Source organism: Pagrus pagrus (genome assembly GCF_965226575.1).
Source record: "Pagrus pagrus genome assembly, chromosome: 3".
NCBI classification, from domain to species: Eukaryota; Metazoa; Chordata; class Actinopteri; order Spariformes; family Sparidae; genus Pagrus; species Pagrus pagrus.
Genome location: NC_140187.1, coordinates 9,104,193 through 9,205,502, shown reverse-complemented (window position 1 = coordinate 9,205,502; position 101,310 = coordinate 9,104,193). Strand labels below are relative to the sequence as shown.

Genomic DNA, 101,310 nt, shown 5'->3' with positions numbered 1-101,310 from the left:
GTGACAGATAGAAAGTGAGGGAGACAAGACGGTGCAGGCAGTTTTATGAGGGTTTCATCAGGTATATATGTACGGCCCAGTTTGAGCTCAGCACTTTTGTTCAGAGAGACCGGGAGTGGAACAGTGCCAGGTCCATTTGCAAGTCGGAGAGAGAGCGCCTGCCGGCTAAGTAGTCTGATCCACAGGCACCAACTGCAGCAGAGGATGTGTCGAGAGTATTGTTATGCAAGCAGGAAGGGAGCAGTCCCACTTTGATCCACACATCGGACGCAGGCTGGAGCGCTTCAGTCCTCGATGCTGCTTGAGCTGGAGGCTGCTGCTGCTCGCTGTCCCATCTGGGAATCTGCATATCGGACAGTGTGCTGTAGCACAGGGCTCGGTGCAGCCACTCTGCACAGTGTGATCATGAGAGGGATGGACTGATGGACACCTGAAGATACTACAGCTTGACACTGTCAGCACAAAGTGGTCCCAGCTCCTCTTGCACTTGTGATCGCATCGTTAAGTTTTGTCAACCTCATTTTAGGTAAGTTTGAGCGTATTATAATACAGTTTGACCAGTGACAGCTGCACAGTTTGAGTCTTTTAATTACATTTTAAATCATTTAATTGATCTGAACTTTCCATTCCTTCTAATGACCTTGTTGCAAACCGGAACAAGTGCACCTCGACAAAGTGCAGTGATTGCTGAGCATGTGAGCAGCCAGCAGACACAACCCTTTAACGATATAGTATCCCGTGGTTGACCGAGATATTTCTATCGTGTGTGTGTGTGTGACTGCGGGCACAGAGAGGGGCCTGAGGGAAACACGACACAGTCAGGCTGCTGAACTAATTCCTGCAGAGACTTTGCGGTCCCGTGCTGGACTTTTATTGTCCTGCCTGGGACAGGGAGTCATGTGCTCAGTAATTGTCTGGGATGTATTGCTGACTCATAGCAGTGTGTGTTACAGACTACCACTGCATCAGGCTCACACTTCACACTACTCATCTCCTTGGTGTACACGGGGATACAGTAGACGGTGGCCGTTCATTCATGTTTTTCCGTTTGATGTCTTCATCAAAGAGTGAATCAACATGAGCTGTTCTGTCGGTCCCAGAAGCCATTTTAAGAATAACCGCACATAAGACTCATACTGTATGTTATACAACGTACGTGCGGACACCAAAAGAAGCCTTTTTTCAATACCCTACTTAAAAATAAACACGTTTTTCTGCAAAACTTGCTGTAATCAATATTTTGATGAATCCACAGAGAATTATAACCTAAATCTCCAGCTCACACTCAACTCTATGAAGCATTTTAGTGTCTTTCAGCTCATAGTATTGGTTACTGGTGCTGTTTTTCAAAAAGCACTATATTCTACCTGACCAGCACCAAATGACAGACTAATAAAATAAGCAACCAGTTGGTGAACATAAGGGAGGATTAAGCAGCTAAAGGTCCAGATATTTCCTGAATATCTCCAAAAAAAATTAGTAATGCTGCTAAATGTGTCTGTCAGCAGTTGTTTGCTTCCCAATTACAACTTTAAAGGTGTTAATATGTTTACATTTTGTTTACAGCTGGTTATGCTGCCTCCAAGTGGCCAAAAAATGCTTCACAAAAGAAGACAGACTGCTCCAATGGAAATGATTGTTTTTAAGAAACATTATGTAACTTAAAATAACTGCTTCAAAATCATGTTGATGGTGTCTTGTAATAGGGTGAATGGTGTCTCAGCCACTCCACCCTCCTATCACTTCTGCACTATGTCACTTCAGTGAGAGGGAAAGATCACAGCGTTACACACATGTTTACTTCAATATACAAGTTTTCAACACCTCATGTTATGACGTAATGAGTTTTGTTGGTAGTTAGCACCTACATTACATCTGACAAACTGTTACAGACCTGGGATTTGTATTTTAAAACATGGGTTTGTGCTCAGAAACTGTGGGGGGCGCCAAATCTCACAAAATGCCAATTTCTACATACTGCGGCTTTAACACAAGCAGCTTCTATGTATAAAATAACAGTCAAAACTGACAAAACTGATGATCAGAAATGGCTCTGTGAGGTGCACAGTGGTGCAGAATGACAGATGCTAAATGCTAACAATGACAATAATAACATGCTGATGTTCAACAGGTTCACATTAATTTAGCGCTTTAGCATGCTAATACTGGCTAAATAACACTAAACTTACAATATTACTGATGCTGAATACTGATTAGTTTTACAGGTATTAGTGATCAACCAAAGTATCTGACATATAGAAATTTTGACGATGATGATGATGATGATTTTTTACAGGTCATTTCACATGGTTAAAGGTGCAATATGTGTAAGAAGTTATATTTATATATTATATTTAAAACACTCAAAAATGAACTAAAATTATCAACAGAATGTGGAGAAACATCAGTTTTGACAGTATCGTGTTTCTACTAAAGTTAGCATGCTAACCAGCTAACCCCCCCATCCTCCTGGCGGTCCAAAGCTGTTTTGCTCACTGTGTCAACAACAACACTCTGCAAGTGTTCCACGCTCACAGTCCAGATCCACAGCTGCTCTGCTAATTGAGCTAACTAGCTAACAGCAGCTACAGTTAGCAGCAGTTAGTGGTTAGTCTTGTGATATTCTATATTTTGTATGAATTCAACATACAAAATTACATATTTTAATCAGTAAAGAAGGAATCTGACTAAGCATTTGCTCTCAGCTTCTGATACATGACAGTTTTTGATATCTGTTCTTCACTGTGACACATTCTGGTGTTGCAGCTCTATAACCAGCCCTATCATGCACTAATGCACACATACAGTAATTCAATTCTGTGGAGTCCATGCATAGCTCTGGGAATACCGCTAATGGCGGGTGATGTCATTGCCAATGAAACGGATCTATCATGTGTGTAACGTGCTGCACTTTTGAACTTAACTTATTTCAATGTCACTGTAGATTACGGTCCAACAACACAGAAATAGTGTCCTGCGGTAGGACGGCGTCTATTATGGTGGTGAAAAATCCTGCCGAGGGCATAATTATCTCTCTTCTCAACAGCCTGCATCATGTCCAAGACACCATGAGAAGCTCTGCATGCGTACAGCATACGTCTCATCAAAGAAGTACCACTGGTCACGTTGAGCTACTGCACAGCAAATCCATCGCTGATTTTAAATTACACATGTCACCAAAATAATTATGATGATTACGATATTATTATAGTGCATGAATGCACAGTGATGTTTTGATGGGATGTTTTCAAATGCTGGGCAGCGTCGTGTTCAAAGGGCGACTTTTGTTCCCTCGTAAATGCCACGTCTCAGCGTGTCCTGAATCCAACTGTGTGTGTGTGTCGTGTGTGTGTGTGTGTCGTGTGGTTTGCCTGGTTCGGAAAGTTTAGTCCGCAGACACGCTCCAGTGGCAGACATGTTCCACCTTGGCTAACCCAAAATGAAATGTGTGCTGGCCTCGGAAAACCCAATACATATTTTATGCGTTCCATATAAAGCTGTTATACAATATTGAGTGTTGAGGACAAGAGTTTTGTCACAGATCCGATATGAGATGTGACACGAGGCGACACGACTCCTCCCATGTTGTCCAGAGGTGCAGGTCTGCCTTTATGTTTGCTTTGATGTCTCTGATGGCTGCACGAGGTAAGGGTGTCAGGGGTGATCTTTGCACCACGGCTTGTTTCTGGTCCAGTTGTCTGTTTTAAGGTGATGTTGTCACTGAAATTGAGTTGCATGTTTTGATTTGAAGGCTTCTTTAATAAATATATAATGATCAGTACTTTTTTTTTTTGCTTGAAGTGCAGTCAGACACGAACACATCATTTCACTCGGGCTTCAGTGTACAGTGTCGTTCTTCAGTCTCGAGTCTTCAGGTTACAATTTATGTCACTGTTAACATCTTGTCAGCTGCTGAGTGACATGTTGCAGCCACTGCACCTCCCTGGAGAACTGACATTTCAGTGCAGCTTCCCCCCCCAGTGAACTGAGACTGAGTTGAATCAGACACTAAGTAAAGAACACAGAAGGCTCTCTGTGATAACACTGTATAGATACAATATGTATTCTTTGACATTACGTTAAGACCGACCTTGCTGATTGTGTTAAGTTCAACATCTGGCGGCCTCAGTGGAGGTCCTCAGATGTTGGCATGTGGCTGAACAGCTGACTGTGCTTTTAGTTAAACTGTCTAGCCAATTTCCAGGAAATGAGCACAAACTCTGAAACCCAGATGTGGACAGTAGCACTAAGATGATACAGTGTGAAAGCTCCACCGTGACAGAATTGTTACAGCTATTTAGTTTCGCCGTGTTTAATGTGATCGTTTAGCTTCCAGTGGACACGTCCAGTTTGTTTTGGTTTATTAGTTTTGGCCACGATGGCGACCAGGCTGTTATGAGAAGTTATATCTTGGCTTGGTCCAAAACTGACTTGATGTTTTATTCCTATTAGCAATATAACATACAATTACATATTATCAGACGTCGCGATTGTACACACATTCTTTACTCAAGTAGAAGTACAGATACTTGCGTAAAAGTGAAAGTAGGAAGGTACAGGCTCTGAAATGTACTCAAAGTATAAAAGTAAAAAGCTTCCCTCTGAAGGACATGTCTACCGGCCATTTCTGTGCAAAGCTAACTGAACCTCACTTCATACTTCTTCTAGTAACTCAAAGACAGAAAAGTAGCTAATTCTAAACATTACCTGAGGTGAATCTACCTGTATTACACCATATAAAACATACACAAACTGTTATAGTATGAACTAGAAAAATGTGCATGTGGCTCTTACACTTACAAGGTTTTTAACAGATAAACAGGAGTGTGGAGACTCTGCTTTGAACTATATTTTCTATCTGGAAAGTAAGAACGAAGGCCAACACAATGGCTGTGTGTGTGCGTTTGACTTTAAATAAATGCTGAGGTAAAAATACTCAAGTCTGACTTCCCGTGTTTCCTAAAACGTCTGTGTTTGGTCTGATTTGGATAATACTGACAGATGGAGAGTGTGAACGTTTCAGTTGGTCAGTTCTGGTTGTGCAGTGTTAAACACCGCGCTCAGTGGTGCCACTGTGAGCCATATGTACGCAGGTTTTCACTCCAACCATTTAAGCTGTTTTCACTAATTAGTTCCCCCCTTTTCTGGCTGTCTTTGATATGAATGGAAGCTGTCTGCTCAGTATATATTGTCATCCTGGCTTACAATACAATTTTCCATTTTTGTGTGCTGCAGAATAAAAGAGAGGCCCTGTGCTGTATAATCTGATGGCTCTTGGTGACAGCTCTCAGGAATGAGCGGAGCAGATGCTCAATAGGTCATAAAAACTGTGACTTTGACTGTGGCAACTGACAAAAAGGCTTCTGTCATTCTGCCCCTGACATGGTAGAAAATGTGTGTTCATGCATATGGATGTTCACATGCTGTGTCTTTGCTGTTGGATTAAAACCTGCCGAACATCCATTTTAAAACCAATGAAACTACATTTCTCTATTTTGTTTTTTTACGTCCAGTTTCCAGCTTTATGTTCTGACAATGCTTGGTTCTGTTTAGGAAAAGATCCGGTTTTGGCTCACCGGGTTCTGTCGCCAACATCTTGTTGAAAACATCCAGTGGTTTCCAGCTTACAGATGTTGAAACACTGTCTTGAACAGTGGTCTCTGGCTCGGCAGCCATCTCGCCTAGCTTTAACGTAGCTGCCCTGTCGTCTCCCGACATTAAAGTCAGCTCGTACACACGCACTGTGAAAATAATATGACGCGTGTACAAATTTAAATGTATCTACGGTTTGCAGAACCGTGAAACCAACATGCCAACATTTCATTTTGGCGACTGGGTTTCACACACCCTGTTTTATGATCCTCCTGAAAAGCACTTTTGTAGGGCAAGATTTATAGACACGATTTTTAATGTGTGGTTTTGTTATTTCTGTTTGTTTGATTTTGTAATCATACACTGGTTACCAGCTGGTTATCTGTCTGATGTGGCTGTAAAAAGTCAAACATCAAAGCATGAGTGTGTCAAGCATTTGCTTACAAAACCTGTAAATTTGCAATAACTCCCTATTCACAGTGTTGGAGTAACTTCAGTTCACCCCATCGGTCACCATGCATATGTTTAAGACAGGACCTAGACAAAAGGAAGCAGAATGCTGCACGTATTTTTACCCGCTGCAGTCTTTTCCTACGTGCCTCCAGGATGAGAGTGAAAAAGCGTGTTGTATTTGCTTTTGCATGGCATGAACAGAAACTCTTGAACTATTTTAGGTGTTGTTGCCGCAAAGTTCAGAGAGTTTTCCATCATATTTCCGACACACTCATCTTCTCCTACATGTTCTAGTGACCCAGTTCGCAAGACTGACGGTCCACCACAGACAACTGCCCACTCTTTGACTCATCACAGCGCTGCAGTATGATGTGCAGGCCGCTTTCCTATTTCTACATGAGCTTCAGTTCACTTCAGAGAAGTGTGTCAGTTGCATAACAGCAGCACATAACTGCAGAGGCAGGTTGTTTCAGTGCTCATGAGGGATTTTACAATACAACATCCTGTGCTGCTGCTGATCCTTCTGGGAAGATGTCTACTTTTGTTTCAGGTTAAAAGAAATAATTTATGAAAGAGCAGCAACGTAACCTGTTATATATGAAAAGACCTCACTGACCCCTTTTGGTTTTAAGGCTGCAGACACTGATAGTTTCTAAAGCCTCTGGTAAAATAAAATGTTGCCGCTGCTGTCAGATTTTTTAAAAATAAACAATCCAAGTCTTCGAGGCTTGTGTGTGTTTTTAATAAAGAAAAGAAAATCAGGTCACTGCGTGATTGAAACATTGTCTGTATTAGCTCGAAGCTTGTTACTAAGTTGGCGCCAAAAAAGATGTAGCGATGAAATGACCTGCTAACAAATGAAGAAAGTTCATTTTAGGTGCCTGAATCATGTAGTTCATTGCGTTTTTGTAAAGGCAGTGGCTGTCAAACCTGCTGCCAAGGCCACAGATGGCTCATTGCACTTTATTTTATCTCCAGTGATGGCGATGAGGTGTAAAATGGTCTCTAAAAGCATATTGGAATAAAAACCGACAAGCGACCAAGTCCAGAGGACTAAAAACCGTCTGTGTTGCTGTTCTTTATTGGTTCAAACTTTTAAAGCACGATGAACCCAATCAAGGCTGTTTGTCTCAACTAATTCATTATTATTATAATAGAGTATAAGACCAATTAATTGTTAACCATCACAATATTGTTGTTTCTCACTCATACTCAGTCCTTCATGATCACAGGACTGATTTGCTGATCAGTATCAAATTATCTTGGATAACTGGAAATGGAAATGAGTTTAGTTACAAGGCTACTTGTTTTGCAGACACTGCAGATTTTGTTCCCTAGGACCTAATTCAAAAAATGTTTTAAATGTAAATTTACGATGTTTGTTAAATGAACAAATATGTCAGAGCCTCCCAATAAAATCTCAAGTCTGGGTTTCCCCGGAGGAGATTGTTTATCAGAGTAGCCAGGCAGATCCTGACACATCCTTGGCACACTTGTTATCTACATATACAAGGTTTTTGCAATGTGAAATAGTGCTTTAACTTCCTCCCAGTGTTTATGTTTTATTATTTTACTTTTGTTTTCATTTCTATAATGGAGGTGGTCTATTTAAGATGAGATAGCCAAATAAAACACTGCGGGGAACAACGCGTTGTCACTCCCAGCACGTCAAATACAGCAGCTTGATTAAGCTTCAAACTAAGCTGCTCTCCCCTCTAGTGTCAGTTTTACACATGAATGACTCTTTGCTCAAGTTAAAACTTCTTGCAACATCTGGATTTGCAAAATAACTTTTGTACCGTTAATTACATTGTCAAACGGTTGTAGTTTGGTTAGGTTTAGGCACAATTACATTTTTATGAAAAAATAACCAGCGAAAACCAGTTCATTTTGAAAAAACAACTCAATGTTGACAGTTGGTCTCCTGGGGGTAAGTCTCTGCATACGACCCAACCCAACAGCCTCCAGCTCAGACTTTTCTTGTCCTTTCTGCTAAAACGTCAAACTTAGAAGCGTAGGGTAACAGACCAGGCTGCTGCATTTGATGTGTTGAGAGTGAGAACGGGCTGGCGGGGAAAAAGTCCAATTAAAAAAGCAAAAAAAAGAGTTAAATGCTTAAGGTGAATCACAACTGCCTCTGTAGCCAGATTGCATCGTGATTACCTGAAGGACAGTGGCTGTAGATCAAATTAAAAGACACTCTGAAGTGCTGAAGACTTCAGGGTCTTGGCAAAGAGTCTACATTTCATGGCTTTACATCCTTTTTCAAGGGATAGGAAGTAAAATCCCAGGTGCAGGTGATAAAATCAATAATGATGGTTCCATTTACAACTATGCTTTGATGAGTCAACATGCCTGTTGTAAAAAAAAGCCTATTAATATAAACTAACTCAGGCATACAGACATGAAGAACAGGCCACAGGTGATTCACATCAGAGGCAAATTACCTAATTGAGATGTGGCCAGAAGCACAGACCTGAATGTGTCAAAACACAGACACAGCATTTTTTATTAGTGATCCAATATGGACGTTACCCTTCGATATCATTTCCAACATTTAATGCTTGGAGACAGCGCTAACAGGACACAGCTGCCTGGAGCTGGAGCATTACAGGGTGTTGATGATGTCATGGCATTACTGACCACGGTTAATCACTCAAAGTGACTTATAGGGATAAATCCCAGCAGTGGGCCAACAGATTAACTCACCGCCTAAATGCCCACTCTAATCTCGCGTGCCACAAAAAGTACAGTCGGCTTTAACGCTAAAGACAATATGTCAGTGTTTAATGGCTTTGTGGTAATCTCTGACTAAATGATGTCCAGCAAACATGACTAAAACATCAAGTGACGTATTTGTTTCCAGTGATGACAAGACAGAAAAACATGGTTTACATATTGCTCATGTCTTTTTAGGAGTAAACACACACTGCAGGGGAGCTCTGCTGCAGTGTGCTGTAATTTTATTACAATGTGTGATGGACGAGGAGACATTATTGATGTCGGAGAGACAGTGCCATTAGAAAAAAATGTAATTCTATAGCAGGAAACATGCGTCTGAACAGACTCTGTAGTCTGAGATGGTGTTATAACTCTCTGGGAGATCTAAAGGATGCAGCGCTGATTATGTGACACAGTGATCCAGTTTCGTCTTAACAATCCAAACTTCTGATTGCTGCCACATCACGGCAGATGAATAAAAACATGACAGACAGCAGCTGTGTTCATACATTACAGCTTCTAATAGACAACAGAAAATGTGATTCATGGTTGCCTGCAAATAAAATGTTTGTACATTTTTAAAAAAAATCTCTTTTTTGTTTAATGTTTATTTTTGTCATAGGGACAAATGCTTAGACTGAACCAATGTCACATAAAGTACCACAGCAGCATAGCCTGAAGTATTTTTTTGCTCGGTCCTAGATATTAGATAACACTTTTTTTCTGTTTGCCTGTTTTGCATACATGTTTTGGTGGTTGGGTGGCCCATTGAAATAACTAACAGTGACAGTGACTCATGGGCAATGTCAGTGATTACAAAAAGATGGCTGTCTCAATACATTTAATCAAATGTATTTTGACACTCACTGTAAGCTTTAAACGATTAAGACTAAGAGTCGTGCTGGTGGCGCTGTGGTGCTTTGAGCTAATCTTAGCATGCTAACATTGCTCACTATGACAATCCCAGCATGCTGATATATGTTTATCGTGTTCACCATCATAGTTTAGGTTTTAAAGAACACAAAATAAATTTTGTCATAAGCATTTGATAACCACATTTGAGGGATCACTGCAAAAAAAAATGTGTAAATCGGCTGATGTATCGATATCGGTATCAGCATTGGCCCCAAAACCTGCATATCTGGGCTCTAAATACAAGTAGAGCTGAAGCTGAGAGTAATTCCATTAGTTTTGCAGCTTCAGCCAGAAACCAAAGTTCAGTAGATTAGAAGAGTCGGCACATCTCTCTGAAGACCACGACTGTCATGGCTTTACATCCAGTTGTTTTTGAGATATTTCAGCCTGGACCGAAGTTGTGAACCGACTGACACTGCCATCCCTCAGGCCACACTGCAAAAAAAAATGTCCTTGTGCAACACTCATATTTCATTGTAAATTAATTTACAAAGTCAGCCAAATGCTCCTCCGGCTCCAATTTGTTAATTTAAGCTCCGTCTACAAACTTTCATAGTAAATGGAAACTTGCACCGTTCGGAAAGAAACAGTCACGATATGCCAAAGAAAATTGTATTTTATTTCTCTCCAACTGACTTGTTGTCAAAGTGTCTCAAATAGCTGAAAAAACATTTGGTGCTGGAGGGAAAACCTGAACACAAAGTGAAGCTTTTTAGCTGTCACAAACAATGGAAACACAAAGTCTGGACTGGTGTCATCTAACATCATGCCTTCAGCCAAATGTAAGAAGAGCTGTGCTTTACTTCTGTCATCTGTGCATGTGTACTCTTTGTGTACTTTGTGTGTGCACATGTGTGTGTCTTTCTACACAATGCGAGCTGACCTCAGTCCATGTTTGTCCCAGCAGAATACCTCCCCGACATAAAGCTAGGACACAGGAGGAAGCAGAGAAAATCAGGAATCTGGGACTTGGTGCTATATTTAAAAATTAGATCAGGCCTCTTGTAAAACTAGATAGTACGACGGTCTTGCGAAAATTGAATTATGTAGATAATGATGCACTCGTTCAACTCTATTATCTATCGGTGCTCAGCTGGAATGGAGAGAAACTGGAGCAGAGAAACAGCAGGGTCACATTCAGCTCTGCAAAATATCTGCAAGTGAAAGAAAACGTTTGCTGTTTTATAAGGTGGCACCTCGCAAGATGACTTTTGGCACGAAATGAAAATTACAGAATGATTCGCAAGCCCTGAAACAGTTCCCCAAGTGATGATGACTTCCAGATTTGGTCAATTACATTTTAACACTGACGTCTTGTTTCTTCCAAAATGGACTTATAGCATTTAGAAAACAGACACTGCAGAACTGGAGACTCCACCAGAGGAAAGTGAGCCGACATGTTGTTGGTCTGTGCGAGTATCTTTAGTCTGGCCCTCGGGCTGATTATAGGCCTGGAAGACTTGGGCAGTTTTAGCTACTCGTTCGCTGCTGGCTGGATGCTTTGATGCTGGCATGGTGAATGGCCGGCATGAAAGAAAGGAGCTCAAAGTCTCATTCAGACTGTCACAGAAACACGAGCCCCGGGGGGGAAGACAAAGCATGATGTCACCAGAGAAAGATCGAAGTGTGAGTCACTAATATATCTGTACATAATGGGTGGAATGTGTGTGTGTGTGTGTGACAGTGACACCAGTGTGTGTGAAGATGTGAAGACATGTAGTTTCCCTTCAGTCTTTCTCGCGGGCTTGCTGTCGTCCAGCATCGATCCCACCCCCCCTCCTCACTTTAAAGCAGCACGTGGGTCTAAATTGTATTACTGTAAGCTGCATCATACTGTTAAGTGTAGCCCGTCTGAGTCTTCACCGCACTGTCGTCTTATTGTCTCTCTGCTGAAGAGTAATGTCGGACATTTATTTACTCAGGTAAGACAAACACATCCTATCTCATTAAGCTCTTGCAGAGAACATTGATTGTGCTCATTGATTGTAATTCAGTATTTACTTTTTTTAACATTCAGTGGAATTGCAACACAATATGAATGAATAAATACTGTTATCTCTGTAAAAAAAATGTGTTGTCCAAATGGATGATTAGACGAGTAAATTACGTTCAAATATTGCAGTTTTTTTGTCTCAATGCTGGAAAAATATAAGTTTTCTTCTTGTAACGTAGATTTCAACCATATCACCTTGAATGTAGGATGTCGGGCTGCAAATAACAATTAATTTTAAATTATTTTCTCAATTGACTGATAAGTTATTTGGTCTATAAAATGTCCTGATGAAAAAAATGATGAATCAATTATCTAGCATTTAATTCAAAAGCTGACACCTAAACAATTAATCGTTGCAGCTCTAATAAGATGCAATTCCCTGTTCTGTAAACCTTGCACATGCTTGTTTTATTTACATGTATGAGTCTGAGTCTGTGTGCGTGTGTGTTGTGTGTCTGTGTGAAGCAGTCTTTGTCATGCACGTCAGGTTGTCTCAAGGCTTCACTTCACTTTATAAATAAGGCATGAGGAGGAGGATATTTAAAGGATGAGAGCACACAGGGACACAGACGTGATTATTGTAGATTTTACTTTAGCGATCAGCATCTTCAGTCATTGAAGATGATGAAAAAGTGGACAGTCGAGGTTTATTTATATACAGTGTGTAGCACAAAATCAGAGTTTTGTCCGAGAAGGCTTTGCAGTCCGTACGTCATATGACACTCTGTGCTCACGCTTCGGGGAAAATGGGAGAAACAACAGGGAAAGCAACAGAGGAGGACTCCTCTTGCAGGACTTACATAAGGTGTCACATGAAAAGACTACATAGAAGTATAGTCGTATCACTTTCGTATTAAGGGCTTCGATTGCAATATGTTTCTCAATAACCTTTATATCTTATCTTTATTATTAAGATTAGCTGATTGCCAAGGCATCAGCTAACGGGGATCCTTTAAATAACAAATAAATCTAATGTTAGGGCTGCAACATGTGATCATTTTTTATCAACTAAAGCTGCTGTAAGATTTATTTTTGTATTAAATTAAGTGTTTAATAGCTCGATAGTTGGTGTGAGTGTTTGGTCAGTAACACGTCTCTCCTCCGCAAAGAGTAAAGAAATGATCTGGTATCCCTGCCCACGTTATCCAATCAGAACAGAGAACTCCATAAAGAGGCGGTCCTGTCTGCTCAGGCAACACTCAGAGAGCAGGATCCTCCTGTTCTGGTACCTACACTGCACAACAATGACAGATCAGGGAACGCTAACAATTCAAGAGCTCCCGGTGACGGATTATACTGCCGAGCAAGTGATGAAAAACGCTTGAAGAAAAGAAAGCAGGCAAAGAGAGCTGCCTCCAAAAAAAACAAGAAAGAAAGAGTTGTGCAAATGCTATGATGGCGAGAGGGGGGAGGGGATTGTCAAGCAAAACGGACAGGAAGTTAACGCTTCCTGCAGCTTTAATCTGTCGACATATAAACACATTGAGAAAGTTATCTGCGGACTCCCTTGTATAAAACCCAACAATGTTGACTTTACAATAATAAAAAAAACAGAAAAGCAGCGAATACACATTTAAGAAGAAGAAAATGTTCTTTGCTTGAAAAATGACTCAAACGATGAATCAAACTTGCATAATAAGTTTTAGAGCGACTTATTAATTATGATCATTTGAGCTCTACCTCACATTCAGTTCAGACACTTCTGTTGGAAGTGTTAAAGAAATTTTGACAACCTTCGACTCCAACTGCCTTTTTGACGTTTCCATTAAAGTAAATGTTCCATTTCCATCACATTTCCATAACAATGTCTGACAGGAGCTTTAGAGACACGGTAACAACATATTGTGCAACCAGTAATCTTAAAGTAGCAGAATTATAATATTTAAACTTCATACAAGGACAATGTAATGAATATAAAGAGGTACGGAGGAGTAAATCTCGATAATCACTAGTAGGATATGTTTTTTTTTATGCACTCAGGTGAAAAGTGACATTTATTAACCAGAAACTTAGTTGTTCAAGTTCATGTTTCAGTTATCAGCATTAGATGAGGTAGGATGGAGGTGATGGAGGTGGTGGACCGATGAAGGCCCCCAGCATTATATCTGTGGAGGGAGAGGTGGTGTCTGCAGGGCCGGGGTGGGGACAGCCGGTGTTGGCACGGCCTGAAAGGAGCCGTTCTCCTGCTGCATGTGCCAAGTGGTGTCAGTCTGACACTGGCTTTCACAGCACGTCTCGCTGGAGGTTGTGGCAGGAGGAGCAGGAATACATTAGGCAAAGCTGTCGAAACATATGGCCTCTTTTTAGAGGCGACCGAGGCTCTGATTGATTTTTGTGTTGTGCTCTTTGATTATTTTTAATCTTGTTTTAATTCCAATTTAATTTAGATTCATTCTCAGTGTCTTTTAACCCTTATTCAACCTTTCTGATTTGTTTTTGCCTTACATCAGCTGCTTCTCTTTCCCTCTTGGTGCGTCTAAAAAAAAAAACCAAATCAGCATTTTATATAGTTTCATCAAGTTTCACTCACTTTCTTGATCTCAGTCTTTCTCCCAGTTGGAGAATTTAAAACTTGTGACTAATCTGGATCTCAGACCTTTTGGCCACTTTGATGCTGTAACTGATACGTAATGGTTTAATGGCCGCTCCCCTCGAACCATCTTCTCCTCTTTCTCCTTTCCCACTCATTTCAGTCAGTACCTCTGTGGTGGAGGCAGACACCCTGGAATGTGCAGCTGTTTCACCGTAGTTCCTACAGTATTAATCTCACATAAAAGCTTGTTATCAATCATACATTATACAGCAGGGATGGATGTCCACAGCCTTCAGATAACAAGTGCTTTATATGTAGACCTGCATACCACAAGCTTGTCAGTGTCGGTGTCATGTTGGCTCTGTCAGTATTTGGACTTAAAGGAAATATGAGACATTTTGGAGAATATACGTGCTTGCTTTCTTGGAAAAAGTTAGATGGGAAGATCGGTACCGTTCTCATGTCTGAATGTTAAAAATGAAAACACATCCAGCAGCTGCTACAACCAGTTAGCTTAGCTTCACACAAAGAGTGTCACCCAGCGCAGACTACAGGAAATAAATGGTCTTGACCAGAGATGCCCTGTAAACGTATTAAGAAATGTGTATTCTAAGATTTTTTGCACTAAAGTTGATTTGTTGCTTTCTTTTCCAGATCTCAGTCCACTTCCTCTGACCAACCATGAGCGGCGGAGTGAATATCAAAGTCATATCTCAGAGTCAGAGCGACGCAGGTGTCAGCTCGAGTCTGCCTTTACCTCGTAGCATGATGCCTCTCTCCAAGATGGACCCCAAACAACAATACGGTGGCCCCCCCAACCCCACAGCGCAGTATCAGCACGCCGCCAAAAGACGACCCTCCTACTCTTCATCCTCTGTTTCCTCGACTCCTTCAGAGCTGCTGAGAGGCGCAGCTTTAAAGAACCACCTGCTGCAGCAGAAAGCCGCCGTGTATACTCACCGAAGCCCCGCAGCTACGGAGCGAACCGACGGCACGTGCTCGGCGTACAGCAGCCCTCAGATACCAAAGAGAGAAGTCCCACGCTCCAAAGACACACTGGACCTCCGCACCAGCACGCTGACCCACAAGGCTTTGCGAGACCTCCAGTTGAGACGAACCACCAACAAGAACTGGACCTTTGGAAAATATCGGCTGAGCAATGTGGACAACGCGGCTGAGGAGGACGCCTTGTGCCGACTCTCTGCTACTGTCCAGTTAGGCCACGGAAGAGGACGGCTCATGTATACTAAAGGTGCTAACGGGAATGTGATATCAGGCGTGTCTTCAGCTGGAATGGGCAACAACCAAAGAGAGGTGAGGAACTTCTCCAACCTGCGAGAGGTGTCCAGTAACAAACCAAAGTCTTCCCATCCACCGTTCAACATGAAGCGCAGAGGGAGTGAGCCAGGAAGAGTCAACATGGCGGCTGTCGCTCCCTTCAGGTTCAGGTGAGGGCAGTGTTTCATCTTTAAAGATGTGGCGATAAGCAGCAAAGCACAAACTGCAGTTTAGATTTAGGACACGTCGAATACGATGCAGCCTCAGGGCTTCTCATGCCTTTTATAAGTAACCGTCTCTGTTTAAAAAAGAGTGTTGGGCAATTTACGTAGCATGCACTCAAAATTTAATCTGCTTTTTGTTTGTTTCTTAGTCCATTGAATTGTTTGTCTCCGTTCCTGCAGGTTTCAGGTCCACGAGGATCAAGATGCCTCCCTTGACGATCTTAGCGACTGTTCCTCTGACTCCATGGAGGTCTGCTGTGACGATTTTGGTGAGTCTCTTTAAATCTCCTCTCACTGATCTTTTTCAACTTGGGAATACAGACACACTTGATGCTCTACAGCAGTCGTTCTCAACCAGGAAGTATCGTCTAATCAAACGGGTCAAAGGGTGATTTGAAGGGAAATATTGAAAATTCTTCTTCCTCAGGCATCTGGGGAATATTACACTAAACATTGAATGGCTCCTTACAGCTTTTCCAGTGTATTGTTGCGTGTAGCACAAATAGTGAGGACCCAAACACAAGACACTCAGGAGGCAGGCAGGGTAAAGAACAAAAGGTGAGCTTTGATAACACAGCTGAGGTCTATAAGAAATACAAAAGGAAGTCACCAAAAAGCTGGTAATAAAAGGAAACAAAAACAAAGGAAGCAGGCAGAGGCATGTACAAGAAATACAAAGACTAAAAAAAGGCACAAACCAAAGAAGCACTGGGAGGAACACAAGGAATACGAGGAACACAGGAGACACAGGACTGATGCTGGGAAACAGAACAGACAAACTGACAAAGAGAAAGAGAAAAACACCGGCGCTAATGGACAATTAACAAATGAAACACAGGTGAACAGGAAAGAAACGCAGGAAAAGGACAAAGGGAGGAAGTGAATAGCAAAACATGACACGAGGAAAAGTCTCCAGCAGCCTGAAGATCCCAGATTGATTTGAAAAGACATTATTTATGCCCTTTATGAAGCCAATATATTCACTGTAGCTGCTAAGCTAAAAGTGTTAGCGTGCAACCCATCTGAAGTGTGTGCATGAGCTCGACCACATGTCAACACACGTCACACGTGGGCTTCCAGAGACTTGGATTAAGCCAGATGAGCTGTATGGAGCCACTTTATTTAGTTTTTTTTTTACATTTTAAAACAAGTCCCCATCCACTTCTGCTGTTTATGAGAACGCTGCAATGCTGTTCACCTTTGAAGCAAACTTTCCATCGGCATGAGGCTGAGTAAATAATGACTGAATTTTCATTTTTGGTTGAATTTATCCACAAAATGCAACATCCCCAGTTTGGGATGTCTAATTCCCCTCCCCTTGTCATCTCTCTATATCAGCTGTCCAATTAAAATCCCTAAAAATACATTTGAAAAAAAGAAACATCCGCAGCTTAGACGTATTCAGGGGTCGTGTAAACTTTTTAAGAAGTCAAAGGCCAAAAAAGTTGAGAATCACTGCTGTAAACCTCCTAATAAGCACTAACTCTGATGCTCAAAGATAAAACAGGTGAAATCTGAAGGTTATCGTCCAGGATCTTTAAATTTAAGAGCAGGCGGTCTATAAAGTTTAATCACTTTGTCGACTTAATAATTCAATTCACCCTTTGTCCTTGAGACGTACTCGTCCTACCTCTGCGAGGACGAGTCACTTAAAATTTGGAAAAAACAGACTTTTTCACTCAGTTCACAGAGTTCACCCAGTTAGGTATGCAAAACCCTGTTTTTCCAATTATATTATATTGCATCCTGTAACACCCAGGCTTTAATATGGCTGAATGTTGACACTGGACTCTGTTCAGCGCGACAGTTGTTCTCACCAGAGCTCCTGCCAACTCACAACGAAAGCTTCATACTGTAAGCACCACCTGTTATGTGCATCAGGATTTCCTGAAATACTTCCTTTCTTTCTTTATGTGGGAAAACACAGACTCTTGGCAGCGAGCGCTTCTCTCAAATCACACAGCTCTGTTAATGTTGCACTGTTTCTCAAATGTGTCTGTCTCTGGTGCGCCATTGTGATTATATATACATCATCCTGTCAGTGCTGCGTTAAACATTAAAAGTGGAATGTTGTGTTTGCTCTGAAGCCTGCAACAACTCCGTTCCTCAAACATCTTGTTGCTTGGACACCCTGTGTTTGCTTGGTCAATATTTCATTATTTTAAGAAACCCGCTGAGTGAAGCCGATCCTCCAGAAGCAGATAAAACCACAAGAAATTCAATCAATTCATTCTAATTAAAGAGAGATTTACATAGAGATCAACTCTAATACTGTAAGTGATATTGATGTTAGTTAGTAAGTAAGCGGACACTCTCCTCAGGCGGGACAGCCGTGACCACTAAACAGAATTAATACTTAAGCATGTTTGTTGAGGGAGTTCACGTCAAAAGATTGTTGGATGTTTTTCCAGAAGCCTCGTCGTTTCAGCATCATTTAATGTTAAAACCTGCCGTCATGTTGGAGACAGAACAAGAACTTTCCAGACCTCAAACAAGTAACAGAAATATACCCGTCAAATATTAAACACACACTTCTGATCATCTTTTCAGATGCTCAAATAAAATATTGAAAAATAAACAGGACTGAGTTTACGGCAGGGCGAGAAGTTCTTAAGTGTCCTACTTGTAAGTGCATTCAGGTGATGATGGAATTATAAGAATAATTAGTTCCCGGCTAGAGAAAATCACAAAAACTCAACAAAAATGCTAAAAGTCAGCAAAAATGTTGGTACATGACTTACCGACTTTGACGTCATATATGCAGAAATGGTTTGGACAGAAGAAAATGTTCGACTGGTGGTAAGAAAGTTTATATTAATTCACATATATCAAGTTTTACTCACATGTAATTTGACATATTTGGTTGTAACTGTTAGTTGCTGTCCAGACGAGTGACCTGGATTAGTTAAAAAGTTATCTACTAGCATTAACCGTCAAATACAACACGTCTTTGTAGTGTCATTGTTCTTTCTACATTACTACTTAAACGCACACAGTTAGACACAGCGGTGCTTCGAGCTAAATGCTAACATCAGGAAGGTTTAGCAGGAATGATGTTTACTATGCTCACCTTATATTTTAGCGTGGTAGCATGCTAACATTTGAGAATTAGCACTAAATGCATCGTACAACTGATGCAAACATAATCAGTTTGACCTATATTTGGTCATAATACATCATAATGTTTTGGACCAGCATGGCTAACAGTATATAAAACTAATATAAGTGGCTCTGTGGAACTTCCATCTGTGGACTCCATTTCTTAACTAACGTTAGCTACTGTTGCTCTCTGTTAGCGGAGAAGAGAGATGCAGTCGAGAACTTGCATAAAGTCAGATGCTTTGAACTGTTTTGGACTGAAAATCTGACTCGAGCCCTTCACAAAGAAATCCACAGTCCAGCAGCATTAAACAACTATGAGGCTGATGGCAATGTCATTAGTTTGACAGATAATCAGTTATAAAAAGTTTTGGACTAGCTCCAGCATGGCTAAGAGGAGTATTTAAAACAAATTAAAGTGTACTATCAAGTGAAATGTAGTAATTAATTGACATTATAATCAATTAAATGACTGTGTTTACAAATAGTCTGTCAGCACTAAAACACTACCTGCTAGCAATTAGCATCTGTCTGTTTAAATTAATGACTGATCTATAATTGAAGTTGTTAATTCATAGTGAAAACTAAATGGCAGCAGTGTCAAGTATTATGTTCAAAACCTAAATTACTAGCCTGGACTAGCCTGACAAGAAGTCATTTTGGCTAACATGCCTGATTCATATTTGTCACCCAACATGCAGATATAATTGCCGAGGGCTGTGATAAAATCCTTTAACTGTCTTCTTAATTATCTTAATGACTCGGAGGGCTGACAGCCTCCAGGCAGCCTCCTCAGGGAGAGACTGGAGACTGAGTGGTCCTCAGCCGAGGGTGGACAGATGCAGGACTGAGAGATTGAGTGGTTTGATGCGGAAGATCGACTTTCACCTCCTGTCTGGGAGTTCTTCGCGTCCCTGCTGGACGGACCGGAGGGACGCTTAAATTCTGTTTTTGACCGGAGAGCAGAGAGATGTGTCTTTGTGAGCCGTCATCCGGCTTCAACTACAAATTTGCTGGAAGATGAAAAATATGGTTGCTTTCATGACATTCAGTGGAAACATCTGGGGAAACTAAAGCTCGGTGAGGATCTCTGGTGAGAAATCTTGCTGTACTTTGAAAATGACTAAAGTTTCATGGTAGGGAGACTCACTGCTCCAGGATTAAAACAATAGCCGCAAATTAATCACTCGTGCACGTGTTTAAACTCAGACAAGATGGCTTTACCTTTGCTATCACTTCCAGCTGCTTGACGTCATCATCAATAGACTCTTGCTGAGCACATGAAGGGAAGTTTAGTGAGAAAACTTGAGTAAGTGTTCAGGTCAGTCTTCTTCCCTCGGGCCGATCTCATTCCAGCAAACACAATGATTCTATTAGATCGCTTTTTATGAGTTTAATTATCTGAATAATTACCACATGACTTCAGCACCGTGCACAAGCATGATCTTTACATGTTCCTTTGATACGATTCTTCAACCTTCATGTGACCGTGTGCACATTAACATTGATGTTATCTGTGGGTTTCCCCCTTTGAGCACGTGTGGAAGTCTCCCAGACATTCTTGAATCCGCTGCATTATAGCAGCTGGGATGAATACATGTGCTGTCCAGGGAACAGGCAGCTGTGTAGCTGGCCTGTCATAGCGCGCGCACACACACACACACACACACACACACACACACACACACACACACACACACACACACACACACACCGACACCCACACACACACACAATGTTACTTAGATGGCCAGTTGGAGAGAGAGAATCAGACCCAGATGTGAAGGAAAGCAAATGAAAGATGCAGCCCCACCCTTCTTAGTCCTGAGAAGTGGTGGTGATTTAAAGAGTTTCTGCTGTCATATTTACAGAATCAGCATTTCTTTGAATCTGTCCAGAAGTTTAAGGGACATTTAACTCAAGACCACAAATGTTAACCTTACATATGTGTACCAGATTTAGTGGCAAATCTGGTGGAAAAAACAAAATGTCACCATAATCAGGAAGATTCCTCCACAAGGGACCTTGAATGTCTGCAGAAACGTTTTACCGATCAAATTTTGTTGTTGAGATATTTTGATCTAAACCAAAAAAGACAATATTCCTACAAAGCCATCAACATGGCCAACAAAAATTAATATCCCACCAAGTTCCCATGAACATGCAGTCATGCAAACCAGCACAGCCGCCCTCTTTCATTTTCCAATCACCATCTTTAAAAGGTCAGCGTTGTGATTTTTGTGCATATCCCAAAAAAAAAAAAGCTGTTTTCATGGAAGTCATTATTAGTGTTGAAAAGTAGCTGTGTTTATCCTCCCAACCAGAAATGTGGGCTTTTTCTTTTGTGCATTTAACTCCAACCAAGGCTTACAAACTGTTAGCTAGGTAATGCACAGAGCTGATTGTAAAACGGGCAGGAGGTTGTGTCCAAGTCATCTACAGTGTCAGGTGTTTTATGTACTGCAATGCAGTCAGGTTGATAAATGGGAGTGAAGATAAATCCACTTTAGGTAAAAAACTCATCTCCGGGCTCCTGTCGGTTTAACAGCTTCGGATCAGAGCAGAATCCGCCTTTTGTTTTGTTCTGAAAAAAGCTACATTTGGATTTAGGCCTTATGTGAAATATCCAACAGAATATGCTGTTTACATGACCTGTATTAAATTTGGAATATTGTCATGAACTGATTAATAGTAAAAATATCAGTGTTTATGTAAACATGCCATTACTAGAGCCACTAAAATCTAGATGACAAAGTATGAACTCCAGATAGGAGGTGTTGGTTCGCACAGATGTCCTATGAAATCATCTAAGTCTTGCAAAAATTTGGCACACTGGAATTTGTTATCCTATGATTCATTAAGAAATCCCCACGTTCCAAAACAAATGAGCTATTCACTGCATCATGGGAGTAAAGGTCTCCGTCAGTGATCCAGAGTCAGCAGGGGAGCGGAGCCCTGGACCTCGTGATGAGAAGGAACAAGACACGACATTGTTTCCAGGAACTAATTGCCAGATCAAACAACCTCACTGGTCCACGGGCCACCGCAGGTGCCCTGAAACCCAAATAAAAAAGTCAGTGAAGTGTACTGCGAACCCCATTGTGAGCACTAGAGTCGTACCCTCGGGCTATTGTAGCTAGCAGGTCAATCATAGCCATTGGATTTGCACCATCTAGCATGCTTGTGTTCAGTCATGCTGTGTTATGGAAAAGAGCAACCATCCACTCACTCATCTACTTAATAAGAACTGAAAATAAACTATTCACCAGCATTGCATTTGCATGGTTTTTATTTTGTAGAGCACAGGGGTTGTGTAACAGCAGTTTATAGAAAAGGTAAATGTTTCTTTGGCAGCTGTGTTTGTGCACAGCAGAGAGGTCTGCTGCAGATGACATGCAAGGCGATGAGAGAGGGTGGTTTCCATGGAGCAGCGCTGCATGCGAGCGCTGCGGAGCCTCCTCAATCCTCCTGAGAGACGGCGGAGTGGAATATCTGAAATAGATGATTATAGTCATATGTTTGCAAAAATCCCTGCCTCAAAACAATGCGACTGGAATTTCAATTTGACACAATCCCGTGCGTGTCCGTGTGCGTTCGTGTGTACATGAGTCTTACACCGATTTTAAGATATTTCCAAAGTGTGGTTTTGGGTGTGTTACTTGCTTACACTGGCACATCTTGTCGCTCACTCAGTCTGCTGAAGTGAAGTCACCGATTTGGCTGATGCACTTTTTAGGATTTCAAGCCAATTTTTCTCTCCGCTCCTTTATCGAGAAGTGGACCAAAACCACCCAATTTACTTGTTAGTTCTACAGAACATCACGTTATGCGCATTACCTTTTAACGTCTATGTCAGGATTGTTGATATTAGATGACAAGAATAAGGTTGTCTATTTATAGCAGGGCAACACAGAGCTGATTTTAAGCATTTGATTTATCCATCTGTAAATCTGGAACTGATATCACAAGGAAGCTCAGACAGGATCAAGAGATAATCTGGATGCTCCAGTTGTTGCATTGTGGTGGCTTTTGACAGTGGTAATAATATATGCTACAGTGTGTAATTACATATCTAAATGTGTACGCGCTCACAGTAATAACATGTCCACTATCACACAAATCAAGCATTATGTTGAGTGTACTGAACAGGCAACGCTGGAGGTGAGGGAGGGGGAGGGGGAAGAACAAAGGAAGCAGAGGAGATGGTGGGAAAAACGTGGTGTGTTCGAGGGGAATGGTGCCTGGTTCTGAAAGCCACAGATGATCATTTTCTCATCGCTTTCTTGCATTTCACATATTCTGCTGAGGCACGGCGAAGCATCTTTAAATGAAGGGAAAACGAGGGGAAGGAGGAGGGAGGATGGGAGGGAAGTCGGAGGCGAGGGAGAGGCAGCAGAAAGCGAAGGGGGAGGAGGGAGCGCTGTTGCGTCTGCCGCCGCTGTCATTCCGCTGCTGCGCGGTTCAGCGGCAGGAGGGTGTGCTGAAGGGAGGAGTGTGGAAAAAACGGAGGAAAGCAGAGGGAAGGAGAGAAAGGGAGTGCCTGGGCAGCACTGCAACAGCTGCAGCTGCAGCAGCCTGACAGGACCAGAGAAGAAGAGAAGGAGGCAGAGGGAAGAAAGACAAGGCTGCAGGATTGCTTTTTTTTTTTTTGGAAGGAAAAAGGGATTGATAAGGAAGCCTGTTTTCTCCCTTGCTGATGCTTTTCTATATGGTCTCATGCAGGAGGCATGCTTGGAAATAGTGTGAGAGGCAGAGGAGATTTGAAGATGGAAAGGACGGATAGCACAAAGGCATACGGCCAAGCAGATGGCAAAGGAGTTGGTATGGCAGCAAAGAGGGCCAAGTCTGGTGTGCCCCAGAGCACACAGCGGGGTGAGCTGAAGGTTTACCGGCCGGGTAGCTCTGACGGCAGGCTACCAGTGCCCTCCAATCTCCGCAAGCAGAGGTCTATGACAAACCTGGCTGTACTCACTGATGCTGAGAAGAAGTTACACCTCTATGAGCCCAAGTGGTGCGATGACATGGCCAAGCCCGGAGCAGGACAGACCAAGATGGGTAAGCCAAAGACGGCAGGGGGTGGCAGCACTGCCGGAGGAGGTGCCCCCCTCTCTAGAAATCTATCCAAATCTGAACACTCGCTGTTCCAGGGCAAACCCAAGCCCTTCAGCCCTCTGGCTGCCCCGTCTGCTCTGAGCAAGCAGAGTCGCATTCCTCGTGGTCCTTACGCTGAGGTGAAGCCCCTAAGCAAGGCACCTGAGGATGGCAAGTCAGATGACGAGATCCTGTCCAGCAAGGCCAAGGCCAACGCTAAGAAGCAGGGAGCCGGAGCCGGAGGGGAGTCCGGTTCCAAAGGCCAGGGAGAGGAAGGGGGAGACAAGCCCTTCCTGAAGGTGGACCCAGAACTGGTGGTGACAGTGCTGGGCGACCTGGAGCAACTGCTCTTCAGTCAGATGTTGGGTGAGTACGGCAGGGAAGTCTTGACACCTCTACAGTACGTGCAGCCGCCATGTGCTACAACCCGAACGCCCCGCTTGTACGATTTCTCGGCAGCACGCCCCCTTTGATTCAGCCACCATACGGCACCTGCTTGCTGCTGCAGACCCACATTCCCCCTGAGCGGATTTTATGCAGCTCTGAGGGGAAAAAAAGGAAGACGTCCTTGTTGTGCTTGCAAAGCATGCTCCTCCTCTTATTGTTTCATTGATTGCTGCATCAGTTTGACATTTAAAGCTGAATGTTTAGTAGAAAACCAACGCTTTAGTGATGCTCTATTGTTCCTGTTCCTCCAGCATGTCGCTCAGGTGTCTGAGGCTCGGTGCCATTGATTGTGAGAAATATGCTTGCTTCTCTGTTACAGCATTGCCGGCTGATTGCATGAAAAAAAGCCTGAGGGGTTTGGGGATTATTACCAGCACGCTGATCTCCTTTGTAAAGCTCTTGTTTGCTGCAACATGTGCCGATGCACTCGAGGGTCCATCCGCTGCTCCACGTACGCTTCCCAAAAGAGAGATGGGGAAGACGGCATGCCATATTGAATTCATTTCAGGCACACAGACACATATTTAGCCTCCTCCCAGCTCCATTCATCTGTAGAGCCATGACAGATGGTTCACACCCCATCTACTACAACGGTTTAATGGCAGAGAAAATGGCTTTCTCTCTAGAGGTGTAGGTCAGGTTTATCAATAGGATGGGCTTGATGAATATTAAGGGTATTGATCATGTAATGGTGGTTGCAATTTAGATGACTTCATCATTTTTGGCTTGTTTTCCTTTGAATATTAAAGCATGCCTCCTTGTTTAATGGCAGGTGTGGTATGTTTCTTATTTTGGTCACGTGACGGGAGAAGGTATCCTTGTTTTTACCCCAAATTTAGATGCATTACAATTAAAATCCAGTTATGCTCTCAGTTTTTCCTCTAAGGCAATTGGATATCTTACAGTTTAGTTGTTTTACTGTTTAGTCCTTAAATCTATTGGCCATTTTAGTCATTATTGGGTAGAAATTTTTTTTGCAGGGACTGAACAGAGACTGATTTGGGTTTCTGATTACATTTTTTTGGAAGAAGGTTTGAAAGAATTTAAAGATTATAATTGAAGTGTGTGTTTCTCACTCATTCATGCTAATTGCACTAATGCATTAACTCATTTTCTTAAAATCCAATCATTGACACATGTGGTTCAGGCATGTCATCAACAAGCGTTTAACGCATTTGTTATTCCATTGCTCCAGTATCATCAGGAGAGCATGTTCTCTGGTGCATCTTAATGAACACATCTGTGGTGATTTAATCTCCATGCCTCATTAGCCTGTTTGGACGTCTATCACTCATGTTAGTCACACTTTAAGTAAGAACTGTAAACAATAAGGTAGCAGATAGCAGAAAGGCATCACTGGGTTCAACCACAACCAGAATTTCTAAAAGCTCGGCGGGATCGGCCACCACACCCACGTCTGCGTTATTAACCTAATTGCATAAAATTTGCAGCAGAACGCCTCGGGCTGATACATCTTTTCTTCTCAATGTAGCTTTTTGACCTACATGACATTTCCAAATCAATTGAAAGTCATTATTTCCCAAAAAGGGAGTGTATTATCTTGATGAATTATTTATCATCATTTAAGATGGTAATCCCATGCGGGCCTTTGACACAAGTCAAGTGCTTTGTGCCCATGAAATGGAAAACAGCCACCAAAATGGAAACACAGCATGGTGACGGAAAGGCGGGAACCTGCCACAACACCGATTATTGACATAGATTGATCAGCAGATAAGATATCTTTATATTGTAATATATATGTTTTACATTCACAGCTGCATCATCTGAACACTGTTTAGTTTTAGACTGAAGGTTTTTTGTTCTCTGTGTACTGTACTGCACATGTACAGTAGAGAAGCTTGTTACTGTAAATAGATCTTTTTATTCATAGTCTGCAGTATTATTCAGGCTAGTTTAATGCTTAATCTGTACTCTGCTTCTGTAGCTTGTCTCATTATAAACTCCCTGAAAGGATGCTTTTATTTCTGACCATAGAGGGTTTCTTTGTTGTTTATGACATCAAGAATCATCAACTTAGTAATGGGCTCATTTATGAAACTCGCCATGTAAGTTTGTGCACCATGGCTGTCATCCAATCCGGGTACGCCGCATGCCACCGGCTCATCACGAGACAAGGCTGCAGACCTAAACAAAATAAAACCTCCTCAATCCAGATCTAGATCAAACTGACTTTACATGCTTTTTTTATGATTTGTTGATCTTGCAACTCCTTCCTCATCACACAGGGCTGTTGAGTTTGCACTGTCCGCTGTGTAATAAATTAAAATAGACTATAACCTGAAATAATTTTCCTGAAATGCACGTCAAAATGATGAATGTAACATGACAAATGGATTCTAGGTCATTAGATTTATATTCATGAAGGAAGCAGAAGATCAGAGTAGTGCAGACAGCAGTACTCCTGGAAAACAACTCTCCTCTAGACAGAAAGGGGATGAGCGAACCTCATTTCGATGTAATTATATGTGATCTGTCATGCAAGATATCAAACGTAGCGATGGCCTACAGCTATCCGGAATCATAGTGGAGCAGTGGATATCTGGGTATATGGGTGAAGCAACGATCAGATGGCATTATTACAATATGTGGAATACAGGGGTCATTAAATGTTGACTCTTAAAGGCACAGCGTAAGGAAAGGTAACATTCATAAACACTATAACGACACCCGCTAGAGCGCATACCTCCGCCAAGGCCCAGTACTCCCTTGAGGTAGTCACTCATAGATACCAGCCATCTTAATACGCCAGATATCAAGATCCGTGCAGTATTCCCGGAGAATTAATGAAAATGTCCCTCTATCTGGATCAAAACCAAGTTTCTTTTCTTTAATTCTTAACCTATTCCTGGCACTGTACAGCCTGCAGTCTACTGTTGCGTCTGTCCTCCTCATTGAGTGAGAGCAGCATAGATAAATGGAGAAGAGTAAGAAGTACTCTAACCCTAACCCAAATTTCGGATGTCCTGAAGAGAAGGAATCCTGTTTCTTAGAGAAAGTTTCAAAGGAGAGGGGCAAGCATTTTGTTAAATCTGCCACGTCGATGTTTCTGTTAATCAAGGGGGTCCCACCACATCAATCACCATCTTGAGGCTGTCGGGCAGTGGCGTGCACAGACTCTCGAAAAAAAGGAACAAAAAGTGATGAATTTTACTTTATGTTGAGATTCATGCAAGTTCATGTCCTGCTGACAAGCCAACCAACCCACCATCAGACACGAGCAAAGCATTATCTCTTTGGCGAAGGTAATAAATGGTCTCATAGTCGAGTGATATCTGCTGGCGTACCATATGGTATTCATATGTGATAGTGGTATGTCATGCTTCCATTTTGAACTAAATTATTAGCCAAAGCTGCAAAATGATCAGCTGTTTCAGCTTACAGAGAGTGTATTCGTGGCCCAAGAACCACATGAAAGATTTCTTTTGAAAATGGATGATTTTGATTGCCTTTCACCATGAGCAATCAATGCGGCTGATTTCCCACTTCTAACTCTTTCTGACGTCACTGTTAGTGCATTTCTTTTTGTTGAAGTTATTTTCCACTGGTTCAGCCATTGTGAGAAACTCAAGGTCTATTTGAGGTAAAAGAAAAGCCACCGCCAATAAAACAGGCTATAAAATGACCTGCAGAGGCTGATAAAGACACTCAGTCCTGTCACTGATCGTTTTGTGAGTTTATGGAAATTTGAGTGGAAATTAAACTGATGTGTCAATGAATTGGTGCCACACGTAGGACGTTTTCTGTTGACTTAGCAGTGATTGTCAGGTTAATGACCAAGGGCTTTTAACTATGCTTTAGAATTAATTTGTCCATACTTGAGCTGCCTGCCTCTGCACTTTCTCTATACAGAGCACTTCCTGTGTTGCATCATTCATGGGTCTTCCCCAATACACATCTGCTTCAGTGTCCGAGTTTTCCTTCTCTGTATCGCCGACATCGCTGCACTGCAGTGTGCCAGAGGACTGTCAGTCACTGCACAGTGCATAATGCATACAGTATATACTCAAGACAGATGTGATTCACATGTGTGCTCTGCGTCCAGGATTCCTGTTTGAGTTTATTCCCAGGAATTTATCACAAAGTAAATTAGCAGTATCCCAGAATGACAATGTGGTTAGGTTGGTTGGGTTTATAGATGTGAAGTGACTAAAAGATTTATTCTAGACTCACTCAAGCGTATTCTTTACATCTTAAACAAGTGTTGGACTTTATTGTGTTAGTCTTGACATTAGTAGATGTTATTCTATGCCTTTCTTCTTATACAAACCAAACTAAAATAGATTGAACTAAAATAATTACCTCTTTTAGACTACAGAGAGCCTGTACCTATCCCAGTGTGTGTTGGGTGAGAGCGGTGGTGACTCCCTGAGGCTAAAATGTACATTTATGCAACTAATCTGCATCAACAAATGCCTTTTGAAGCAAACGGTAAGGTAAAGCCACCAGAGGTACACTTTCTATAAAAATAATAAGGCAATTATGTAAACATATCGTACAACAAGGGGTTGATACTGATTGTGTCCCTAAAATGCTCACTGACAGTGTATTTCATTTTTCTGCCAAAATGTTTATGCTTGTAGCATCTAGAAGTTGAGAAGTTAGAAAAGAGAAGTTCACTAGATGTTTTTGTTGCTTTGAGTGGAACATGGAGCACATTTCTGACTACTGGAGACTGAAAGATGCTGAAAAATACAGTGGACAATGGTCTACTGGCTAAAGTCTTTAATCCTTCCCTATCTGTAATTCTAATGTCATGAATTATAATACTGCACTACATAAACTGTCCATTACTTGAGTCATTTTGTTGATGTCACATCTTATTCATGCTGACAATCACATAATGCAATATGACACAGGTCACATTACATTATTTGTACCCGTAGATAGATTTGGTAAGAAGTAGACGAGGCATCCGTACTGACGCAAACAACAAAGACGATAGATAAACATGATGAATATAACTCAAAGCTCCAATAACAATCAACATCATTTTGTATACAAATCTCACTTTACTCCTCAATATAAAGTTCACTATTAAAGGTGCACTATTTGGTTTGGGGAAGAAATTTAAACCAGAAGAGAAAGATCTCCATGGATTGAACTATTTTTAAAATGCTGATACAAACTAAATAAACAAACTATGTTTTCATGACTGAATAAACAAACTGACTTTAAAGGACAACACAATTTCATACTGTTTTACTTTGTTGATATGTGGCGGACCCTGCCACCTTTCTAGCTTCAAACAGCTTGTTTATTCAGTCACTCATCAACATTGTAAATATCACAATTCTGAGTTTGAATTTCTTCTCCAAAACTACAAAGTGCCCCTTTAAGTGTGTATTATATAGTAAATAGTAAATAAGTAAACAAGATTTAGGGCAGATCTGTTAACTTCCATCAATTAGGTTAATAAAAATAGGACTAAGATGACTTTTCTGAGGGTTTCTACTACATATATCAAATTGCATTATGTAATTCTTGTTGAAATAAAGCTAATTATACCTGAGCCCAGACTCGTTTCCACCAATATTTAAGATGAACTCAATATCTCATTTCAATAATCTCACACAGACTCGTAAATCATTACAGTGCTTGTCAATATTGTACATTTACAATACATCATGGAGTATCCAGAATCTGTCTACTGGTTCCTCACTGAGCCTATATATTGTATGTATTTTGGCTCTATGCTATAGAAACCATGTATTAAAACAAGCCCTCAGCTTCACTGCAGATTTGGACCGTATAGGATATCACAAGTGTCGGGCGTTAGATTGTGTTGTGAATGTGTGAACTGCATGTAAATGTTTGCGTGTGATATTGACACTTACGATTCACACCCTGAATTAGTTCAACATCCTCTTATGAAACGCAGCACATTATTTGACGTGCGTTCCCCTGACATCTTCGCCTCTCCTCCAGCTATTACAGTTAATGCATCGAATGTTAATTTCTTTCTCCCCAAGGGTTTTTGCCTCCACACACTGCAGAGGAAAACCCCCATCTCTTTGTGTTTTTGAGACGGGGAGGTTTCTCTCATTTGTTACAGCTAACACAACAACACTCCTAATTGTACTGTAATATTGATTTGCCATGGTCATGACCCACTGACTGGACACTTTTACATCACACGCAACCTCGTCCAAATCAGCTGACCTGCAGTGAAATGCTTTTGGCTGCAGTTCAGCTCATTGTTAGCCTTTCAACTTCAACTGAACGACTCTGAGATAATGCTCAATAAAACCAAAAAAACAGAAGCTCTGGACAGAAAAACAACTCCTTGAAAGAAATGCAGGTGTGGCTTGAATGAGTTCATCCCCCTGGTGGGCAGTCTAAGTTACAGGCATCCTCTCAGTATTTCATTTTCAGGATGCACCATGTAGGTGCAGAAGGGGGGGTAGAGCGGAGGTTACCATGGTGAGGGAGCCCATGGAGTGAAATTTGTCTGCCTAATGATGTGAACATACGTCGGCTGTGAGCTTACAAGGAAGACAAGTGTCGCATCAGTCCAGACACAAATAATGCAAGCGAGAACACATGCATGTGGGGGCAAATATAAGCTTGTGTGTGCATGCATGCCATGGACAGATCCCACCAAAGCAGCAGCTTGTATCTGAGTTTTGTTTTGACACCCTGAATGTTTTATGACCTTTTGTTCTGCATGACCAACCCACAGACCCTGAATCCCAGAGGAAGAGGACGGTGCAGAATGTCCTTGACCTCCGCCAGAATTTGGAGGATACAATGTCGAGCCTGCGGGGCTCGCAGCATAGCCATAGGTAAGAGCACTATGTCTGCATTTTAGATTTTTGTATTGTTTGTCTCCTATGCCATTGGATTTAACACATATATAACAAGGACAGTGTATGTTTTGTTCATGAATCCATAAAAATCTGTCTTTGGTTTGATCTGAAAAGAATTACATGATCAAGCAACAGATAGTTTTGGATCGATACATAACACAATCATGTGTAAACAGTTGAGCTGTGCTCTCTTGGAGAGTTGCCACCTGGTTCACATCTGGCTTCCATTCTTCTTAAATAGCCCATCTCTCTTTCATGGTCGTGACTTCATTCGAGGAATCTCTGTTTTTGGCTCAGGCATTAATTTGTTGCAGCATAACAAGACACTGGTGGAGGACAGGTTTTTGCTTCATTTAGATGTTAAAGCCGGGATGTAATATCCTGTGTAAAATAATGCAAGCAAGGAGACGACTCAGCTTATACCTCTTTAAACCTGCTCATTTTCAGGTTCATAATTTTTATTTTAGGTTACTACAATAATAAGTTTGCATGCTTTAAAAGGTCCAATTTGTAAGAAAGTTGATTTTTGAGTCTTGTTCCTAACTCATCAAATACAGACGCTTTGAGATTGTAGGTCGGGTTAGCTGCCATCACAGAGTATCAGTATTTGAGTTGGGAATGAGACTCAAAAATCAACTTCATCACAAATTGGACCTTTAATACTCAAAAAACATCAGTTTCCTCATACTGTGCAGTGCAGCAGCACCTCTGTCTGAAACGCTCTGTTTAAGCTCCTGTCTCTTTAAGGTCGCTCTGCTGAATACCCAGTCTGCTTTGATTGGTCAGCTCGCACACACCTGAGCCAGCACCGCTCACCATGTCTCCGGTCAGCTCTGTTGTGCTTTCAGCTTCAAGTTAGCTTCACTTCTTCTGCGAATTTATGCGACATGATGACGTAGTGTGATGTCAGGAAGTCACAGAATTAAGGCGGGACTACTGACGAGGCGTTTCAGGAGCAGTGTTTTCTGTGGGAGAGAGGAGCTCCCGTTGGCACTGACTTTGGGCTTTTTAACTTTCAAGACCTGTTACATGCACAAGAACCTAAATAACACCCTGAAGGAAAGGAAAAAAACAAAAAGGGACTTGCTTGCCTTTTAAACAAACAACTACATCACTATATGAAGTAAGGATTCTCACTCTGTCAGCTTCATACCAGAGTGGCACCAGTCCGACTCCATATTGATGAATTATCCATCAACAATGGATAAAAATACTCTTGTGGTTGGAGCCATTGCAATATTTATTTGGGTGAGCTGGTACATCTAGTTATGTAACGGGCAGACGCGGAAGATGCTTCCAGCCATTTGGAGGACATTTCTAACCCTGACCCACTTACAGGAGTGACTAGGTACTCTTGGATATACTCACAGAATGATGGACGGGGTGTTTACAACAGCATGTTTGGGTGTGGTCATGAAAAGAAAGGTCCCTGGTGTAGGTGAATATATTGCTCTAAGATGCTGTATACTACATTACCACAGAGATATCAGGACATCCTTCACTTTGTCTTTGGACTCTAAAAGGCCACTTTTCTAGCTTTAGTCCCTGAAGACGATACAACTGCTGTATTTGGGTCAACAGCGACTCAATGCCACTGTGGGTTTCTTTGAAGGACATCCGACAGAGAAAGAAAAATGTTCAGTTGGGTGCTCTGGTTTTTTTTGTCATCTTGGATGCTTCCAGTATGTAACGCACACTGACCCTTCCTCAATGTGTCTCTCTAGCTGTATGGACAGCACTAACGTGGGTTATGACAGTGATGAGACCAACGCTCGCAGTATATCCAGCATGTCCAACCGCTCATCACCTCTCTCCTGGCGCCACGGCCAGTCCAGCCCTCGACTTCAAGCGGGCGATGCCCCGTCCTCCACGGGTGGAGGATACCAGGCGGGTAAGACCGGCTCGCAGTATACGGCCCATACCATGCCAGCTCGCTGCTCCAGCCGCATCAGCAGCACGTCACGCATTGAGCTGATTGAAGGGTTGGACGCGGACGACACCGACCTCAAGTCTGGTTACCTGAGTGACAGCGACCTTCTAGGAAAGAGCCTGCCGGATGACGACGACGACAACCTGGCAAACGGGTAGGAGAATCTGAAGATATACTCGTGGGTTTGAACCTCTTGTTACCCTGACCACGTGAGCCAATCAATGGCTGCACGCTGGTTTGTTCTGTGACTTTGAAAAGGTCAGTTAGGATTTGTTGTCAACCTCCATTTTACTCACAGGCCTCCTGGACATTGCTGCATTTTAATGTTTAATTAAGATGAATACATTTGATGCTTTTTAACATTCAGCTGTGGTGCTAAAACCTCCATGAGGGAAAGTTTTCACGCCGACATCATCCGATTTCTGCTTTGTGTTGGTATCTGATGCTTTGCACTTGGCAGGCCGATCAAAGAGCTTCCATCAGCAGTATCCGCAGACACACTTTAATTTTTTTCACTTGAAGGATTTCTCAAAAGTGCCCCTGACATTGTCAGAGGCTGCTGACTGTGAGAGAATGCTTTCAGACGTTTTTCACAGAGAATTTGAAGACTCATCAGGTGTCCGCTCGCTCGGTCACACAATAAATGCTCCCTCGGCTCTGACTGTTGTCAACAGAAAGAGACACAAAGTGACAGTACTTTTGTAACTTCACTTTCTGTAACAGGACTACTTCTTCTACTTCTACTCCTTGTTCTTTCACACCTTCTGCTTCTTCAGCTTCAGCTTCTCCACCTGCTTCCCCTTCTGCCTCAACACCTTCTTTAACTTCTTCTTCTTCTTCTTCTCCTCCTCCTACACTTCTTCTTCTTCTTTTCCTACACCTTTTCATTTAATCCTCTTCTTCACTACCGTCATCTTCACCTGCTTCTTCTCCACATTCTTTTCCTCCACCATCTTCTTCTTCCTTCTCACCATCTTCTTCTTCTTCCTCCCTTGTCTTCTCCGTCCCCTCCGTCCTCTCACGTCCTTTGCGTGTGTCTTTATCTAATTCTCCATCCCAAGTTGACAGCTGACACTGAGAGTCAGAGAGCGGGAGAGAAAGAATCCAGGACAGTTGTCCACTGTGGTTTAGCAGCTTTATCGCTGTTGCACATGCAGTGGGATTTAAGCTCAGCCTCTGGAGCGCTCACTCGGTCCTGCTAGCCAGGTCACGTTCTTACTACAGAGCGCAGTAATGAGAAGAAACAGGAATGACACAGATTTAAATAAGTACAAATTAGAGCAGAAGAGAAGAAAAAGTGTGAAATGGAAATGGGTTAATCTAAGTTTTGTAAAAGTTGTAGTTGTAGGTGAATCAGAATGGCATACTGGCATGGCTTGTCTACTAAAAGTTATTTTTACAAAAGAAGAAGTGCTGTTTTCAATATAAACCGACAGTTAGCTCTTTGTGTACAGGTTTAGCATTTTGTTGTTCAGAGGGAGGTGAAAAAGATCAGACAGCGGGACCCCGATAAGGTTAGGATTAAACAGGGATTATGTCATATTCCTCACCGTAACATCCATGCACTCAAAATCCACTTAAATCTGCCCTGTATTCTGTCCCGTCCCTCCCTGCGTCGGCTCTGCTGTGTTGGTTTAAATTTGTGTGAGAGGTGAGCGCGGGGGCTCGTCTCTGCTCTGCAGCACCACGGGCACCAAAGATGCTAATCATTTTATGTAACCGCTTTTTAAAAATGCTTCATCATACTCAGCGTTAGGCTACCAATGTCACAGTCCCTGAATGAACTTTCAAGGTGACTGTGAGACCTCCTGGTGGGTACCAACTGGTCCCTAGAGGTAGATTATTACAAGTTACACCAAAAGGATTATGGGTGTGGGTGTATTCATACATTCTCTCTTTTCCTGTGTGTTATCATGAGAGTAATAATAGGCTATTGTGGCTGCCAAAACACACCAATATATGGACATACCGGGTGCTATTTTCTCTCTGACCTTGAGTAGGTTGCATGCTTATACTTGGAAGATGCAACACTGTGGAAGCCCCTCTGATTTGTATGCTTTGCTGATACATTTTTGGATCTGTTCAGTGGAAAGTATCCTTGATTTTTTTTTTTTTTGCAGGGATACTGGAATGCAGCTGTTCTATAAATCAAGAATTAATCCTTCCTCATGAATACCCCAAAAACCTCGGGTGTAGATAACTAGCTAATCCAGTATTTGAAGCAGGCACAGCAGCTCATGCTCTAATTTTTCTTCTTACAGTATCCTCTCTTCTGCGATACATTTGCATTTTCACTGTACACCCCTTGTCACACGCTCACAGTTCAGCTCATGAGTGCCATTAGCTACCAGCTCTTGAAAATAGATCAGGCTCCTCCTGCGTAACCATGGAAACCAGCTGGTAATCGACAGTATGGAGAGGTGCAAATTTCTGCTCCCTTTCTCGAAAGCCCCAGTTCTGCATTTTCATACATTTCATTCATCTAAAATCAGCCCCGTGATAATCAACTAAATCTGAATGACAGAGTGAGACTTCTTACAAATCAATAACACTGTTGCAGTATTCAATATATAACGCTTGTATAATGTATAAGAGCAATGTATAATGCTTAAAATAATCTGTAAAAAGACACCTATCTGCTGGTGAAACGATAAAGATACACAATGCACGTTGTTTATCAACAGGCACATAGCTTGATGTCTAATGGATATTGATTAACCCACACCAGACAGGAGTGGCTATCCAAAGGCTAAATGTGCACACACTGACAGTAATCACTGCGACTGTGTGTCTGCCTCATCAATAGTCTGATACCACATACATCCACCCAAATCTCCTCCTGAGCTCCAGCTTTCCGTCAGAGAGGAAGAGTCTCTCCTCTACAACGGCACACAGCTTAATGATAATCTGTTTTGTCCCAGTTAAAGGAAGGAAAGTATTCAAGAAGTCTGTTTTATTAATCATTAATATCATTCTTGTTTGTTTCTGGGAAACTGGGACTATTCATTTTTTATTACCATTTAGCATCCCACAAACATACAGACCTACAAAAATTAAACCTATAAAGCAGCATGGCTGCCTACTGCTCCTAATACTTAAATGAAGAGCTCAGATTTGGCTATACATTGTCCGTTGTATGATTGTGTATATGACAATCTATTTATTCATTATAAAGTGGTTATCATTAACATGTAAGCAAATATTGGCCCACTTACACATCGTGCAGATATGGAACAACAAGAATTCAGTTTGGGCACTAGGAGGCAGACAAACAGTCAACAACAACACAACATTAGTCCATTATTCACATCTGTTTTAGCTCAGGTTTGCTCCTCACCAACTCTTGCTCTACGTCACCACACACACATCATGCACAAGTCCTTCCTTTTTTGTTTTTTTCAAGCTTTTTTTAAAATCGCTTGGCCTTGGTAGCTTTCCCTGTTCCATCGTTGTCAGTGTTGGTACCAGAACAGAGGGATCCTGCTCTCCAGGACCGCCTCTTTATGGAGTTCTCTGTCCTGATTGGATAAAGTGGGCAGGGATATCAGAAAATGTCTTTACTCTTTTCCTGCATGAGCAGGGGGAGGAGAGTTAGGGTTACCGACCAAACACTTTAAAACAGTGATTACTGTTGGAACCTAAAAAGCTACTTAACACTTGTTCTAATGGGAAAATTATGCTTACAGCAGCTTTAAATCACCACCTTGCTTTATGTGCTGTTGTTTCTATTTTTATGGTCATTCAGTCAATATTTTCAAACTGCTTTAAACTCAGATGTGGAAATATTAAGAACAGTTAAGTTACAACTGAAATTGCCATAACTATGTTCAGCGTAATATTAGATTTATACTTAATTTCCCTTCTTGCCCTCAGTAAGCACTGCCACCGCTTGAAACGGTGCCTTAAACTTAATGCAACAAGAGTTTTTGCTCATTTCACTGAATTTTACGAGTACCACTTCCTCTCTGACTGTGTTTCATGTCCCAGGAGTGTTGAGCGGGCTTCTGATTTAGCCTCGACTACGTCTGACCAAGAATCATAACCGTTTCCTGTGGTTTCGTTCTTCACACCATTTTGGCAACGTTTAACTATCACTCATATGATATCATCCTATTGCAAGCCATATTTAAAGCGCTGGTTTATGAGCGGAGCAGTAATCACATTATATTAATGGTGTATGGTTGGTTTTTCCATATCTGGTATATAAATAACGCCGGCTGTCCAGCGTTCAGTGTCATTTTAAGAGTGTTCAGTCAATTATGGTTGATGTTTTGCAGGCGCTCAGCTGCAGCGTATGTAAGCACAGGTTAGCGTTTCATGTCTAATGCAGATGTTCATTACTCGTTTTTTCCACAACGTCATTTAGTTGACGGGATGAATGCGATGCTTAATGTTTGTAGCAGAAGATGTGATTTTCGCAGGAGGCCCATCTGCCCGAACATAGTTATTGTCTCTGACAGATTTACGTATTATCTTGGCAGATCAACTGTTTAAAAACCTTTAAAATTGGTAGATCTCAATGAAAAACAAGGGCAAATATCTTTCAACATTTGGTTTGGCTCCAAACTGTTTGGCCGACTGAGGAGAGAAGCAGCGAAAGGCACTTAGCTGCAATAAAGAGCTATTGATGACCGCAGTGCCTCATATAAAGCTGAAGTCGTGCCTTGGGCGAGCTTTTGTTCCACAACATGGTTTTGTTTCCTTCATCACCCTCTCTTAAAACCTGGAACACTAGAATACTAAGACTTGATATCTGTGGTATCTAAACGACAATGAATCTCATGTCAGCTTTTCATTAACCCTTACTGGCGGGCAATTATGTTTGGCCATTAATCAAAATTCCTAGATTTCTAAAACTATTCAGACTTCATTCCTCTTTTGGTCCGTGCTGTAACCAAGCTCAGACCTCCTGCTCCTGTTACACCTTTTTGAACATTTAGGTGCAGCACAACAGGCTATAAACACATCGACGCGCTGTATTATCACTTCACAACTGTCGATCTGGTGAACATGTTAGCAAACAGTTGCAGGTTTACAATTCCAGCGGTCAAAGAGCAATATCAGCATTCATGTGGAGTCATGTTTCTGGTCATGTGGTGAGTGTTTTTGGTCTCCTGAGATATATGTGTGGCTCAGTCGGCTGATAACTGTCTTCACCACATAAACTGTTGTCAGTCTGCCTTTTGTTGCTGGACACTTAAAGTGAAGTGGGTTAATTAGAGCTTTGTTTTTGCTGAACTAAAACAGTTCAGTGCTATAATACCAAATCAAATAACTGAAAGACACTGAAATGCTCTGTAAAGCTGAGGGCAACTGCAAAGTTAGGTGTTAGTCCTCTGTGACCCTTTTCATATTGCAAATAGCCATTTGATCTACTGTTAATAAAAAAAAATGCACTATAGCAGCTTTAACGGGACAGTTCACCGCAAAATGAAACACTTGAAGTGCTATTTTTCCATCTCAATTGTTTGGGAGATGGCGGCTGTAGAGATGTCTGCCTTTTCTTGAATATAATAGAACTAGACGGCGCTTGGCTTTGTCAGCAATGTCTCTTTCCAGAAATCATGACCAGATTATTCAAGATAATCACCAGACCATGTCATGAGCAGTTTCAAGTAGAAACTTTTTTCTTTCACCGTACAGAAGAAGTCTGAGTTTACTCATGGACGAGATTAACAAGCTAGCTATACTAGTTACTGTTCCAACTTATCTGAGGGGGAGGCCATTAATATTTCTCCTTCCGTTTGTGATTTTTGGGTTGAACTGTCCCTTTAATAATACAACAAAGGCTGAGGGACATTTTCGCTGTCAAGTTCCTGCTAACAATAGCCCACATCTCATCTGGTAAAGCTGTTCAAAAGAACTGTAGATGACAGGAATTTCAAAGACAGAAGAATAGGGAGGTATATATTTATCTGACTCTCTACCCTGTTATGTAATGTATCATTTTGTATATGTAGTGCAAAAAAAACACAAAAACACATCTCTTACAGTAAAGTACAGTTGAACTAGATGCGTTATTCATCTGGTAAATGTATTATATTTCATGAGAGCACCATACAGGTCCTTCTCAAAAAATTAGCATATTGTGATAAAGTTCATTATTTTCTGTAATGTACTGATAAACATTAGACTTTCATATATTTTAGATTCATTACACACAACTGAAGTAGTTCAAGCCTTTTATTGTTTTAATATTGATGATTTTGGCAAAAAAGTCAAGAAAAACCAAAAATCCCTATCTCAAAAAATTAGCATATTTCATCCGACCAATAAAAGAAAAGTGTTTTTAATACAAAAAAAGTCATCCTTCAAATAATTATGTTCAGTTATGCACTCAATACTTGGTCGGGAATCCTTTTGCAGAAATGACTGCTTCAATGCGGCGTGGCATGGAGGCAATCAGCCTGTGGCACTGCTGAGGTCTTATGGAGGCCCAGGATGCTTCGATAGCGGCCTTAAGCTCATCCAGAGTGTTGGGTCTTGCGTCTCTCAACTTTCTCTTCACAATATCCCACAGATTCTCTATGGGGTTCAGGTCAGGAGAGTTGGCAGGCCAATTGAGCACAGTAATACCATGGTCAGTAAACCATTTACCAGTGGTTTTGGCACTGTGAGCAGGTGCCAGGTCGTGCTGAAAAATGAAATCTTCATCTCCATAAAGCTTTTCAGCAGATGGAAGCATGAAGTGCTCCAAAATCTCCTGATAGCTAGCTGCATTGACCCTGCCCTTGACAAAACACAGTGGACCAACACCAGCAGCTGACATGGCACCCCAGACCATCACTGACTGTGGGTACTTGACACTGGACTTCAGGCATTTTGGCATTTCCTTCTCCCCAGTCTTCCTCCAGACTCTGGCACCTTGATTTCCGAATGACATGCAAAATTTGCTTTCATCCGAAAAAAGTACTTTGGACCACTGAGCAACAGTCCAGTGCTGCTTCTCTGTAGCCCAGGTCAGGCGCTTCTGCCGCTGTTTCTGGTTCAAAAGTGGCTTGACCTGGGGAATGCGGCACCTGTAGCCCATTTCCTGCACACGCCTGTGCACGGTGGCTCTGGATGTTTCTACTCCAGACTCAGTCCACTGCTTCCGCAGGTCCCCCAAGGTCTGGAATCGACCCTTCTCCCGGTCTTCCTCCGGGTCCGGTCACCTCTTCTCGTCGTGCAGCGTTTTCTGCCACACTTTTTCCTTCCCACAGACTTCCCACTGAGGTGCCTTGATACAGCACTCTGGGAACAGCCTATTCGTTCAGAAATTTCTTTCTGTGTCTTACCCTCTTGCTTGAGGGTGTCAATGATGGCCTTCTGGACAGCAGTCAGGTCGGCAGTCTTGCCCATGATTGCGGTTTTGAGTAATGAACCAGGCTGGGAGTTTTTAAAAGCCTCAGGAATCTTTTGCAGGTGTTTCGAGTTAATTCGTTGATTCAGATGATTAGGTTAATAGCTCGTTTAGAGAACCTTTTCATGATATGCTAATTTTTTGAGATAGGAATTTTGGGTTTTCATGAGCTGTATGCCAAAATCATCAGTATTAAAACAATAAAAGACCTGAAATATTTCAGTTGGTGTGCAATGAATCTAAAATATATGAAAGTTTAATTTTTATCATTACATTATGGAAAAGAATGAACTTTATCACAATATGCTAATTTTTTGAGAAGGACCTGTATGCTGTTCATAGCCTCACACATGACACAGAACAAGCCACAGTTTCACCATCGCTGGTGCATATAGATTACATGCTGTGGACAAAAAACACACTGCATGTGAAAGGAAATGTCCTGTCCTGTAGTCTTCAAGGTAACAGAGGGTTTTCGAGGCGATTATGTGGACATCTGGGGATCTGGACTGTACCATTTTCCATTTCTATATAGCGGCATACAGGCAGCAATGCAGAGCAGAGAAAAGGGGGCTGGTTCAGCAGCATCACACCTCGGATCATGCGGCAACACGGCTCGGGATGTGCTGCCATGGCAACCGTCTTCCACTGACCCACTGATGGGGCTGCCTTGTGTGTCAGTGTGATAGCTGCTGAACGGATGTATGTGTGGAGGATGTGCGTGTGCGCATCGACCGCTGGCGTGTGTGTTTGAGAGGGATGGAGGGAAATGCAACAGAGAAAATGAGAGAGAGAGAGAGAGAGAATGAGAGAGAGAGAGAGGGAGGCTGACTGGTGTGAGGATGACATGCTTACCACTTAATTAGATTGTTTTGTAATTGACATTGTGGACAAGAGCTTTGTGCCTATACAGCTATTGTTTATTTTTACATTTGCATCCCTGTATTTTCAGGATTTACAGAAGCAGTGGTTGTGGAAATGTATCTCATTCGTGCCATTTTTCCAGAAATCTGCTTGCTGAATCAGAGACATTTCTCAAAAGATAAGATTAATCCTTGAACATTGTTTAATTGCCGACATGTCTTATCTTTTTAATTATTAGTATTATTTATCTTTTCTTGTTGGGGATTTTATTCCATTTAATTTCTGTATTTGAACCATCTGATTTTACTGCCTCAGTCCTTTAATAACTTTTCAATCCATGTAAAGCACTTTCTGACTTTGTCCTTAAAAGGTGCTGGATATATCTAGTTATTTATAGGTATTATTATTATATGATGACCCCAAAAAGAACAAACATATTTAATTCCTTTAATAGTGAACGTAAACAGCTGCACGTTACAAACCAGACTGACACATTTTTTTCACGCGTTACAAACACTGAATGCATGTCATTGCTCTCTTCGCCGACATTACTGTATATTGTAGATAAGCCCTTGGCTTAGTTTGCTCTTCTGGCAATGTCGTCTCCATGGTAACAACAATAAAGCTTTGCTCATGCTTGTGAGTGTATCCGCTCAAAGCTCAGCGCGTGCTGAATAAAAGCGAGTGTTTATGGTTTTCTAAATATTGGAATACTTTGCAGCCTCACTCATGGAAACTATCGACGAATGCATTCTGTAATGCACAGAGGGCTTTACTCCAGTCATCTGATCCTGGATCTGTGCCCCCGGCAGTCTGCACTCAATTTCCCTTTCCTGCCCGAGTTGGACCTTTTCTATAGCCACTGACTGCTCCCTTAACTGCTGAAGGCTCACACGTTTTCTGACCCACTTAAACCCATCTGCGAAAAAATTGGGCTCAGGCCTCTCTGCTCCGGTTCTCCGCAGGCGCTGCTGGGATTACAGTTTAGTGAGGTCACCGCTTGGGGTCAGTTCTTTACGGGCTCTGAAGGAAAGGATGTTGTTTTCTTGCCTCTTACTACTACTACACACACACTCACGTAAAGTCATACACTTAATCACGTTTATATGCTTTTGTTCTAGCTGAGGTAATTTGTTATTTACATATGTTTCGAAACGGTTGAAGGAAGAGCAACAAAAACAAGCACCCGCCGTTAGAATCTGCTACGTGTTACCCAGACGTACAGTACCCACAGGCTCCCACAGCTCAAACACATCTGGGGTCAATATGGAGGGCTCATTCCCAAACAAGGGTCAGTGAAATACTGGATCTAGAAGGCCCACCCAACACCAAACCTGCCTCTGCCCTCACCAGCATCTTCAGCCACGTGTATAATGAACCATTACAGCAGCACCCCAGGGAGTGTGAATCATCCCTATATCATGTCTGCGTGTGGTCGACTGCAGTTTGGATTCCACTTGTGCATAACACTGAGCCCCAGGTGGAAAATATGATACCGTTCTGTATCACAGTGTTATATTTAAAAAAATAAATATGAATCCCATGGTACTTTTAAATCCATCCTTCCTCATTCATCTGTTTGTTTGAAGTTGGTACAAAAATGTCATATTATCTGTTTTAGGTATGGCTAATAAAGTCTGGTGGGTTCAGATGAGTTCATAATATACTGCTTTATGTTGGATTTGGCTCTGCTTCAACTGTGCGTTGATACCGAATCTGCATTACTCAGACAGAATCAGTTCAAGTCGGTTTTAAGTGCCATATAAATCAAATGGACGTGAATTTGTCCTGAGATAAAAGCAGAGCACAAAGACAGCGTCATGAAACAAGACAACCAGTGCTCCAGACTGTAAATGTGGCACCGCATGAGACTGAGACTGTGTGCATCAGCTGTACTGTGGCTAAATCTGCGGGGGGGAAGTTTCCCGTCTAAAGGTTGATGGAGACTGTACATTCATTTTCCAGTCCAATAATCAAGAGTCCATTTTCAGGGGCCGTGCGGAGATGGGGCGGCCGCCTACTGTCCCAGACGCAGCCACTGATGCATCTCAGACCCATTTGCTTCCCTGATACCTCTGCTCTGTGATGGAGGAAGCTCAATCATATTTGCCTAGCTGTGGTCAGGCTCAATACCGATCAAAATTAGGCACCGGGAACGTCAGAGATGTGCTGCAGCAAAGCTCAGCTGGCTTTTTCATCTGTAGCCCCATTTGAATGAATGATACTCAGGCGGACATGAATCAGCACAAGGAACATTGTTTCCTGTGATTCTGTCTCTCTGAAGTGATTTCCCACATTGTAACACAGCACTGAATGCACAGAGCGGGGGATTGCCTGCTTTTTGCATCAAAGGGTTCAACATCCAGTGAAGTCCTGTTTGTGGTGCTTCGTTTTTGATGCACAGTTACAGAGCATGGTACACTAAACTGCAGCCGTGAGAGGCACAGCTTTGACTCATTGTGCCTCCTGCTGGAAATCTGATGTCATAACACCAGCTGTGGAGCTGTGCAAGATAGTTCATATTCACTCAGGTTGACATTTTTATTTTATTATCTCCCCTAAGAGTAACTGAGGTTTTTTATTTGGATGAAGTTTTTGAAAGAGTTTTCCCTACTCATAATCTATGTTTTCTGAACAACTCTAAGTATACACACTCCCTTTCCCACATACTAAACTTCATGGCCTATAACAGTAGTCTTCAAACTGTCCTTGACAGGGTTGTAGGGGTCCCCAGCTAAAGGAGGATTAGAACATTTCAACTTAAATGACATTTTCTGAAAGAACAAGGAAAGAAATAGGGCTGGCCATTTTACATTATTTTAATCCTATTTTAATGATGGACTATGACGACCTTTTTATCCTAAAAAAGGAAAAAGTTGGCAGTTCAAACGGCTCCAAAACTTGAAAAAGCAAGAATAGAAAAACTCAAACTCAGATAATTAATCTTATTTTTTGTGGACAGATGATTTTCTTTATCATTATCTTTATACCAAAAAATACAAATAAAAAAGATTTCTCGTCTCAAATTGGGTGTCTGGTCTATTGTTGGGGTCCTTGATATGATGAAAAAAAGACTGGCCTCCAGGAATGTTTGCCATGCTCTTGTCGAGGCCCCTTAGTTCCAATGACTGGAAATCTTAATGATGCATTTTAGACATGATTGTCTGTGCTGACTCTTTGAGTAAGGTATTTTCCTTATTCAACATGACAATGCTCCTGTGCACAAAGCAAGGTCCACAAAGAGATGTTTTTCCACATTTCCTGTGGAAGACTTTCTCCAGTGCGCACAGATTCCTGACCTCAATCTTATCCACCACCTTCAGGATAAACTGGAAAAACAAGGTTTGAAAGAGCCAGGCTTTATCACCCAATGTCAGTGCCCAGCCTCACTAATGCTCTTGTGGATAAATGGGAGAAAATCCCTCCAGCCACGTTCCAAAATCTTGTGGAAAGCCTTTCCAGAAGAGTGGAAACTGTTGCACAGCTTCATACGAATGTCCATAGTTTTGAATGAGAATTGCAACACTTAAATGTGTGTGTCATTGTTCACATCTCCATCTAAATTAGATGACACAAAAGAACCATGACATAACATCATAGCTCCTTTCCTCTGCATTTCATGATGCTTCAGACTGTCACGATTTTGCATTTTTTTTTACAATTTTATCGCAATATCTAAAGAAAATTTGAGAAAAAAAAAATGCTATCAGTCAAATTCACTTTTAGCTGTTTTTAATGTGTGTTTTTACTGACTTTTGGCAAATAACTTACACTCAAAATACATGAAGGAAGGTGGAGAGTGTCTGTATATCATATGTATATTTTCCATACAGGGAATAAAGGGTTCCCAAATCAAAACCAAAGGCCTGTCTTTTACCTTTAAAGCAGAGGTTGGTGAGACTGTAGAAACCAGCAAGAGCAAGTTAAATTTGACAGTATCCAACCCAAAATAACCTCACCTCTCTTCAGGCCGCCCTCCAATTGTATTTTCCTTCTTCAGCTTAGCTGGTTGCTCATTGTAGGAAACACTTATTATGATGTCCAAATTATGATTCAGCTGTAATTTAATTTCCTACCAAGTAGCTGCCAATTTCCACTAAATATTTACAATATGAGAAGAGAGTTCTGCATGAGGACTTCATGTCTCTGCCCTTCATCCCCTCCAATATATTTCAAAATAAATTCCTAGACTCACATATCGCAGCACAGTTTGTTCCGCCAGAGGCAGACGGCACAGAGAGATCAAAAGCCACAACGGTAAAGGTCAAATGATGGAAATGGTTTCCAGTCTCGTAAAAACAAGTAAAGGGTCCTCACGGTGCTACGACCTCTCACAGATGGGTTGAATCTCTATTTTAACAGTGTGTAAATAACCCAAACCTGCAGAGGCAATGATGCTCAATAACCTTCCAACCTAAGCAAACATGCAGAGGATGTTTCTGACACGAGCCGTTCGGTTATCAGCGCAGGACAGCTGTTACCGTCCAGCACAAACATGACTTCAAGGCTTTTTCAGATGGCTGCTTGTTTAGCAGCTCTGCGGCCTGGCTGAGATAAACAGGAGACGTGAGAAACGGAGGTCTCGTTTTTGTGCTGTAAACAATTTATACCACACATCTTTCGAGGCAGAGAAACAAGGATCTAAGGTTTTTTTTTCGATTAGAAAACGTTACCAACAGACGTTCAAACAGATGATTTATGATGTTTTATGATGTTTGTGAACAAACAAAAAGAGCGACAGGCAGAGAGAAGCATACCTGTTTCTCAGATCATGATCAGAGTGACGATAGTAAAAGGTAGAGGCAGACGCAACAACCCTTTGTCGAGCCTGTATCTCATTCTGTAAAGATATTTCAAGGAATGTTCGTATGTCTGGTGCAGCAAAACAGTTGTTTAATTTCAACAAAAAGTAAAACCACCACGGCCATTTCAAATTCCATTCAAGCTGACTCTGTATTTATATTACAAGATGTGGCCTGATGTGGAAAATCAGAGAGAACCTCAAAACTGTAATACATCATAAGGGTCAATAAGTTCCTACATTTGAAATATTAACTTTGACAATCCTGAAATGTTCTGGTCATTTCCTCTTTAATTGAGCTTCTGCTAAATGAAATCAAGATGAATTCATGCTGTTTGATCACGTAAGATCTTTTCTGACTACGTTGTGAACCAAAATAAGATTCGCAGAAGATTGAACGGACTTGGCCTAAGATGTGGACAGGGTGTGGGAGCTGCTCGGCCCACAGAGCCTTTACCTCCTGGAGTAGTTTATACAGAGCTGAGATCTGGTGAGATCATCCCTGTGAGACTGTTCCACTGCTAATGAGAGGGGGAGGGAGGTTTTCCAAGGCTACTCATGCCTCACTGGAGGTCCTCGTGTCATCTGTGGGTTTTGTGGTTGTACTCGCAGTGATTCAAGCCTTACCTTGGGCCGAGTTTTTCCAGCTAGGCCCCTTAATGAATGAAGGTGGAACATGTTTTATTTTTAAAGATGTTCATCGTGGTAACAACCTCTGCAATGTCAAAAGCAGTCTGACTACAGACTAAAAAATTATTATTAAAATCCTTTGTCCAGTCTAAAACCCTGATAGTGGTTCAGACTCTTAATTAATTAAAAGCTTAATCGTTTATTGTCCACTAAACATTTCTGGAGCTTCATAGCAACGCAACGTTCTCCTAAACAACTGAAGCAGATGGGGACTTCTTTTAAAACGCTCTGGTTCACTTGACAAAAAAGCCTGTGGGATTTTTGAATTGGATTTTGAAATATAGCATTTTTTTCAGTTATGACACTTACACATTTTGCTTAGCAAGATAATCTTCACAGATGAACACCACTTTTATAACTCTAGAAGCGTAAATTAAATCGCTAGCCGTAAAGAGCTAATATTAGGCTATGAACAGACTACATGGCGGTCATACGACTTAAAGGTCACCACCACGTAACGTCTTTCTACACAATTACTCCACACGTTTTCTATAAATTGATCAATATACAAGTTGTAAAGTCAGTTTGAATTATTTGCTACTAAAGTCCACCTGTAAAGACGGACTAATGAGTAGATGAGTCTCCCTGTCCATCACCTTGGTAGACTCATTTAGCCACTTGTTAGCAACCGCCATTTTTTAGAAGCTTAAAGGAATAGTTCACTCTAGAACGAAATTCAGTCATTATCGACTCACCCTCATGCTGATGAGAAGTCCGGTGTAGTTTCTCATTCCTCAAAATGCAGGAGACCCGCAGGGCTTCCCTCCTGTAGCAAAAATCCATATAGCGTAAATGGCGTCTGAGACGAAAAGGTCCATAAAACTACACAAAAACGTTGTAATATTCCTCCATACTGCTCATCCGCTGCAATCCAAGTGTCCTGAAGTGGCGACATCCAGAGTTTACTCGAAACGACGTCATTTAGTACATTTTTCTAGCCTAAATAGTCACTATGCTAGGTTTGCCTGGAGGAAGGCTCCCGCGTGCACGTGAGTCTTCCTCACAGCGCACTACGGAAGCCGTGCCAGACAAGATCAACGAGACTCAAGATAGATACACACCGGTATTTACATCCTGCTTAATAATTAAATGGTGGTACATTAAATTATGTATTTTATGTCGTAGAACAAAACGTGTAAATAACTTATGTCTTAGGTAACCACAGACCTTTTTTCAGACATTTAACCGAAAACACAATTTAAAGAAACCCATTGACTTTGAGACGAGGGAACCGGACGTTCACAATGCTAACTGATTTCCGTGGTTTCGGACTACAAACTACACCACTCTACTCTTTGACATGGAGTATTTTTACAGCAGGGTATTAGTATTTTTTTTTTTTTACTTAGGCTCAGTAAAGGATCTGAATACTTCCTCCACCACTGTTTCTTTATTACTCGGCTGCTCGGATCACTTGCGGGTCACTGACGTGTTACAGTAGATTAATGGCGGTCACCGTGGTGAACAGTGAGGCGACAGCCGTTGGCCATCATCTCTGTGTAAGAAACACCGGGGTCTCTCTGCGCTCGTCATCCTGCTTCTCTCCCTTTTTTTTTTTTTTTTGTGGTGAGAGGGGGGTGTTGCCTGTCCAGCGGCAGACAGACTGCTCCTCTCTGCTCGCTGAATGGGAGAAGAAGGGGGTCTCTTCTCTGCTCTGCTCTGCGGAGGACATGAGCTTGAATGTCATCAGCACGCAGACAATTAAAGGAAGTTGTGCTCACCGATAAACGGTCACAAATGAGCGGCCGCGTTTTGATCGGGAAAGTGCCTCCTCTGCAGTCGGTGCCAAGACCCAAACGGACTTCACGTTTTACGCCAAGGTAATGAGGACATTTCATTGCGGGTTTTTTTTACCTTAGACACAACTTTTCCCGACGTTTTTTTTTTAAGTAGAGACTGCCTTTCTTTATGTACCCTCTCTTACTATCAAACGTTAAAGGTTATATCTCAGATAGATTTATTCTTTGGCTTTAAAACATAATCAACCCCAACCTGGCTTTTCACTAACGGTACAGTATAGTTACATTAGCCGATTAGCTAGTCATGAGTTGAGAAAAAATTCGGCTTGTTTCACAAGATTTTTTATACTTTAATTATGAGATTATACTCGAATACCTAAAAAACACAATGGGGTTCAATTAGTAGTCACATTTCTTTGTGTTGAGCTTCTCATTTTTGAAGAGTACACGTGTGCATTGTGTTGAGAAGACACTGATTTGGCTCCGGAAATTATAATTGTATCTGTGTAAAGACATTTTTCATTCTTGGAGGACACTGCGGTGCTGCTACCACAGCTATCTGCATAATAGAGGATGTGTTCACCACTCTCTCAGCCATAGGCATGCACCCCAGGAATCTTGTCTTGTATGCAGAAAATAGACAGTGCCAGAGATGAACTGCGAGATGCATCCTTCTTACTGTGTGCTATCTCATTCAGAAGGGTGAAACTGGCAATGTCAGTGCAAGTTTTATGATCTCACCTTTTCTTCTCTCTGAATTTCCATGTGTGCGTTTTTTTATTGTTCATATCTTTGCTGTGTGCTGCACCATGTGTGTGTTTTTAGTGATGCTGTTAGATCCACATCCAAGTCTGGACAGTGATTGTAACGCCTCCACCCTTTCTCCGCCGCACCAATCATCCTTCAGTCTTTTTTAAATCCAAACATTTTCACAGCAACCCAACCCAAATAATAGCACGGACACACAAATCAGAGCGTTGTTGGAGTCGTGCCACAGAAAACAAAAAGTTAATTGCCACCCTATGTATAAAGTATGCACTTTGCTGGTGTACTCCCACCCTCTCGCTGTCTGGATTTCACCTCTTGAGAGCAGACAGTTTTTGGCTTGTAATACCAACAGACCCTCCTGCCTCTTCTTAGGCTGACATCCCCGTGGGGGTTATTCATGGCCCCTCTGTCGCCGCTGACAGAGGTGGTATTGTTCAAAACATACCACGAACATCTGGGCTTAATGTAAATCAGAATTATTCCCCTTATTGATTTCATGTGAGAACATTTTAAAATTCTCCAAATCAAACATTTGTCTTTGGCCCCCTGAGGTGAAGTATCTGCAGCCACAAATCACTAAAATGTTGCGTTAAATGCCCAAAACCAGCACAAAGTGACGGGCTAAGCTTCTTCCCTGTTTTACAACTGCCACTACGACTCAGCTGCAGCCATGTGATTAAATCCAATTCTGAAACGTGTATGGGCCATTTTTGTCTCCCTGTATTTTTCTATGCAATTCCATGTTCCGTGCCTCTGCTAATTGCAGGCTGCAGACCCACAGAGAGCATTTTGAGCTCAGCGAGGAGAGCAGGAGAAAGGGGAAAAGAACTGATTCAGCTCAAGCAGTGACTCAGCTTTAAAGGGTCTTATTAATTTACCTTTTCCACTGTGCCACGTTTTTGCGCGCCAACATAAATTTGATTACCACCTGTGCTTGCCAGTAGTAATGATGGGGAAAGTAATTATACAAATCTGAGTTGGACTTGCCTTTGGCTCTCTGGAGATGTAATTTTTAAATTCAACAATGTGTTATTGCTGTTCTAAAGCACATAAAAATGTTTTACTCTCCAATTTTAAACCCGGAATTGTTTTATCCTCCTGTGGTGTTTTGGTTGACTGCGAGGCTATACCTCTTGTTGAACTCTCTTCACAGTGCTGTGCATTTTAAACGTATTCAAATCATGAGTGCATCCAGAGAAAGTGATGCCCGGCGTGCGAGGGTTGTCCCTGCCTTCCTCGCACGAGGCGCCAATCTGGCAGCATCTGTTTCAGGGCGACGCAGGACTTCATCGTGGGGTGGAGGGAAAGGTCAGGGAGGTTTAAAGAAGCCTGTCACTCTGACTTCCCCTCATCCTGCGTCTTTAGAGCGTACCAGACTGCGTCCTGAACCCTGAGCTGTCAGTCGCTTTGCTTATTATTCAGCATGATTTATCAGCGTCCTATAAACTGTCCCTTGAAGCTACAGTTAAAGATGGCAGTGTGTTTGACCCTCTTTAAAAACTGCGAGCGGCGCTGTCGTGATGATTTAGTCAGTTATGGTTAAGCTTATACTTTTGATCTTCACATTGACCATATTATTATTACTGCTCATTATGAGTTTACAAGATGTGAAATGGTGGGTTTAGTTAGATTTATTCACATTTATGTTTGTTAAATGTGGTAAAGGCTCCAAACTACAAATCCAATGATTAATCGATTAGTAGATCAAGAGAAAATTAATTGCCAACTAACATTTGCTGGTTCCAGCTTTGTAATTGTAAGGATTTGTAGCTTTCCTTTTTTATTTATGACAGTAAATGAAGAGTTTTTGGGGTTTTGGACTGTTGGTTTTTCACAATTTTGATATTTTATGGACTAAGTGATTAATCAGACTGCTTGTTATGCGTTTCCCAGAGGCTGTTGTGGTTTAAGATAGTTTTATTCACATTTTCAGTGTGCAGTGTAACTGTGGAAAAAGTTCCAAACACAAGAATTGCAAGGAGATTTGGAACGAGTACATCGTGTGACAGGTTATTAGGAAAATAAGTGAAAAATTTGCACTTTATGTCATAAAAAGTGAAAGATCCACTCTTGAAGCTTTGGTCAACATATGGTCTGGAGCTCTGATTGAATGAGAGCAGCTGCGGCCATGTTGGAATTACCTGCTTGTTTGAGCATGTGGCCACCTCCAGAGACAGCTTACAGCAGACAGATGGACATGTCACTGTCACTGCCAGCCTTCTGTCCCTCTAAGCACAGATTTCTGCTGCTTTACATTTTCTACATTCACATGTTTGCCATTCACTTGATGAGAGCGCATTTTTGCTGAGTGGTCATTCTGTCTTGTTTCAGTTGGGACGAGAGCAGCTCCATCAGCAGCGGGCTCAGCGACGGTGATGGCGAAGGCTCGGAGAACCTCAGTTCAGAGGAGTTCAACGCCAGCTCCTCCCTCAACTCCCTCCCGAGCACACCCCTGGGATCCAGACGCAACTCTTCTGCTATGGTGAGCTGAAATACAATACCCGACAGTCTGTGACAACGTTTTGCTAGCCTTTATCTTGTTTATTTTGTGAAAGCGGTGCTAAAGATTGCAACCGACGCCTTTATTTGAAGCCTTTTCGATGCTTCACTCTGTGATTTACTTTGTATTGTGTGTTAAATGCGAGACCTTTGTTTTGACAAGGCCACAAAAGACACCACAGACCTGATCCCTGTCATTAAACTGAAACAAAAGAGAAACACAATCTGTCACAGCGCAGTAAATCTTTACTATGGCAGCTCTGTGTCCTGTTCAGAAAATAACTTGTAAACTTCCGGTAGTTCCACTGAGCCTCAAAGCCCCTCTTCACTCAAAAATGTGCTTTGCTTATTGTTACTTCATTCTGCAGGATGATGTGCAGAGTTTTACACTAGAAGGCTGTTATAAGATCCACTGCTAAAGGTGGAGAGTTTCTCCACGCTTGGCCTCAAGTTTAAGGCATGCATGCATAACAACTAGTTCAGTAGCCAATCGTGGTCCCAACATGCAGTTTACACAAATGTGATGTGCATACTTGAAGTCTGCCGCGCACAAACACAGAGTGGACTTAAAACGTCTTGGTGTTAGTATTTTCACCACTAGCGCAGGACCTTTGGACCACGACAAGTCATGGCTAGCTGGTTAGCATGCTAACTTCAGTAGATATTTCTGCAACACAATACAAAGACATCATAATGTTAAAGCTGCTATTTGTTAACATATCTGTTAAAAATTTCAGTTTAACCTTTTCAACTCAAATTCTTACAGATTGCCCCTTTTTAAACAAGACAATCAACAGATTTATTGATAAATATAATCCTTAGTTGCAGCCGAAGTTCACTTTGGTTAAGTGTTAGTTGTTTTTACCTTGTCGACAGGTAAACATTTTGTCTTTTTGCTTACTTACAGAATGCTCAGCGGGAAGAAATGAACATTAGTGCTACTCAATGAGCCATCTGCCGCTCTATATCACATTTATAGGCTGCCAAGAAGCAGCATGCCCAATTTTGTCCTCAGTGCCACCTCCTCAGTGCACCACATGACAGTTTTCTATTAAAGTGTAGCTGTCTTTTTTTTTGTCCTACATGACAAATGTAAAGGCTCAAGCTCTCCTCTATTCTTACATTTTCTCTCTAATTCTTCACTGTGTTGGTTTATCTCTGAAAGTGTTAAATCCATAAACTGTTTTTTCAAATTTTTTGTCATCCGTCCTTTGTCTTCCGCTGTGGTTTTCTTTAATCCGCTCGGGGCATATCCGTCTATCTCTTCCTCCTTCCCACTGGAATGCAGCTGAGATGAAACAAAGATTACAGACAGCAGTCAATTCCGTAGATAACATAGACCATGACTGATGCCTCCCCGCACTGTGCCTCTTGTCTTCCCCTCTCTGCAGCTCCGCACCGATGCAGAGAAGCGCTCCCTGGTGGAAAGCGGACTGTCTTGGTACAGCGAAGATGGCAAAGCCAGCCACAAGCTCAATAGTTGCAGCTATGACACGGGGAGTCTCAAGACGGAGGCCCCGAGCAAGTGGAGAAAGAAGCCTCCTAGTCTCAGCGAAGATTCAGGCTGCAAAGGAGAACTGAAGAAGCCTCAAAGTTTGGGTCAGCCAGGAAGTTTCAAGAAGGGTCGTAATCCTCCTATAGGCGTGACGTCCCCCATCACCCATACCTCTCAGAGCACGTTGAAAGTTGCAGGTGAGATATGTTATATAGTATAAATAGGAACAGTTCACCCAAAAGAGGAAAATCAGTCATTATCGTTTCACACCAGTGCCGATGGATTGTGTGAAGGGTGAGCTTGTAGTCCACAAAACGTATCTGGAGCTTCACAGTAAAACAGCTTTGCAGTATTCTCCTAAACAACTGAAAAAGATTGGGACTTTTGACAAGCTCCATATAGCTTGTCAGGCATAATCCAAGTCTCCAGACACCCTGAGATGCCAATATTTACCCTGCAGTCAAGCTTGAGCACCCACCTCAGACAGGGTGCGTGCTAACGCTTTAAGCTTAGCAGCTACAGTGAAGGTTTGGGCTTAAAAAAGGGTTTAAATAATGTCTTTTCAAATCAATTTTGGATCTTGGGGCTTCTGGACACTTATGCTATGATGAGCTGAGTCATTTGATGTTTTTGAAGTTTTTCAGTGGAGAATGCTTTTTTGCTGTAAAGCTCCAGAAATGCTTTGTGGACTACAAAACTTCATCAGACTTTCCATTAGCATCAGAGTGAATTTTCATTTTTGGGGAACTATTCCTTTAATTACTAATTCTATGTCATCCATTATTCCTTTGTATGCTGGATCCAAATATAAAACAGAGCCTGTTTGTAGAGCAGCCAAGGCGGATATCTGCTTGGTATCAAGATGAATACAGAAGTGTACCCCTTAGCGTTAGCCAGGCTTTGATTTGTAGCACAGCGCAGAATACTGAAGGAAAAAATGCACCATGAAATCCATTTCATTGAAAAATCTCAGCTTAAAAAGCCAGAGCCATCTTTCTGCTATTGTCTCAGAGAAAAGCCTGTTACTTTAGGTCTGCAGAGATGCAGTGTCTGTTTACTGTCTGTAGCAGCTACATTTGTGTAATCCCTGGAAAAAACATACCATGATTAAATAATAGGTTAACAAAGAGTTTTAGTGCCAACATTTCTTGGCATTTTCATGTTACTTTCCCCAGCTTCAAATCAATCTGATTGTATATGTTCTGGCTGTAGTTTTCACAGGAGGGAAATGTTCCAGCAGATTCACTTTTAAGGTTTAGAGAATGACTGAAGAGGTCAGATGTGTTGCATTTGCTTTTCTGAATATACTCCAACTTTACCTTTAGCCTTAACTCAAAGTAAAAAAAAATAAATATATCCAATATCACTTGGAGATGTCTTAGGATAAGATAAAAAAAAAAAGTTTAATTTTGCATTCAGCCCTTCTAAGTCTGAGTCAGTTAGTGAGTCACATTGACATGAAAGCTCCTAAAGTAAATACAGATGTCTCTTGCCTATATTCTATCTCAGCTGTAATGGGTAGAATGACATACATTTACTTTTATGTGAAGGTGTCTAGTTAAGAGCGATATGAGGTATGACAGCGCGGATTATCCATTTTAGTTTCAGTCTTTCAAGTGGGGTTGTCATCATTTTTGTTAGTCCAAGTTTAGAGGTTTTACTGACTACTCACCAAGGTTATTATAGTGAACAAAAGTTAAACTGAAGCAAGTTGTTAAAAACAAAACAAACATTCCAGTTAAAGGAAGGGGGAGGCGATTCTGGAGAAAGATAGTTGATTGTTGAGTCTCATTCCCACGTTGTCAAATACCAACGCTGTGGGTTTGAATTTCAGGCTGAATAACGACCCAAAGCATCGATATTTGATGACCTGGGAACAAGATTCAACAATGAACTGTCTTTCTCCAGAAACACCTTCCCTACCTTTAGCTGAAATAAAAATGAAAGCTAACTGAAACCATATTCCTGCTATACTCTACTGTACTTACAAAACTATCTACAGTAAGATAGAAATATAAAGGAAATGTCTGAGGAGCATGTGGAGCCATTGGTGCATATGTTACTTGGATGTCTACATGATTGTGAATAAATTGCCTTCACAAAGTCTTTGTGTTTTTACTGTAAAACTTGTTCTAAACTTCTTAAATTAATTCCTGCTTTTTCTTAAAACTTATTGGAAAATACAAAACTAAAATAACTCTGCTGCTCAACCCTTCCAGTCCGTCTTAAGTAGCTTGTTCTTGTCAGGGTCAAGGTGGCAAGAGGGCAAATTGAGCAGCCCTCCTGCTCTTTATCATCATATAGCTACATGTAATCGTTATCAAGATTGCCATAATGTTGTTGTTGAATAACGTTGTCATTAACCTGTACAATGTCTTTTCTTTAGCACCTAAAAGTGAGAGGCCACTGGATAAATCCAAGATGTCTCTTAAAACTGCTGGTCTACAACGGTCTCGTTCAGATGCCGGCAGGGATCATCATGGAGAACACCGCAAGCCCCCGTCAGGTTTGGTTAAACCCACTGCTGGAGCCTCCTTCGGCTACAAGAGGCCACCGACAGCAACCGGTACCGCCACTGTCATGACAGCAGGGGGCGCCACCATCTCCAGCGGCTCTGCTACTGTGGGGAAAACCCCCAAGTCATCTGGCATCCCCGTGAAGCCTGTGGGAGGAGGACTGCCCTCGGGTCGAAAAAACAGTTTTGATGCCAGCAGCGAGCAGAGCTTCCTGGGGCCAAACGCCCGAAACAGCATCCAGTACCGCAGCCTGCCTCGACCGGCCAAATCAAGCACGCTCAGTGTGATTGGTCGCCCGGCAACCCGGCCAGTCAGCGGTACCATCGACCCCAGTCTGTTGAGTTTGAAACCTGTGCCCATGGCCTCCACTGGCCCCAGAATGAAAGAGCCCAGTAGCTGCAGCAGTAAAATGTCTAATCGAAGCACAGGTCCAGTGAACCAGACGGACCGAGAGAAGGAGAAGGAGAGAGCCAAGGCCAAGGCTGTGGGTGCTGACATAGACTGTGGTTCTCTGAAAGGAGAGGAGGCTCAGTCCACAGGAGAGTCTGCTATCAAACTGCACGGCCTGAGACGGACCAGCAGCAGCAAATACCCTGAACTGTCATCACCCACCACACCAAGGTCATTAAAACAGTGTTTTAAAGGGTTGCTTCACCCAAATGACAAAAAAAAATTCCATCATTTTCTACTCTCTAGTGTTATCCAGCCATGCAGTAACTGGTTTTATGGCTCAGGGTTTCTGCTGCCGCCCCCACAATCCAATGAAAGTACATGATTGAAAAACGACATCTTAAAAAATTCAACAGCTATATCTCTTTCCACTGTGTCCTAGTTACTAGAAATACTCCCGAGCTCACCATAAAGATTTTTCTTCTTTCAATCAAAGAAAAGGTCTAGAGTAATGGGAACATTGTTTCTTTAGATTTATGTTGCTGTTCAAATTTAGAAGCAGAAATCTCAAAACCTTCAAATACAACTGCAGCTTTCAGTCTGGCTATACAGTGTTAGAGTTCAGAAAGATCCTGAAATGAGTACATATTGAGCTTGTGCATGTGTCCAGTGATGACTTACAATATTAATAAAGGTTATTTTGAACATCATGTCTCAGGGCTGTTTTATATATTTTAACATCTCTTCATGTGCCTGATCCCCAGGATGCTGAACACTAAGTCTCTGGGTCGTCCACCCAGCTTGGCTCATCTGGACAAAGTCAACTCCAACAGTCTCGACTCCTGCGTGACGCTCCAGGACCTCCCGCCCAAAGTCCCCCCATACTCCAAGCTGCAGGACTTGGCTGGTTCCCACACATCCTCCCGTCTCACCCCCAGTCCTGCACCTGTGCTCCACATCGATTCCCCCGGCTCCTACACCAGTGACAGCCTGAGTGTGAGCGGGTCACCGCTGCTCTACCCCAAGCTGTCCATGCACCGCAGCATGGAGTCCCTGCCCCTGCAGATGAGCGTGCCTTCCAGCTCGAGATTTGTTAAAACCGAGATGCACGACAAGGAAGAGAGGGGTACCGGAACCTGGGGATCTGGACACAGAACCTCCCTCAACCTCACGGAAAGGTACGTCCCATCTTAAGAAGTGTCTGATGTCAAAAATGTGATTCCATCATTTCCTTTGTCCTCAGTGTATGTTGGGGATTTGACGCTAAACAAGAAAATTAGTGTGAAGGAAATAATAACCAACTTTTTGTAGTAACAACAAATACCAGGAGAACTCTAGGCTCTATGTAACATTTCAGAAGCAGAGCCTCTGTTCTTCAGCAGCCACATCCATAATCTAGTTTGGAGTTATTTTACGCACTTCCTGCATGTGTTCCTACAAGCATAAATACACATTTACAGCTCATTTAGATGATTTGTGGCTGTACTTGAATATGACAACATTTTGTTGATCCTAACCTCCTCCGTCGCTCATTTTAAACATTAATATAGCCGGTATCATAACACAGCTGCTGACTGATGTTCAACATGTTATGAGCCGTGATCAAATTTAGTACTTGTTAAGTTATCTAACGACACAAAACAGAGGTAAAACAAGATAGATAAGTAAATTACTGAAATGCGTACAAGACTAATACTAATGTTGGAGAAATATGGTAAGTAATTTGCAGTGGAAATTTTACTTTACAAAGTATGGAAATGGCGGATTAAGATCACAGACTTCGCTGTTACTAGAGGTCCCCAGGTAATACTAGTTCAGTATGAATAGGGCTTAAGTGAGAACCTTTCATTTGAAACAAAGATGGGAAAACGGTCCACAAAAATGTGTTGTTAGAAGATAAATGGTCTACCTGTGATAATCTGTGCTGACAACCAGGCATTTCTGAACTTTACATTGGCAAAGGCATCTTATTCTTTCCTCTCGTGTATGTTAAAGAAAGTGCACACATTAGTCAGGGAGAAATAATTGAAGGGGAAATGGTTATATGAGTAAAAATAACATGGCCTTTTTCCATCTTCCTGTGAACCAATACTTGTTGAAGTAACAACACTTTTCCATAGTGTGTGAAATAGAATTTGTGATAACTGTTTCAGTTTGAAAACGTCCAACATTGAGCTGTAAGTTTCTTGGCAGCAGACGTACCAGCACTCCATATTTATGTGTGTTTTCCGGGAAGGGAAACTCTGCTGTGTCATTTAGAAGATGGAGGGCTGGATCCATCAGAGGATTTCTGTTCGTCAAGGCGGAGATGAATTATTTTCTGCCAAAGGAATGTACTTTTAGGCAATCCCACGCTATGTGTATGAAAGTGCCCAGTGTGCCATATGGGCTAGATATACAAAAAGGATTAGAGGATAAACCCATGAGATGTCTTACCCAGGTCCTATGATAAAATAATTTGAAAAGAATTGTTCAGAATGACTGTTCATGTCCTATTGATAATGTTTTTATTCTCTTCTCTGCAGCTTGCAAACAGACAGAAGTACCTTGCCGAAGAAAGGCTTAGAGTAGGTCAAAACAATTACTGTTCAAGCATCATTTGAAATCTCTCACTGTGATGTTTCTCCATTGTCTGAAGTTTAAAACGACCTCTCTTTCCTCAGACGCTACGGCTCAAGCCTGTCGGATAGTGACGGAAGCAGACCGGGCAGGCGCCACTCCCACAACTCAGTCAGCATGACGGAGAGCGATAGCCCCCCTCAGCTGCCCTCTCCCACCCGCCCTCTCCACCCCTCCTCCGGCAAGGCTCCTCTCACCAACGTGGGTGAGTCTGCTCGCTCCATTTGGCTGCCAACTTCTAAAAACACTCCCCGTTTGAGCTTTGAGAGTAATGAGGCTTGAAATCTTTGATAAGCCATCCATCTTATCCTTGATTATTATTGAAGACGGGAACGTTAGATTCACACTGAGAGGGAAGTCCAGCGTCGTTATCACAGTTGAGAAATGTTGACACAAGTTGTCAATAATAGATCCAGTCGTGTCTGTATGATGAAGTGACGATGGCACCAGATTTGACTGCGACTATAACTTTTCATATCTTGACTCATTTAGACTGGAGTTTAAGTCTGAAACATGCTGGAGATGGAGGCCATAGGGGGTCAAGTCAGGCTATATTTATATCTTTGACTGTTGTGGAACCAAAGTGTTGCCTTTCACTGAGTCATCAGAATATGGGTGCCATACTGAGTGTGTGTAAGAGTGTTTCTCAACTGCATCCTACAGTGTCCTCTGTCTTTCAACAAACATCTCTCCTTTATCATAGTTGCCCCAATTTCTACCACCCCGAGGATATCGCGCTCCAACAGCATCGGCCCCCCCAGCGAGTCCGCCTGCGATCTCTATGGATCCTCCCCCCTGGGCAGCAGTATGTCTCTGGCTGACCGGCCAAAAAGCATGATGCGGTGCGGGTCTTTCCGTGAACCGGGGGATGATGGTGAGCATGCTCAGCCGGCCTCCCTGCAGGGGAGTCGCCCCACATGGCCTCAAATTAAACAAAGCTGTCTGCTCGTACAACACGCAATCTGTTGATGTCAAGAGGACATGAGCAAGGAAAGTGGAGAGGAGTGTTGGTGCCTCCATTTTAGATTTATAGTTATAGACAGTTATGTAAGTGCTTAAAGGCACTGTCTGTGATCCAAACGTAAACAACAGGAGAGCCTCCACCAATGATTTAAACCTGCTGTATAATGGGCAGGACTTTTAATAAACATGAAATCCCAAGATTAGTCATTTTTCAGGCTAAAGTGTCAAACATTAGTTGGTTCCAGCTCCTTCATTGTAGGAATATGCTTTTCTTTGTCATTTATGATGGTAAATGATGAGTCTTTTGGTTTTTGGACTGTTTGTTGGACAAAAGAAGCAATTTGAAGACGTCACTTTGGTCTCTGGGAAATTCCGATGAGCAGTTTTGAAGATTATTGTGACTTTTTATAGACAAAACAATTACTCATGAAAATAAACAGATGCAGCCCTAATGAAAAGTGGAGAGTTTTGGTGCCTCCATTTTAGATTAATAGACTTGATGGCACCATATATGATCCAGATGGAAACAACACTGGTGACCCTCCAATATCTATCATCATATTGCATAGCCCTATAGCAAATTATGATAAATGATAGATTACTAATGCTTCTTTAGTTTCTGGTTAGCTTAATAATATCTTAAAGTTGCCTTTAATACAAGTCAGTTACTTTTAATATTGAGTCTAATCTCTACCTTTCCTGTTTCAGTACATGGCTCCGTACTGTCTTTGGCATCCAATGCTTCATCCAACTATTCCTCGGTGAGTAGAGTCATAATATGTTCATTACAATCTTGCTTTTGGTGGAGTTTAATGCTTTATGACTTCAGTTTACACATTGTCCTGTCTTCAAATTATATTAAAGTCTTCCCTAGTCGGTTACAAACCTCTTAGTGAACTGGTATTGAATTCTGTGATCGGACAGCTATCATTACTTGTTCCAAGTATGTCTTTCACTGTTGTCATGTCCCTTTTACAGTGGATAAGCAACTGTCCCTAAAGTTAATGCCGTCCCTTATCCCTGTTTATTGTCTATTTGTTCTCACCATGCCTTCTTTAGAGTGAGGACAGGATACAAGGAGAGGTAAGGCCGACATGCCATGACGCTTCAACTCACATTGTGCCTTTCCCTCTGCGTCATCTGTCAGTCATTTCCTGTTGAAACGGCCCCATTCATCAGATTGTGTTATCAGTGCTCAGTGATGTCTGTGACTACGGAGCTCATAACCCAGTTCATTTTGTTTTATCTCTAATATTCTTTGTCCTTTTGCAACACCTGCTAACATTTAATAAAGACATTTTCAGACCTCATAAAGTTCTCAGTGCATGAGAGAAGTGGTAAAAATCCACTGTCATCCCTTCATTCAACATTTTGTATTGGTCTGAAGCGATAACATATTTTGTTGTTGGCAAAATCACTTTTTGTTACTTTTGTTACGAAACAACCCATGTTAACACTAAACTCTGTTTGTTCCTGATGCTATAAAAAAACATTGGCCATACAGCTGGGGCTTACTTTTCATTCTGTCCACAGCAAATCCGCAAGTTGAGACGAGAGCTGGAGTCCTCCCAGGAAAAGGTCGCCGACTTGACCATGCAGCTTTCCGCCAACGTATGTAGGATTTTTTTTTTTTCTTTAAAGATCTCCTTTTGGAATTAACTATTTTTATCGGAGTGTAATCAATCCAAAATGTAGATTACACCTCCTCTACGTCATTTAGTTTGTACCCCACAACCAACTTGGTTACAGAAACCCCATGTAAGCGGTGTATCTAATATCTGCACTGCATTTCTGTGAGGGTGAGATGTGGGGAAAATATGGTGTGAATCCTTGCTCTTTACTCTGGCCTCTCTCCATTTTGCACTGAGTAAGGACAGCTAGTCATAAGAAGATCCAGGGCACACCATCCTACTCAGGGCTTTTGAAATGATATTTGTGAGCCTTTATTTGATAACCGACAGTTGGGAGATGAAACAAAGGGGGAACAACATGTAAGAAAGATCCCCAGATGGGGTTTATGGTCAGCAACATTACCGCCAGGCCCCCATGTTTCCAGTTCTCTCACTGCCACTTCCATCTGTCTGCTGTTAGACACTAGTTTAACCTTAACTCTTTGATTGAACCAGCTGAGAAATGTTCCACCCCTGCTTCTACTGACTCTCTACAGGGTTCCCATGGGTCCTTGAAATCTTTGGTTTTGTGATCTCAGGAAAAAAAGTCAAGGCGTTGAAAGTTTTTGAACACAGACATTTGATTCATGTATTTTGTTTAAGTAAAGAAATGTAAGTTCCTGTGATATTTTTAATCAACCTTTGAGGTGAGTGATTGATCAATGTCTGGGTCCTTGAATTTTTAGCTAATCGGCCTGGAAAGACCTTGAAAAGTCATTGAATTTGATGTTTAAGACAGTGTGGGAACCCTGGCCCTCACTCTGCATCTTTTAGATGCCTGTTTGAATCACGCTTTAACACCCCCATACCACTGATCCTGATCTAATAATAGCTGTCAGTATGAACCACAGTCTCCTATTTCACGTTTTACCCACTGCCCCTTCTAAACTCAACTAACCTGAGTGTTTTGAACGACCTGCGTGACTGTATGAACCCTATCTGTGTGTCTTCCTTTGTGTGTTTTACTGTTTAATCCCTTGCCTAACGCCACTGTCCCTTTTTTTGATCCGTTCTTGGCTGGACTCGCTGCTGCCCCCTGCCTGCCTCCCGCTGACCCGCACCTCTGGATGCTGGGTGTAGCAGCAAGGCCAGGTTTGTTGGACTGTTGCTCCCACAGCAAACTCTGTCGCTTTCGCATGATTCTCAGTGGACGTCAAGCTGACGAGTCGCTGTCACCTGACATTTCTGTCGGGCTCGCTGCGTGGCACCGTCGTCCTCATCACCTACCATGAAGCATGTTGACAAGGGTTGCAAATAATTGTGTTTTTCATTATAGTCTGATTTTTCAACTATCTTTTCAATCAATCATTTTGTCTCTAAAAATGTTAACAATATGAACATTTTCCTAGCTGGATTCTTCATATCTCTTGTCTTAAAATTACTTTAGAGGATTTGCTGCAAAAAAACTAATTCTTGGCATATTTGCTTGAAAAATTCCTTTAATTGTCCATCAGTCAAAATATTGATTGACCAACTAAAGGTGGAGGCTAATTAGATATCACATATACAACAGTAACCTTTGGGATACAACTTATAGACATTAGAGAGAAATTATGAGAGAAGTTATGTAAAAACACCAACATTAAGAAGAAAAAGTGAGCCGAGTACTTTCTGGTGATGTAACACACTTTAAAGCAGCCACAGTGGAGGTCTGCAGTTCATGGAAAAAGATAGATGGCTGATTACATTTTTATTGAGTCGTTAGGACTGTTACGCCACACTGAAAGTCTTTTCTTTGGAGGTCAATAACATCATAAACAGGTTCAAGAGTGGCAGAGTTTTATATTCTTAGATAAATATGACCCTAAAGAAACACCTGAGCAAGGCAACCACAAAAAGAAATGAAGGAGGGAATAAGAGGCTAGCAGAATTTAACAAAAGGAAAGGAGCAACCAAACAATGGGCTGTCGGTGCTGGGAAATCTCCCTAAACTATCAAAACTTTGAACATAATGATGATAATAAACTTTATTTATATAGTAGTTCTCTTAACAAAGTTACAGAGTTCTTATAAAAGAAAATGAAACCGCACAGATGAAATAAGAAGAAAGAACGGAAGTAAAAAGAATAAAATGAATAATATTAAATACAAAGATATGACGGTATAAATAAGAACAGGAACTCATTAAACAGTCCAAAAAGCTTCCACAGAATAAGTATTCTCAGAGTTTAGTTGGGGAGAAGAAACTAAATCAAACAGAAGTAATACTGCAAAAAAAAGCCATGAATTTTAGAACATGTTTAATTGCTACCATCCTCGCCACGATGAGCATTAATAGTGTGAGACATCATAGCCTAAAGGTCAAACATGCTACATGACGTTGATGAGGTCTGCCCCTCATCGCCACACAGCTGCCCTCCCTGACCACCATTAGCCTAACGCCCTCTTTCATCTCTGACATCATCCACAGCTGTCCACTACTCCATCCCCACCCTCCTCTCCCAGCAGATGGAGAAAAGCCATTTGCTTGATGTTCTGTGAGCGTGTGAGGCTGCAGACAGATTCGATGCAGCCGGTGACTCATACCTGTCTGCTGTCTCAACCCCCCTACTCTTCTCTCTCTGTCTCTGTCTCCTCCTGCCTCTGTGTCCTCCTCTAAAGGCTAATCTGGTGGCAGCGTTTGAGCAGAGTCTGGCGCTGATGACGGCGCGCCTGCAGACCCTGTCGGTCTCCTCGGACCAAAAGGTATCCCGGTGATATCACGACACTAACGAATGTTGTACAGCCAGTGACATGACAAAGAAACAAGCCATTTAAGGCAGTAATACGTGATGATGATATAATACATCCTGTCAGGTAAAGGGAAGCTTCTAAGTGACATAGTTTTCTTGAAATGAGATGTGTCAAAGGTATGGCGGGATTTTCAGGCTGTCATCAACCACTCAGCACAGCCTGACATCCTCGCTGACAGGGGAAAGACATTCCACAATCCTCGGTCCAGAAGAATCCTGGTTCAGTTACCAGCCTGTGAGCTAACATGAACACATTAATAATAATTTTCTCTCCTCAGGAGTCTGAGCTCACCGAGCTGAAAGATACCATCGAGATTCTGAAGGTCAAAAATACAGAGGCCCAAGAAATCATCCAGGGGGCTCTCAGTAATCCGGAAATCACACCTAAAGGTACAGAATCTGCAGGGGATGATGTGCAGTATGATTAGGGCTGGCCTCCAAAACACACAAAGAGGTGAAGATGGTGGAGATTCAATGTGCTCTCTCTTATCCTGATATTTAGAACTGCTGATCAATCGTCAGAACTCCTCAGAAAGCATCTCCAGCCTCACCAGCACCACCAGCCACTCCAGTATGGGAAGTCTTAAAGAGCAGGAGGCCAAGAAGAAGAAGAAGAAGAGCTGGGTGAGGACACATTTGAAATATTGTCCCAACATACTTTACTGCGAGAGAGAATTTTGCAGCGGATTATGAATCAGATGTTTTCTTCAGCTCACAAGAGAAAGGGATGAAAGCTATTAAGCAATTTTCAGTATTGAGTTGTATCGTTCAGCTTGTCAGGGTTTGTGAGGTGTCTGATTTTTCGGATTTTCGTACTGTACAATATGTGCATTGGCCTGCAGGGTTGAATATTACAATATAATAACAACTTAAACAGGATTAGACATAAAAATGACAAAGGATACTGATCCAAAGATGAACCAATATTAATGGACAATTCTGATTAAAACAAAAGTTTAGGATGCAGTGTGACACATCAAATCAAGTCTTTGTACTGTTTTCATTTGACTACATGTCAAAAAGCATTCCCAGTTTCTGACATTCAATTGTATTATTTACACAGCATCTCTTTTCAGAATGAGTGGTTGTGTTTAAAACCGTATTAAATATGATCAGTTTATATTGGACCAGTCAGTAGGCCAGTTGTGAGCCATTATCAGTATTTATTATGTTGTATTTGATCTGATGACCTAGTTTATTCTCCTGCATGTGTGTGAGCTTCTCCTCCTATCTTGTTCCAAATCTGTTATTAAGTATGACTCTGGTCTCTCCCTCATGCTGCCCTGCTTTTTATTTTAGGTCTTTGAGGTGAGTGATGTTGCTGCAGTAAATAAACCCCCACTCACTCCCTCCCTTTCTCCAGCCCACATGCACTTAGAGTTACTTTCTGTCGTTCAGGTCTTTCTAAAGTTGATTTGTTGAGTCACTTTGTATCGTGTTTTGATCATATCGTAAAATTTGATTACGGGATTACAGGATTTATGTTCTTATGTAATCTGCAGGCCATTAAACTGTTCTGTAATACTGAGATCAAATGGTTCAGTCAAGATAACTATCACTTTTTTCATAACTTTATAAGGAGGTGGTTTTCAGAGACTGTATTTGATACCATCTCATCTCATTGTGTGCGATGAGCAATAATGATTGATGTGTTTTTGTTTATAATTTCATCCATTTTTATTCCTCCAAATGTTACATTCAGTTTGGGTTTGGACAGTTATATCTGCCAACTGTCACCTCAAAATCGTGCAAATATATGAAACCCGATGGCAACATAAATTAAGAATGAAGGAAGTCTGTATCGGAAGGTTAACAGGAAGCAAGTGTGGATGACAACTCTCGGCGGGAAACATGGCTTATCTGATAGAAGCAGCTCAACCTGACTGCCTTAAAGAGCTGCTTATTAATTTAGTCTTTAGACGTATCGTTTGTTCAGTCTCACATTTCTTCTCTGTGCAGTTACGCAGCTCCTTCAACAAGGCCTTTAGTAAGAAGGGCTCCAAGACAGGGCTGTATTCCGACATAGAGGAAATCGCCACCCCAGAATCCTCTGCACCTTCCTCCCCGAAAGTCCACCACGATGGAGACGACGCTGCATCATCAATGAAATCCTCGACCTCCGCATCATCAGCGGGGTAAACCTTTCCCCTCTCCCTGACTCCACTGACAGTAGATCAAACGGCAAATAATTTGAATCGCATGAGTCTCGGTCCTTTGAAAATTATTCTGATGATATTTGCTGCCTTCACACGTCTCTAACGTTATTTGACTTTAATATCTCCAGACTCTGTGAAGGCGACGATGTGCAGGATGATAAGGTCGTGACAGAGCTGCGATCGGAGCTGTGGGAGAAGGAGCGCAAACTGACCGACATCCGCCTGGAGGCTCTGAGCTCCGCCCACCGCCTGGAGCAGCTGCAGGAGGCCATGACCAGCATGCAGGTGTGTGTGATAATGATCAGTAAAGATTGGTTATCTTTCAGTGCCCACAGTTCACCTGTGGAGTTGGTAAAGGTATGTTGCCAAGCTTTTAATCCTCCACTCTGTGTGCAAATACTCTGAGAAGGACAGTGTTAGTCTACTGTGTACAGATAGTTTTTGTTTTGACAAAATACTGTAGTATCTTCAACTTTGTGGAGTATTTGATTTATGACTTGAATACATCTTATCTACTTGATTAATGGATATTTGGTTACAATTAAAGTAACATGCCTAGGTTCACCTTGTCATTCCTTCCTCTACCGGAGTTGTATTATGGAAGAGGCGCTGTGACTTGACCAAAATTAGTAACACTGTGTGTGTTTTTATCTGCAGAGGACAGTGGAGAACCTGAAGACTGAGAACGACCATCTGAAGACAGGCGGTCTGTCCCCCTGTCCATCTCCTGGACCCTCAAGCTCCCCTTCCCAGTCCTCAGGCCTCACTGCTCTGGGGAGTTCATCACCTCGACAGTCAGTAGCCATGCCCATGCCCAAGAGCTACAGCAGAGGGCTGAGTGAGGGAAGCACCTCAGGTACAGTTCAGTCTCTGACATGTTGACAATGTGAAGTGTGTGTACACTCCTGACCTGTAAATCCGGTCGTTTAGTATGCTATTTACAAGCAAAAAGGCATATTATATCATTTTCACAAGGGTTGGGCTTTGGACCTGGTTACTGAGAGTGCGATAAAAGCTGTGAGTAAAAATCCAACAAGAGCAATTTGTCAAAACATTTGGCACCTTTAGAGCTGATGAATAGCCTGTTTATTCTGAGGAGTGTCCGCCTGAGAGCGCAAAAATGACGGAAGGTTTTATTCTAATTAGTATAAAAGCTCCTTGCACCTGATGTACTAAAAGTAAAACAGCTTATTTTATCACACTATTTACCACCCAGATTAAATTAAATTTAGGCCTCAGTAGCTCAGGAGTCTTCCTTCATAGCAAACTCTCTGCTAGGAAGCTACATTTTTAAAAGGTAGGAGTTGGATTACTACACCTATGTGATCAATGCTGATTAACTAAAACAACCCCAAAAGCAAAACGCTGTCATACAAGCTACATCATCTTTCTTGTGTTTTTCTGTCTCTCTCCTCTTTTTATTTCCTCCTCAGCAGAAGTCTACTCTGCAGATACTCTCACTCTTTCCTCACAGAGAGACGATCACCGTGTGCGGGTGGTGGTGTGTGTTGCAGATTTACACGTCTTCAAAGATGTAAGTGTGATGTTTGTCGTCTGTCCTTCTTCAGAACAATGAACATTGTTTAAGATCCTTGTGTCACGTGTTTGTCGCACTTTTATGTCGACAGGAGGTCAAGCAGCAGGATTTCTTTGTCGGCACCGTCAGAGTGAACGGCAGGATGGACTGGCCCATGCTGGATTCAGCTGTCAGCCAGGCTTTCAAGGTGGGTCGCCGTCTTCTGACAACTTTATTCAATGTGACCTGTCCGAGAACTGAATGTACAGATTGTATCAGGCTGCGTTCAGCTGCCACAATAAATTTAGCAGGTTGTTACTTCAGAGAGTTTAACCACTGAACACTGCAGTATGGAGTCATACTTTGCAGGTCTTGCTGGTTTGATTCGTAGTCAGTGCCCAATAAAACCAAAGCACTCATAAGGTGGATCGTATTTACTTTAGCCTTTAGCTCCCAGCTATTGGAATATCTTAAACCATACAAGGAGCAGCGTCTGTCTGCAACCACAAGATCATATTTAGACAGAATTACTCACTTCTCTTGTTTCTCCTCTTTTCATTCCAGGTGTACATAGCCAAGGTGGACCCCACCTCCAGTCTGGGCCTGTCTACAGACTCCATCTACAGTTACAGTATGGGCCACATTAAGAGAGTGCTGGGTGGAGAAGCTCCAGAGACGCAGCCCTCTCGCTGCATGTCCCGAGGCCCCACTGGCATCACAGTGGCTCTGAAAGGTCTGTGTAGTACCTGTGCCATTTAAAGTCATATCAGGTTTAAGATGTACAGATTTACTTCTGCAGACTTGGGAGTAAATACATTCATTTAGATTACATAAAGTGCCAAAAACTGCAGTTCCTCGTGGGGCCACTTGAGGCAAGCTTCAAAAGCAAATCAATCTGCCTAGAGTTAGCTAGTTTTCAAGGTAGCTGTAAGCAGCCAGGCTTCACTCAGCCCCTTCAGCTCCACCACATCTCTTTGCCCATTTTTGGATTAGCTGGCAATTAGGTGGAGTCAGGCGATGTTGGCAGCCACCACACTGAGCTCCTGGCTCTTCAGAAAGCTATGGCTGGGGACTCCATTTTTTTATACAGACATGATTAGAATCCAGCAGTAACAAATTGGTAATTTAGAAAAATGTCACCAAGAGTTGATTTAGTGCTAACTACAGTCCAGGCTCCAATTCATTATTTTGTAAAAATCTATACAAATCCAGAGCAGCTTTTTACCTCCAGCCAAGAAGAATTTGGGCTAATGAGATAAACTTTAGTTATGCAAGTACTCCGAGGTTGCATTTCTGCAAAACTGAGCCTTTTGGACTCAGTTCAGCTTCTATTTTCAATGTCATCCCTTCAATTCGGAAACCACGAACACAGATAGTGTCAGCGCACAGATATTGATGGATCAGATGTCAATCACATCTTTAGCTCCGGCCGTGTTGCGAAGTGTTTATCTGAGATGATCCAAGTCTGACTAAGTGCAAATCCTCGTGTCTGTCTGCTTGTCATAGCAACACTTTCAGACCTGCCTGTCTTTATTACCATTTTATACAGTGTTGCCTTTTTTGCTTTACAACTTGTTTACGTGTGATAAGCACTCAGTTACATTGACCGGTGAGCTGACCTCAGTATTGACTAAAACATAAACTCAGATGACCCAGTGGCAGCAGATGAACTCATCAGTACATTATTTCGTCACAGTTTTAGATCTATACATATGCATTTTATATATTTACTACTATAATAGATGTTTGTGACTTAAATACATTTTTATTTTTTACATTTTTCTTCATTTGGTTATAATATAAAATATTTCAATATACAGTAGGTTTACAGTTCCCTTTACAAGGGGTTACAGTATTGATAGGTTCTATATATTCAAACAATTCAACATAAAAATGAGTATTAAAATATATCAAAACAAATTATGACAACACTGAAAATAACCAGTATAAATAAACAAACATACCAAAATAAAACTAGTCCAATAAAATATCCAAATTATTTATAAAAGCCTTACACAGACTTGCTGTAACGGCAGTGTTTTGTTTGCGAGTGGCACATGTGTTTAGTCCATCAGTGATTCTAAACCAGAGCTTTGACGAGAGGCGAGGCTCTGGCCCGGTAGTCGACCCCTCTGCACCTTTAGCATGCAGGAATGTAAGGAGCGAAGTGCTAAGAGAGCTGGGAAAGCAGCGGCGGCCCAGACGGGACTCTGGGTAACATGATCCCAGCGCTGCCAGGCCCAGCTGGTGGAGCAGGCTCAGACACATGGGCCCCATAGATGTGAGGGAGGAACATTAGACTCCTGCAGGCTGGTGGGGGTCGTCAGACTACCTACTCTTGATGCGAAGTTATTTTAAGAGCAAAATTCTTGAGCTCCATGTTGCTTATAAAGGACATTTGAGGTGATATTAATTTGTTTTCACAACATCGCCTTACTCAGGCTCTTCCTGTTTGTAATGTATATTCATTTTGGTAAAGTTATCAACAGAATTCTTAACGAGCACTTAGATATCAAGTACTGCAGTTACCACCAATTTAAATCTGTGCTGGGTGATTAGCAGCCAGTCATCAGCTGCATTGTTTATGACATCACAGTTCGTTCTCGCTATTCCTCACTATGTTCAGGTTTGAAGGAGAAGTGTGTGGACAGCCTGGTATTCGAAACACTCATTCCCAAACCCATGATGCAACACTACATCAGTCTGCTACTCAAACACCGCCGTCTCATCCTGTCCGGCCCCAGCGGGACGGGTAAGAGCTACCTCGCCTCCCGGCTAGCCGAGTACCTGGTGGACCGCAGCGCCCGCGAAGTCACAGATGGCATCGTGGTCACTTTCAACATGCACCGCCAGTCATGCAAGGTGACAGAAACTGACACGCCGCATGAATCTGTGCAGCAGCAGATTATTCGATGTGTCATGTTGTCGGCTCAACCATGTCTGTCTCTCTTTTTTCCCGTTCTTTCCTCAGGATCTGCAGCTTTATCTCTCCAACCTGGCCAATCAGATCGACCGGGAAACCAACACGTCAGACATACAGCTGGTAGTTATTCTGGATGATATTCACGACCCCGCTTCCATCAGCGAGCTTGTCAACGGCGCTCTCACCTGCAAATATCACAAATGGTAAGTTGCGCAGATGCAGCCTGAAACTATCTACGAGAGTATTTATGGAACCGTTCAATGTAACCTAAACTGTGATGCTGTTCCTGCCCTCAGCCCTTACATCATCGGGACGAGCAATCAGACGGTGAAGATGATATCGAACCACGGCCTCCATCTCAGCTTCAGGTTGGTTAAAGGAACAGTTGTGGGAGTGTTTTCCTCTCCTGCAGTATCGTATTTGTTCTGATTACACTGAGGTTAGATTTCGAAGCTCACTGTGGAGTAAACAAGTCGATTCAAGAAAACCATCTTAAAGCAGATCAATAGTAAAGTGTGAGTTAATATATTTATATGTATTCTGATACAGTGTGATTCAATACAGTTTGATTTAACTCGGGGCCATAACAGTTTATGTAAGTTTTAATAAGAGTTGACTTTGTTATGGTCGAGACTGAGTGGCCCAAAAACAATAATAATAAATACCTGCAAGATTACATATTTGAAATCTCTCTGCAGTATCACGTCTGTAAGTGACAGCTGTGACTCACTTTTGTTGCTTTTAGTCCGCAGTTTGATAGTCCGACTCACCGGATGTAGACTGGGTGTGAGCCTGCCTTATTCAGTCAGTGTTCTCCTCCTCTTGCACTACCTCAAGCTACTGTCTTCAAAGTCCCCATCACCACATGAAACAACAACCTTTGAGCTAACAGCCTACATGCTGAAAATGACAAGTTACCCCAACCTTGTTGCTCACAGTACAAACAAGCCAGAAGTGCTTAGCTTTCCTTTTGCAGGGATTTGGCCATTTTAACACTATTTTGCAGGGCCATCATGCTGCATCCTGGGTTTAGCACCACCCAAAAAACTGTCAAGGTACAATATTGTGATAAATAAAACCTATTATGACAGATTACAATCGCAGAACTGTACTTTTTAAACGTTTGGGTTGAATGATACCGTCACAATGATGAAGGAAGAGGATACATCCATGTGAAATGGAACAAGACTGAAATAAAAATGGATTTTGTTTGTTTTAATTGAGTTTCCACATCTCAATCCAGGCTCTAATGTTGATGTGGATAAAATGGTCAATGGCGTAGCTAACAAACTAGCCCACTCATGTACGTACGTGTTGGTTTGTATTTTAATGACTTTTTGCATGTGCTTTCTTCATCTTAGGATGGTGACCTTCTCCAACAATGTGGAGCCAGCCAACGGCTTCCTCGTGCGCTACTTGCACAGGAAGATGATGGAGTCAGAGGATGAGAAAAATTTGACCAACGAGGACCTGATCAGGGTGTTGGACTGGGTGCCCAAACTGTGGTATCATCTGCACGCCTTCCTGGAGAAGCACAGCACGTCGGATTTCCTCATTGGTATGAAACACACTCTCATCAGGACAGGGCGTGATGACTTCAGGCCTGAAGAAAGTTGTATTTTCATTTTGTCTGGATGCTGACATCTTTATTTGTGCAGAAGAAAGTTTTTCTTCCTCAGTGTGTGTCCTTTGATGTTCTTCTTTCCCCTCTCTCGTCTCCTCAGGCCCCTGCTTTTTCTTATCCTGTCCCGTCACAGTGGATGAGTTTCGATCCTGGTTCATCGACCTTTGGAATCACTCTATTATCCCTTACCTGCAGGAGGGGGCCAAGGACGGCATCAAGGTGAGAAACAGAGCCAACGAATCCAGGAAATGATCCCCAGCTAGCATTACATTTCTTCCCTACTAAGTGTTAAGTGGCTTCCCTTACACAGGAAATGTTGCACTCTAATTTTACTGTAACCGCTATGTGGTGACGCTTCAGGTCCACGGTCAGAAGGCGGTATGGGAGGACCCAGTGGAGTGGGTGAGGGGCACGCTGCCTTGGCCGTCTGCCCAGCAGGACCAGGCAAAGCTGTTCCACCTGCCTCCGCCCAGCATCGGCTCCAGCAGCCCGGGTCAGTCCCTCGAGGAGAGGCCTCACAAGGAGACTCCTCCCAGCTCCATGGAATCTGATCCACTGGTAAAAAGAGAGCACTTTCTTTTGATTTTTGTTTAATGCTTCAAACTTGAATGGATGTTTTAGGATTACTGATTACTGACTCTCTTCTTCTTTGTTTTTAGATGGCAATGCTTTTGAAACTCCAGGAGGCTGCCAATTACATTGAATCCCCAGACAAAGAAGATCCGAGCCTGCCTAAACTTTGAAGACAAAGTTTGCACCTGACACTTAGCACTTCAGTTTTTTATTTTTGTGTCCACTGTGATGACGCAGTGCACATTCAGGAACAAACTGACCCTCAGAAATGGTTGTAGGGTGATTTAACCCGTCATTCCCGCAGTAGGTTAAAAGTGTTACTGGGTATTTATTACAAGTCATTTTAATACGCACAGTATGTTCAAAAAGACTGTTCACAAGTATTAACTGAAAATCTCTATTCTCTGACTTCACTATATGTTCGACTGGATACATTCACTTCAGTTCACATCCCTTTACCCCCTCATTAGCCCTCAGTATTGGTAGATTGGTGCTAATAGATCCCTATGAAACTCATCGTCTCAGCACTTAGACTTCAGGTGATAACTGCAACAGCATACGCAGGCCATCCTGTTCTGTGCCCAGGTGCATCATGGGATATAGAGAGCTATTCTCAATTATGGTGACTATTTTTTTAATTATTTTTTTTTTCCCCTGGAAAAGAGTATGACAGCATGACAGATGCTACTGTTTATCGCAAAGTTCTTCAGAACATATCTACTGTATAAGTCTTTGAAGGCTAAATCTTATACATATGCAATCCTGAACTTTACAAACCCGAGCAGGTGAAACAAATCAAATGCCTTAAAGGACAAAGACGTCAATGTCACTTCAACTTCAGCAGAGTAAACTGGTGCTTTCATCCACGTCACCCCTGCAAAGATGGTCAGAGATAAGATATCTTGTTCCAACTCTACATATTGTTTTCAGTTAATCAACTTTTTTTATTGCAGGATAACACGTTTTCACATATTTTTACATCTTCTTTATCAGTTTTATGGCTTTTAAGTTGGAAAATTTTAACTTGCTGTCATACTCTTTTGCATAAATCTAAACTTATTTATTATCAGTGATGTATGTTCATCACTTTGTCGCTGCAGACTGACCATATTTTCCAAGCACTTAATTTAGTTTTACGAGCAGCTTTACGTAAAACAAGCAGTCACCAATGTTGCCATATATATCAGGTGTTAGATACACAGGGATAATATAACATAACAGAACACCCTCTGATTAAACAGATTGAGCTATTGAATCCAATTCAGATTTTTTTTTCTAGAACATTTATCTAAAGAAATATTCATTTTCCTTCAAATCTTTCCCCCCATATTCAGAGTACTTATTGTATATATTCTGTACATACAATCAGGCTACATCGCAGTTACTTTATCTATATTAGTTGGTGCATATATCTAATATACTGAACCAAATACTGTTCTTTAACCACGCATATTGACTGTCAACTTTAGGGGTTTAAGTTCAACTATGAATGTATAGAAATCACTTATGAAATGACCATTTTAACAGTATCGATCATCTAGTAGGTGCTTTTAAAGGACGCCTTATCGCAAATTTCCACGGCAAAACACTTCTAACAACGGCTGAGCAGAGTGACGTTAAAGCTACCTATGCCCATTTCATTTGCAGCAGTTCATGCACTTCACGAACCGAATTAAAAAGCCTCATTCTCAATGTCACTCGTGCTTATAATCATCATTTAGGTGCGTACGGTGCTCTTTAACAATGTCCCGAACTGTTTTGGTGTCGAGTAAAGATCATGTAGACTTTCAGGGTAGGTTAGCGAAGAGTGTTGTGCCGTCAAACGCTAATAAAAGAAACGTGAACTAGATCTGGAAGATAATTTCTGATATTTTTTAGGATGTGTTGTTGAAGAAGTGTTGAAGACATTACCTAGACAGTGAAGTCATGTGAGACATTGTATGGTGTGTGCGCCCATCTTGATGTTGTATTATTCATATTTGGGTACATGACTCGGTGATGAACTGTTTATGGAGGATAGTTGTTGCAAAGCAAAAGTTTAAAAAAAAAGCAAAAAGTTTTAAACACTTTTTATGGTACTTTGTGTAGGTTTTTGTAAAGAAGCCCAAATGGAGAAAAGGACATAAATCACACGTTCATCTCAAGCTGTGTCATTGTTCAGGTGCTCGGACTGAAACATCACATGTACATAAATCCTGTAAATGAATGTCAGACCACTTTTATGACAGCTTGATAAGAAAGTTTAACATTTTAAAATCGCGTATGAGCTGCTTATCGCTTCGTTTGCATAAGGCTGATAACTTCAAGCTAATCCGCAGCTCTGATTGGTCACCTGTAAACAGAAAAAATGAATGAATTGAAGACGTCAAAGAGCAAAAAAGATGCCAAACGGTGACAGTGGCACCAACACTGGTCACATGCTGATTGAGAATAATCTTAGTTATTGTACATATTTCAGGTATTAGACAGTATTACAGTACCGACCCCACCCTGGTCCGTCTCTGCAGGTTAACAAAAGCCATCAGCTCGAGCTTCTCATCTCATTCACTGGTTGTTGTGCCTGTTGCTCTGTAGTAGCTGTGATTTGTGTTTGCTTACTCGTGTATCAGGACTATGCAGCAACTTCTACTGGTGTTGGCAATCGGCAAATGTCTGAACGTCACAAGCAAACTCGACGTGTTTTCATCTGGTCTGTCCTTCTTGAGTTCTTAATTTGGACCAAATAGCATCACGAGATAAAAAGTGGAAGCTTGTTTTTGGTCGGTGTTGCTGAGCCTTAAAGAGAGGAGGATTCGGATTGAGAACAGGGTTCATTGATGTAGTTCAACAAATGAAGATGTTTCGTGTGTTTTGTCCTTATGAATGGCAACGAAAGTATCCTAACTGGATTGTACTTGGTCAATTGACGATAAACAAACCAAAAAAAATGATTAAAGATTCAATTATGAGTTTTGAATATTTGGTAAGAATCAGCACTTGACTGTTTGCAAAGTAGAATTGAACCAGATTAAGAGATGAATCTGATATCTTGGGCCAATACAGGTTGCTGAATAGTCATATTTTTGCAAAGCTTGTTGTGGACTAAACTAAGATTTAAAAAAAAAAAAGATGTTATGCGGTATCTAATGTCACTGACGTGCAAATGTTAAGGGTTTCTAAGTGTTGTAAATGCATGTAAACTTGCTGTGTGATGAGAAAAACATTAATGTATTGTTTAGGAAAATCATTCCAGATAATGTTTTCCTTTTTAATACTCAAGATATTTGATATTTCTTTTTCTTTTTTTTCTAAAGAATCCTTTGTAAAACTTAATTTCTCTATTTTGTACAGGGCATCATTGTAAAGATTGTAAATAGGTCAGCATTCTGGATGCGGCAACAATCATTGAGGAGAGGGAAAGAGAAGCATCTTTGAGAGAGAGAGAGAGAGAAAAGTATATTTCTTCAGAGTTGGGTCCAAGACATGGATAAGGCATGTTTCTGAAGGCTTTCATCCACCTATCACTGGTTGTTGGAATCAATAAAATACATGTTATATTTATTCTGTTGCCTTCTTGTGTGTCAATTTGACCTGTTGATTGAAACTATAAGAATAATGCAGTAACACATTTGCTTTAAAGGGAAACATGACAGGTTAAACACTCCACCAGGGATGTTTGGTAATGATGTTTTCATCCGTGTACATCTGTTTGTTGGTTTGTCAGCAGGATCACACAAAAACTACTAAACAAATTTTAACGAAACTTCTGTAAATGTCATATTAATAACAATTTTGTCCTTTAAAGCACTATGTAGTTTTGGAGAAGAAATTCAAACTGATTTTTAACATTTACAATATTAATGAGGTAATAATACAAAGTTAGAAATATTTATTTGTTTACATATCTGAATAAACAAGCTGTTCTCAGAGGAAAATCAGGTCCCCAGAACACTTTCTGAAGCTAGAAAGGTGGCAGGGTCCGCCACATTTAAACAAAGTAAAACAGTATGATGTCCTTTAAGGTTAGTTTGTTTATTCAGTTTATGAAAAAGAGAGTTGGTTTATTTAGTTTGTTATGGCATTAAAAAAATCAGTCAACAGCCGTGTTGACATTTAATGTCTACGTGTTGTGTTGCAGAGATATTTACTGAAGCTAGCATGCTAACCAGGTAGCTCCGGCCTGTCCCGGCCCAAAGCTCCTGTGTTTGCAGCGTAAACACTAACAGTCTCCCAGACTAAACTAAACTAGCTGCACAGCTAACTGAGCTAAGTGGCTAACGCAGCTGGGGGAAATAGCAGTTAGCGGTTACTATGGTGATATGCAGCCACCAGCCAATTCTTACATATTGCACCTTTAAGTTATAATGAAAGCCCAATAGGAACTTATAAAGAATAAATCGCACTATAAAGTTATTTCTGTTAAAAATGAAGCATTATTTCATGATGATGAACATTTTGTCACCAAATTGGCAAACTACAGTCTTAAAAGTTTGTATTTCATGTAAGTAGGCCATCATATATTTAATGGAACATTTAATGATGCTCAGTTTGTGTTGATGAGTGAGACTAACAGACATGGTGGTCTGAGTCATGTTGCCCAGTATCCATTACATGTAATTCATTAGGGGGGCGGTGCTTGAACCTGCTCAGCTCTATATAAGCCAGCCTCCTCCGCAGGATCAACGGCATTGGATCCAGTTTTTCAGGACTTTACTTTGTTGGGAATTAGCTGCAACCTTCATCATGCCGTCCAAGCCTGCCCCGATCAAGAAGGCGGCTAAGAAAGAACCAGCCAAGAAGGAGGAGGAGAAGGCTCCGGAACCCGCTCCCGCTCCAGAGCCGGCACCCGAGCCCGCGCCTGCTGAGGCCGCCCCTGCTGAAGCCGCCCCGGCTGAAGCTGCCCCGGCTGAAGCCCCCGCTGAGGGCGAGGCTGCACCTGCTGAGGCGGCTCCTGCCGAGGGAGAGGCCGCTGCCCCGCCAGCTGAGGAGCCCAAGCCCCCCACCCCTCCACCCGCAGATGGTAATGCGAGCCACGAGTCACCGTCCTCTTTTTACACAGCCTAACTCATTTTTATCTCTCAGTGGATGAGCCGTGGATTAGTTGTTTAACCTTTTAATTGAAGCCAAAGTAGTCTCCAGCTCCTGGTAAGCGCGCGGTAACCTTTACGCAGATGCGCTTTTACGCGCTCCGTGTGGAGGTGCCGCGGGTCAGGTAGGGAAATGTGACGGGATAACAGAAACTGCATGGTAGCTGCATAAACCGCCTGCTCGGACTCTTTCTGACTACCTCCTTCTGATAGGTAGTGAAAGTCATTCTCCTTCAGGGACGCTGTGTGATGTTAACTTGTCAAGTTGCTGCTAATATGCGCTTTTATACATGAGTGCCAGCTCCATACTGAGGCCTAAAGAGAAAACATTCACCGAACTGAACATCTAAATAAGTTGGCTACCTGACAAGCTCAGCTGGCACCCACACTGGAGACAGTAGTTTGCAGTGTTCTCCTTGTATAACGCATATTTAACAACAACTGTATCAACAGCTATTTCTAAGATTAACATAATCCTCAGTGCACATTGATTCAACCAGTCTTAATATCCACATCAGCTGCTCCCACTGATGAAGCTGCTCCTGCTGCTGTTGCTGCAGAACAGCCAGTGCCGCCTCCTCCTCACTCACCAATTTCTGCTGATTTTAACTTTTCTTCTCTTCTCTATTTTAGTAGCTTTAACCTCTCTCGTAACATTTTGAAAACGTCACGAGAACATTTTCAAAATGTTATGCATTTTCCTCTAACCTCGTACGTCAGCTGCCGCTCCCGCTACAGAAGAAGCTCCGGCCGCTGCAGCTGAGGCCCCTGCTGATGGTAACGCCGGCTATCAGTGGATTAACGCAGATCTTGTTTTAAGTTTCATTAAAACTTGAACCTCCTACAGTAAAGCTAACTGCACTAATACCTGCTGCTTATATATTCTAACCTCTACTATCAGCTGCTGCCCCTGCTACAGAAGAAACGCCAGCGGCTGCAGCTGAGGCCCCTGCTGATGGTAAAACTATCGCTGGATTAACACAGATCTAGTTTAAGTTTCATTGAAACTAGAACCTCCTATAGTCAAGCTTCCTTCACTAATATCTTCTAACCTCTAATATCAGCTGCTGCTCCTGCTACAGAAGAAACGCCAGCGGCTGCAGCTGAGGCCCCTGCTGATGGTAAAACTATCAGTGGTTTAACACATATCTTACATAACTATTATGAAAACTAAACGTCCCGCAGTACAGCTTACTTCACTAACGTCTAATGCATATATCTTCTAACCTCTAATATCAGCTGCTGCCCCTGCGACAGAAGAAACGCCGGCCGCTGCAGCTGAGGCCCCTGCTGATGGTAAAACTATCAGTGGTTTAACACATATCTTATAGAAGTAACCTATAAATAAAAAACTTTACCCTCCTCCAGCAAAGCTCACTGCACTAATATCTTCTAACCTCTAATATCAGCTGCCGCTCCTGCTGCAGAAGAGACGCCAGCTGCTCCTGCTGAAGCCCCCGCTGATGGTAAAAATAAGGAATAATAGACGTCTCACATAAGTTATTAAAAACCTTAACCGTCCACCAGCTACAGCAAAGCTAACTGCACTAATATCTTTAGCTTAATATCTTCTAACATCTAACGCTGATATCTTCCAACCTCTAACATCAGCTGCCGCTCCCGAAGAAGCACCAGCTGCTCCCGCTGAGGCCTCTGCTGATGGTAAAAAAAAAGTCACATGAGCCACAAAAGATGTATAAAATATATTTCTATATGAAATCCTCAACCTCTTGCGCTAAAGCTAACGACACTAACTGACTTCTGCGCACCTCTGAACACATTCTGCAGCCTCAACACATAACTTCATCAAATGTTCGAACAATTGCTTCCATGCACTAATTATTAATATCTAACATTTAATAATAGCTGCTGCCGCTCCAGCTGCAGACGAAGCTGCTCCCGCTGCTGACTCCGAAGCACCGGCCACCGATGGTAAACCGCCCTGCAGAAACAGAGCATGTTCACTCCTCTCTCTTTTTTTAATATCTGAGATGATGGTGTCATCTGAGACAAATTTCAGTGTTAGGCCTCCCACTAAGGGAGACAGAGAGATGAGAGGCACATAACTGCATTTTATTTGATCGCTCTGCTCATCACATGCTGCCAATAATAATGCAAATGCCTATCTAACATCAGCTGAAGCTGCTGAAGCTGCGCCAGAAGAGCCTAAAGCGCCCACACCTCCACCACCTCCACCCAAAGGTAACCCACGATTCAGAGAGACATCTCAAGAGTGATATGATTCCACTGTCATCACTTGTTCTTTGTATTTGACAGTTAAAGTAAAGGGCTGCGTCATCACGTCTAAAGACCCTCAGCTTTGCATCCATTTCTGATTTGAACTCCTTTGTGCATGTGTGAGATGTAGACTTGATTGTTTCGCTTGGTTCCTGCAGAGCCCACAAGCGCTCCACTGGATCTGTTCATTGAAGACAAGAACGACACTTCAGTTTCTATCATCTGGAGCCAGCCAGAGGTCGTCGGACACACTGGTCTGGATGGATACACCATTGAAGTCGCAAAGGACGGAAGTAAGTCCCGCACTGCTTCTGACCAGGTGCACCCAATACTGGCATGTTGCACGACAGGGGTCAGATTATTAATACACCCTGACAAAAAAGGTGTCAGCTGACCCTTTAAATCACTTTGAAAGCTTTTATTTCAGCAGCTGATTCGAGGCTTTACATCAGCATCGTTATATCTCTAATATCTATAATTAATTCTATAATGTTTAAAGGCCTTTTAAAGACACTGAGGAACCTGTTAAATTGCCGTTTTAATGTGGGTCAGCCATATCGCTTGCAGCTGTTCCTGAAGTGTCACTCGCAGAGTTATATCATGTGCTTCTTAACTTCTCCCTACAAGGAAAGAGGCATTTAAGGAGCTGCGGAGGTCTTGCTGGAGGTCCTGCTTTTAGACTTACAGCCCTAAGCTAATATCAGCGGCAGTTCAATGCAGGCTTGATTTAGCAGACACTGACGCTGATTTCCCGCAGAGCAGCAATTTCATATCGCATGCAAGAAATTTGTGTCGAACATAATCACTTTCTGCACAGCGAGCAGCACTTTAATGTGTTGATTCTGCATGAATTAGGTCTGTTCCTGCTGTCAGCGTGCTTTATAATCACAGTCTCAAAGGTGCGCTGTGTAGTTTTAGGTAATACATTTACAATCAGCAGAGAAAGATTTTTTTATGGCTGAACAAACTAAATAAACAAACTCTTCATTTTCATGACTGAATAAACAAACTGACCTTAAAGGACAACATCATACTGTTTTACTTTGTTTATATGTGGCGGACCCTGCCACCTTTTTAGCTTCAAACAGTGTTCTGGGGACCATCAATATTTAACAATATGTAAGTGTGTATTATTACCTCATTAATATTGTAAATATTAAAATTCTGAGTTTGAATTTCTACTCCAAAAACTACGCAGTGCCCCTTTAATATTCCTGTAATGTCAAGATAAACAACAGGTTTTTTTGAATCGTCAGTCTCTCTTCATGTTGTATAATCTCCCCTCTCAGCTGACGACTGGAAAGCCGTCAACGAGGAACTGCAGAAGTCCTGCCGCTACGTCATCAAGAACCAGACCACCGGCGACCGTCTGAAGATCCGCGTGGTGGCCGTGAACGCCGGAGGCCGCAGCCCCCCAGTCGCCCTCCCCGAGGCTGTGCTGGTGAAGGAGGTCGCTGGTGAGAAGTCACAGAATTTAATTTAACATATTTAATTAAGGAATGATTTACCCATTTTATCATAAAAAATCACAAAGAAATGTCAGATAAGATCAACTTTATAGATCGCGCACATGTTAATTAAAGTGTCACAGCAGCAATATGGGGGACAGGACCAGAATTCAGATGGGCTTCCTTAATTCTTATGATCTATTAGATATTCTTCTGTGTTTCTCAGAAAAGTTCACCAAATCTGATGAACTTTATTTTTTCTTACCTCATACAATATAAAGTTATTACTGATCCACTGTGTACGAGATGGAGGGATTGCATCCTTCCATTTCAGTGAGATATTACCAATATGACCATCTGCTGTAAGTTGGAAACCAGTGGAAACAAATGGGTCAGTAACAGTAAACAGGTTAAAAGGAGGGGAGCCATTAAACGCAGACAAATCAGACTGTAAAAGTCATCATTAGGCCATTTTCTCTATTCACTCTTAATGTCAGACACTGAACACATCTCTGTGTTAAATATTAAAATCAAATCAACAGGTTTGATTTTAATGACAGCTGTTTCTTTAAAATTGTTAATGGCTTCATTAGATTGGAACACTTTGTCCTACTTGACACAGGTCTGGCCCGGAGGCATTTATCACTGGAGAGGGGAGTTGTAAAGTGCAGGAGTCAGACAGAAACAGCTCAGCAATGTTTTCCTCTCAGCTGTCCTGTTGGCACATACCTGCAGAGTTAACGGTATAAAACCGAGGTCTTCTCACTCGTTTCCAGTTTGAGGTGAAACGCTGATCCACCCGGCCGCGGTGTGATAATCCCACGCGGTTTAAACGATGCCGTGCACCTCGCAGCGTTAATCGTGGACAGTATATCTTAAGTGATTCGCAGTAAAATGATGATTGGACCCCCGAGGGCTTTAAAAGGAGGGAGCAGCGTTACTTTGGCTCGCTCACAAATCATCGTTATGCGTAATGGAGACCTGAACGGGAGGGCAAGGCAACTTGATCCCAGCTGGACTGGCATTACTTCAATAGCCACGTCCAATGTTGGCCGCCGTGTTCGTCATAGCGGGAGGTCCACATATAGCAAGACTTATGAATGAATGGTTTCCTACAAAGTTGCCACAAAGCTCTGGAAAAATAGCTGGGATGTCACCGCTATTAACACAGATTTTTCTGCCGAGGGGTCGGCGTCACATTGTGATCCCTGCCAGGATGCATGCTGAGGGGGGTGTCAGGGCACTTTTCTGCAAGATCGATGGTGACAAGTGATCTGACTTTGGGGGGAGGAGACGGGGTGGAGGGTAAATTCCACTGTGCTCTGCCTAGAGAGTGGGGGTGGTGGATATGCGTTTAAGATCTCAGGTGTCGTCCCAAATCTCATGACACTTCCAGAGATTCGCTGTTTATTTTGAAGCATGCCACAGACTTTGCAGGGAGAAAGTTCATTAAGCCTGATCCTCTCCGTACGAAGTGATAAGACACTTAACATGTGATACATCTGCTCTAATATACACTGGATTATTTATGTTCCAGTTTATGTTACAAGCCGGTCGCTTGTAGTTTCTGTTTCCTGCCTAATTTATACATAATTTCAATACATTCTGACACGAGTGGGAGTAACTGAAGCCCCCGACCAATGCGTCAAAAGTGATATACTTCAGCATGTCGGCTTTATTTAGAGTCCTGACAAATGTTGCTCTGCTGGACGGAGCAGGTGGCGCCTCTCATCAGATCACTTTTACAAATGAGCCTCAGCAGGGAACTTATGAGGCTTAAGTATCATTTCAAACAGCACGGTGGCTAACTACCCTTATAATCTTTCTTTTTATGATTATTTATGGTCTATTTTATAAACACTGGAAGGAGATAGAGAAGCTTAGAGAAGAGGGACGGGGGTTAAATGCAGCAGGGTGGCCTCTGAGAGGAGATCTAACAGTTATGGATATATTTGTGCACCGAGCAGCCAGGGGGGGATTCACGCCTGTGACATTCTCATACCGAAACTGATTTTGATTCCATACCTACGGATTCGCACCTCTTACTTACTTATTTCATGTGTCAGCTCAACTTAAGTTGTGTTAATAAAGAAGCTGTACGAGCCAGCTTGCACAGAGGACAACAAACTACAATAAACTTTGGAGGAAATTATGTTTAAAGCACGTATACAAATATCAACTATCCTGCTTTCAATAGATTCATCTTCTCATTTTATTTACCTTCATTATAATCTAAACAAAGTCCTATACGTCTCTGTTTTGTTGCTTAAAACACCATGCCGTTAAAAAACCATCAAAATAGAAAGTTTGCACCACATCGCAGAAAGCATTAAGGACTTCCAGTGCTCACTTTTTACAACCACTTAAAGCACAGATGCACCCTGATGGCACCAGTGAAAATTCCCCTGGCTTAAATGGGCTTAGATGAGCTCAGCAGGTTTATCGACTTCCTCGAGATTTGTTGGTCACAAAAGAAAAATAAATATTCTCTTAACATAATACTGACAATCCTTTTCCAGCTGCTTCCTCGCTGGGACTGATCCCCTGTGGAACAAGCAGATAAAACAACTTCAAAAAGGACTATAAAAGATGTATAAATGTTGATTTACTGTAATAGTCATTGATTGTTTTGATTGATTGTTTTTTCTCTCTCTAGATCGTCCTAAGGTCCGCCTGCCCCGTTTCCTCAGGCAGAGATATGTCGCTAACGTTGGAGATAAGATCAACCTGACCATCCCCTTCACAGTAAGTTGAGGATGATTGTATCTTAATAAAACTTCATAACTCCTTAAAAATTCACTCTGATATATTTTATCTTTTCTTTTTGTAACTAAGGGCAAACCCAAACCTGTGGTCAGCTGGACGAAGAACGGTCAGCCCCTGGACACAAAGAGGGTGAACATCCGCAGCACCGATAGAGACAGCATCCTGTTCATCCGTACATCCGAGAGAGACGACTCTGGAGTGTATGAGATGTGCGTGAAGGTGGATGACTTCGAGGACAAGGCTTCACTCATCCTTCAGATCGTTGGTGAGCAAAATATTGAGATTCTGTCAAAAAGACTACATACGATACACAGCGAAGGCCGGTAGCTTGGAACTGCCAGACCAATTCGCAAATGTGACTAAGTCTCAGTTATCAACACCAGCAGACGAGCAACGAAGTGTGTAATGTAACCATAAATATATTATATACCAGGATATCAGTGCACCGCTCAGCCTTGTTTACCATTTTGGCTGGTGGCGACTCGCGGTATTGCAGCAGAAAACTTCAAAAAGCTTTTTCCCCGAAGAGTTCCACTATAAAAGACAAGACACCTGAAAAATAGGTCAGTTACACAGTTTTGATCCATGGAGTTTTGTGAAACCTCCCACGGGCCGAGAAAAGAGATTTAAAATCGGTGATGTTGGGTATGGCCGGCGGGAGAAAGTCTTCACATGTTCAATGGGCTGCAAAGCCAGGAAGTAAACCCTGAAACTAGAAAACTTTTTGGGCGTATGGTGTCAGGCGAGCAGTTCTCATTCGGCTGAATTGGCGCCATCTTTGCGTTCACTTTCTAGTTCTTTTTCAAATGTGTGGACGTAGCGCTAAGCTAGTTAGCATTACAGCAGAACATGCACAGCTCAAAGCACAGGTTAGCTTGTGTTAGCTTGTTCGCTCCCACTGAATCGTAGGTAAGGGAAGCTAGCTAGCTACTACTAAGCTAGCTAGCTAGCACTACACCTTCCAGCATTCCAGTTTCTGTCCATGTTAACCACGGACGCATTTGGCCGAAAGTCACCGGTTAACGTTAACACACTTATTAAATCTGAACATGGGCAGTGAGAAAAGCAATTTAAGAAATCAGTGACACCATCACGGTTTAAAGTCTAAAGCAAGAACTTTTGACAACAAATTCTCATTGATACGATACGGTACGATACGATACAATACGATACGATACGATACGATACGATACGGTACAGTACAATACGATATGATACGATACAAACTTTTAGAATTAGGCCTTGTAGATCGAATATAAATGAAGATTCAACAACAGGATTGTTTATTTCTCAAATCAAATTTGATCGGAACAGATTTTGTTTGACTGCTAAAATGATAATAAGTGACAATTTACTTACTACTAGCCTCCTTCTGTATCTAAAGGCTGTATCTACAGTCAATTATTATACCTGCCTCACATTAGAAAACGGTTTTGATTGGCCTTTTCACAAACCAGGACAGAGGGTAACCTGAAAATTATTTTGATGAGATCAGATTTGAAACAGCTGAAGTAATACTTGAGCTGTCTGGTCGTCCACAGAGCTGCCTGGACCTCCTGCCACCGTCAAGATTGTGGATACCTGGGGCTTCAATGTTGCTCTGGAGTGGACCGCACCCAGCGACAACGGAAACACAGAAATCACAGGTTACACAATCCAGAAGGCCGACAAAAAGACTGGAGTAAGTTGTTTTCACTGTCTCTGTCTGCAAGGCCGTAATTAATTATATATAACGACTAATCAAAGAGGGGTAAATTACGTACAGTAAATCCTGAATCCTCAAAACATCTGTTTATTTGTCATTGCTGTACTGTTATGCTGTGTGTCTACAGGACTGGTTCACTGTGTTGGAGCATTACCATAGACTGAATGCCACCATCTCTGACCTCATCATGGGCAACACCTACAAGTTCAAAGTGTTTTCTGAGAACAAGTGTGGAATCAGCGAGGACGCTACTACTGCAAAGGAGGAGGCCGTCATCCTGAAGACAGGTACCTTTCTCTGAATATCAAATCTTTAATTGTTGTCTCTCCTGTTAACCTTCTTCGCGCTCTTATTCTTATTTTGATCGTTTCTGAACTGATCCTGTATTAAGACTGCTGCTTTCCGCCCGTCAGTTCCCACCCTGGAACGGTGCATGTTACTAAATCATTTATAATCAAAAGTCTGCTTTCAGCAGACTCTTAGATGCTGCTGAAAGCCCAGAAAGCTAGTAAAGCTAGTTGAGCCGAGATTATTCTTCTTTACAGATGTATATTCGACTAATTGCAACACACAATCGCTCAAGACTGCAACAAAGCAACCAACCTTTAGACTGATCAAGGGCAAAAAAGCCAAAAAGAAAATAAGCTCTATAGACTGTATTTACATGGAGTTTATCACCTAAGGTGTATATATAGTAGGAGCTTTATGGTCACGTCTGTTTCTCCTCCATCCTCCAGGTATTGACTACAAGCCTCCTGAGTACCAGGAGCGCGACTTCACCGAGCCACCCAAGTTCACCACCTCTCTGAGCGACAGAGCCACCACCGTCGGCTACAGCACCAAGCTGCTCTGCTCCGTCAGGGGATGCCCAAAAGTACAGTAACTTTTTTTTGTTCGTATGCTCAGCCCTCACATCTTTTTCCACCTAACTAACAGCTTCGGTCTAATTTGCAGCACGAAAAACAAGCACTGGAACTCCATTTGGCTTCCTCAAGCGTACTCACCTCAACTTAGAGATTCAACGTTTGATATTAGTTTGAAGCTTGAATGTATTTTATTGGTTGAAACTGGTTGGTTCAAACCTACATTGGCACGTCATATGTTGTTTCATGATAAATGGGATCAGATTTTACTTTTAAAAATAGAAGGAAATGGATTTTGTTTTTGCTTTTTTTTCGGCATGCATGTACATTGTTAAATACGACCACAGGGATGTGATCTAAACGGGTTAAAAAGACATTTTTTTATTTCATCTCAACGTTAAACAAAACCTGCACATACAGCAGATGATCTTGCAAGTTTGATAACAACGACATGGATCATAGATGCAGTGGGTTTGAGCCACAAAATCTAAAATTTTGAATGCCATTGAAGGTAGGGATGCAGGATGAAAGCTTAGTGGCACGTTTTGGGAGACATGTTGGCTGAATCCTGCAAAGTTACTGATAGTCCTCGCATGTTTGGTATTTTGAAAGGCAGAAGTTTACCAAGTGTTCATTCAGTGTTTGCCTGATTATACCGAAACACCAGTGGTGCTGCAGCTTAAAACTACTTGTCAGCAGCTTGGCTCGGAGCTGAAAATATTCATCTGACCTTGTTAGCCTGCTGTCTGAGCCTCTCAGCTCCTGTTTGGGCTCATAATCCCACCGGATCGCCAACAGGATGGTGGTGTAGATTGTCTTGAAGAGGAGGCTGGAATTGGTATCATTTGCTTTTTGAAGCAGGAGAGGAGGAGAAGTGGCCGTAAGTTTGTCAGGTCAGCAGAAAAGCGGGGGTCGCATGTGTAACATTCCCCTGTGGGGCCACACCATGTCAGGGCCATTAAAACTCCCAAACTGGCCGTGTGCTGTGTGTCCACTTCAATCAAACAGGTTCTTCTCTCGCCAAGTAGCACAAACATAAATAGAAACGCCACTGCTGCTTGTTTATTCGTGAGATTATGGTTGTGTGGCAAGAAGATGGTTTAATATACCGACCGTACTCCTGCAGGAAACCATTAAAAAATCATTTAACTGAATCTGTTTTTATTCTACAGCCCAAGGTTCAGTGGATGAAGAACCAGATGATTATCGGAGATGACCCCAAATACAGGCAGATCTGCGTTCAGGGCATCTGCTCTCTGGAGATCCGTAGGCCTGGTAACTTCGACGGCGGTGTGTACTCCTGCAAAGCCAAGAACGATCACGGAGAGGCAACTGTCAGCTGCAAGCTCGAGGTCAAACGTAAGTTAAAAGAAAAACTCTTTACGATACTAATTGTATCTTAAGTTGTTGCATTTGTTTTGGCAGTGTTTGACCTTTAACCCACTGAGAGCTAATAACTTGTCTTTCTGTTAAAACAGAGCCGGTGGTTGCAGATGCAGACAAGAAATAGGTCAACATTCACATTCTCACAGGTCAGAAATGAAATATACATGTAAACAAAGTCTTACTCTATTATTCTTGCTCTTACTTGTAGTTTAGTTGCACAGCATGTATATTTGTGAAATAAATGCGATGAAAAACAACTAAAATTAAACTGGATGTATTGGATAGGTCGATCTATATGAGTCCTGAGGTGACATCTGCCGTCCCCATGACTAACTTTCCATACATGGCGGTCACTAAACTGGGAAAAGGTGGCCTCTGCCACTGAATGAGTCCAAGAGGTGGCACCCATAAATCAAATCTGTGATGGCTCCTCAGTTAAGAGACTTAATCACATTTCCATGACTCAGCAGTAGCAGCAGCAGCCTCCTTTAGAGCACTGACATACTGTACAGCATTTTATCAGCGTGTTACTCTCTCAATAGTCACACGGTGTAAACATTTTGGAGCTTGAATCTGTGTTATAATGCGTTTTTACACAAAGCTGAATTGCTGGATAAAGCTCACTTAACTCATGATTTAAAAAATACAGATTTCTTTTTTTATGTATGCCTTTATTATGTAATTCTGAGTGGCTGCAGTCGCTACAACTGCAGTACTGACTCCTTTTTAACACCTGTTGTTGTTTTCTGTTCATCTGTTGCAATCCCAAATTAGGAGCAGAAGGAATGAGACCTTCGCAGCACAAGGTGCGTGACACTTTTAGTGTTTCTAAATCTGTCATCCACAATGAAGAATAAAGTTTTTTAACTTATTTCTTTGTCTCTACAGGAAGGTGCTGGATTCCTGGAAGAACATGTATATATGGCTGGTGACCGCACTGCCGAAGGGTTGTTGCCTGTGGCCTCTTGCCGAGTGTTACCCTGTGTTATGATGAACTATTGTTGTCGCTGTAAGCCTTTATCGTTCTCAGCATTGTATTAAGTCCATGAAGTCTGTATCCATGTCCACAATCAGCTTTTTCTCCCCAACGACTCTTGTCTATGGCAACTAAATTATCCCATTTTCCAAACACTGTTACCCCTATTTTATCATCTTGTCAGTCTTTAGGTGCACACCAATACTTTTACAACATGAATTCACTGTTCCTCATAGGACAACTGCATCGAACATCTACCTGTTTATACCAATAAATAATTTTATTTCTGGTCTTGCTTTTCAATACAGTGTGTTTCTTAAATTAAACGCTCCAACAGAGTAGTTTAAAGCTTCTATTGTGTTCAGGAGGTGAAAAAGAAAAAAAGGGGCAATCATGCATCTAGTAAACTTTTTTAAAAATTATTTCATAGTTTAGGTTTATACAGATCTTTCCAAATTAAATTAGCTGCTTAAATACCTGAAAGATTAAGAAATTCGGTATAACTTTATTTTATTGGTCTTTAATTTCTGATATACTTTTTAACAATTTCCAAAAAGTTTCCTTGAAAGAACTATGTCATTTGGCAAAAATCTCAACTGGTACACATCCATTTAATTAAAGCAACATTATGTAGAGATTGGTACTTTGATCTTCTGAGTGACAAGTGATGGGGGGGGGGGGGGGCGGAGTTGCTGAGAGGAGACACCATTCATCCTATTACAAGACACTGAACCATCAACATGATCCTGAAGCTGTTATTTTAAGATTAATTAAGTTACGTAATGTTGCTTTAATTTTTATCAATATGTGGTACTGTATTTCATAAATTTGTTTTTTACTGATTCTACATATCTAAATGAGCTACTGAGCTGGTATCACTTTATTCTATTGGCGTGTCATTTCAGATATACTTCCTAACGATTTCCAAAACGTTTCCTGGAAAGAACTATGTCATTGTGTACACATTTTAGCAAAAATTTCAGTTGTTACACATCTCTGTAATTACATTTTTGAAGGAAATTACAAGCATAAACTTGAAAGTCTGTGGCCAGTGCAGAGCAGATCATCTGAACATGCAAAAGTGTGAAAAAGTGTCTAGAGATGAGCATGTGAAAAAACTTAAAGAATATATACAGCTTCCAGTAAGTTAGTTAAATAAGTGTTGTGATAAGTACAACAAATCTTAAGTAGTTACTAGGTAACAAAGTAGGATTGAATGAGGAACTAAGTGCTACTGTAGTTTAACATTAGTTAATGAATAACTCGTAATGTAATGCTATAGAGTAGGTAATGATTAGTTAATTAAATTAGAAACGAATGAGAAGCTAAAGGTAAATGGCTAATGATTCAGTCCTCAGTAACCACTCAGTGTGATGCACAACTTTACCTGAAGGGCCACAAAACGGGTTAGTAAGCGTTATATAATGATGAAGTAATGAGGGACTACTTAGTAACTACTTAGTGTTAAGTGCCACTCCTTATGAGCACAGAAACAGTAACTAATGTTTAAGTAATTAGTAATGAGTGAGTCGTTACTAGTTCACCACCTGGTTCAGAATTAATAAGGAACCACTGATGAAGAAAGAAACAATTCACCACATTGTCAAGTTGTTCTTTATTCATTACTCATTTCTTAATCTAACTAATGATCAACTAGCTGTTAGTTCCTCATTCGTTACTCATTTGTTCCCTAGTAACTACTCAAAAGTATGTGTCCCTTATTGTTAAGTGCTACCACATGAATATTTACGTGTTGTTAATTAGTACCAATTTTAATATATCTTTTCATAATTAAGTATTACCAAGAATTCAAACTAATACGTATAAAATACTGTGTCAGAAACTCAGCTTTCTGACAGGTCTAACAGGCTCGGCTCACTCAGAAAGCTCCCGTACCTTCAGATTGATTTCATTACTTTCCACTACAGTTTCACTCAGCTGCTGAAGGTATGAAGCCCGGTTGGCTGCAGACCAGTGAGAATCTAGACACAGCAGCACTATTCATTTGGCTCATACAAACCCAAGAGAGCATCACAGTATGCCAGGACTTCCATAATAATAATACCAGTCTATAATACTGATCTTGTAACTATCTGGTCTTGGAGTTACTGGCATAGTGATATGGGGAAGAAGCCAAATATATCCAGGTTACAGAGATGCATGGGTTCACACAGAGGCTGACAAAATTAGCCTCAGTGCTCCATCTCGCTCAGGTTATTTTGGGAACGAGTGGTTCGACCGGCAAAATGTGCTTTTCTGTATCCTCACAAGAAAACAGAAGGCAGTGAACTGGAACAAATGTGACAAGAAACTGGCAAATGTCAACAATTTCTACATTTAAAATGATCAAAAACATTTTATTTCTCTCCCTCATGATCATGTTCAGGTTTTTTAACCATATTTTATTGACAGATTTTGTACATGAGTAATGTTTCCTTGTGGTACTTTGTTTTGTAGATAATAAGGAAGTGTGTTAATAGTGTGCTGCATAATGACTCCTTGAGTGTGGCGTCCTCTAGTGTTATAACTGAGCAACGACATCCACGGGCCTGAAAAAGGGAGAATTGAATGAGCCATTTAATAACACATTCACAAGTTGCTGCCTCCACATCCAAAGAATGAAGAGAGACACGTCAACGATCAAGAAAGATCAACACCAACCCCTTGATTCGCAGTTGCTGCCATTTTTGAGACGCCTACTTGCACAATTTTGCGTCGTGCAGCTTTAACCTGTGGGCTCGGAGCCATAATGGGTCTCAGGCCTACTTCTGCTGGGTCCCTGGATGCTGACATGCTGCAATAGGGTCATGGAGCGAGAGACGTCTAATTTGGGTCCTGCACTGTTAAAAGTTTCAAACCTCCAATGAAAACCATTATTAAATCACTGATGTATAATACAGGTGAGTGCACATATCGAATATATTAAAGTATATGTTTGAAGATCTATAATTCAGTTCAGTTTCTAACAGTAACTTTGACTTTGAGATGAAAAATCATGTGATAACTTTTACCTCTAAAACATCATATTTAAAGGTTACATAATGATATTTTGAACATGAATACAGTCGCAAACATTAGTTGCTATGTAACAATTTACTGGATTACTGATGACTTTAAAAGACATCATGTCCCGTCTATAATCTGATCTCTGTTCTTTGTTTTGGTTGCTGGGCTTGGCGTGTGAGTCCCTCTCTGTCCTCAACATGGTGGCCAGGTAAGAAACGTTCTCATATTATCAATAAAGAATAAGAACACTGTTAAGCGATGACATTTTCATATTTGATCAGCGCTGCTTCGTTTTACAGTTTGATCTGAGTTCGGTAAGCTCCGTTTTAATCCAAAACACAAAATGGCGGCCATCTGGTGTCAAACTTTCTTGTTTTACAGTCAAACAGCGCTAAAATATGGTTCTGGAAACATTTTAAGACTTTAATAGACTATGTGGTCACAGAATCTTGACTCATATTTCATCAGCGCTGCTTAATTTTAAAGCTTGAGCTGAGATACATGTATGTATCTCAGCTCTTTTAGGTTAACTTGAATAGAGATACAATTATTCAATCATGCAGCTCTTCTAGACTTTCCAAATGTTATTTGACTGAATTGCTCAAATTATGACAGTGAAATGAGTCATTTCCCTGGATTGTGACATTCAAAGAAATGTATCCACCGTTTTACAGCCGCTTCTTTCTCATCATATATATAGCTAATGGAAAAAAAGCATTTTTGGGCCCAGATAGTACGTCACGTGATATTGTGATTGCACGGTCTGGCTAGTACAAAGGTTGACTTCAAAGCCTGTCGCTCTGCCTGGGGGCCACTGAGTCGAGGCACCAGAGCACATGGATAAAGTCACACTCTTTGGACTGTCGTGAAAAATCCAACCTGAGGCTTTCACACAGAAATCCACAGTCCAGCAGCATTAAACAACTTCAACACATCATCCACAGGCTTGTATAGACAACCGAGAGAGACGGGGAAGGTCTCATTTCTCACGTCATGTTACAATCTGCTCACAAATGGCCAATAAAGAAGTGATTAATACATTACAAATTGTTACACAGAGCCCCTTTAAGGAAAATTGGACTTTTATCCATGCTAGCAGCTTTTCGCAAAAACTATTGAATTATTCCCATTAAAATTGATTCACCTACCATCTTCATGTTCCCCTCATGAGGAACCCCTCTGGTGACCCACTGACTTTTCATCCAGCGTCACTGTCGGGTTCGGTTACTTTGGTTTATGTGCAAACATACAGTATAATTTACATCAGCCTCAACTGTACTTTGTGTGTAGTCCTAATTAGCAAATGTTAGCGTGTCGACAGACCAAAGTAGCCTACGATGGTGAACATGCTCAACATTATACCTGCGGTACATCAGCATTAGCATTGTTAGCATTGCCACTGTGAGCATACTAGCATGCAGCGTTCCTTCATGGAGCAGCTAGCTGTACTCTTTCAGTTAGTCTAGTTTCACTTTTCCATTTTCATTTTCTGTTTGAGGCTCATTAGCCTCCCGCTTCACCTTTATGAGTCTACACCCACACGGCTGCTTCAGGCACATTTTCCACCTCTAATTTCTATGCTGAATTATCTCCTTGTCGTTGTTTCATCTATTAAGATTCATTGCCATGAAGTCCAGCACGAGGCAATCACAAAATATCCCGTGGCTGGATAATTGAATCCCAGGAAAACTTTTCTCTCCCTCGAGGAACATGAGCAAATAGGCACAGCGGGATGGAAAGTTCATAAAGAGGCAGGATGCTTCAGCCATGCAGCATCTCTGACTCATCTGGTGGTGTGGCTCTGATCGCTGGTAATGCACTGAGCACTGCCTCCTGGTTGCTGTTATATCAAGGGTAACGCCAAAGGTAATGGGATGGTGTGTCCTCCCCCTTGAAGGGAGCCTGGCTGCTATTTGCTGCAGAGTTGTTGGCAACACTCCCAGAACATTTAATAAGTGTAATGGTGAAACTGGCACTCACACAACTGTCCTGTCAGTGCTTTTCATTAACAAATGTTGCACTTCTAAATCAGCGGGATCGACTGTCTGAGGGCACTTTTTTTATTTGCCTCAGACTTGGGCAGTTAAGGTGGAATGAGGAGGTGATGCTGTTCTGCACAGTTTGTGGCACTCTTCCTCATTTTCAAAGACTGATGAGATCTCTTATTCACATGTCTTCGCAGCGATGATATCTGAAGTTGTTAGAAATGTTGAAATTATTGGACTTTTCATGCTGTTTCACAGTGATTCTAACGATCCAGCCACACATTAAAGGGGTAATATGTAAGAACAAATAGACAGAATCACCGTGACGTTGCAATAACAGCAATTACATCTGGGAAGAATTGAAATAGCAAGACAGTTGAATTGTATTTAAGCTAATGTGTGATGCAAGGATTTTCTACCTGGACACTGAAAAACAAATAGTGATTTTGTCTATAGGGGGCAGCAGAGTAACCGCTGTTGCTAACTGTAGCCGCACTTAGCCGGTTAGGTCAGTTAGCCATGCAGCTAGCGGTTTGCACTGGGTTCTCAGGGTCCAGGGGAGTGTTAGCGTTTACACTGCTAGCACAGGCGCTTTTTCGACCAGGACGGGTCGTTAGCTAGCTGGTTAGCATGCTAACTTTGGTAGATATCTCTGCAACACAATACATAGACATCATACTGCTCTTGATAAACTCATGATTTCTCCATCAGCCTACTTTGTGTTAAGTGCTAATTAGCAAATGTTAGCATGTCGCCACACCAAGATGGTGAACATGCTAAACAGTATTTGCAGTGCATTAGTATCGTTAGCATTCTTATGCTGGGCATGTTAGCATGCAGCATTCACGTTTAGCTTCTTCATGGAGCAGCTAGCTGTATACCTCAAGTTAGTCTTGTTTCACTATTTCATTTTTATCTTATGTTTGAGCTAGCTGGTTAGCATGCTATCTTCGGTATCTCTGCAACACAATCCATAGACATCACAATATCATAAATGCTTTTTATTCATGTGATGTTAATGATTTCAGGTAATGTTTTCTATTAAAATTCTTACATATTGCTCCTTTAAATGGATTTCCCTGGAGAAACCTGCAGTGACAGCGTGATGCAGCTGCCTCCAGCTGTCTAGTGTTGGACGTCAGTTAGTTTATTGATTTCAAAGGACAGAATGAGACTTCATTAAGTCAATTTCATTAAATGTGAGGCCCTGATTTGTTGAGCGCGAAGAAAATATAATCAATACCCAGAAAAGCTTTTTTTTCCTTCTTATATTATATTATATATTATTCCAGATGGCCAGTTGTGACAGAAAGGCTCATTAAACATGTCAAACGTCAAGTTTTGTCTGCAGGCAGCATCATGTTAGATTTAAGTTTGACTCCTGCTTGACTTTCACAATTTCTGTTTAATTAGATGACTCTGTAATCTCTGTCTCCTTAATGAGGCAGCAGCAGTGATCTGTGTCACTCCTGCAGCTCATCCCACCTTCTGCTCTTCTAAATTATTCACGAGTTACATGTCAGATGCCTGTAAACAAGAAAGGGAGGAACTAGTTGCCTTTTCATGTTGCTGCTGCTGAGCCTGCTGGTGCTTCACATCAACTAACTGCTGCTAGAAAGAAGAAGAAGAAGAAAAAAAAAAAAAAGGAAAAACAACAACTTCCCATCTGTGTTCTGCCTGCCTCTATACTGCAGCAAAACCAGCCCGAGCAGACCGGTAACTCCCCCTCACCCATCCTCCTCCCCCCCTCCTCTCCTTTTCTATCCTCTCTGGTCCTCACACCTCACTGCACTCAGGTTCCTGCAGAGTTCCTGCAGCAGGGAGGCACAGGACCTAAAAAATCAAGCTATCTATCTATGAGAGTGAGAGCCACTGCAGACCGCCGGTTACCATCTTCACCTCTCCTTTCACCACCCATCGATTCCCCCTGCTATTGCACTCCCCTCCCTCTCCTCGCTCTCTTCCTCCCTTTCCTCCTGCGTCTAATTCTCAAAGCTCAGCACTCCCTTTATGCCTCTACTGAGGGAAAAAAGTGATGGAGCAAGAAAGAAAAGGAGGAGGAGCGCAGTTCTTAGTGCGCCACAGAGAATCTAGCCCCCACTCCCTCCCCTACCCAATTGATGACAAGGATGGTTTTTATTGAGTAGCTCCTCGGCCAATGAGCGAACAGTGCCGGGAAATACAGCAGTGGAACTGCACTGGCTCTGATGCTTGTGCTGGTTTCAGTGTGTTAGAACAATGTTAATCTGTGTGAGTGTTTCCTCTCCCTCTCTCTGCCTGATCTGAGTGCACCTCAGTGGCATCTTAAGCAAAGGAAACTCTTGCTCTGCTGCTTCTCGGACAGAAACACCCTCCAGGTGAATCTGGGACCTAGCAGCACTGGGAGGTTTTGAGATGTCTTTTGAGAGTGGGATGAACCAAAGTGCAGATTGTTAAGATTTTTTTTTTCTCCCCTTTCTGTCACGATAACTGACCCTGTTCTCTGCTTCCCCTCTTCGTTCAGGAGGCGGCACATCTCTCTGTCAAGGTAAGCAGCGTTTCTTCCTCTCCGTCCAAGGCAGCATCATCAGTTACTGGGGCTTTGCTGCGTGCCGGGTTGTCACAGAGGCACCTAGCCTCATTACACACATCCTGCCTGAATGTGGAAAGAAAAGCTCTGCAGAGAGAGAAAGAGAGAATAAGTGGCCCAGGGGTAATTAGAGCAGACAGTGTTAGCGTTTTGCCAGTCGCCTCTCATTTTAATACAGGGAGCCTTAAATCTGCCAGAGTCGAACTTTTATAGCTTGCCGGTAAGTCCTCACGCCTCACGGTGCGTAGCATCATGTAGTGCTGCAGTGTAATGTTACATATCAAACACAAACGCGTGTGTGAGGGAAGAACTTGGGATGGGAATCTCTCGAAGACTTTTCACTGGTAACTTGTAATCTAGATGTGTTGAAATGTATTAAAAGTGAAAGATTTTTTTATTTTTTTGTAACATTTTCCTGAACAAGGAGAGAATGAGATAGAAAATAAGTTGGTTTAATCTGAGATCCATTTGTTTTTATCTGTGTTTCTTCACTGGGGCATTTTTTTTTTTTACAGTGTATGGCGGCAGTCCTTTAGATGGACGATGATGAGAGGCAGCTCACTGTTATACAGTAAAAGCTCTCAGGGAGTGTGTGCAAAGTCAAATGTGCTGAGCCAGCAGGAGTGAAGGGCCCACGCAAGAGTCTGCAGAGCTTACTGTGTTTATATGCATCTGTGTCGCCCTGTTACATATTAAACAGCTTCATGTATTTTACTCCTTTAAACCTCATCTTTAAACGCATTTGGTAAAATATTCCCCTCAGTGACCGTAGTAGTGTCTAAGCTCTTTAATGTGCATTAACATTTTGCGCATTTCAGCCTCTGATGGACACTGTAGCCTGAAATTCATCTCATTTTCTCGTCCTTTACGCAGAAAATTCTCTTCAGTCGGCGTCACAAACGTCTCCACGTTCCTGTTTTTCCTATCAATTAAGGGATGTTTTATTTCCGCTCAAAGCTTGAGTGGATGATCTTTGTTGGTACTGTCCGTTCTTGTGCTGATTATGATGCAGTGGTGTGAACAGAGCAGGTGATGCAGTGGGTCCTTCAGTCCCCGGGGGTGTTATGAGTACATGACTGGGACACTCCTGAGCGCGTGAGCCAAATGAGGACTTCCTTTTTGGCATCAGCAGAGGTGGATCGAGGGGTGTGTAGCTGCAGTACGTCTGTACTCACACACTCATCCTGACACACGCAGCTTTCCTCCTGTCCCGCGATGTACTGCATGTACTTGCCTTGGTGCATTTTGTACTGCAAAGGATGTTTAACAGGTTCAGCGTGACTAATCCCCTTAAAGCAGGTACGAAAGTGGATGTAAAGTCAATGTATGATGTAACAGCACAACAAGAGAGCCAGCGCATGCTCATATTTATCATTATAGGCTTAAAATGCTGGTGTATTCCCCTCTATTACCTCTTTAATTATCTGTCATGCATAATTGCATGAGTACGAAGCAGTCATACGTCATTAAAGACATGAAAAGAAAGTATTCCAGTAAAGTCAGATGAAATGTTTTTAGGCTGAATGTATTTCGGTCGATGACAAAAGCATCATTTTGCGTCTAAAGTTGTGTTTTTCCTGCTGAATTTGCATTAAGCAGCCTACTGAGAGAGGATTAATCTTACTGAGCAGTTCTGCAGTCCGTGCTCAGTGTGGTGATGAAGTCAGCGTTACATCTCTTAGATGAGATTATGTTATAGAGAGTCTCTTTATTGGACTCCCACAGTGCTTATTTTTCCATTTATGCAAGCAAACGCACGTCTTTTTCAGCTGTGATAGTGCCGTTACTGTCAGGATGGCAGTGTTTACATGTGTGTCTGTGGTCGGCCCGCCACTGTGGTCCAAACCGGAACATCTCAACATCTATTGGATGGATTTCTTTGAAATGTCGTACAGGTATTTGTCAGCCTGATGGGATGAATCTTGCTGAGTTTGGTGTTCCTCTTTTTGCTTTAGCGTCGTTGACATTTGAGGTTTTGAGTAAAGTGTCCTGTAAGCTGTTAGAAGGATCATCATCAGATATTCCTGTTGCCCTCCAGATCAAGAGACCTTTTCACAGCAGACAAAAAAGCACAGGTGGTATTTAACATTAACGATGGCTGCATTCCATTTAGGTGAGAGCTGAGGCATTGTGCATGCTCACACACAGACGTGGCCCTCATTAACCTTATTGGTCGCTGTTGGCAACTGTGCTTTTCTTTTTCACAACAGCCAAAATGCAGAGAAAAGGGTCCACTGTTACAGTTTCTGTGATTCCCTGACTTTGTGTTTCATGCCAATTAGCTGTTGAGATGATAGCATACCAACACTCTGAAATAAGATGTTGAACATGGGCATTTAATCCGCATGTTAACTTTAGCATTTAGCTCCAAGCATCACTGTCAAGCCCACAGGATGAGCGTCAGGCTTTGAAGCCAGTTTTTGTAGCAGCCAAACTGTGTAATTACAGCGTCACGTGATGCACTGGGGCCCAAAAAGACTTTTCCCCATAAGCTTACATTGTGAAAGAAGCATTTGTAAAACGGTAGATAGATTTTTTTGAGCATCACAACAGCGAAATGACTCATTTCACTGTCATAACTGGAGCCATTCCGTCCAATAACATTTGGAAAGTCTAGAAGAGTCGCACGATTAAATTATTTTATACCCATTCAAGATAGCCGGTGCCCCGGCCCCTAGGCCCCACAGCACGGATGATCCGGTTGTTTTCATACCTTTGAAGTCGAGTTTTTTTGGCTTCAAAACGCCACTGAGCAGTTTTCATAGGATTGAACGGGGCTCCACCTTCAACACTGTGTCCAGATTTGATGTAACATCCTTAATCACTGTGCCTGAACACAGCCTCACAGAGCTGCTAGCACGGCTGTCAGACACTTACACTTAGTCACACGTCAAACACACTAAAGTTACAAGACAATCTTCTTCTGTGGTTTTTTGAGTTGTTGGCACAACAGAGAATGAGTCCTAAAACCCAGAAGTGAGTTAGCGTTGTCAATTCCCTCGTCTCAATGTGAATACGTTTTTTGGTTAGATACCTGGAAGAAGGTCTGTGGTTAACACAAGTTTTTATTTTTCTGTCTTTCTTTACTTAAAGCTGTTACGTGTCTTAAAAACGGTGGAATGCTAACAAGTGGCTAAATGAGACTTCAGATGTTGTCGGGGACGTTAAACATCATCGCATGACTCATCTACTCTATAGTCCATCATACAGTCCGACTTTAGCCCTAACTTTAAGTCTAACTTTACCACTTGTAGATCAATTTATAGATAAATGTGTATAGTATAGGGTAGTAGGAAGTAGTAGATGTAGTTCATTTATAGCCTAACGTTAGCTTATTACTTCATCAACTTGCAGAATAAAACATGTACATATCATACATTATTTAAGCTTATTTTCTGCAAAGTTGAAAAATCTCAAAGGCTTCTCTGTCGAGGGAACCAGGGCGATGCTCGCTTCCATACATCATCCCTGTGGCTGTCTTACTGTACGTCTGAGCCTCCTCGTCTCCACCTGCGTTGGATCATTGATATCAGAGGTTGATACTGTAAGAGCCTGTGTGACGGTATGTGAGGACAACACCAATCAGTAGCTTGGCTCTTGAAGTTGGTTGACAGATTGATGATGTATTGGTCATCTGAATATCAGTAATGTTTTGTTGACAGTCCTCATTTGAGCTCCTTCAAGTTTCCACATCACAGCTCCCCCCGAGGAGAGGTGATCGCGCCCGGAGCACTTCTGCTGCTTGATGATTCATGAAATGGGATTCTGTACTGCAGCCTATAATCCTCGCTAAACTGAGACCCTCTCTTACAGACTGTCAGGTGCATCGACGAACACGAAGCACACGGTTGCTGTTTTTCATTTACACTCTATAGTCCTGTGTGTGTGTGTGTGTGTGTGTGTGTGTACTGTAGGTACAGTGAGACCAGTTTACAAAATGGCACATGATGATGTTTTAGTGTTGACAGACATTTTGACGTCTATCTCTGACAGTGGTGTCAGGGGAGATGTTTTGTAGACTTTAAGAGCTCCCCAGTGAAAGTTGCTGAACTGATGTCTTTGCTGGTGCTGCAGTGCGTTTTCTGTCAGTCGAATGGCATCAGTACAACACTTTTTAGCCTGAGGAAATGGTACAATGGATTCTTCTTAAGCTTCTGCCTGCCTTTAAAAAAAAAGGAGACAGGTATCATTCTTCAGCTCAGGTATTGAACCCGCATTCGGACTTGGAGCAACACAATCAACGAGCCATCAAATGCCGACCGAGATTAATCTCTTTGTGATCATTTAGCGCATCCAAGACGAAACAGATGTCGATG

The 101,310-nt window shown here is 41.9% G+C and overlaps 3 protein-coding genes and 1 long non-coding RNA gene across 10 annotated transcripts in view; 3 read left to right on the top strand and 1 right to left on the bottom strand.

Annotated features, from left to right (window-relative positions):
• Positions 1-294: 294 nt before the first annotated feature.
• On the top strand, positions 295-76,526 carry nav1b (neuron navigator 1b). Of its 4 annotated transcripts, XM_084349821.1 has the most exons (31): positions 295-526; positions 14,862-15,655; positions 15,890-15,978; positions 31,050-31,152; positions 32,901-33,260; positions 51,642-51,792; positions 53,201-53,501; positions 55,691-56,441; positions 56,975-57,388; positions 58,736-58,777; positions 58,874-59,034; positions 59,533-59,703; positions 60,501-60,553; positions 60,852-60,875; positions 61,326-61,403; positions 64,064-64,147; positions 64,473-64,584; positions 64,697-64,818; positions 66,154-66,329; positions 66,479-66,635; positions 67,008-67,206; positions 67,787-67,884; positions 67,979-68,074; positions 68,431-68,599; positions 70,493-70,728; positions 70,838-70,992; positions 71,086-71,157; positions 72,151-72,347; positions 72,514-72,632; positions 72,774-72,971; positions 73,073-76,526. In XM_084349821.1, exons 2-31 carry the CDS (start codon positions 14,889-14,891, stop codon positions 73,154-73,156), a joined length of 5,739 nt encoding a protein of 1,912 aa, XP_084205947.1. In that variant the 5' UTR covers positions 295-526; positions 14,862-14,888; the 3' UTR covers positions 73,157-76,526. The 4 variants fall into 4 exon arrangements, with proteins under 4 accessions (XP_084205947.1, XP_084205948.1, XP_084205950.1 ...); XM_084349822.1 differs by lacking the exon at positions 32,901-33,260 and having other exon boundaries at positions 296-526; XM_084349824.1 differs by lacking the exons at positions 295-526; positions 14,862-15,655; positions 15,890-15,978 and adding an exon at positions 23,275-24,265.
• Positions 22,080-47,796, bottom strand: LOC311255398. The gene is made up of 2 exons (XR_014622365.1): positions 47,499-47,796; positions 22,080-22,300 (listed from the first exon to the last, which is right to left on the bottom strand). It is a non-coding gene; the product is annotated as an uncharacterized lncRNA (long non-coding RNA).
• A 1,128-nt stretch (positions 76,527-77,654) lies between the features above and the next one.
• On the top strand, positions 77,655-89,724 carry mybphb (myosin binding protein Hb). Of its 3 annotated transcripts, XM_084347810.1 has the most exons (14): positions 77,655-77,985; positions 79,919-79,984; positions 80,189-80,254; positions 80,449-80,583; positions 81,580-81,747; positions 84,395-84,483; positions 84,574-84,769; positions 86,046-86,185; positions 86,337-86,496; positions 86,947-87,083; positions 88,245-88,431; positions 88,551-88,604; positions 89,233-89,264; positions 89,347-89,724. In XM_084347810.1, exons 1-12 carry the CDS (start codon positions 77,709-77,711, stop codon positions 88,580-88,582), a joined length of 1,653 nt encoding a protein of 550 aa, XP_084203936.1. In that variant the 5' UTR covers positions 77,655-77,708; the 3' UTR covers positions 88,583-88,604; positions 89,233-89,264; positions 89,347-89,724. The 3 variants fall into 3 exon arrangements, with proteins under 3 accessions (XP_084203936.1, XP_084203937.1, XP_084203938.1); XM_084347811.1 differs by lacking the exon at positions 79,919-79,984; XM_084347812.1 differs by lacking the exons at positions 79,919-79,984; positions 80,189-80,254.
• A 6,889-nt stretch (positions 89,725-96,613) lies between these two features.
• The window catches only part of LOC311255459 (synaptotagmin-2-like), a 35,863-nt gene continuing 31,166 nt past the window's right edge, over positions 96,614-101,310 (top strand). The window contains exons 1-2 of one of the 2 annotated variants that reach the window (XM_084349946.1): positions 96,614-96,782; positions 96,929-96,952. The gene's annotated coding sequence lies outside the window, so the exon portion shown is untranslated. Of the gene's footprint in view, positions 96,953-101,310 lie in introns of both variants that reach the window. The other variant, XM_084349948.1, reaches the window with a different exon arrangement.

Bases quoted from the DNA above. Each gene is read 5' to 3' on its own strand.
- nav1b (XM_084349821.1), top strand. From the start codon at position 14,889: ATGAGCGGCGGAGTGAATATCAAAGTCATATCTCAGAGTCAGAGCGAC. The intron at 31,153-32,900 runs GTAAGAGCACTA...GTGTCTCTCTAG, and splicing joins GGCTCGCAGCATAGCCATAG to CTGTATGGACAGCACTAACG. The intron at 68,075-68,430 runs GTGGGTCGCCGT...TTTTCATTCCAG, and splicing joins CTGTCAGCCAGGCTTTCAAG to GTGTACATAGCCAAGGTGGA.
- mybphb (XM_084347810.1), top strand. From the start codon at position 77,709: ATGCCGTCCAAGCCTGCCCCGATCAAGAAGGCGGCTAAGAAAGAACCA. The intron at 79,985-80,188 runs GTAAACCGCCCT...ATCTAACATCAG, and splicing joins CGAAGCACCGGCCACCGATG to CTGAAGCTGCTGAAGCTGCG. The intron at 84,770-86,045 runs GTGAGCAAAATA...GGTCGTCCACAG, and splicing joins ACTCATCCTTCAGATCGTTG to AGCTGCCTGGACCTCCTGCC.